The 144,179-nt window shown below is 31.7% G+C and overlaps 4 protein-coding genes across 10 annotated transcripts in view; all 4 read right to left on the reverse strand.

Annotated features, from left to right (window-relative positions):
- Positions 1-9,768, reverse strand: part of LOC142321406 (uncharacterized) — a 115,415-nt gene extending 105,647 nt beyond the window's left edge. For 5 of the 6 annotated variants that reach the window (XR_012755623.1, XR_012755622.1, XM_075359468.1 and 2 more), the window contains exon 1: positions 2,531-2,675. The gene's annotated coding sequence lies outside the window, so the exon portion shown is untranslated. Of the gene's footprint in view, positions 1-2,530; positions 2,676-6,981; positions 7,125-9,420 lie in introns of those variants that run through there. The other variant, XM_075359469.1, reaches the window with a different exon arrangement.
- Positions 9,769-17,115: 7,347 nt separating this feature from the next.
- On the reverse strand, positions 17,116-33,399 carry LOC142320857 (acyl-coenzyme A thioesterase 9, mitochondrial-like). The gene is made up of 3 exons (XM_075358830.1): positions 33,317-33,399; positions 24,080-24,230; positions 17,116-17,380 (listed from the first exon to the last, which is right to left on the reverse strand). Exons 1-3 carry the CDS (start codon positions 33,326-33,328, stop codon positions 17,328-17,330), a joined length of 216 nt encoding a protein of 71 aa, XP_075214945.1. The 5' UTR covers positions 33,329-33,399; the 3' UTR covers positions 17,116-17,327.
- Positions 33,400-53,011: 19,612 nt separating this feature from the next.
- LOC142321409 (uncharacterized) lies at positions 53,012-118,734 on the reverse strand. Of its 2 annotated transcripts, XR_012755625.1 has the most exons (9): positions 118,587-118,734; positions 115,951-116,070; positions 111,500-111,631; positions 107,982-108,230; positions 105,668-105,922; positions 100,022-100,154; positions 64,378-64,517; positions 63,335-63,577; positions 53,012-53,262 (listed from the first exon to the last, which is right to left on the reverse strand). XR_012755625.1 is itself a non-coding variant. In XM_075359476.1 (6 exons), the coding sequence occupies exons 1-6, from the start codon at positions 118,678-118,680 to the stop codon at positions 100,102-100,104; spliced, it is 903 nt and encodes a 300-aa protein (XP_075215591.1). In that variant the 5' UTR covers positions 118,681-118,734; the 3' UTR covers positions 99,908-100,101. The 2 variants fall into 2 exon arrangements, 1 of the variants encoding a protein (XP_075215591.1); XM_075359476.1 differs by lacking the exons at positions 53,012-53,262; positions 63,335-63,577; positions 64,378-64,517 and having other exon boundaries at positions 99,908-100,154.
- A 7,193-nt stretch (positions 118,735-125,927) lies between these two features.
- LOC142321410 (carbonic anhydrase 2-like) overlaps positions 125,928-144,179 on the reverse strand; it is a 363,624-nt gene continuing 345,372 nt past the window's right edge. Inside the window, exons 4-7 of the mRNA XM_075359477.1 lie at positions 143,794-143,889; positions 140,227-140,344; positions 137,528-137,634; positions 125,928-126,223 (exon numbers count right to left, since the gene is read on the reverse strand). Of these exons, the coding sequence (XP_075215592.1) occupies positions 126,083-126,223; positions 137,528-137,634; positions 140,227-140,344; positions 143,794-143,889 (462 nt within the window). The 3' untranslated portion in view covers positions 125,928-126,082. The remainder of the gene's footprint in view (positions 126,224-137,527; positions 137,635-140,226; positions 140,345-143,793; positions 143,890-144,179) is intronic.

The raw sequence follows: 144,179 nt of genomic DNA on the forward strand, positions 1-144,179 counted from the left end.
AATAAATTGTCTATTGATAGCGCTTTGATGATTTAATTGAATATTATTTTGAATATAAACAAACTAAATAAAGAAATATCTGTTTCTGAACTGATGTTGCATATTCAAATACCAGATACAAAACAAGCATTGGGTGGTTCTTTAATAAACACTCATGGAATGTTAGTGATATGAAAGATAGGGTATTTAACGCTAAAAGATTACAAGTTGAAAAATAGGAATAGTTGTAAACAAGGAAAGGTTCAGAGAATTAGAATGCCAAATGAATGGATTGGCAAAGGAGAGAATCATAGACGAGGTAATATAGTATCGTTTAAAGACTATTCTTCAACATTACGCGTGCCTTTTGTTATATATGCAGATTTCGTATCGTTTATCATTCCAAATCAAATTGCAAACTCTGAACCAGACACTAGTAATACTACAAAAACACATACTCATAAACCATCTGGATATTGTTATGATTTTGAATTACAGAGCTACTATAGATGATGATAAAAGGTAGTTGAAAAGTTTCATTGATTTATAAAATAAATACGAATATTTCAAAAAGGAATTATCAACTAATAAAGGGTGCATTATGAGTGAAAAAGATCAAAAAAAATTTGAAAACATACTAAATGTGTTATATGTGGAAACATATGTGAGATTGGTGGGAAACTTGTAAGACATCATTCTCACACAAGTGGTAAATTTATTGGTCCTGCGCATGAAAATTGTAATTTAAATTGTAAACACGTAACATTTATTCCAGTTGTATTTCATAATTAATGTGGATACGATTCACATCATATTGTATTGGCGATGGATGAATTGAAAGATAAATTTGAAATTTGTTGTATTGCAAACAACAGTGAAAAACTCGTATCTATTAACACTCAAGAATGAAATATTATATTGATTTATAGATTCCTATCAATTTCTATCTCACAGCTTAGATGATTTGGTGTATAGTTTACTTGATTGTGATGGTTCATTTAAAAAGAAGAAGTTGTTTAAAACTGTTCAGCGTGTTTCTACCGAACATATGGTTCCCGTCCTGCTGGTTAGTTAATACTACTCTCTGCTACGGGATGTGCTCGCATCAGTCTGCTACTCAAACGATAGGCGTTCGGATTTATGCAGCTGTGTATTAGCAATGTAATAAGTTTTGTGTTATTTATCAAGATTTAACTATATGATTTCATGTGTTTATCGTAATAAGAAGAACTTTAATTTAAAAACAAAAGAAAATCATCTTTTGAATTGTTGTATTGTATTCTTTAAGGATATTAAAACCATGTTCTGTTAGTTCACCTCAATGTAATGCATAAGACACTACAAAATGTAAAATCTCTCCCTATAACTGCTTGTTGAAAATTTAATATGTGTCGACTAATGCTGAAATGTCTTGTGTTATGTTTTAATATGTAAATCAAATGTCTTATGTTATGTTTTAATATGTAAATCTAATGTCTTATGTTATGTAAATCTAATGTCTTATGTTATGTAAATCTAATGTCTTATGTTATGTTTTTTTAATATGTGAATCTAAGGTAATATAAAATTTCTTTAACTATTATGTTTTGATTTCTTATTTATAATCGTATGCTTCAAAAATCAAGAGAATTCATGTTGACATATAAAATTCACGATTGTAAGATTACAATTCTGCGTAGGTTAACATTAAGCTATTAACGGTTTTCAATGAACAATAATAAGATTTTTAACCAATTCCACACATTATTTATTATCCACCCGACGGATGAATCGCTCTTGGAAATTACAGTCCACTAAATGAATATTTTTTAGGTTTTAGACCCAACAAAAACAACATACTCTCAATTTGAAAAAAGTATACAAGGTAATTGTGATGAAAATGATAAAGAAAAAGATTTGTTTTATATGTTTTTTCTTCTTGTGTATTTTGTGTTTACTGCGCTTCTTATGTTTCTTTGAATCATTCTCTAAAAAGTACAAAGAAAAAAAACTTTTACTCATAAAATATAAAACAGGATGAGATAAAATTTATTTCATCTACCTTTATCCAATAAATTCAATAACTAATAGACTGATTTACCTAACATTTTTATTACATCTTTGTTTGAATATTCTGATAGCCAGAATCCTTTAGCAATAAAATAAATTTTATTTATTTTGCCGTAGTAATACAAGAGTCAAAATACAACATAAACCTTTATTTAGATCTGCAACTGGAGAAAATCAGGAACAGGAAAGACAAAAACCAGCTCATTATCACCACAATGGAAAAGATATAGGAAAAGGATACGTTTTAAGGATTGACAGTCATACTAACGGTAGCTAAGTGTAAAGGTAATAAACATTTATCAGACTAGCCTACATATCATAACCTAACCTAAAAGTACTCAGATAAAATAATTAACACACTGGAAATTCATTAATAACGATTTAAAAATTAATTTACATCCACTGACTTATTTGATAAAAATCATCCATTAATAGCGTTTACTTCATAAAAATTCGAGTTTTTTTATAAAAAAAAGTATAAAAATTTTTATTTTAAACATACCTCTCCATTCTTCACCTTCAATCGTATCTCTCCCCACTCTCTTAACCATGTCCTTTTATTTCACAATTCATTAACAATCAATTCTTATCCAAAATTTCAGTCCGCTAAACAAAAAATTATAACATAAAAAAAATTGTTCTCAAAGTACGCCATTGAACGCGACTAAATAAATATTATTTCATAGTCGATATTAAATAATCGTAATTCGTTGAAGATCGATTAGATTTTATGAGTCGACTAAAATTAGGACTAAGTAACCTATTTTAGATACGTAGCAAAGGGAAGTATATTTTTGAGAAGTATAAATAACATTTTTTTTTTTTTTGTCTTCAGTCGACCGGTTTGATGCAGCTCTCCAAAATTAAGAATGTAGTGCTAGTAGTTTCATTTCGGTATACCACCTAACAATTTGTTTTACATATTCCAATCCTGGCCTGGCCTGGCTGCAAAATTTTTTGCTTCAGCATGTCCTTCCAATATTAAAGCGACTATTCCAGGATGCCTAATATGTGGTCTCTCTTCTTAACTATATTTTTCCAAATGCTTCTTTCTTCATCTATTTGCCGCAACACCTATACATTTGTCACTTTATCCACCCATTATTTATATCAGATCTAATAACTTATAACATCAGGAATTTGTGTTTGGGAAAATGGTTTAGAAATTTAAGTCGCGCATAAAAATGAAGATTTGGCAGAAATGCATTTACTGTACTTAAGCAATGAATGGAAAATTGTAATCATTGTAACAAATAGTTAAATTTCCCACATTTAAAAGAAGGACAAGTAAAACGAAAAAATTGTGTAGGCAGACCACGTTTGGAATATATAAAACAAATTGTTAGGGATGTAGGGGATATACCGAAATCAAACGACTAGCACTAGATAGGGAATCTTGGAGAACTGCATCAAACCAGTCAAATGACTGAAGACAAAAAAAACACAATCTCTTCAGATTTTCTTTCAGCTACAAAAACAGGTTATGAAAAGCCAAATAAGAGACAGAATAGTAATAAAAAAGTGATTGTTTTTTCCATTTAAAGGAAATAATATGAAAATAAATATATTTTAATAAAGAATTCTTATAAACACATTTTTTTATTACCTATTTTTGTTACATTTTCAGGTATAAATATTCATTTGTAACTGAAAATGTAACCCGCTGTGCATTATTTGTACCTAATAATGCACAAGGGGGATTATGGGTAGCATCATGTTTGACTACCTTCAATTTTTACAATAGTGCAGCTTAGCTGGTAGGTAGGTTAAAGATTAACCCAGCGAATTGGTCTAGTGGTCTTCCCAAATCAGCTGATTTGGAAAACGAAGGTTCCAGCGTTCAACTCCTAGTAAAACCAATTATTTTTACACGGATTTGAATACTAGATCGTGGGTACAGGTGTTCTTTGGTGGTTGGGTCTCAACTAACCACACATCTCAGGAATGGTCGAACTTAGAATATACAAGACTACACTTCATTTACACTGATACATATCATCCTCTGAAGTATTATCTAAACGGTAGTTACCGAACACTAAAAAGAAAAAGGTTAATGATTATAACAAATTTTTTGAACCTGAAGATTACTGGTTAAAGTAATCATCATACAGATTATGGTGATTGTAATTTCATTTATTGAACTCATTCTGAAGAAACAAACAGTTCAAGTTAAAAAAAGAATTGTAATTTGACGAACAGCATAACTAAATATTTTAAAATTATAATTATGAATGACTCATATCTAAATTAAATATACATCACTAAGAAAAATGATTTTTTTTTTTGTCTTCAGTCATTTGACTGGTTTGATGCAGCTCTCCAAGATTCCCTTTCTAGTGCTAGTCGTTTCATTTCGGTATACCCCCTACATCCTACATCTCTAACAATTTGTTTTACATATTCGAAACGTGGCTTGCCTACACAATTTTTTCCTTCTATCTGTCCTTCCAATATTAAAGCGACTATTCCAGGATGCCTTAATATGAAGCCTATAAGTCTGTCTCTTCGTTTAACTATATTTTTCCAAATGCTTCTTTCTTCATGGATTTGCCGCAACACCTCTTCATTTGTCACTTTATCCACCCGTCTGATTTTTAACATTATCCTATAGCACTGCATTTCAAAAGCTTCTAATCTTTTCTTCTCACATACTCCGATCGTCCAAGTTTCACTTCCATATAAAGCGACGCTCCATACATATACTTTCAAAAATGTATTCCTGATGTTTAAGATAATTTTCGTGTAAACAAATTATATTTCTGACTGAAGGCTCATTTCGCTTGTGCTATTCGGCATTTTATATCACTCCTGCTTCGTCCATCTTTAGTAATTTTACTTCCCAAATAACAAAATTCTTCTACCTCCATAATCTTCTCTCCTCCTATTTTCACATTCAGCAGTCCATCTTTGTTATTTCTACTACATTTCATTACTTTTGTTTCGTTCTTATTTATTTTCATGCGATAGTTCTTGTGTAGGACTTCATCCATGGCATTCATTTTTGAAGTCTGACGGAACTTCCAGTTTTTCAAAAATATCACACACCAGTTTGTATAATCTATCAATTGCTTCTACAGCATAACTTTAGGTCTTTAATGTTGCAGACTAGTTGGCTACTTATGTCGGTACAGTTGACGAACGAACGGCCTTTTCAGGTACATCACAATTGGTAAGGATATTCCAGGCAAGGTCCTTGACTGGATCATAGTCCTAGATTTGCGTTCTAGATTGCTAGAACGACTGTTCTAGCAATCATGAGTTGATACTATTTGAAATAGCGGATGAGCTGTGCGATGGCCATGAAGGATACTTTCCTGTTTACCAGGAATGCTTCCTGAATAAGAGGGTTGAAATTCTCCTTTTTGTTGGAGTCCATGCTGAAGATTTTTTCTCATGGTAGAAAATTTCACTTCTGCAGTGAAATTCAGCCGCGGCGGCTGAAGCCGCCATTCCTAGAGGCACTGGGCAGGAACGTATATCTGGTTGGTGGTCTCGGAATCTGACAGCAATCTGTGAACCGACTCAGGAGGGCTGTGCAATGAAAGGGTGATCCCAATTGACATGTGGCCCTAACTGCAGATTACGGCCGAGCAAGGGCTAGATACTTTCATAGCATTAGGTCCTCCCTGTATAATTCCTGGCGCTCCTTCATTCTGGAGCAAGGGAATAAAGACCGACCCGTAGGGAGTTGTGTATAGAGCCCTTCAGCATAAGCGCAGGAAAGATGACCTCTAGTCAACTTTGTCAACCTGCAAGAATGTGGTAATTGATAAGGACCGTGTCCTTAATATTTTGCTGAATGATTTGCTTCCGGACGATACTATGGTAGATGAGGTGTCATACCATCAGTGTGTCGGGTGATTTTCTAGTCCGACTTACAATCTTCTGTAATCACAAAGGCGGAAGTGCACCAGATGACCTTTAGCATGGCACAGCACAAGGCTCCCGGATATGATTGTATCACAGTGGAGCTCCTTGTCTGAACACAACCTTGAACACAAGGTCCTGAACACAACCCAGGACCTTGTCCTGGGTCTTCTTAACTAGATTACATAATAGCTTGCTCTTCGCCGGCCACTTTCTGGCATGTTGGAAGCGTTGAGACTTGGTTTTGTTACAAAGATCCTACTGTTAGTTCCTCAAATTCATACTCTGGTTAGTAATTAGCTGACAAAATATTTTTAATTTCATTCTTTGCTAAAAGTTAAGTAATTATTTATTTGAGGTTTTCATAATTTCAAAATCATACTATTATAGTTAGTCTTATCAATAAGAGTAGAGCTTTTTGTCTTTAAAGGTAATTTTTTGTTCATATATTTCTTTTGTTTTAATTTTATTTGACAATAATTTTTCTAACCGCAAACATAATTCAGTTAATTTTTAGGTTTTCAAACTGTAACTACTTTTATGAAGTTATAATGTAACAGACTTTAATGACAATAAAAATATGACATTGTTCATGATGTAATTTTACTAATAACATCAGCTGTTATTATTTTGTCTAAATTCACAAATTTAAATATATATATATTTTTTTACAAAAAATAATTACATCATTATTGTTTTTAAGTAGCTATTATTGGAAAGTTTTTGTTAGGTGAAAGGAAAAGATTTAGTATTCAAAACCTGAAGAACTATTCGGATATATTAGTATATGAGCCTTATCTCTTTTGTTAAACTTAAAGGACTGAGCCCGTTAATTTTGAATAAATAAATTTACAAATAAATGCCAAAAATCTGATGCTCCCTAGCCTTTTTTTGGACTAGGATTGAAAATTAGGCCAGAACTGGAGTGTTAAAAAAACAATTTCAATTTTTTTTGTAAAAACTGTTAGAAATAATATTTATTCAACTGTTAAATAGGATTAACCTAGAACTTTGGAATTTTAAATTACTTCTAAAGCAATATTTTTTACAATTACTACTCTAAAAGTAAAAAATTAAAGATCTTACCTTTTAATTTTATCCAAAATGTAGTCTCATTAATGACTATAACATTTTTTAAAAACCTCTAAATACCCAAAGTTTGGTTGATCACTATATTTTTTTTTTTATACGTACATTAATGCAGCAGGGATAGACCTACAGAGAAGAACCTAAAAAAAGAAAAGTATTGTCAGGTTATTCATCATAACATTTCTAGAAAGGCAAGAGTAATTAAACAGATTTGGAATCACAATGTTGAAGCAAAAAAAAAGGAATTGTTGATAAAGATACAAAAACGTTTTTTTTATAAATATTGTAAGAAATGAAATAATATATAAAAGGGCGTTGTATATGCACAATTAGGAGGTAAAGAAAATGTAAAAATATAGATGAAATAAAAAATAAAAGAAGCTGTTTAGAGTACTAAATGATCTGTAAGAAAAGAAGGCCACAATCAATTTTTTTTTTTATAATAGTAATAGTGAAAAAGTAAGGATTTCTCAAAAATGTTTCAGTATATTAGATTTCAGAGAAGATTCATTTAAAAGATAGGTTAAGGTCTCAAGTTACAAAGAATTGTTAAGAAAATAGTATGATGACAAAAAAGATATGCCAAATAATATTTCTCATAAAAAAATAATAATAGTTTATCTGAAAATCCAGTTAAAAAAATAATTTGTCGGTGTAAAGTTTATAATAGTCAAAATATATTTAAAATTTTATTAGCAAATTTTAGGCCTCAGATTAATAGTAGAAGGAAGATTAAAGAAAAAAACCAACATTTATAGACCTAGAAAAGGCATTCGATATTGTAAAATGGAATAAAATGTTCAGCATTTTAAAAAAATTAAGGTTCAAATACAGAGATAGAAGAACGATTGCTAACATTTACAGGAACAGTAATAATTGAAGAACATAAGAAAGGGAATCCAACAAGGATGTTCTCTATCCCCGTTACTTTTTAGTCTTTACATAGAACTAAATAATGTTAAAGAACAATTTAGATTCGGAGTAACAGTACAAGGTGAAAAGATAAAGATGCTACGATTTGCTCATGATATAGTAATTCTAGCTGAGAGTAAAAAGGATTTAGAAGAAACAATGAATGGCATGGATGAAGTCCAATGCAATAAAATAAACAAGAACGAAACGAAAGTAATGAAATGTAGTAGAAATAACAAAGATAGACCATTTTTTTTTGTCTTCAGTCATTTGACTGGTTTGATGCAGCTCTCCAAGATTCCCTATCTAGTGCTAGTCGTTTCATTTCAGTATACCCTCTACATCCTACATCCCTAACAATTTGTTTTACATATTCCAAACATGGCCTGCCTACACAATTTTTTCCTTCTACCTGTCCTTCCAATATTAAAGCGACTATTCCAGGATGCCTTAGTATGTGGCCTATAAGTCTGTCTCTTCTTTTAACTATATTTTTCCAAATGCTTCTTTCTTCATCTATTTGCCGCAATACCTCTTCATTTGTCACTTTATCCACCCATCTGATTTTTAACATTCTCCCATAGCACCACATTTCAAAACCTCTTATAATATCTCTACAATCATTCGATTTTCCAAACACAAAGAGGGTATTTTTTGGAAAATTGAAGGCTAACTTTTGCATGCATCTGCTACACTCTCGATAAACAGATCAGTTATTTGGAAATGTATATATAAATATAAATAACTTTCAAATTTGCAGGATACGTGTAATCCCAGGGAAGGTATTAAACGAGGCCCTTGCTCCTATGATGGTTAATATATTATATTAACCAATATATTAATATATTATATTCATAATTTCTTATATTCATTAAGTAAAAAATAGATTAATCCTTTTACTTCATTGTATATTTCTATCACCATGGCAACAGAAATACACATGAATTTTTCATCATAAAAGTTGTGTGTACTTTAGTTACCTCAACTTGGAGAACCAAAAACAATCAAAGAATTCTACTGAATAAAACTAAGAATTCTCTGAGAAATTTTAAAAATATCTTAGTGACTTCACCTATTAAAAAATTAATAATAATAATAATAACAATAATAATAAACGTCTTTACCTTTAAGGGGAGTGGGAAGGGCTTATACTTCCCATGTTAAAATAAGTAAATTTAGTTACATTTTTCTCAGAAACTATTAAGGCTGTGATGCTGAAATTTTGCCAAGCCTTTATACAAGAAACTGATAGTAACATCAATAAAATGTATAACAAATTTCCATTCGTGTTAAAAAAGTATTTAAAATACATTAATTTTTTCAATTTTTATCAATTATAAAACCTGTTGCACTGAAGCTACAATTTTACAAAAGAGCTGGAGAAGAGATAATTAATGTACCCTGAAAATTTCAGCCCTCTGTCTATAATAGTTTTGAAGAAAGGTATACCTTTGTCTAAAAAAAATTATTTTTTGAAAACTATCAATAAAGTTTACAAAATAAATTTTTGTAAATTTTACTTACATTTTTAAAACATCCCTGCACTGTACGCTAGTTCTTCACTGCTTCATAGTCATCTTCTATTGCTTTTCTTTTCAATTTTCTTGCTGTCCTAGCTTCTTTGATTATATTTGGACTTCTTTATCTGCTTTTCTCAAACGCACTCAGTCAATTTCTTGTAGCATATGAACTGACTTTCTACACAATTTGAGACCTAATCTTTTGTAAATGTCTACAATATATATAAGGTACAATATAATAATTTTTTCACAAATTCAACTTATTTAGTGCAGGTTTTTATTTACAGCTTCCTGAGTGGAAGGTTATGCCCTTTTTTGTGTCACAAAAAGTAAAAATGTAAAATTCAGTAGATTAAAAACAAACATACACTTCCCAAATCAGCTGATTTGGGAAGACGCGTTCACCACTAGACCAACCCGGTGGGTTAGGAATAGTCAGCCTGAGTTTATACAAGATCACACCCTAATTACATGTCATACATAATACCCTCATCTGATTGGGTACAGCAGGCGTTGCTTACTGTTCACTAACTGAACATCCTGACTCAATAGGGAAAGACACCCTCCAAATGGCAGTTTCGGTCACCACGCCACCCCCTCCGTACCTAGCCCTTATGGGCTTTACCAAAGGTCATCTTCAGACCTTCAGCAAAAGGCATCTCTTAGCCTTGTTTTTGCCTCAGTCAGGATGCCACCAATGCGAATACCATATGTGATATTCCCATTGGTATTCTACTAGAAAACAAAACATATCTATGATGAGTCTTTAACAAGACTGAGTGAAATGAAGGAGCTGAAATTAAAAACGCAACTACCTACCTGACAGGTTAAAAGTTAAGTTCAACATGCAAATGCAACCATAACATAACACAAAACAAGAAATAAAAGTAAAACTAAATAAACAAAACACTACAAAGAAAATCAAACCTTATAACACAAGATCAACAATTTTAATTTGTTTTGATTCTACCAAATATTAAGCACCATTAATTAATTATAAATGAAATTTTACATATATAAATCATATGAAATTGTAAACAATACTGTATATTAAATACTAAATTAAAATAACAAGTAATAAATAATCATTAATTAAATTATATCATGAAAACTTCAATCTTTTTTTAATTCTGTGTCAGATTAGGTAATTATAATGTTATTTACTATCCAATTCCATATGCAAATGGATTTCAGGAAGACAACAAAGAACCGATTACAAAAGAAAAAAGCTTTTGAAATTTTTGTGTTTACTGTGAACAAGTGACTGTTACCATTAAAAAAACTTCATTACAACTTCCCTGTAATATAATATCATACAATTATTAAATAATAAATAGATTAGTATTTCACTAATATCAGTTCTTATCTGCACCAAAAGTTGGAAACCCAAATTGAAATCTCTAATTAAGGAATTTTTGTCTCCTACAACAGTTTTGCTGAATTTCGTTTTTAGAAATCACAAAAAAGGTCAAAAACAATAAAAAACATAATAATAAAATATAAATAAAATACGTAATAAAAATGATCAAAAATAATAATTGGTTTCACCAACAAAGACACAGTTTTTTGTCATGGAAAGAGAAAGCTCATCATCAGTAAACATGAAAGCTGCCGTAACTGATTATTTGTTCAATGTAAATCAATGAAAATATATATTTTCATAGAAATATAACTACATTAAATAAATATAACTACATAGAAATAAAATGAATGAATTAAATAAAAAAATTTGTTAATAAGAAGAAATAATAAACCAAAAAATAAAAAATAAAATTAGATTTTGTTGCTAAAATGGATTTGTACTGTATTACACATTACAATGACTAAAAGATATAAATATAGAAGATCTATGATTAAAGAACTTAAAAAACATAAAAATATTTCTAAAATCTTAAGCCTGAGATGTTAACTACTGAAATGAGTCTAAACAAATTAAAGAATAATAATAGTTTAAGAAAGGATTTTAAAAAAAAAATTAAACTAACTCTGGATACAGGATGAAAGTGAATCTGCAGTAACCTAAATATATATATAAAACATTAAATTTTGTTTTATAGAAGATTTTTAAAACTCAACTGTAATTACAGTTAAAGAAAACATACAATACACCTAGCATATAGACAATTAACATAACATAAAAACAAAATTAATAAATAAATATAAAATTTACCATATTAAAAGATTATAGCGACTGAAAATTTTCTTGTAAATATATTTGTGTATAACTACATAAATTAAAGCTAACCACAACACAGATATTTTAGCAATCACATCAAAATGTTTACACACATAATGAAGACTTATTTGATTAACAAGTAAGTACCTGGTACAAAAGTTTTAAATAAATAATTTAAAAAATGTACAATCCAAATTAAAGTAACATTGTATAATAAAATTCATATTGTACACCTTGGTACTAACTTCTTGGAAGAAGCATCCTAGAAAATCAAAGCATATTAAGTGAACTATTATGCCAATAGCAAATGCAGTAATGATTCCCACAGGTAACAAACAGTTAAACAAGAGTTTTTGTTTGAATGGGTTAATTTGTTTATTACAAGCAATTAGTAATTATTACTGTGATCATAGAAGTAGTTAATGTAAAAAAAATAATAATACTCACGATTTACAACCTCATAATTTTCAAAATTTAAGCTATTTTTTAGAAAAATTAACTATTAATATTAAAAACTATTAATATCTAAATAATACAAAAATTACAGCAATAATGTTACTACTAAAATATTACACATATATATACTTTAAAATTATAAACTTCATAATTTAGTTAACTTTATATAACTTTTAGTATGTAAAATGATAATAATAAATATACTTAAAATTACACATAATTCTACTGTAAAACTAATACCTTACAGCAATAAACTGAATTCAAAATAAATTAATGGTTTAAACAAACCAAATTTATGCAAGGTTAGTCCTCATTTAATTTGACACGACTATAACATTAAGTCACGGTCAGGAAATAATGAAACCACATTAACCCCACATCATTACCGTAAAGGGATGCTGTACTCATTCTACTTTTAATATTATTTTTTATTTCTCTTAATTAACGTTTCTTAAATTGTATTCTCTTGAAACCATTTGAGATCAAAACAACACTACGCCAAGGTGAGAGGATCTCACCGTAATTATTCAACTGCGCTCTGGAAATGTTAATAAGGGAATGGCTCAAAAAATTGCTGAAAAAGTTCAAATAGGCTGAAAAATCAAAAGAAATTGTCTTGGTTTCGCCGATGACTTGGCACTGCTAGCAAATGACATCGACAAAGCTAAATCACAGATATTTGAAGTTCAAAACATTGCAAATATAACTGGCCTCAAAATATCATTCAGAAAGACAGAAATTATGTCCTAAAAACCAACTTGATTAAAAGAAGTAAACATAAAAGGTAATAAAATCAAAATAGTAACCCGATTTAAATACCTCGAAGAAATAATAACTCAACCTAAATGAAAAAACCTCGATCAAAATAAAAAGAAACAAAACTACATAAAGCTAAAAAATTACCTAGTATACTTGCAATAAAAAATGCCTATCAATAAATGCAAAAATATGACCCTACAACACAGTACAGAACCACTTATGCCACTTTGAAGCTACTTGAAGCAGGCACCTTGAAGCCACTTATGCAGCAGAAACACTCTTCCATCTGAAGGAACAATCAAAAACAGATTCCAGAAAATCGAAAGAAGAATTGGAAGAACCTGCATCGATGAAAAGTTCTAGAAAGATGGACAGTGGTGGATTTTGCCCAACAAAGTCATGACAAAGAGTTAGAACCCATCACTGATACCGTGTATAAGAGGAGATTAGGATTCTTTGAACATATCATGAGGATGCAAGATTCGACACCTGCTGTTTCAGAACAGCAGGTGTATATCCACCTCCCCACTGGCAACAGCCATCAATGTCACTTGTGTGTTTGAGTACACTGGTCTCAGCAATATGACCAATTCCACGTCCACTTCTACCACCTCTCACTGCCTTAGCAACCTCCTCCTTGGTGGTGAGCATATCAATATCTCTTATATTTAACCTCAACATGAGAATTCAAACTAAGAGCAACCTTTACTCCCTGCACTTCCTCCTGTAAATTCTTCAATAACTTTTCAGAACTTCATCATCAACTTGGACTCGAATATAAATTATTCTCATTTTTTATTCTCAATTATTCATTTATTCTCCCCTTGGCCCTTACAGGCCAAGAGGATCTCCGATGCCTCTCTTGACCTCTCTGAGAAGGTTGTATACATCTGCTTCCCTTTTTCTCTACCAATCTAACCACCAAGGTTTTAGGCTTTATGTTTTCTATTGTCACCCTACTAGTGGACCTGTCCCTTCTACCTTTGCTCGGATCTGTCTTTGCTTTTGTCAGATCTGTTCTGCTCAATCAACAGCCAGCATATTCTATCAGTTTCCTGGCTACTCGTGATGCGTCACCCTCTTCCAGCCTGAAGATCACATCACGTTTCACTAACAGGAAAACCTCTGCAATACTCTTCTTCAGATGAGATAATATTCACCTCAGCTATCCCCGAATCTATCACTATTGTGAATACTTTCCTTTTGTAGTCCTCTACATCATCTCCCTAAGTACTGTGGCAGCCTTACTACAGGCCATGGGTTGACTCATCACCTTTAATTTTCCTCCCATAGCCATGTCCCTAATCCTCAGAGCCACCCTAAATATAGACTCTGAGAATTTAGTCTAAAGACTAAACAACAAGTCTCAACAACAACAAGTTTCAACAAGTCCAGGATCACCACCAAGTCCCTTTTTCTCTCAGTGAAAATCCCCTCCTTAAGTTCGACTGTATTGGTAAACCAGTTATTGTTCCACCTAGCGACCACCATTTTATCAATATTCTCATCCTTGCCTCCTTGCTCCTATCATCGCAGGATCTCACCGTCTACCTTATCGCTCACTGTCTAACAAGCCACATCTATTCCCTCAATCTTTACATCAAACTGTTTCAACTCTATAAATATTCGGAATACAGCGACCACCTTTGCCATTTCCCCAGCTATCTCCTTCAGCTCGCAGGCAGTGTGGCTCTTCTCGGCATGTTTTGACAATGCGCCATTCACACTGATTAACTCTCGTACGTACTTAAGCAATTTACCTTGTACTCTGTTCTCCATCCTATCCTCATACTTCTTCTCATTCCCATGTCTCATTAGAACAACTCCTCTTTCTGTGTATTTCTTATTCCCACTAGTTGCCACGACGTCAGTGGACTTGCTAGTAGTAGAATCACACGAGCTACCCGCATACTGATGTTGCAGCACCTGCTGTATCTGGCGATGGCTTCTTTTAACCGTAGTCAGAAAATCAAGCTGCATAGCAATCTCAGGTACAAAAAAATGTGCTCATCTATGAGATATGGGTGAAGGAAAATCTTCTATATCTAGTAGGACTTTAGATGAGGAAGGTAGAGAAAAGAATTCCCCAACAATCTATACGTGGACTACCATAATAATAAAATAAAATATTTTAAATAATTTTAATTTAAATATTTAAAATGATAATAATCTTATCTTCAACGATAACTGACCCCAAGTCATAAACAACTCAACCCGTTACGACAACCAAAGTTTATAATTACTTAATGATGATGATGATTGATGATTTATTGCCAGTAGCAATAAATCTCTTAAATAAAAATCTCAATAAAACAGTAATCTGTTATCTGAAATCATAAAAAAAGTAATAATACATCCAATAGAAATACCACCAATCAGTAGCCAGTCATCCACATCTAAAAATAAAACTGAAAAACCAGACAAAAACACACAATACCACAGAACAATGAAACGCAGGTCTAACCCGTATGAATCCTCCAACTCAACTATCAACTTATTACTTAATTCATTAAAATTGTATTCAGTCATTATATTTACTGTTTATTAAATTCATTTATAATATCTGTATTAACAGAGTACTGGTTATTAATCTGACTTACAATTATCAACTTGTTTATATCTTACTTTTTCGACAATTTTTCATACTTTTCTCCATCATATGCATCTAATTTACCAGTAAATTATTTAATTACTGAACTGAGGTCAGTAACAATTTCTCTTTCATTTCTTACTTTATTACTTAACAAAACTATTTCTAACTTTTCATATAATAACATTTTCTTATGATAATTTAAAAATAATTTATTACATCACAAAAAACTTATGACTATTGTCTGTTAAATTCTTCCTTTTTTACTAACATTATACAACTGATTATTATTAAAACAATTTAACACATTCCTAAACAGTATTCAAATTTTCTAAATGAATAAATACTTAAACCAAACTATAATAATGAATAAATGCATGATAAGAGGCTTCTAATTTGGCTAAACCCAATTCTATCAGGACTATTCCCGAATTATTAGTTATATCTCTAATTTCGGCTGCTCCAGGATGAATTCCTTTTAGAAACAGGAAGGTTCTGCAACAAGATTTAAATAAGGATTTTTTTTATCGGAGGACAAACTTTCCTTCTGGATTTGTTTAATTCTTCGACATCATTTGATTTTCGACAAATGAATTTCTACGTTAATATTATTATTAACATAGCAATAAGCAACACAAATTTATATTATAATTAAAGTAAAATAAAACTGGAATAAAACAAATACAAATTCATTAATAATTTTAATAAAAATCAAATAAAAAATCTTGTAATAATTGCTTCTTAGGCAGATGGGAATGATTTTGATATGAGCACATCTCAACATATCAGCTGACCACTATATTTACAAATATAAAGAGCTAGATACGTTGCTGATTTTCTAAAATATTACACCGCAATTATCATTTAATCTAGCAGCATGTTTACAGGGGAGTATTTAATTTTACAATGTTCTAAATTAAAATAAAATTAAATTAAAATAAATTAAATTAAAATAAAATATTTTAACTGAAATTACAAAATAAAAATCTAGATGTTATAATTATTTTGTAACAGCTTTTTGGAAATTTTCACCTGTTAATTTCTCAATATGTGAAGCTAGAACTTCTTCATCTTCAAAAGTTAAATCAACAATATACACTTTCAGAATCGTACTTCCTATCTACTTATTCATGCTACAAACAAAAATTTCAAGTCATGTTGGCACAGACAATGTAATAATAGCAAAACACATAAAACTTTACAGTGAGTAGTCATTAATTTATATGAGCAACATTAAATTAAAACAAAGAAAAAAGCAGAATAATATTAAGGAGGACTTTATATACATATAAATGATTCTAAAACTTCTAAATAAAATAGGTACAGAAATTACCTAAAAATTAAATAAATAGCATTTAGTAACACTGCAGTTATTTTTACAAGTGTTCTTTTTTCCATATGAAATAGTACATTTCATTAAAATTTAATAAAAGTCAATAAATAAATTATTGTCAGCAAGTTCAATGTTCACACTAATAATTTTATAAAACCTAAAAATCAGTAATTAAAAGAAAAATTAACTCAACTGCTATGTTATCAATAATTATACAGATGTTTAAACATACAATTTTTAAAAGGTCACTAATTTCATAAGCAATTTCACACACAGACTAATACAGAAAATTGATTCTACATACATTACATCTCTTATTTTACAGAGAAAATTTCTTAAAAACAAATAATAAACTTATGTCTGGTTGACAATAAATATATATATATATATATACATTCATGAATTGGGTGCAGAATATAAAAATAACAGCACTTCCAAAATGATTTAAAAAAACAAGTATAACAACATTTTAATCATACATTAAAGTGAATGTCAAATGCACCAGTACAATAAATTTAAAGCACATGTGCCCAAATAAGCACGTAATATTGTTGTTGATAAGAAGTAATAAGGGCAATTTAAAACAAGTCTAAGCACTTACTTCAAATAAGAATGAAAGTGATGTCGACTGTCAATGTACATCATAGCCTCTGAAACAAATATTTATTAATATTATTAAAAATAATAATATAAATATACTTTAATAAGTATAAAAGAACAAGAATTAAAATAGAGTTATTTATTTATTTATTTTTCACAAATAACTACAGAAAAAGGATCCAGTTTTAGTTATTGATAAGGAGAGATGAATTTTTGTAACATGTGATAAAGGCCAAGCCAGACAGGAACAAAGCCATTGAGATTGATACAGTAGTAGTGTGGTAGTACAAAATTTCATTAACAGACTTACAAAAAATAAAATATTAATCTAAAATGGGTAATAACACAATCAAATGTATAGGCTGATTACAGATTTTAGAATTTCTAATAATAATCCTGGAGCTAGTGGACTTTTTTATGACTAATTTACATCAGGTAGTCGTGGAGGGTCTTGAGCGGTGAGACCATGAGTGGTAATTTTGCATCTTTACTGACAATTGACGATCCGGCGTTCATTACAGCTGGACAAACATCTCTCTTGAGGTTGGCGCAGCGGCAGATTGATGTAATTGTGGCGAATGTTACAAGTAAGACTGCTGACGAACACCAATCATTGCCTGAAATATCACGGACATTAACTGGTAGCGAAATGTCAAAGATACCACCATGGGACGGGAATTTCAGGCAAGGTTACACGTGGTCTGATAAAACTGCTGAGCTCAGTTGGGTTTTTCAGAATAGGCATATAAAACAAAGGCTACGGCCGATCGACAGGATTGCGTACGAGGTAGCTGAACAAGCTTACCTGGCAAGCAGAAGACTGTTGTATTACAAAATAAAGTGTGCAAAAGGAGAAAAGTGGTGTGAGTTGTGCCAGAACTTAGACAAGAACCCGTGGGAGGGGCGTATCAGATAGCCACGAGGAACTTTAGCCGACGTCTGCCCATCCTCATAGAGGAGCAAATAACATGACAGATTGATAAACGTTTCCCTTGCCAGGAACAGGAAGTTACTGAGGTTATCAAATATGATACCAGAAGATACACTCTGGAGGAAGTTATAGAGACAATAGTAAAGTTAAAAAGTAAAAAGAGTCCAGGGCCAGACAGAGTCCCTCAAGCCATCCTCAAGGGCCTAATAGCTAAGGTGCGGGGAAGTAGTTGACATAGCAAATTATGGAATGGAAAGGAAGATGTTCCCAATTTGTTGGAAGGAGGCCATAATGGCTTTCTTCCGAAGAATAAGAAGGTGATCAACAGCCTGATTACTGGCTGCTGCATCTGCTGAACAATATGGGCAAGGTTGTCGAATGGATGCTGGCATTCCGCATTTCAGACGAACTCAGGTGGGGTGTCAGTATCCATGATAATCAGTTCGGATTTTGACACAGTAGCTCAATTACACAGGCAAGTGATTAGTTGGGGAATAACAGAGGAGTGGTACATGGAGGACACGCAGTTTACAGTGCTTATTCGTTTGGATGTCAAGAATACCTTCGTGTCCCTGCCGTGGAATGTGATAATGCTATCCCTCAGAGACAAGGGTATCAGCCCATACTTAAGAAGGCGTAAGAGTATCTCAGTGGCAGTGGACATGGAGAGAAGACCCCACGATATCAAATACATGGTGGCGTTCCCCAGGGTTCGGTCCTGGGACCATTGTTATGGCTTATCGTCTGTGATGAAATATTAAGACTGAGGTTGCCATAGGGCACTGGGACCATCACGCTTGCGGATGATCTCATGGTTATGGTTGGAGGCCAGAATGAGGAGGAAGTAACAGACCGAAGTAATGAGGCGCTGTCCTTGATTGGTGCCTCGATGGCTGAGCGTGGACAAGACGTTTCACCACACAAATGTGAATATATCACCTTTACAGGGAAGAGAAAAATTGGCTCCATCAATCTTAAAATTGGTGCATTGCCATTACAGATGAGAAATACGGTAAAATACCTGGGAGTTACGCTTGACAAAGTACTCCGATTTAGCAAACATATGTTGGAGCATTGTGAGAAAGCCGAGGGGACAATAAGTCCTTAAACTTGATAATGACGTCACGTTCCAATGAACGGCCGGGGACTCTGATGGTATCTAGGAACTGGGAGAAAAAATAAAAGACAGAGACCCGGCCGCCGGGTTGGGTGAAGTAAAATTTGCATCGGTTGAATATTTAGTTTACTAAATGGCAGACAGAAACGGTCAGTAGGAAAATGATATTATGAAATTGCTTTTATTGATAATAATATCACACAAACATAAACTTTTTATGTTTTATATGATTTTTTATTTACTTACAAGGTATTTTTTTTAAACAGATTATTGATCCCCAACTAACCCAGACCCAAATGGCAAGCATTTTGGTCAGTTTGGGAACTTCGCAATTTAGTAAACTAAAAATTTAACACACTTCCAACTTGACGTAAGTTAGCCATGAAAGTATGTACTAGCTCTAGGGCCTATAAGAAATAGCACTTTATAGAATGTTTTATTTTTGAAAGATTTTTTATTAATTTGATGATTTTGAAACAGCTTAAGTATTTTTGTTGGGCTTTCAATGGAAATACATCTAACATTAATTCTTTTTTAAAAGTGATTCTGTTGAGGTTTTTTTTTTTTTTGATAAAAATAAATTTGATTTCTATTGAAATAATGCGCTAGCTGTGGCACAGGTCTCCAGGAACGTGTACATGTACTTCCAAAGTGAATGAATCTTGCTGCGCTGAACCCTCTTGCCCTCTTGTTATGAGGTACATGTATTTTTAGGAAGTGAATTTAACAAATATTCTTAAATACACTCTATGCAATTTTAGGTTTAATAATCATCTTAAAAGTAAGAAGTATAAAATGCTTACAGGTCCATGGTATCCTGTACAGCATCACTCAGTTTTGCAACATATAAATTAATTATTAATTAATTTTGCAATACAGTAAATAAGAACTGGTAATTTGAACAAGACAGGGAATGACCTAATCATACATAGTCAAAATAAATAACTTTACACAACTGCTTGTGCAAATATATAATGCACAACAAAAATTTATGATTTATTTCAAGTGCAAATTATTATTACATATTATGTACTTTCTACTAACCACTTAAATTATAAGGTGTCAACAACTACTCGGTTATCAATGATTGTCTGTTTAATAGCATTAATGGCTATTGAAAGGAGTCACTGACAACACAACAATTGTTCCACCTACTTGATAAAATTAATGAATATTTTAATAATTTTATGTAATAAATTCAATAAAAAAATAAATCTTTAAGCTCCTTTTTATTAGTTCTATATAACATATAATGAAAATTAATCAAATATTATTCATAAACAAAATTATATTTAGGAATTCTTTAAGGATAACAATACTGCTTAGCTAATTTTATTTGAATGCACATCCATAAATATATTAATAGTAATCATATTTAAAAAATTCTGTTATTTTTCATAATTTAATACAAAATATTTAGGTACATTTTTTAGATTTTATTTATCATATTCAAATTTTATTTATTCATTTATAGAATTTATAAAATTTGAATATGATAAATTCAACAAATAATAGATTCATATAATTTAAAATCCATTCAACAGGTAGCAGTATGTATTATTATGATCAATAAAATTTCTTCCATTACCAGTTTACAACCTAACCAAAAAGAGAAACATTCTTCTCTTTAAATTTTTTAATTTATCTTAATTTTTACATCTGATCAAGCAGTGCTCACTGCAAAAGCGCTAATGTTAAATATTATAAAAACAAGAATAGTGAATATTTTAATTTTTATTACTAATAACAATTACCACTTTTTGTAGTAAGAAAAAGGTATTGTCATGGAAGTATAACAATATTATACATGCGATTTCTACAGGTCTAAAATCTGCTTCTTTTGAATTTTCTGATGTAGTTTACTGTACGTATATATGCCTTGTGAGTCCAGCAGTAATCAGCCAGCATTGTCAGGTTCCATTTTTCCTAATAGCATGTTTCCATGATGAATATTTTCTAGTGAAAGAATTCTCAATGTTCATCATTCACAGCTCCAAGATCGGTAGGGAAAAAATCGAGATTAGAATCTAAGAAGTGGATCTTTAGTGACACATTATATCCAAGTGCTTTATAGTTTTTATGAAGCTCAGTTATAAGTTCTCTGTAGTTATCTACCTTAAAATACCTAAGGAAGTTATTTACAACCTTTTTAAAAGATTTCCATGCAGTAACCTCACAGTCATTAAGACCATTTAAAACTCAGTCAATGTTTCTCTTTTTGGCTACTCTTTTTCAATATAATGATTCTTATTATCCCTGCTGTTCCACTCGCACATGAAGAAAAAAATTTAGTAAATTTAGTACTCTGTTTACAACTTTGGACCAAAGTTGTAAACCAAATAAGAGTGCTATCATTTTCAGGTCTCCACAAATGTTTCATACGGAATCATCTCCAACATATGTTTCATATGATACCTTCAGGTGAGCTGCATAAGCTATAGGGAATGATGGGATTTTATATCCAATATGGACCATTTTAAAATTACTCTGAAGAGTTTATAAAAAGAAGCCATTCATCAGGTGGTGTGTGTCCCAAAGTTTCTAGTAAAGATTCCATATCATTACAGTGTGGAACTAACTCCTTGTACTGGATGAAGAAATGTTCAAATTCACACTGCTTGTCAGAGAAAGCAGTTTGGATGAAGAAATGTTCAAATTCACACTGCTTGTCAGAGAAAGCAGTTATTTTAATTCTGTGTTGTAAAAAATTGCATCCTTTTAGTCATGTTGAGAGAATTTCTGCTTGATTAGTGGATAAATTTAGATCATAAACATGATCTTCTAATTCTGACTGATTAATTAAATGTGGTATAGTATTTGTAATTTCTAAAAATATCTGGGTCTCTCGTTTGTTATCATCTGATGGATCTGCACAACTTACTACATTAACAGCTTCATATAATTCCTATGTTTTTGGTAATAATGGAATTGGAAACTGTGGACTGTAAGGAAATCATCTTATAGCAGAAAGAATATCAGGATATTTGACGGTATGTTTAGTTCTAGCTGTTATCCCTGATATTTTCATTATACAAAAATAGCAGTATATGAAGTCATCCTTTGGTTCTCTCCAAACCATTGGAGTTGCAAATGTCATGTGATGAAATCCATTCAACCAACCAGTCAACAGCGTTATACAAGAATTGCAGCAAATATGAGGAGCCCAGGACTTACTCTGATCACCTATTTTACATCCAAGATATGGTTCACATGATTTTATTATCAGTAGTGTTATACTGATAGACAAAAAAAATTAGTGTTTCTCTAAGTGTGATACCATTTCTTGAATTGTTTTTTTGCATACAATAAATACAAGTAATACATACAGTAAATACAATTTTCCATCACCTTTAGTTTCAGATAAATTAAGCTTAAAAAAAAATTAAGGGAAAATATAGTTAAAATCTGTAAAATTTATAATTTTGCATGGCCATACCTGTGTTAGAATGATTTTGCTGATGCTTTTCTTTTATAAATAACCTCAGGCATATCTCGAATTAATGTCCAACAGCAATCGGCTAGCATGTTAGTATTCCATTTCCCTTTATAGCTGCTTTCCACCACTGAAATGTCTTGGTGGAAAGTTTACTGTATTCGTCACTTATGTCTCCAAAGTGTACAGGAAAAAATCCAGATGCGAGTGGAGGAAATGTATTTTCAAAGACATACTACAAACCATAGCTCTGTATGATGTAAGAAGTTGATCAACAATATTGTGGTAATTGTTGGATTTTTGTTTGCTGAGAAATTTTTTGCAAATGTCTTTAAATGAAGCCCAATCCTCCCTGCACTTTCTACATTTTTTAACATCGAGTTAAATACATAATCTCTGATGAACTCTTTCATTTGCAGACCAACAAATATTCCTTTGCTTACATTCAGAAATTTCTGCCTGAAGTACAAAAATCTGGGACTTTCCTTCGTTACTTTTACAAAATTTTTCATTAGTCCTAGCTTGATATGGAGAGGAGGTAAAAATATTATTTTGGGTTCAACTAAAGGCTATAAATAATATTTTTCCCATTTGGAGTTAAGTTGTCTCGTTTCTTTCACTCTTTGGTAACATATTGTTTATCCCCAGCTCGGCTGTCCCACCCGCAAAGAAAACACATGTACTTAGTATAGCCTAACTCCATGCCTAACAAAATAACTATAAATTTCAAATCACCACGTATGTTCCAGCTATGTTTTTTATAATTTATTTTTTCAAAAATGTCTTTCATCACATCATATGTCTCTTTCAAATTAATACCATAAGCGATTGGTATCGAAGGATATTTGTTACCGTTGTGTAGTAGAACCGCTTTTAATTATTTTGGACGAATCTATCAAAAGGCACCAGTCCTCAGGTTTATAAACTTGTCCTAAGCGCAACATAAGCTCATCAATAATTGTTCAATAAACCAAATTATTTTCAACAGTAAAGTACTGAGAATTTTTTTTATTACAGATTATTTAGGAACTTAATTGCTGCAATAAATTAAATAAATACATTGTACTTGCATTGTTGCATATACTTTCTAGAAGATAGGAAGGGCATTTACAAAAAATCTGAGCTTCTGATTTTATATTTGGAATCGGTGCCAAAAAAATATTTAGCAAATATTGACAATGTAATAAAATTATTTTTGATCACTGTCAATAATCATAATTTATTACCACTCAGGTGATAATTTTTTTAAAAATTATTTTAATACTTACCACTATAAGTAGCTGGAAATACTGAAGGTACAATATTAGAAGACTCATAAGTATAATGAAATACATTTGTTGTGGTTAACTTAGATGTAAAGGGATCAAGTACTTCAGCATAAATAGTTATTTGCATGAACCGATTTTCAGTATACGTGACCTGAAATAAACAGTAAAGTTCTGCAATTTAACTACACACTGATTAAAACAAAACAGATCCAGTATTATATAATAAATATGTATCTTGAAAATGTATTACTAGTAAGTATTACTAAAAGAAGCTTTCAAAATGAATATGCAGCTTTCAAATTAAAGAAAAAACCTGCGTAAAATACTAATTCTGTATTCTATTCATATATTCAAAATTCTACGAAGTTATATTAAATATATTAATTTTGTATGACCATGGATGATTCGATTTATAGTAATTTTACTTGTCGTAGGTTTTCTATATACTGATGTTGTAATATGATTCTTTTTGACAATTTCAATATAACATCTAAAAAACTTATTTTTCTGCACTTATCTGTTTCAATATTATAAGATGTTCATAATTTATAACAGGTTCAAAGATAACCAAAATGTCATCTGCATATAGAACCCATAATAGAATTTTGTGTATATGAGTAATACCATAAACTATCTTATTTTTTAATTCTTGCAAATAAATTTCAGACATAACGGTCGATAAAGTAAACGCCATCGGTAAAGTATTCTCTTGTGTGTAATATACATTATAAAATTCAAAATAGTTGTGTTTCTAATAACGGTGAGAAAATTACCAATAAATTTTAGGTTCTCATTTTTATTTTTTTATTATGCAAATTGTATGTTGTATAGGAATATTAGGGTACATAATGGTTATGTCATAACTTATCATTCTAGTTTAAGTAACTTATCATTTTTATTTTTTGTCAAATTATTTAATTTTTTAACCAAAACATACCCATTTTTTACATTAATTATATTTATATGGTAAATCAATCTTATTTTATTGATTATTTTGGTAATAAAATAACAGGTGCAGATTTAAAGTTAATTAATGGATCCATCGGGTTACCTTGGTATTTTAGGACGACCGATAAGTTTCAGGGCAAATGGTTTAAATTGATATATTCTAGTGTGATACTTCAATTCATTATCGTAAAACTGCCTTATAGTTTGTTATTAAACTTTTTGCAATCTTTAAAAATTAATTATTAGTTATATATATATATATATATATACTTTTCCATTAAATTATTATATTTTTCAATTAAAATAATGACTGGCGTATTTGTTTTATCTGATTTTAGTATAACACAGCTACTTTCTTTTAACTTTTAAATTATATATTGTTTTCTTATTAAAAAGTGGTTTCTTATTTATACACACATGTTTAATTTTATAAATGTTATTACCAATAATATTATGTAGTCTTTCTTTATTTTTGATAATTCTATTCTTATTATTATCTGGTAAATTAAATTTAAAATCATTAGCAAATAATTAAATTTCCTTTATCACTGAATTCAACATGATCATCATTATTGCCACATTTACTCGAATTTCTTGTGTAATGAATACATTTAAATTATCTTGTTTCTCTTTATCCCTAACATTGTACTTTTTGTGAAAATTATTATTATAAAAATCCTTATGTTTACTATTATTATTATCACTTATAATCAATTCAGCTATTTTTTTTTTACTTTGAGATGATTTTAATCTGTATTTATATATATATATATATATATAAATACAGGGTCATTCACGGGAACCGGATGTTTTTAAAATAATCATAAAAAATTGAATATTTACTTTAAAAAAGTTTTATTGGTACTGAAACGCTTGCTAAATCAAAGCATTTGTTACTTACTCGTGAACGAAAAATTATGTCCGGCAAGTGATGTCCATTTTGGGCAATACATTGTTGTAGCCTTTTAACCGAACACAAGCGATTTCAGAAACCCCCGCAGAAAAAAATCACAACTACTCAAGTCTGGGGACCGAGGGGGCCAAGGAATGTCGCCGAATCTGGAAAAGATCCGTCCCGGAACAAGTTACGGAGAACAGCCATCGTTGCCCTAGCTGTGTGCGCTGTAGCTCCATCCTGCTGGAATAACACATTTTGAAAATCGATTCCCCGGTTTCGTAACTCGGGGATGAAAAACGTATTCAACATCGCAACGTAACGATCAGCTGTTACAGTTACGACAGCGTCATTTTCTTAAAAAAAAATACGGTCCAATAACACCGACCTTTCCTATTGCACACCAGACAGTCACCTTTGGGCTATGAAGTGGTTTCTCGTGAAGCTGATGTGGGTTTCTTTCTGCCCCATACCGGCAATTCTGTTTGTTGAAGAAGCCATTCAGATGAAAACTGGCTTCGTCACTCATTAGCGATAACAAATTTTCATTTTCTTCAAAAACGGTAAGCATTTGTAGACAAAGTTGTAATCGCTGCGTGAAATCTTGCTCGTTTAACTGCTGCACGACGGCTATCTTGTAAGGATGGAACTGCAGGTGTGTATGCAGAATTCGTCTTACCGTACTTGTGGTCATTTGAAGCGCTGCTGAATGCCTCTGAATAGAGCGGCGTGGGCTTCTGACAACGGCTTCCCTTACTCTTTCGATGTTCTCCGGAGTGCTAGCGGTTCGTCGTGGACCCGGTGGTTTTTTCTTCAATATTGAACCGCTTGTTCGAAAGTTGTTTACCCGTCGCAATATTGTGTTACGAGAAGGGACGCTTACATTACGATGGATATTAAACTGACGGCGGAAATCTCGCTGAACAGCAGTTACGGATTCGTTTTTTTTTTTTTTTTTTGTCTTCAGTCATTTGACTGGTTTGATGCAGCTCTCCAAGATTCCCTATCTAGTGCTAGTCGTTTCATTTCAGTATACCCTCTACATCCTACATCCCTAACAATTTGTTTTACATATTCCAAACGTGGCCTGCCTACACAATTTTTCCCTTCTACCTGTCCTTCCAAAATTAAAGCGACTATTCCAGGATGCCTTAGTATGTGGCCTATAAGTCTGTCTCTTCTTTTAACTATATTTTTCCAAATGCTTCTTTCTTCATCTATTTGCCGCAATACCTCCTCATTTGTCACTTTATCCACCCATCTGATTTTTAACATTCTCCTATAGCACCACATTTCAAAAGCTTCTAACCTTTTCTTCTCAGATACTCCGATTGTCCAAGTTTCACTTCCATATAAAGCGACACTCCAAACATACACTTTCAAAAATCTTTTCCTGACAATTAAATTAATTTTTGATGTAAACAACTTATATTTCTTACTGAAGGCTCGTTTAGCTTGTGCTATGCGGCATTTTATATCGCTCCTGCTTCGTCCATCTTTAGTAATTCTACTTCCCAAATAACAAAATTCTTCTACCTCCATAATCTTTTCTTCTCCTATTTTCACATTCAGCGGTCCATCTTTGTTATTTCTACTACATTTCATTACTTTTGTTTTGTTCTTGTTTATTTTCATGCGATAGTTCTTGCGTAGGACTTCATCTATGCCGTTCATTGTTTCTTCTAAGTCCTTTTTATTCTCGGCTAGAATTACTATATCATCAGCAAATCGTAGCATCTTTATCTTTTCACCTTGTACTGTTACTCCGAATCTAAATTGTTCTTTAACATCATTAACTGCTAGTTCCATGTAAAGATTAAAAAGTAACGGAGATAGAGAACATCCTTGTCGGACTCCCTTTCTTATTATGGCTTCTTTCTTATGTTCTTCAATTCCTACTGTTGCTGTTTGGTTCCTGTACATGTTAGCAATTGTTCTTCTATCTCTGTATTTGAACCCTAATTTTTTTAAAATGCTGAACATTTTATTCCAGTCTACGTTATCGAATGCCTTTTCTAGGTCTATAAACGCCAAGTATGTTGGTTTGTTTTTCTTTAATCTTCCTTCTACTATTAATCTGAGGCCTAAAATTGCTTCCCTTGTCCCTATACTTTTCCTGAAACCAAATTGGTCTTCTCCTAACACTTCCTCCACTCTCCTCTCAATTCTTCTGTATAGAATTCTAGTTAAGATTTTTGATGCATGACTAGTTAAACTAATTGTTCTGTATTCTTCACATTTATCTGCCCCTGATTTCTTTGGTATCATTACTATAACACTTTTTTTGAAGTCTGACGGAAATTCCCCTTTTTCATAAATATTACACACCAGTTTGTATAATCTATCAATCGCCTCCTCCCCTGCATTGCGCAGTAATTCTACAGGTATTCCGTCTATTCCAGGAGCCTTTCTGCCATTTAAATCTTTTAATGCTCTCTTAAATTCAGATCTCAGTATTGTTTCTCCCATTTCATCCTCCTCAACTTCCTCTTCTTCCTCTATAACACCATTTTCTAATTCATTTCCTCCGTATAACTCTTCAATATATTCCACCCATCTATCGACTTTACCTTTCGTATTATATATAGGTGTACCATCTTTGTTTAACACATTATTACATTTTAATTTATGTACCCCAAAATTTTCCTTAACTTTCCTGTATGCTCCGTCTATTTTACCAATGTTCATTTCTCTTTCCACTTCTGAACACTTTTCTTTAATCCACTCTTCTTTCGCCAGTTTGCACTTCCTGTTTATAGCATTTCTTAATTGCCGATAGTTCCTTTTACTTTCTTCATCACTAGCATTCTTATATTTTCTACGTTCATCCATCAGCTGCAATATATCGTCTGAAACCCAAGGTTTTCTACCAGTTCTCTTTATTCCGCCTAAGTTTGCTTCTGCTGATTTAAGAATTTCCTTTTTAACATTCTCCCATTCTTCTTCTACATTTTCTATCTTATCTTTTTTACTCAGACCTCTTGCGATGTCCTCCTCAAAAAACTTCTTTACCTCCTCTTCCTCAAGCTTCTCTAAATTCCACCGATTCATCTGACACCTTTTCTTCAGGTTTTTAAACCCCAATCTACATTTCATTATCACCAAATTATGGTCGCTATCAATGTCTGCTCCAGGGTAAGTTTTGCAGTCCACGAGTTGATTTCTAAATCTTTGCTTAACCATGATATAATCTATCTGATACCTTGCAGTATCGCCTGGCTTTTTCCAAGTGTATATTCTTCTATTATGATTTTTAAATTGGGTGTTGGCAATTACTAAATTATACTTCGTGCAAAACTCTATAAGTCGGTCCCCTCTTTCATTCCTTTTGCCCAGCCCGTATTCACCCACTATATTTCCTTCCTTGCCTTTTCCAATGCTTGCATTCCAATCTCCAACTATTATTAAATTTTCATCTCCTTTTACGTGTTTAATTGCTTCATCAATCTCTTCGTATACACATTCTACCTCATCATCATCATGGGCGCTTGTAGGCATATAGACGTTAACAATCGTTGTCGGTTTAGGTTTTGAATTTATCCTTATTACAATGACTCTATCGCTATGCGTCTTGAAATACTCCACTCTCCTCCCTATTTTCTTGTTCATCACGAAACCTACTCCTGCCTGCCCATTATTTGACGCTGAGTTAATTACTCTAAAGTCACCCGACCAAAAGTCGCCTTCCTCTTCCCACCGAACCTCACTAATTCCTACTATATCCACGTTTACCCTATCCATTTCCCTTTTTAAATTCTCTAGCCTACCAACCTTTTTTAAGCTTCTAACATTCCACGCTCCGACTCGTAGAATGTTATTTTTTACTTTTCTGGTGACCCCTTCCTTAGTAGTCCCCACCCGGAGATCCGAACGGGGGACTATTTTACCTCCGGAATATTTTACCAATGACGGATTCGTCATTTCCCACAAAACTGTCATACGCGTACAGGCGCTGGTCTAGCGTCCACGACTCCATCTTAACGACTAAAATGTAAATGCTATGAACAAAGGAAACGTCAGACACCAGCCACGTGCCCCTCCCACCACGAACGCCCGAGTTCAACCCACTTCAAAAACATCCGGTTCCCGTGAATGATCCTGTATATATAAATATTATATATACTATAAATACTATAAAAAAAAAAAAAATATATATATATACACGAGATGCTACCCAAAAGTTCGGGGAATTTGAATTTCGCACGCGAACCATTGCTAGTACGATCCGCTACCGCTAGATGTGGCTAACACTAATCTTTGTGAATCAGTGTTCTAACAGCTGTGACGTTGAGAGGCTGCATTATTGACTTTCGTGCGGTTGTGTAACGTTGTGTTCTAATGCTTCGGTGAAGTTCTAAATGTCAGTTTTTAAAGAGCAAAAAACCTGCGTCAAATTTTGCTTCACGCTTAAAAAACCGGTGCAGAAACCCATCGCATGCTTGTGGAAGCATTTGGTGACAATGCTATGAGTAAAAGTAAAATGTTTTTGTGGTACAAACGATTCAAAGTTGGACGAACGACAGTCGATGACGATGACGTTCAGGAAGACCATCGACAAGCGCAACACCGGAAAACAACGCGAAAGTGCGAGAGGCTATTGTTCCAGATCGTAGACAAACAATCCATGATGTTTGTGCAATCGTACAAATGTCATACGGGTCCGTGCAACGCTCTTGTCGAGCAATTTGAACATGAGACGCATAACTGCAAAATTCGTACCGAGACTGTAGAACAGCGACCATAAAAAAAATCGCGTAGCTGTCTGTAGCGAATTGAAAAATTCAGCAAGAGATGATCCTAACTTCATCACCAACAACAAAACCGGCAATGAGATACGGGTGTACGGGTATGACTCTGAAACTACGCAGCAGTAATCACAGTGGAAGTCACCAAGTTCACCGCGCCCAAAAAAAACACGCCAAGTTCGTAGCAACGTGAAGTCCATGATGATTGTTTTTTCGACATCAAAGGCATTATCCATAAGGAATTTATTCCTCTTGGTCAAACCGTCAACGGGATGTTCTATTGGGAAGTTTTGAAGCGGTTACATGAAAGCATTAGGCGCAAACGTTCAGATCTGTGGGGGTAACAACAGCTGGGTTCTGTACCATGACACGCGCCGCGCCCGCGCACACATCGCTAGCCGTTCGGAATTTCTTGGCTTCCAAAAAGACTGTAGTGATTTCCCTCCCACTATTCGCCTGACCTTGCCTCGTGCGACTTTTTTCTCTTTCCGAAAATAAAATGCCGTCATTTTAACACAATTGAGGAGATTCAGGAAGAAACGCAGAACGTGCTTCCAACACTTACACCTGCACACTTGCAGGGATGCATGGAATCATGGGAAAAACGCTGGGATCACTGTATCAATGCCCAAGGGGATTACTTTGAAGGAGACAGTGGAAATTATAAGTTACGGTAAGCTATTTTATTTTTACGGTAAAATTCCCCGAACTTTTGGGGAGCACCTCGTATATATATCAATATTAATTCTGATTAAATTTACTATATAATCAAACCTAAAATTTTTAATAAATAAAGATGGGTATTGTACAGTTCAACATTTATATAGTATCTTTTATTATAAATTAGTCATGGTTCTGCCTACGAAATCATCCACAGCAGACTTGGATTTCGTAAAGTCTGTGCAAGATGAGTTCCAAAACAACTCACACAGTTGCATAAACAAACGCACTTGGACATCTGCCAAAAACATTTGGATCGCTATGGTAATGAACTTCTAATGGTAATGATCTTAGACAGAATCATCACTGGTGACGAAACATGGATCCATTATTACAAGCTGGAGAGTAAACAGCAAAGTATGGAGTGGAAACATCCAAATTCACCCTGCAAAAAAAAGTTGAAGACCCAACCATCCGCAGGAAAACTGATGCTTACGGTTTTTTGGGACTCATAAGGCCCATTATGAGGAAAGGGACACGACAATAAACAGTGCGCGTTACAGTGAGATGCTTACTGCCAAGCTGAAGCCTGCAATTGGAAGCGAACACTGAGGACTGCTGTCGAAAGGTGTTGTCTTGTTGCACGACAATGCCCGTCCACATACTGCTGCACACACTGCTGAAACGCTCCAGAAACTCAAGTTTGAAGTACTAGCTCATCCTCTGTATAGTCCTGATCTTGCCCCTTCTGACTATCACTTGTTTGGTCCACTCAAAGAGGCATTAAGGAGCCATAGATTTACCTCAGACGAAACAGTGAAAGAAGCGGTGCATTTCTGGCTCACAGCTCAACCGAAAATCTTCTTTTATGAGGGCATCAGGAAGCTTGTGTGCAACAAAGGACCAAGGGTGGTGAAATGCAAGGACACTATGTTGAAAAATGATGTACATGTATGTTTCCTATTTGGGTTGCAATAAAATTTATAACAACATTGCGGATAATAATTGACTTACCCTTGTGTGTATATATATATATCTTTTATGAGTAACAATCAATCACCATTTAGAACGGTATAGTCAAAGATTTAAAAAAAATAAATTTAATTCAAAATTTTTTTAATTGAAGAGAATAACTAGGTCTGAAGAAAAGTTAATGGAGAACATTGCTAATTCTTATTCTATAGTAAAATATGAGATAATTATAAAGGAGAAATTCAAATAGGGTTAAATAGATATTATAAAAACATATAATCAGGACTAATATTTAAAAAAGATTTTTTTTAGAGAACTGTATAACATATATAAAATATGAGAGTATCCTCAATATATATTTTTGAAACTGTGTGCAATGTGAGAAAGAATTTTGAATTGTACAGAGTCACAATACTGCTATGGTTACGATACCAGAAAGATGTCATTAGGATAGTTGCTTGTAGACTGATTTTATATCAATCTTCCCCCTGAATATACAGGACCAAGTTAATTTCAAAATTACTACTATTAATAAAGAATTAAGATTTTTTCTAAATTAAAAACCATTAATCTTGGCTCACCGATATGTCATGTCAGTTGCATAGTTGATAGTTTGATTTGGGTCCCTGTTGTTTTCTATTTATATATACTTTCCCTAAATTTAGTTTCTTTTTTAAACAGTTATAATTTATTTTTTTGTGTCAGGTACGAAAAGAAGGTAAATTTTGTTTGATTTTAATAATGAATGTTGTTTAAAAAGTTTCCAATTTTGTTGAATAAATTTACAACAATGTAAAGGTGTAATTAAATATTTCATTGAAACATACACATCAGGATATTATCAAATAGTGTTCCATAAAAATTAATATGTTCATCTATACCTTGAGGGCTTAACTTATTGGGAAACAAAATTAATGCTTATCTTTTACTTTTAAATGTTCAGTTCTCCCCTTTTTACCCATAAATAACAAGTGCAATCTTTTGTTAATAGCTTAATAAAAACAAATAAAATGTTACCTTGCCGCTCATCTGCAAAAGAGAACCAACATCGACAGGATGATGAAAGGTAATTCCACTGGAATAAACCAACTTTGGACGTAGTTTGCTAAACAAAAATATTTATTGATAATATTAATAGACTTTACATCAAGAGCAATAAATATTAGATGAACATTTTGTAAAATTAGGAAGACGCACCCTCTAAAAAATAAGAAACATATGAGTTACACAATCTGTGTTACAAAATTTAATGCTGCACTGATAACTGAATACTACTCTTTGAGTAAATGAAAAACAATTCACACAGATAAACAAAGAGGTTTCAATTAATAAAATTAATTAATAGGTTCCATAAAATCGCTGTATAAAAAAACAATAAATAAGTATAATATTATTTGGAGTATAATATAATACAAAAGACGAAAAAAAAACAACTAATAATCACCTTCGTCGACTTTAAAAGGGCCTATGATTGTATACACCGACCATCCATGCTAAACATTCTGAGAAACCTGGGCCTTCACCATAAACTTGTAAACATGATAAAATCAACTTTAACCAATACATAGTCCAAAGTGAAATTCAGAGGTGAACTCTCTCGACCTTTATCCATAAAAACCGGGTTGAGGCAAGGAGACTGCCTCTCGCCTCTCACCTCTCCTTTTTAACTGTGCCCTCGAATTTGTCATGAGAAAATGGTATGAAATAAATCCCAAAAATATAAAAATGGGTACTAAGAAAAACTCCATCACACTAAATCGCCTAGGATTTGCAGATGACCTCGCTCTTTTAGAAAATAATATTCAAGAAGCCAAAACACAAATCATGAGCCTTCAAAACCTAGCACAAAAGATAGGGCTTCATATCTCTTTCGAAAAAACTGAACTAATGGCCATAGATCCTCTGGTAATAGAGCACATTACGGTAAACAATCAGAAAATTAAAATAGTAAAACAATTTAAATATCTAGGGGAAATAATAACTTATAATTTAAATGAAAAGTGACATGGCAAAACAGGACAAATAAAATGATTAAATCCCAAAAATTAACTCGGTCAACATATAACAAAAAATGCCTTTTGACTAAAACAAAACTTAAATATTTAAAACTGTAGTTCAGTCAGAAGTCACCTAAGGGGAGACCCTTTTCAAAATCACTCAGAAAAACCGAACTGATAAAATTCTGAAAATAGAGAGGAGAATTGTCAGAACGTGTATCGATAAAAAACACCAAAAAGAAGGCAGATGGTGGATTGTGCCAAATGAAGTGGTGTATCGAGAAATAGAGCCAGTTACTGATACTATGCGGAAAAAAAGAATCTCTTTATTCGGTCATCTCATAAGGACACCGGAAACAAGACCGTCAAGAAATATCATTGAAAAGCTCTGGTTCAAAAAACTAGAAGTAGGATGGATCAAAGAAATTAGAGAAGATATGAAAGAATTGTGAATTTCCCTGACCGAAAATAAAACTGAATAAAACTACAGAATAAAACAGAAAAAAACCGGAATACAGAATAAAACTGGAAAAATTACACAGCTAAAAGACAAAAACATTAGATTTAAACAAAAGACAGACAAATGACAAAATACAACGAAGAGGGTGTTTACAGATGACGTAAAGAAAGCAAGATCTGAACGGATGAAGAAATACTGGGTGGGCTGCTCGGAAGAGTAAAATAACACGCTTTGCTCAGGAAAGATCTAACTAAAATTGACTTAAGTGGTCCCATGTTGGTCATAAAAGCATAATATATATATATATATATATATAATTTGGAGATATTTACTAAAGGTTTGGCTTTAGGCTTTGTAGGTGAGTGTTTGATTTTTTCTTTTTTCCTGGGTGAAAAACGCTTTGGCGTTAACATTTCCTGAACACAATGTATTTGTTTAAAAAAAAAAATCAAAAAACTAAATGTTAACCCTTTGACTGTGGACCACACAGCAATTGCGTGGTTGTGATGTTGCAATATGGCATGGAGTATGCAAGGTCTGCATGGTCTTTTTTTCTAAAACAGTACTTGTGTAAACTTCCACTCGCCTTGCGTAGTTGTATTTTATGCTTCATTTGGAGTTTGATTTGTGTACATTTCACATCGTTCCAGAGTTCAACTATTTTTTACAAGACAGTTGATTTCCAACCATATAACTCTGAGGTTAGTTTTATCATTTTATAAAATTATTTTAAGGTTATTATTTTATAATGTATATATTTTCTTATTGCAGTACCAATTCAGAATTTCTAGCAGATATATCTATACATAAGTTATATATGACTTAATTTTTTTTATACTGTAAGTACATAAGAACGTACTCACAGTCTATGTGTCTGTACTTAATATTTTTAAATACGTGTAAATTTACATCGATGGTGCTCAAACAATATTATTTAAAATTCTTCATTTTTAAATTTAATTTTGAGGTATTTATAATAAATTCACTACTGTGGAAGGAAGATTTTTGTATTTTATTATAATATTGACAAATAATAATCTTTTAGTATTTTTTATTGTATAAAGTGTAATATTTTTTAATTATTTTAAAAATATTTTGTAAATAAATAGACCAATAGTAAATTATACTAGTAATCGCAAATAAAAAAAAATTAATAAATTTATTTTAATGAATTTAATTGTCGTATTTTTCATGTTTTATGAGCAGCAAAATGTATTCTTAAAATATTTCATGCATTACTTGTTATTACCTTATTTTCACAATATATTATTAAAGATGAATTTACAAACATGTGATGTACGGTTATTGCCTACACTACAGGAGTAAAATCACTGTGAGGCAGACCATGTAACAAGTGCGTGGTGAAGGTTTCCTGAATTTTCTGTCTTTATAATTACTTTTGCCAAGAAATCGAGTCAATGCATAAGCAAAAACACTGATTTAACAAGAAAAAGAAAAAAATTCCCACCCTTAGATTGAGAATTTGATTACAAGTCTTGTAGTCAAAGGGTTAAAAATTTACAATTAAAAAAAATTAAAAACAAAAACATCTTTAAAAAGAATTAAAATACATCTTAAAATGAAAAAAAAAAAATATTGTAGTATAATCTAAAATTGAAAAAAAAACAAAAATATATCATATCTGATTAAGATAATAAAATTACCATCTGCTTTATGGGAAATAGCATAAATAGCTGAAACATAGTAATTCAAATATTTGAATATAACTGGCTGGCCCTAAGGAATCGTAAAACAAAAGAAAACTTCATTTCATTATCCCCTAGAACAGTTTGCATGTTAGCCCCTAGTTTAAATTTGCAACACAATACTGTGTAACAGATACAATCCGCAAGGATGTGGTGCACTGTTAGTTGGCAGTCACAGAGAGAACACAGGAGTGCATCTGTTTGCGCCATCAGATATCTACGAGTGAGCCTACCTAGTGTGCCCTATTCGTAAATGGCAGATAATAATCTCCTCTCAACGGTCATTTCTGCATGATGAGTACCACGATGATGCAGTGTTCTTAATCGGGTGAAGTTTATTGTTCATAGTAGCATCCCGTTCACTTTCCAGATATCATGATACAAATCAGATATCACCACCTTCTTCAGGAAACAGACAAGATCACCAGAAGCAACGCAATTGGTAAAAGTAGGCTGAAAACAAGCCTCTTTTGTTTCACTATCAGCATGCTCACTGCCTGAAATTTCTATACAGCTGAGAATCCAGCAAAAGCTGTATTACATCTACTCATTTGCAAAATGACACAATGAATTTTACAGACAACAAGGTGTCTAGAGTACACGTCATTAATCGCCTGTAGGGTACTCATGGAACCTGAGCAAACAAGAACATGCTGATATTTTTGGCTAATCATATAAGGCCCTTATTAATGGAATACAGTTCAGCAACGAAAATACTGGTAATGTTGGGAAGACCAATCGGTTGCATTACTTCTAATGATCTTGTCTTGTTTCCTGAAGAGTTTAGTTCATGATGTGTGGCAAAGTGAGTGGGATGCTACCATGAACAATAAACTTCACCCGATTAAAAACACTATTTCACCATGGAGCTCCTCATGCAGAAATAACTGTTGAGAGAAGGTTATTATCTGCTATTTATGAATAGGACACAGTAGGCTTTCGTGGATATCGGATGACTGAAACAGAAGCACCAATTTGTGCTCGCTGCAACTGCTGTCTGACAGTGCACCACATCCTTGTTGATTGTATCTGTTACGCAGCATTGTGTCTCAAGTTTAAACTAGGGGCTAACATGCAAACCATTCTAAGGGATAGTGAAGCTTATCTTCTGTTTTAGGATTTCTTAAAGCCGTCTGTTTATAAATAATATATAAATTACTGTAAAGTGTTCCAAATATTCATGCCATTTGCTGTAATGCGGATTGCAATTTTTTTTAGATATATAATGTGATATATCTTTGTGTTATTTCACTTTTAACATGCATAACAGACTTTTTACTTTTAAGATGTATTTTTGCACATCGCGTTTTTAGTTTTTTGATTAATTTTTAACTGTCCAGTTTTTGTACAACAAATATCATACCTAGGTGACGATAACATGAGTGTTTTTCACCCTGAAAAAAAATCTCATATACAACAGGAAATCTGAAGTATACATCACTAATCACCTGTAAGGCACTCATGGAATCCAAACAAACAAGTACATGTCAAAATGTTGGGCTAATTATACTTAAGGCCTTATTAATAGCAAACAGCTCCACAACGAAAATCCTGGTAATGTTGGGGAGGCCAAACATCTATAAAGCACACCCAACAGAATTATCATTTTTAGAGCCATCCATATAAACCGTAGCATCCAGAATAAAGCTATTTTATAATATGATAAAATTTGTTTCGCAAAAAAACTGGACTTAAGTTCTTTTTATTACACTGACATAGATCATAGCAGTAATTAACAAAAAAGCGCAGCCAAGGTAATAACATGGAGCAAGAGTAGGGACTGAAAGTAATTGTACACCTAGAACTGAGAAAAGGTGTTGAGCTCTCGTGCCTAGCGAAACAGTAGATCTTGGCTGTTCCTAGAATCGAGCAGGTTGGGAAATACCACATCAAGGTTAGATGCGCTTTAATCTGAGTCACAGAAGAGCATATCATTTGCTTTCGTCTACTGCAAAGAGATGACTCCCCACTATCAAGCAGAAAACTTACCTCCACTTGATAAAAACACATCTGTTGCAAGACACATGAATGTATGATAACAATCAACATGCTACATAAGTTGAAAAATTGTCTACAAATAAAGAATACATAATCACAGGTGAGCATCCCATGTATACACTAAATTTACAATTTTGAACTGTATATATCCAGTTACAATTTTCTAACTAGCATTATATAGGTGAAATCTACATTTAGGCATATTTACACTTCAAATTTTTAATATACTACAAATAAGTACGAGTACTTAGAAAAAAAAAATTATATTGATTTCATATACTAATATTAAACCAAAAGAAGGTAATTATTAAAACGTTGCTGAAAAAAAACAAAAAAAAACAGTAAAGTTTTTCTATTGCTTGGTAAAGTTTTTCCCAGGTTCAACTTGCACCTAATAACAAGTTATCAAAATTGATTACAGTTACTGGATTAAGAAAAAATTACTGGATTAAAAAAACACATGAATAATAATAATAAAATTATTAATATTTTAGTTAACTGTTGCACACAATATAAAGCTTTTTATCGTATATGTACATCAATTTTTTATTAAAATGGAGAGAAGAATAAATTGGATTGAACTTTTCCTTTTCTTATCTGCATACAGTCATCCTTTTCCTCAAATAGGTATTATGAGAATTATATCAACAGCTATCCTACCACCATCATGGTGTCATAGAGGCAGCATCTTTTAGTTGCTGATGAAAGAAGTTATTTCTTTAATGGAGCACAATGGGTGGAAACTTTGTCTGTTGAATTGTCTATACACTTTGTTTTTTATTTGGTGATCACACACAAACCTAACTACAGGCTGGGATATCTATCGGGTAAATCTGGGCTTGCTATTTCTAATAAATGTCTAAATTGTAATATTTTAATATACACTGTCTATAAACACATTGCTCAAGTGCTGAATTTGTGCTCAAATTCATCAGAATGTAATTTTTATTTTTGAACAATTATCAATAATTGTAATGAAAATATTAAAAAAAAAATCATGAAGCAGAAAGCATAACATAAAAAAACACTGCAGAAATAAAAAAAAGTTGACCAACACATATGAAATATGATCTGGAATTTTTCTGCACGGATTGAGGAAAAACAGTAAATGTGATGGGGTGCTGCGGATAGTAAATTGGATATGTTGGGGGGGAGGGGAGCAACTGGTCAGACTTGCCTGTAGGTCATGTTCCCATGTCAGCAGAATGTCTGAGCAGGAGGTACAATCATCCATTGTGCAACAAATTTCTTCTCAATAACAGTGTCAAATCCTCTGAAATTCTAAATACACTCCAGGTGCAGTTCGAAGATAATACCTGGTTAAAAAGTAAAGTGTTTGATCGGGTCAAAAATTTTGAAGTTGCCGAGATGGAATTGAAAAAAAAGTCAGAAATACCATCCCGGATCTGTCAATGATGATAACATTCAGGGTGTTCGTAGACCTTGTGAAAGATGACTGCTGCATACCTGTCACTGAAATTGCATCTGAGGTGGGCATAAGTATTGGAAGTGTGTATACAATGTTGTCAGACACTCTTCAATACAGCTAAGTATCAAAGAGGTGGATTCTACATCTTCTCAGAGACATCTTTTAATTTTTTTTTTTTTTGTCTTCAGTCATTTGACTGGTTTGATGCAGCTCTCCAAGATTCCCTATCTAGTGCTAGTCGTTTCACTTCAGTATACCCTCTACATCCTACATCCCTAACAATTTGTTTTACATATTCCAAACGTGGCCTGCCTACACAATTTTTTCCTTCTACCTGTCCTTCCAATATTAAAGCGACTATTTCAGGATGCCTTAGTATGTGGCCTATAAGTCTGTCTCTTCTTTTCATCTATTTGCCGCAATACCTCTTCGTTTGTCACTTTATCCACCCATCTGATTTTTAACATTCTCCTATAGCACCGCATTTCAAAAGCTTCTAATCTTTTCTTCTCAGATTCTCCGATCGTCCAAGTTTCACTTCCATATAAAGCGACACTCCAAACATACACTTTCAAAAATCTTTTCCTGACTTTTAAATTAATTTTTGATGTATACAAATTATATTTCTTACTGAAGGCTCGTTTAGCTTGTGCTATTCGGCATTTTATATCGCTCCTGCTTTGTCCATCTTTAGTAATTCTACTTCCCAAATAACAAAATTCTTCTACCTCCATAATCTTTTCTCCTCCTATTTTCAGATTCAGTGGTCCATCTTTGTTATTTCTACTACATTTCATTACTTTTGTTTTGTTCTTGTTTATTTTCATGTGACAGTTCTTGCGTAGGACTTCATCTATGCCGTTCATTGTTTCTTCTAAATCCTTTTTACTCTCGGCTAGAATTACTATATCATCAGCAAATCGTAGCATCTTTATCTTTTCACCTTGTACTGTTACTCCGAATCTAAATTGTTCTTTAAAATGTTCTTTTAATGAAATTTCAATATGATGAGAAGTATCAAAACATCATTTACATATCTAAACTAATGAGAAATAATGAAATGTTCTTTCAGTTTTCAATTCTTGGTTATCCAAACACAATCAGGAGATTACATTTTTATTCCATCTATTTTTAAAAACTATTATCAAATTAAAAATTCTTTTGATTTATAAATAGATTTAACCTTATTCACTTCTCAACTTTAGTCATTTATTGATTGTTGAACTAAAAAATCTCTTTTGTTTCCTTAATGGGAATGTGGAACTCTAGTGCAGTAACATCAAAAAGTATAGAATTTTCTCAATATAGAATTATAGATGCACTTAATATGAAGGTAGAATTTTATTTCAAAATGTGTTATTCCTTTAGAAAAGATAAAGATTCCAATGGGATGAAGGAGAGGTTCCCTTGTTATCCTTGAACCTCTGGGTTCCCATCCTTAAATTAACAAAAATTGAAATATTCAAATTGTTTTTTTCAAAACATATTCTACTTTTAAAAAAGTTAAATATTAGGAGAAGAAGTTTATGCTCTTTTGGCTTCTAAACGGCTTATAATCTGTAGTTCCCTCAATTAGTAGACATTTATTGCAAAAACTGGAACCATTCTTTATAAAAATGTATTCCATGTTCTAAAAATAAAAACAATTTTATTTTGAGGTTTAGTCCTATTTGCCCTCCAAGAGTTTCTAGCTCCCTTTACTTTAAAATTGTCTGTAGATTCAGTTCCTTCTTTTTCAAACTATCATGTCTCTTGGATTAAGTTAATAAAAAGTTTATGATGCTAAAAGTTAGTCATGTTGCCCATCTAGGTACTCTTTATTATCTTGAATCCCTTCATCTAATAATAAAACTTTTAGAATATTTAAACCTTAATTTCAAAATGCATCATAATAATCTCAATGATATCAAAGGGATTAAGGGATTCATTGCCAACTCAAGCCTTCAATTGATTAAAATCAATTACTTCCTGCTGTCAAATTATAACTCAATAATTTTTACATTCTAAACATTCTTTTTCAAAATCACTATTTTTTAATATGTCAAAATCTCATTGGCATCAATAAGGTTTGGGGTCTTACGGCATCCACCAACACCCTTTGTCATAAAAATTTTACATGCTTGCAATTAGCCTAAAATAATCTGTGGATGATGCCTTTACTTGGTGAAAATTTATGATCAGAAGTTACTGTTATTCATAGTACATCATTATATCCATTTGCAAATAAATTGGTAGCTTTCAACTGTTATATTCATAGATTGTTAAATATACCGATCTAAGACGATAATTTTGAGAAAGAACTTAATAATAAGACAAATAGCTGTAAATAACGGTTACCAAATGAGTCTAATTGATCAAAACTTCAGTATATATTACACAAAATGGCAATTAACAATGATTTTCCTTCTTCTAGTAAATCACTCCAACAAATTTCACACAATTACTAATATAGGTAAATCCATAAAGAAAATTAATAAATATTTCAGAAATAGAGATTTTGATATTGTGTTCAAATATAATAATTCACTATGTAAATTCATTACGAATAACAAAAATAAAACTGATACAACTTAAAAAATCAGAAGTTTAAAACTTAAATGCGGTTCATGATAAAGTTTGTATTGAACTGACAGGTAGATTCTTTTGTGAAATGTATAATGGACCACAAACCTTATTTTATCAATAACAATAGGGATTCTTACTACGGCTGTCAATGTAACTGATGAAAATCATCTTTTTAATGATAATTTCAAAGTACTCCAAGTTAAGAACAAAAGTTTAGAACTGAAAATTTTTGCGTTAATAAAAATTAATAAACTTACAAATTCTAATTTACTTTTAAATGATCAATTCACTGTTCATTGTTATTAAACTTATAAATGTTAAGATAAGCTTTGAATCTAAATTTTAGTACCACCCATTTTCTGAAATAGACTGATTAATATATGTATATATATTTATCAGTCTATTTAGATAAAGTGATAATAGGGAGTGTTCCCTATTATCTTTATGTACTTTATCTCTATTGATTTAATGCATTTACCTTGTTTGTATCTAACTTTTAAGTTATAGTATTCCGTTCTTAACATCTGAAGAAGGTATTGTGTATGTATTGGTTTCAATTTTCAATTTTTGATTTTAGCATAAAATAATTTGAAAAATGAATAACTGTTGAAACCAGTATGCGTAAAGTGAAACATCTGTTTTACATATTCTCATTAAGTTGACAATATAACAGCAGAACTGCTTGTAATAAAACATGTATTGTTAAACCATACTGAAACATATTCTATCTTTTAACATGAAATATTTATGAACAATTCCCTCTCAATAATTTTAAAATGTCCCTCCTGTATACATAAAAATTACATTTTGTATCTCATAAATTTATTTTGGGAATAATATTTACAGTTTTTGAGTAACAGTAACACATGACCACCACCTCGGTGAAACGAGGTATCTTGTTAGTATTTCATAATCCTTTTGATAATATCAAAGATTATAATTTTAAAAGCAAATAGTATACACTCATCAAAATATTACAAAATAATCACTGTAAGTCATATAATCTATAATAAAACTAAATTAAAAATGGATAATCAAACCTTGCTAATTTTAATTTTAAAAGCTCCATATTTCTAATCAAAAAACAAGTTTTGTATTCAAGGTGATGGGAATGTTTTCTTGTACTGATGTTTTGTTTCAGCATTAGTATACAATAACCAGTTACAGTGTGGTTAAGCAGTTCATCTTTATTTTGATAGTGCTGCAAAGACATGACAGTTCTAGGAAGATGTTTTTCTTTGGATCTATCAGTCAAAAATTTTGATGCCCGCCTGAAACACAACTACCTATAACCTAAGTTTTGTGTTACAATTCTGTAAATTATTGAATGTGAAATATTTGAACATTCATTTGATAATTGTAAAATTCTCAGTTGTTTTTTTCCATAAAAACCATTTCAAAATTTACCTTATACATAACATTTGGTCCATAACATTGCAAATTTTTATATGAATTTTAGCAGGAAATTTGTTTATCATCATTAAAAAAAAGACTGCTTGAACCTCACACTTCATTGGACTATTTATTTTAGCTCTTATGACAATTAGGTTATTTACAATAACTAACGCTGACTGTTGTAACTAGACTGTTGTTGCAAAGATATCTACATACAAAAAAACAAGTTGTGCAATTAATATCACTTTCAATGTGATATTATTTCATTTCCTTGCAATAGTCTGATCACTAAGGATGACTGTTTCAAATCATATAGATTAGTAAAAGAAATTAAGGAGAACTTGGCAGTAAGTCAACTTGTCTTAAATTTCTTTTTTAATGTCAAGGTAATATTAAGAAAGGGTGAATTTTGTTTCAGAAGACATCATCAGTAATAATATCATAAATAATACCTCTTCAGTTTGATGAGGTTGCTGCTTGTGAATCGATGATCAACAAAGACATAATTGGTTCAGTTAAAAGTACCAACAAAAACAAAGAATAGAACACCAAGAAAGAAGAACCAGCAATTCTGGTGAAGGAAAAAGAACCCACAAACATTCTACAAATCTAGCAATGAAGAAAAGCATTTTGAGGGTCAAAACACTCTTGTGAAGAGCAAAAATGAAATTGACCTCTATGTTATTCAAAATAAAAACAAATTAAAACACTGACTTTTATTCAGTCTTAAATATTATTAATTTTAACAATTTCCATGTCATAAATAAAAATTGTATTTTTTTTTTATTACTTTTCCACTGATAATTGATTAATTTCACTGATTAATGTAAATAATACACATTTACATTTCTTTTAATTAGTAAACTAAAAATAATCTGAGCTTTTGCAATTCAAAATCTATTCTCTGACCTCAAAAATGTGAAAAACTCAATAAATCAAAACAACTACTATAATTAAAAGTAATTCTCTTTTCTCTTTACATTTAAATAAGTGATAATCACCTGTATAACATTGTCTTAAATGACAATGTGATACACCCTGTGATTTTACCCCGTTCTTTAACACTCTAGTGAAGGCTAATTTATGAGAATATTTGCAAAGACTTAAAATAAAAATATAACATAAAAAGTTAACTGTAAGGAAATCCCTTATTTTTCTATTTAAATGACCATAACGTTAATGATGAACGTGTAATTCTAGATGAAAATTACAATAAAAGTAATTTATAAACAAAATGATAACTATTGTAAAATAAATTTTAAATATAACTAATTGATATGCACAGAATTATCAGAAATTTAAATCTCTATAACTCATGCCTGTGAAAATAAAATTTTATGATATGAAATACTCAAGTAAATAAACAATGCAAGAAATTAAACTAAGAAGACAAAAAAATTCAATTTAAAATACCTATAAATATTACTAATAACAAGAATTAAAAGATGAGTTAAGTAAAAAAGTATTTTTCCTAATACCCTTTGGTGCTTTTGAAAGGCATGTACCAAGATTTCCACAACATCCTCAAGCCATCACAGCAGAATGTAAAGCTAATTTAGTTTATGTAAAACTAATTCTTATGTAATTTATAAAAAAAAACTCACTTTCATTTTAAAATGCAATACTGTTTATTATATTTTGTACAGTACTTAAACACAGTTTAGTTCTTAAGTTCTCACAAAGAAAATCCTCTATTATTTTAATATAACTAATAAATAAGAAGATTAATAAAAATTATTTAGAAAATTCAGTTCATAATTTAAACAAATTTAATAATATTACAGATCCTTTTTTCTCTGTAAAAGAAATAAGATTTTATATATACAGTAAATATTGTTTCTATGTTAGACGAGGGTAAGTCAATTATTATCCGCAATGTAGTTATAAATTTTATTACAATACAAATACGAAACTTACATGTACATCGTTTTTCAACATAGTCCCCTTGCACTTCAACACACTTGGTCCATTGTTGCACAAGCTTCCTGGTGCCCTCAAAAAAGAAGGTTTTTGGTTGAGCTGCAAGCCAATGCACTGTTTCGTCCGAGATAAATCGATGACCCCTTAATGCCTCTTTGAGTGGACCAAACAAGTGGTAGTCAGATGGGGCAAGATCAGGACTATATGGAGGACGAGCCAGTACTTCAAAGTTGAGTTTCTGAAGTATTTCAGCAGTGTGGGCAGCAGTATGTGGACGGGCATTGTCGTGCAACAAGACAACACCTTTCGACAGCAGTCCACAGTGTTTGCTTCAAATTGCAGGCTTCAGCTTGGCAGTAAGCATCTCACTGTAACACGCACTGTTTATTGTCGTGCTCCTTTCTTCATAATGTTCCAGAACTGGGCCTTGTGAGTCCCAAAAAACCGTAAGCATCAGTTTTCCTGCGGATGGTTGGGTCCCCAACTTTTTTTTTTGCAGGGTGAATTTGGATGTTTCCACTCCATACTCTGCTGTTTACTCTCCAGCTTGTAATAATGGAACCATGTTTCATCACCAGTGATGATTCTGTCTAAGAAGATGTCCCGTTCGTTACCATAGCGATCCAAATGTTTTTGGCAGATGTCGAAGCGCATTTGTTTATGCATCTGTGTGAATGGAATTGGTACCCATCTTGCACAAACTTTATGAAACCCAAGTCTGTTGTGGATAATTTCGTAGGTAAAACTGTGACTAATTTGCAGACGATGTGCCACTTCATCAATTGTCTGAAAAAACCATGTCACCTGCACGCTCAATGTTTTCCTCATTTGTGGCGGTAAACAGTCGTCCGGTTCCTTCATCGTACGTAACACTTGTGCGACAATTTTTGAATTTTTCAACCCATTCATAGACTCTGTTGCGGCAACACACTGTTCCCGTACTGTACTGAAAGTTTTTGATGAATTTCGGCCCCTGATACACTTTCTGACCATAAAAAATGGATCACTGAACGTTGCTTCTTTGGTGCAAACAGAAAGTGGAGCAGCCTTGGTAAAGGCAGGGAAGCAATAATGGAACTAAGTATAAGCTGACGACCCTTACTTTATGAATGTGCCTCATAACTTGTTTACTAATTGCAATGTCGGTATGGTGATTCTGATATATTTCTCTAAGTTTCTATATGTTTTACTATAATTGTGTAGATATTAATTTTTTAATGTGTAACAGAAAAATGAATATTTTTCGTATTTTATTGTTTATTCAGATTGCAGGTATTAATTTTAACTCGACAGGAATTGAGTAATTTTAGAGATTTCTTATTGGTTTTTTTCCACTTCTTATTAGACTTTCTATTAATTTTAACTTGTTTATTTTACTACTTATGCTATTATGCCTTTTAATAATGAATTGTATGACTGTTACGATACAATAAAAGTAAATGATTTTTTTTTAATTTTAATCTTTTATTATATTTTAACCATAAATATGACCTAAATATAATTTATATGAATATAAGAAGTATAAGAACAAATTTTTATGAAGTAATGGTAAAGTTAAGTTTCAAATTATTATGTTGACTGAAACTTGGATCAGCGGACATTAATTTAATTTCAGTTTAGAAGGTTATAACGTACTCATTCAAAACAATAAATTTTACAAAGAGTAACAATATAGTTTATTTATAGATAAAATATTAAACACATAATAATGAAAGTAGAGTTAGAAAATGCAAATTCAGTTGGTATTAATCTTAGAATTGATAATGGGAACCACAAACCGATTGATGTTTATGTTAAGGCAAACCGATTGCCTTTCCAGATCATATATTCTGGCCTGGTTAGCTTAGATGCTTATCTACAGAATATACAAACAGATAATAACGTACTTTTAATAGGGGATACAAAGCTGAATATTCTTGATAATAATAACCTGATAAATAAGTTTCTTAGTATTATGCAACTGTATGGATTTAAATCATATATAAACAAACCTGCATGATTAAAAAACAGTCGATGGCAAAATGCAGTTAAACAGCTGCAATGACCATATTTTCTTTAAGAGTGGTTCTGTTGGGCAGAGTGATGTGATGGGTACAAGCTGAGGACTGCTATCACCGACCATAACAACTGTACTTCATTTCATATGAAACTTACAAACTTTGAAAAAGATAAGACAACAACCAATAATATTATCAATAAAATAAATTATGAAGAACTTAAATCTAGTTTAGATAAAGAAAATTGCAACGATGTATGCAATAATAATGCTCATAATATAGAAATATTAGTAACAAATTTTATTAATAAACTTACTAACTACTTTAGTAAACAAACAGATTATTAAAATACCACATAAAAATAAACCACTAAAGCAGTGGATAACTCCCGAGCATGGTAACTGCAATGAATGAAAGAGATAAAATGCACCGTAAATTATTAAAATAACATTTCCATACAAAAGTAAAAGATTATTATAAGAAATATAGGAATACATTATGTAATAAAGAAAGCAAAAATTGATTTATTTTAATAAATTTTAACTAAATAAAAACAATATTACAACAACATGGGAATGTATTATGAAATATTAGATATGAAAAAAGAAATTATGCAACCAAAAATTGAACCTAATAAATTAAATAAATACTTTATTAATGTAGGAGAAAATTATGCAAATGAAATACTATAAAATACAAATAACAAATCTACCTCTTTTGTTAGCCCCACCCTCTATTAATATTCTGTTCCTTAATTCAAAAAATAATACTGAAATATTAAATGTAATAAAAAATTTAAAAAATAACAAACCTGGAATTGATAGCTTTAATGCTTCTCGGTTAAAATAAATAAGTAACAATAATAAAACCACTCGATATATTTATTATGTACATGTTTTATTGAAGGAGGTTTCCCTATTAAATTTAAAATAGCCAAAATAATTGCAATGCATAAATCAGGGGATAAAAACAACCTGGTAAATTAGAGACCGATAGATAAGTCTTGTTAAGTAACTTTTCCAAAATAATTGAAAAAAATATTGAAAACTGAATAATAAAGTTTTTTGATAAAAATAATTTTAAACATAAAAATCAATACGGCTATCAGTCTGGAAAATCAACAAAAGATGCAGTTTTACAATTAACTAGAATAATTAACAATTTTAAAAAAGCTCTAAGACTATAGCAATATTTCTCAATTTAGCTAAGGCATTTGACACGATTCCTCACAAAATTTTAATATATATACTGAATAACTGCGGTATATGAGGACCAGTAAAAGAACTGTTTGAAGACTACCTTCAGGGAATTCTAATTTTAAATAACGCATGCTGTACTGATTTAATACATGCAGTACTATAAAACAAATTAGTCAATTACAATGAATTATGTTGTTTGTTAAGTGTTGTTTTATAATACAATACTAAAATGTTATACTTTGTAATACTTTTTTATTTAATAGAATATTTTTTTTTTAATTAGCGTAATTTTTAGTGATTTTTTATACCTAGCTAAAAAGAAACAACATGTTGTTAAAAGGTAGTAAAATCTATCATTTGATTTTACTGGGTATGTAGTTTTTCATGGACTTATTTTAACAACAAAGTTTAAGAAACAATTCTAATGTTACATTTTAGACACTTACACCTATAAAATGTTTTAGATTAACTTGTAATAAAAAAGAGGAACACTTGTAGTTAATTTGTTTTCATTTACAATAAGCAATATAAAAATATATTTACATTAATAAGAATGAGTAAATCTTTTATATGATTTGAAATTCCAAGCACAGTACAATAATTATAAAACTATTTAAAGTTGGTATGACAATACCTATACAACATCTTCACTTACAAATAAAAATGGATTTTTTCAGTATTTATTTTGTTTTTTGATGATAATAATAAAAAAATGTGAAGATTGTTAACGATCAAATATTCCAGCCATTAGCATGGCATGAATTGCCTTGCCACCTACATATGTAGTTGAATAAGAAATGTTAGAACATCAGTATAAATGGTACATAAGTAAAAACATTTGTTTATACTACTTACTGTGACAACTGTGCCCAAAGTGCTTTATCTGAAGATTCTGCTGAAGTTTTACTCTTTTTGGAAGGATTTGGTTCAGTACTGTTATTATACTGATTTAATTTATCTTAATGCACCTGAATTCAGTAAACCACAATTCTTTGAAACTGACAAACATATAAATAGGCAGCATTCAAATTTTAATTAGAAAATTAATTTTTAATTAGAAAAAGAAAAAAAACAAAATTTTTACCTAAATTCTAAAAGAAACGTTTAAAAGAAAAGTTATAGTATTAAAAAAGTAACAAAAACAAATCTGAGAAATTATTTATGAAGGGTAACATAATTAAGCATTCTTCCTATTTATTACATCTTCTACCAAGATCATTCAATTACATTTGATTATAACAGATCATATTAAGCTGGGAAACTACAAATATAATACCAGAGTAATACAAGAGGAAGGAGATAAGATTATATGATACATTTGTTTGAATTCATGTAACTCTAGAACAGGTGTATTAATTTTCATATAATAGGTATAAAAAATTCCTATCAATCATGAGAGAAGCAATATATAAATACTAAAGTATATATGAGGTCTGTTTGAAAAGAATTTATCTATATTTTTTTCTTAAAAGTACTTTGAATGCCAGTGGTAAAAACTCGGTAGAGCTTTGTCAGTTGTTGACCAGCAGCCATTGTGTGTTAGCGTAACAAGTGCTTTTCGGTTTTTTATTGCATAAAGTATTAAGCTGCACCAAGTTCTACCAAAAGCTTAATGATACCTAAAGTGAAACAATTCATACAATTAAAAAGGATGTTGAAAATGAAGCTATGAAATTATACAAAATAAAGAGTGGTTTAACTGTTTTCAAAATGACCAAACTTTAGCTGAGTATCAAGTGTACTGGCTGAATATTAACAAACCGAAATCCAAATGTTATTATCAACAAGAAAAGTTTGATAATGGAAAAATGTAGTCCAACACCAAAGAAATTTCAAACTACATTTGGATAAGCAGTAGTTGTGTGCATATGATCTTAATGGACAATTTAGAGGTGGACCAAATGAGTGCCAAAGGTGCTTTTGCTTTAGTAGAAATAGATTCATTTTGATGTTACACCCACCAACAGTGATTCTTAAGAACAATGGGCAGATTGCTATGACCTGTAAAACCAGACTGGTGGTAACCGTGAATGTTACTATTGGATCACAATAATGCACCTACTCATTGTCATGTCTACTACAGAATTTCTTGGTCTAGTTCAAAATTCCTCAGGGTTTCCAGGCACCTTAATCTTTAGACTCTCTTTGTAATTTCTGGCCAAGCTGAAGTGTTTGCTGAAAGAGTCCTGATTTGACAGCTGAAGGCCAAAATGACGAATGTGATAGTACTGGTGGTAACCATTCCAAAAAAAGACTGTGAGAAATATTTCTAACAACCAAAATAAGTTATACGAGTGTAGTTTCATGAGGATTGCTGTGATGGAGTCAAGAATTGGAAGATAATTAGGTAAGCTACTTTTCTTTCACTGGTCAAACACTTTTTAAACATATCTTATACATAAATTACAATTAGGTAGAAACAGAATTATGGAAAATAGAAGTCAAGTACCCAAATAAAATTTTAAATTATTTGAATGTCATTACATGGGATAATAAATAAAAGTGAGCAGCTTCATAACAGGCCCTTCCAAAAGAGAAGTGGTTAAAATCCAAATCAAATTCTTAAAAATAAACAATTATAATCTTCCAAAAATGGAAAGATGTTACACATAATGTAGAAATTCAGATTTATTTAATTAGTATAATTTAAAAATTTATCAAAAGTAAATTTTTTTGTAAAACAAAACGTTTAATCATAATTTAAAATAAATTGGTCAAAGGATTTTTTGGGCATTTAGGAAATAAATTAAATATTGTAACAAAATGACTTTATTGTTCTCTTACCAGCCAATGTTCAATTTTTTTTATCATGTTCAATGAAAGTAAATGTTGTAATTCTTAATTTTATAAATAAATGATTCATTATTATTTTTAAGTACATCTGTAAATATAAATGCGAAAAAACTGAACCGTTTAATTTATTGAATACTGGTCTCTTTACTCATAAACAATAATCTGGCAGTGTATTTGTGTATTCCAAAAGGATATTTGGGATATTTGAACTAGTACTGAAGTAAAATAAAACAGACCCTTACCCTTACCACCACTCATAGAAATAGTAAATATATTCTGTACTAATATTCACAAATATTAATTTTATTCTAATCGTGAGACTCATAATATTTTCATAACTTAAGGATAATGCTGGAAGAGGTACAAGAAAGGCTGACATGAAGCAATTTTTTATTCATTACAAAAACAGAACTTCTGAATAAGAATTTTTAGATGCGATAAAGCAAACAATATGATTTTATCACCATGAAAAAATTTATCATTCACCAAGATACCCAAAAAATATTACATTATGAGCAACACAAATTATACTATGCAACTAACTATAAATTATACGTTTACTTGACAAGTACAACGTTTCTATATTTAATGTTAATTAAAATCAAAGTAAACATTTATTTTTGAATTGCTCAAGTAGAATTTTGTAAAATCCTGTAAGAAATTATTTTTAAGTATAGATATAGTGGCAAAAAGAGATTATAGCATTTAGAAAGGAATAACAATTAAGGGTTTGGGAGATATCATCTATAAATGTTTAAAGAGCACAATATTTGTTGAGCCAGAGAAGTGTCTGAAGACATCTTCCTGGACCATCCTATCATCTTGGGAGTGAGGATGAACATTTTCATTTTCTATCAACATATAAAACATTAGCCTTTTAAGAATAATGAAACTAACATTTTTAATTGCCAATAAGTAATGCCTTCATTCAGCTACAAACCACTCTGATACTACACTATCAAATTTTTTTTTATTAGTAAGAAGTGCAGAAATAATGATGTTTAATGCTAAAAAAATTTTTGAAGAATTACTTCTCAAGAAAACACAAAATTAAACAAACAGAACAATTTCATTTTATTAAATTTGTAAATTTTTATGTGAAAACCATCTTTCATGAATATTATAATTATAATGAAGCAATTTATTTTACAGTTTTAACCAAGTTAATGTTTACAATCAATTTACATAAACTAAATGTATAACCATTTAATGATCTAAAACAATTAGGGATGTAACTGATAAGACAATTTATTTTATAAAAGTGTAAATACAGGAAAACAACTTCACATTCAGTAATCTGGATGGAATCTAATTTAAATAAATCATTAAATCTGTATGCAATTTCAAAAATAGTTGAAACAACTACTGTTATCTTTGTTTTTAATAATATATTGTAAAATGATTTATTTAAATTTTCTATTAGAGCTTTTGTATCCTTTTCCATGTTCTTTAAAACACTTTCCACCAAGGATACCATCAGTTGGCCAGCAAATACCGAGTCCCTCTGTAAAAGAAATGGAAAAAAAAAATTAGTCAACAAAAAATAAAATGAAGCAAAATATCATCAATTCAGTTATCAAACATTAATATTTTGATTGCAAAATATATAAATACAAATCATATTTAATAATTAAGTGAAATATTGTTTTTATCTGTAAGAATTTATATTTAATTAATAAATACAAAAAAAATTAGCTTACAAGATCAAAGAAAGATAACATCACACTAGACTGAATTAAAAGGTGAGAGTTAAAAAATAAAATCTTATTAATTTATAAAATTAATTTTTAACCTGATAAACTAAACAAAAGGTGGTTGTAATTATATTACATAAATTAAAACTGAATGTCACAGATTGCTGTCTAGCCGTAAGTTTAGATATTTAAATGTTCAATATAGAGATTGTTGCATTTTAAAATGAACTTACTTTTAACATGAAAAATGGAAGTAGGGTGACTGACTGTTTGGAAGCAATTCAGTGCAATGTCAAAAGAGCAAAGTATTATAAAAAGTTTGCAAAGTAAACAAAAAAGCAATATTTAATAACTTGGTTTGCATAAAAATGCTAAGAACAACAGACTTCAATTTAACAAAAAATATATGTATGATCACAACTTAAAGGAAAACTAAAATAACTGTGACTAAAAGTAATACAAATAAAACTTGAACAGAACACCTTATTTTGAACAGAAAACAAATGTTATTAACATTTACTTGAAAAAATTTTCGTTTTTAATATTCTAACGTACTTGCAGAATGCCATCAAAGTACGGTGCAAGGCCAAGATTAGTGAGTGATATAAGGGCATTTAGTAGCTCCAAGCTGGAATTTTGATATTATACAGCTATCAGGAAACATAATTTCAATAGTTACACGCAATATCTTCGCATGATCTTAAGGATAACTTATTTTGTGCAACATTGAGAACCCACATAATCTCTGTCTTGCAAACATTGTCTTTATAACAAAAAGAATTAATTTTGTTGACATTTTGAGTAAATGAAGTCAAGGATTCAAATGCATCATTTGCTGCTGAAATGTTATTACTCTGACCAGAAGATCCAAGCAGAGAACCCCCATAGATATATCACAACCACTGTTCTCACAACTGTTGATCAAATTTTTAGTCTGCTGAGCTGAAATATCACTGGGAGATAAAAAAATTGTCAGTGAAGACTGAGAATTCCTTATCTTCATTATTTCATTATGCTGCTTTTCTTTAGTGTGCAAAGACTGCCTTTCAGCCCATATTGCCCAGTCCAAAATGTTTTTACACAAATCACAAAAAGCACGATACACATTTCTATCTCTTCTCAACCAACTGAATTCTGGGTGTAAATTTAGTTTAACCACTGGTCATTAAACAGAATCAAAATTCAATTTGAACAAACCATAGACAGAGCTCTGACATTAAAAAAGGATGTTGAATTTTATTGTGTACAGTTTTTTCCTGAATGATCACACAGTTTTGTCATTTCCTTTCTAAAACAAAATAAAAGACACAAAAATGACGAGTAGCAGTAGTTGAAGAAGTTTCCTAAGTAGTGAGATCTACATGAAATCAATAGAAAAAATTGATGACAAAATCAAAATTTCAAAGATGAGTGGGTTATATTAGCTCACTGCAATAAAGTGAGTTTGGTGTGACACAAATTTTAGTAGCAAAAGGTAAAAGACACTTCCAAATTTTAATTAACAAAAAAATAATTTAGTATATAGTACTGGTCTCAATACGAATGTCAATGATATTTTTTTTTATAAAAATGAATAATAATAACTAATGAAAAGCAATAAAACTAGGGAGGCCTCTTTGAAGGAAAAAACATGGTGGCAAAAATGTTACACAATTTTTATTTGTCAAAATAAAAAATAATATTAGTCATTTCATAATTTTTCAAAATGTACTACAGCTTGTCAGAAGTAAAGAATCATTACAACACTTCATTATACGCTTTTCACCTTCATTACAACACTTTTGGATATTTGAATTAGCAAAACATTTTATTACCTTTTATTATTATTATAATTATAGATGTATGTTACTTAACTGAAATTATTCTTAAGGTTCATGTTATTCCTCCATACTATTAAATTCTATTTAACACCACCTACTCATAATATATCTTACCTTAGTTTTTCATGAAAGAAGTATTAATTTTTTTAATTTAATGTTGTGTAGTATTTTTAAAATTATATTAATTTAATTACAATGTAGATTGTAGACATAGATAAAGATTTTTTGACCATTATAGAAATTACAAAAATAAAAAATAAAAGATAATAAATTAAGTTAATCTAATATGGAATAAACAATAAAAATTATATTTCTGATATTAATATAAATTTAGAAATATTAGAAATGAATAAAGATGAAATATATATTTTTCATCTTATATAATATAATAATCTGTCTATACATTTTTTAATATATTAGAAAGATATTCATAAAGATGCAAACAAAATTTCAATTTGTAAACCAACAGGCAGTGTTTGAGGGGACAATCTTATAAAATCTACAACAGCAGCATAATGTTTATTACTTACATAATAAATTAATAGGCAATTTTCATTATTTTATATTTTTAAAATGCAGTTTTTAGGTAGTTTATATCAATAGAATTTAAAATATAATTTAACAGAACAGAGAAATAATATGAAACAAATGCCCTGAGGTAGGTAATCCCCACGTCCGGAACACAACATCTACGTTCCACGTCCAGGGCGGTAACAGCCGTACTTATGTACAATACATATAGCTGGCTAACGGGGCTCCGAGTAAATTCCTCGGATATGCTTTTCTTTTGACTTGTTTCCACCTTCAGGTCCCCTCATGGATTGGATTTTCGGCTACCTGCAGGATATGAACAATTTATGGATTAGGAAGTGGACATATACCAAACTTAGAGCTGGCGATGTGGCAGCCACGGTCGAAGTTATTTGCAGGTGTAACGGAGACCTTTCGTTGTCCACATGCCCCCCGCGATGGCAAGCATGTAGTTAAGGTGCCCATGTTGTTCGGAGCATGGGAGCCCTGAAAGCCTCGGTGTGTAAGGGCCTGGAGTCAGTGCAGAGACTGCGCATCCGCTCTCTGCCAGGACATATGCCGGTTCCACCGGAGTACCAGAACGGACCTCCAGGGTTGGTAGCCCTGGAGTGGGGGTGTACCCCGGCGGCTAGCCTTACTACAGAAGGGATTTATTGTTCATGCAAACTGAACAATTAAACGTGGCAGAGGGTTCACGCAAACACCCTCGTTTAGAACCGGCCGTTTCGTCTGAGGCAAAACGGAGAAAAAGTGCGGAAACTAAAAGGATATAGATTGAGGCTAGAAAAAGCTTACAAAAAGCTTTTTTCAAGAGCAATAATGCACCGAAACCTAAATATTTGGTTATTACCAAGGAGGATGCAAATTTTTCGAAGGTGAGTCCTTTTCTCATCGCTCGGGAGATAACCAAATGCGCTGGTGGCCCTGTAAAAGAAATAAGGAAGACCTTCATGGGACTTCATGTTGACTGTAAATGATGTCCAGTCTCAAAAGATTTTAGGGCTTAAAAAGATTGGAGAACTGGTTGTACATGTCGATCCCCACGGTACGCTCAACACCTCAAGAGGTGTGGTCGTCTGTCGGGACCTTCTAAATTGTACGGAGCAAGAAATTGTTGAGGAGTTGTCAACGCAGGAAGTCATAGAGTGTCGCCGATAGAACATGAGGAGGAATGGCGAGGTCCTACCGTCAGCCTCTCATGTTCTCACATTTAACCGGCCTACCTTGCCGGAGAAGATTAGAGCGGGGATACATCGATTGGATGTGCGGGCATTTATCCCGTAACCAATGCGATGCTTCAAGTGCCAACGTTTTGGCCACACCGCCATCAAATGTGAGAGAACGCAAATATGCGTGTGCGGCGAAGAGGTGCATGAGGGAGAGCCGTGTAAAGAGCCCCCTACATGCATCAATTGCAAGGGACAGCATTCATGTAGATCCAGGAATTGTCCTGTCTACAAAGAAGAAGTAGCTGTGCAGGAAGTTAAAACTCTGCAGAAAGTCAGCTACATCGAAACCAAAAAGATTGTTAACGCCCGCAAAACCAGAGCAACAACATCTTATGCTCAAGCTGCGGCTACTGTTCCTGCACCTGCTCCAATTGCTGTAGATGAAAGTCAGCTCATCAGTAAACTTGCTCCGACCTTGGCCAACATGATTGAAAGAATTATTGACAATAAAATGAAATCTTTCAATATTAAAGATCCAATAAAACCAAAGATATTAGTACAGCCTCCTCCCGAAGATAAAACAGCGAAAGCTGCTCTCGCTCTGAAGAAAACTGACGCCAAAGCAGAATGCCAAGTCCGTCTTAGTGAGATTCTTGATGACAAGAAAACGATAATACCTACAGAGACTGTTATGGAGGCTCCCAAGCCTCCTGCAACTGAAGTGGCCTCTAAGCCTCAGAGGCCACAAAAAATCACACAGGGGGGAGTGTCCCCCTCCCACAGGCGGTGACCGGTGCGCCCCCCGTGTTAGGGAGCGGCCAGGTTGCCGCCTCTCAATCGGCGCCGATCCATGCCCGTCGTCGTCGGCGGCTTCGGTGGTCTCCGATTCGGAGACCGGAAGCTACACCGGCGACGACGTTCTCCGCGAACATGATGCCGTTCGCAATATGGAGAAGAAAAGAAAAAAAGAATGGCCAAAAGGAAAACCTAGGACATAATTTAATTAAAAATTAGCGAGTCGATTGTACAATGGAACATCAATGGATGTTTTTCAAACATCCATGAGCTCCAACGCTTGGTACACGTCGTAGACCCGATGTGTATATGTCTGCAAGAAACGCATTTCCGCCGAAATGAACATTTTAAATTAAAAGGATTTGATATATTTCGGCGAGATCAACCGTCAAATGTAAGAGTTAGAGGTGGAGTAGCTATATTAACATCGACTAGAGCTACCACCGAAGCGGTTGTTCTAAACACAAACCTACAAGCGGTCGCCGTTAGAATGAAGCGTCCGCTTAAGATCACTGTTTGCAGCATATACTTGCCGAATTTTGATTGGAATAAGGATGACATAGCAAGACTAATTTCCGAGCTTCCCCCACCTATCCTACTGGTGGGTGACTTTAACGCTCATAATTCTCTTTGGGGATCGGTTCGAGTAGATCCCCGTGGAAGAGAACTGGAAGGGTTCCTGATGAATTCAGAACTTATTATTTTAAATGACGGATCAGGAACCTTTTTCAATGCCAGAGATGGATCGACGTCCTGTATAGATCTCGCACTTATAAGCGGATCGATAGCACCGAGGTACAGCTTCCATGTCATAGACGATTTGCATGGAAGCGATCATTTCCCGGTGCAAATTGTAACTGATGTTACAAGAACAATATACCCCATCCCAAAAAGATGGGTATTTGAAAAGGCAGACTGGACGAGCTTCACAGCGAGAACGATACTCCCAGAAACAACTGGAGTTATCGGAGACGATGTCGATGCCATAACAAATGAAATAATTGATTCGGCATCAAGAGATATTCCCAAAACATCTGGGAAACTTACGAAAAAACCCGTTCCATGGTGGAACGATGAAATAAGTGAAGCTATAAAAAGAAAGAAAAGGGGGTATAACGCCTTTAAGAAGCGTCCTAGTATAGAAAATCTTGTTGCCTTTAAGAAATACAGGGCGTATGCAAAACGTCTTATGATAGACTCGAAAAAACGATCCTGGCAGCAATACGTGTCATCCATTGACAAAACTACTACTGCATCAGATGTTTGGAGGAAAGTGAAGGCGATTTGTGGGCGCAATGATTTTGCTCCCATAACTAGCCTTCAAGATGAAGATGAAATAAAAGACACTCCATACGAAATTGCAGAGCTGTTATCCAATCACTTCGAAAAGGCCAGCAGAACGGCCAACTACGAAGAAGATTTTCGCACTAAAAAAGAACAACTTGAAGGTCTAATAAACTTCAGAACTGAGTATAATTACTCATATAATGTACCCTTTAAAATGGAAGAATTCGCGAAAGCGTTGGAAAAATCAGGTAACACAGCTGCTGGTCCGGATGAAATCCACTATAATATGATCAGGCAGCTGAATACCACTGCAAAGCGTAGATTATTAGAACTTTATAATAAAATATGGCGGGATGGAACGTACCCGCAGCAGTGGAAAAAAGCTCATGTTGTTCCAGTACCAAAGAAAAATAAAAATTTAACAGACCCCAATAGCTATCGTCCTATTTCTTTGACGTGTGCTATGGGGAAAATATTGGAAAAAATGATTAATAATCAACTCGTCTGGGTTTTGGAAAAAGAAAACCTGATATCACCGTATCAAGCAGGTTTTCGGCAATACCATTCTACCACTGATCATTTGATACTGATCAAATGATCAGCTTAGAGGACGTTATATATAACAGCTTCATTACAAGGAAACATTGTGTCGGAGTCTTCTATGATCTTCAGAAGGCTTTCGATATGACCTGGCGTCATGGTATAATGCTCCAGATACATGAATGAGGCATTCGTGGCAATCTGCCTATACTGCTCAGCAACTATATGAATGACCGTACTTTCCAAGTACGAGTCAGTAGCGAATATTCATCTGTAAGAAATTTGGAAAATGGCATATCACAAGGTTCGCCGTTGAGCGGTACCTTGTTTACCATTGCCATCAATAAATTGATATTAGCCATTCCAGCAGAAATCAGCAAAAGCGTCTATTTTGATGATCTGGCAATTGTGTATGCCAGCAACAAGACTGCTATGGTGAGGTACAAATTGCAACGAGCGATCAATGCTCTAAATGAAGTTGCAAAGAATAACGGTTTCCAATTCTCACCAGAAAAAACGTGCTGTGTACACTTTTGTAGGAAGAGAATTCCTCATCAAAGTCCTGCGTTGACAATTGATGATAATCCAATACAATATAAAGACAATGTAAGATATTTAGGATTAGTATTGGATAAATCCCTTACATGGGGATTACATATACAGGACTTGAGTGATAGATGCAAAAGAGCCCTAAACATCATAAAATGTTTATCGAACTTAAATTGGGGCTCAGACAAAGAGACATTATTGAGATTGTATAAAGCATCGGTTCAATCTAAACTAGACTACGGATGTATTGTATATTCATCCGCTAGAAAGTCGCACTTAAGAAAGTTAGACGTAGTACATAATAGCGGAATAAGATATGCAACAGACGCTTTCCGCACAAGTCCGGCGGCTAGTCTGATGTCTGAAGCCGGAATAATGCCACTACATTATAGAAGAGAGATCCTTTTGTTAAGATATGCAGCAAATGTATGGGCTTTCCCTGCTCATATAAATAATAAATTGTTTATGAATCATCCTATGGCTGCAGTATATGAACATCGTGCTACCTATTCCAGACCAGCCGGAATTAGGTATCACGAATTAAGAAGAAAATATGAAATTGCTATACCAGAGACACTAGCGATTTCTACTAGAGAAATACCGCCATGGCTCTTGCCAGCGGTTAATACAAGTTTAGATCTCTCTCAAGGAGAAACAAAAAAGAAACCAGCAGTGATCATCCAGCAGGAATTTTTGGCAACCGTCAGTAGTTACGAAGAACATATTAGAATTTATACTGACGGTTCTAAAACCGAACATGGTGTTGGATGCTCGATATATGTAAATGAAGAAGCCAGCTTTTGGAGACTGCCAGATGTGGCCAGTGTCTACACGGCAGAACTCACTGCAATTCAGCAAGCTCTTCGCTACACTGAACACTATTGCGAAGAGAGAGTGCTAATATGTTCCGGTTCATTAAGTGCACTCGTCGCAATTCGGAACAAGAACATTAAGGATGTCCTAATTGCAAACATCCTGTCCATTTTATACGTACTAAAACAACGAGGACAGCGATGCGTATTTGTATGGACTCCGGGGCATGCTGGCATTACAGGTAATGAAATCGCAGACGAAGCTGCCAGAAAGGCAACAGTCTGTGATGATTTGGATGCATTTCCTGTAAGAGTGGGAGATGTTAAAAACCGTCTAACAAACATAGTAAGAAGCAAGTGGTACGTTGAATGGAGGAGTTTAAATACAAAACTAAACTCAGTTAAAACTTCTCCTTATAAATGGAAAAGCGACTATAAGTTGACTCGCCGTGAACAAGTAGCGGTGACCAGACTTAGAATAGGTCACTTGCGATTAACAAATTTATATTTGTTAACCGACGAACTGAGACCAATGTGCGGTGTTTGTAATAAAACACTGACAATCAAGCATCTAATAGAAGAGTGTACCATATATGAGGACCTCAGAAAGAGGTTCCGTCTTAGAAATAATATTAGTGCTGATCTGGATAATGGAAACGAAGAAAATATAGTTGCATTTTTACACGCCAGTGGACTTCTTAAAAGTCTATAAAATGAATGTTTAAAGCTGCGACAAAAGAAACTCTAAGCGGTAGTTTATATATCTTTATATATATATATATATATATATATATATATATATATATATATATATCTTTAAATTTTTAAAGAAAAAATGGTATTGATAAATTTAATTTTAATTTTAAATGCATGCATATATATATATATATATATAAGGGAGTCTCGAAACGTGGCACGTATAGTGACGGGAGGTAGCCCTCTTGTCTAGGCCATTTTGGCTCACCTGCATTCAAGAGCAGTGAGTCGGGGTGTGTCCGATGATGACATGGGGGACCCTCAAGGGTGGATTGAGGGCGCGAGGCTGTGGGTGTACGCTGTGCATGCCTATAGCCTATTTATAAGAAGGATTCAACTGCCACGGCACCCCGGCGCGACTGATATACTGCTCAACGGCGGTTCTGGTCGCCCCGAGGGTGCTTAAACAAACTATAAATGAGACTCGTAGAAGAAAGAAGTTAAGATGTGGTATGATAAGTTTTAATTTTAATTTTAATTTAATGGTCGTTTGAGAACCTATCTCAAATTTTAATATTGGGGCCATTTACACCCCGTAAGTGTTTGTGATTGTCCTTGTCTTTTATGTCTTAAATGTTTTGTGTAGTTTGTGCTTTTAAATAAAATGTAAGGGCCCTTTACACCCTTACATATGACGATCCAGATGGTGATAGTAGTTTCTTTTAAAGATTATGACGAGGGCTAATGACCTTAGCAGTCGATGCCCATAAAAATTCAAAGAAAAAAAAAAAATGAAACAAAATGAGAAAAATGAAGAAAAATAAAATGAGAAATAATATGAAACTATATATATAAACTAATATAAGCTGGAAATTTATGCATGGAAATATGAAATGGGAATATCGCAATAGAAATTTACCTATTTAAGTATTTCAATATTTGCATTTATCATGAATATCAGAATAATGAATATTTAAGGATGCACATCATAAATAATGACCAGATTAGAATGACAAGTAAAGCAAGAATATCACTAACTTCTTCAGGTCTGTAAGACTTAATATTTACCATGGAAATATATACAAACAAAAAATATCATTCACACTTCCTTTGTATCAAACTTTAATGCAGTACCAACCAAAACACTTTTAACTTCAAAACTTATGTACAATGTAAAAAGTTATTTTCACTTTTTTATTTTGGTTGAATGCAAAATCATTAATATCCACTTTATTGTATTACTCTTCAAAAATTGTTTAATTTTTTTTGGGGATGCAGTCAGTATGATTTAAAAAAAAAACACAACTGTTAAGTCAGAATTATATACAAAAGTTAAAAAAAAAATAAATAAATAAATCTACTATTCAGTAATATACAAGTAATTTTGTAGACATAATGTAACCTTTCTTTTTAATATTATTGTGGACATCTACGTATCAATTTACCTAAGTTTGTAGAATTTTACCTAATTATATTTTATAGTTTTCAAAATTAGTGTCAAAACATAGAAAAAATGTTGCACATCACATAAGACTCATCTATAGTTATAATAGTTCATTCCTCAATTTTAGCAAATATTATGAGTAAATAATTTTAAAACAAATTTTTTACACCGTCATACGGTCAGTGGAAAATAAAATATTGATAAATAATGCAACTTTAGAAATACAAAATGTTACAAACCTCAGCCAAATCTTGCAAATGTTTTCAGCTACAAAAGTTATTTCAATATTAGGAAAGTCATCTTTCCTATATGTTCTTTTGTAAGACTAACATCTTTCTCTAACTTTTGTTTCTTTCTAACAAGATCGCTGCGTAATCCTTCATTGCGTCTAATTTCTATTTCAGCATATCTCTTATGTGCCTGTGTATTATGTTTAAGAAATCTTTGTGAACTTGGTACCACAAATTTATGTTCATGAATGCCTGTCAAACATAAAATTAGGTTAGATAACCAAAAAAAAAGTACTTTTGTTTTTAATAAATTTTAGATGGAATTGACTCCTATTGTCATTAGCTACTAATAAAGCATGCAAAACTGCATGCTGCAGTTAATGCTTCTGAAGCCTAGATGCTAGATTTCATAGCACACAGATGAAGGATAATGATGATGCATGCTCTACAAAGTAGAAAGTCATTTTTTAAGTAATCTTTATTAAAAACGATAAAATGTTTATAATAAACATATCATCTGATGGGCATCTAACATTAAAGCTAGACTTTTAAAATAAATTTTAATAATTTGACTTAATAAAAAAGGTGCAGTATATATAATTTTTAGTAATATTTTTCTATTTTATATATTTTTTTACTGTACTATATTAAGTAACAGATGCCTATATTATTTTACTTATTACAAAATAACTGCCTGTTTTATAAAAAATAATTAATTAAAAGTATGTACACTGCAGATAGAATCCTATAATTGCAGCTAAATATAATACGCTCTAATACTTGTCCTTTATTTGGGGAAATAACTACATTAAATCACTATTTTTAACGCTGAAAAAAGAGCCCGAAATACTATTTGACTAATAATTCTACAGATCTAACATCAAATATTCATCAGAGAATAAGTGAAAATCCACATTACATTCATACATACTTACACTATTTAAAATAAACAAATGATTAAAAATATTAGTAATAAAAATTTCAGTAATAATAATACTTTTTTCTCATTAAGAAATTAAACAGAATAATTTTGTAAAAAGTTATGCAATCACCTGATGTAGAAGGGCTCTTTACATTATAGCTGCTTCGTGATAACCCCCATCATACGTAGAAGAAGATGCATATCAATTTTGGCCATATGACAGACTCACTAGAGAACTTCCACCAAACGAAGACTGATTGTAACTGGAAGCTATGAAGAATACTAATTAATGTGTGCACGCCGTAATTAAAATAACATTAAGAACGGCAAGTTATGTTTTGTTGAATGAATGAAATGATCAAAACAAGAAATTAAATGAATAAAATTAAAAGAAAAAAATAACTGTTATATAGAAGAACATTTCAAATAATTAAAATTAATTTTTAAGAATTTCTAATACATATATTGATTGATATTATTAAACACACAGGCTAAAAAGGTCACCAGAAAAAAATCCCTGCAGCTGCTATTACTTGATCTAATGGAAACTGCACCCAACACTATTTAATTTCAGTGATCTATAGCAATTCAATTAAGGGTCGTTTGTTATTTCATTTAAGCATTGTTATTTCATTCTTACTACAAATCCTTTTATTTTCAACATAGTAACCCAAGAGCCATTTCAAGTTTCACAAGTAACAATGACACTTACAGTCTAATCTAGCATACATTAGCAGTTTAAATCCCAGTTCAAAACAAATAACATTTTTTTCTTTATAATTCATGATGCTGGAAATACATATTACAACAATTCCAGGATTTACTTTTAACAAATAAAAAAAAGATTGTTACAAAGTTGTGTCAATTTGCGGCTGTCTAATGCGACTAAAAAGGATTTGAGAAAGCTTAACAACAACAATAAAAAATTCAAAACAGCAAAACCTAGAAAGGCTAAAACTAATATAATTTCCACGATGTGGTTAATATTTTTACACGTGTGACTTCCCCCTTCTACGAGGTTTGCAAAGGTTAATAATTCTGTTGTGTAAATTCTATCTATAGGTGTGTGTCAGGAATCATGTATGGTTGTGAAGGAACTCGTCTTACCTTGTATGAATCTGACAATTCGAGGCCCTGTCAAACCAGATCCAAGGATGTAACAAGCTACAGGTACATTTGTTACATGAACAAATTTTATACATGTCCGCGTACAATCGGTGATCTTCGGTGTATACACGTCTTCTTAACTTGTACAATATACATTAATGTTACTGTTGTTTACAGTTTATATTATCAATTACGTAACACGTACGCGCACCCTTACATATACATTAAACATCTATTTAAAACAACTAAAATAATAAAATAAATGTTAAAATAACCGGTTAAAATTTAATTTTATACATAAATATTTTTATTTATTATCAAAAGTTAAGAAACTAAATAAGGGTTTATTTAAAAAAGAAAATAGATTAATATTAAAAAAATTTAATTAAAAAACTGTTTAGAAATCGAACTCAGTTTTAAAAAAATATACTGATTTAATAAATTATATTAAGCATACCACTCTTCCGATTACCGTGGCAGTATGGTAGCGTCTCGGCGTTTCATCTGGAGGTCCCGGATTCGAATACCGGTGAGGTGTAACATTTTGCTTATGCTAAAAATTTCCATTTTTACATTCCTTTGTAAACTTGTACGATGAATCATTCATCAGTTGTAGAAAAAAGAACTGATTCAATTGAATCTCATTGAATTTCAATTAAAATTTTATCTTCCCGGTAATGTATTATCTATTACATATACAATTATTTATTATATATACAGAGTGTATCACTAATTTTTTCCGGGACTTTCACAACCTATTCTACTCGCGAAGATAATGGAAAAAATTCATAATAAAAATTTGTCCTAAAATGCTTCGTTTGCGAGTTACGTCGGATTTCAGCTATCCCGGTGAAATAATGTCACTGAAATTTTTAAAACGTTAATTAAGGGAGAAAATTAGTGAATCGTTTTGTTTTTGACCAGAAAAATCGAATAAAATATATCCCAGAACCGTATCTGCAGTAGTAGTAGAAATCTAGTGTGAAATTCAATAAATCGGGGTAAAACCCCTGTTTTTAATGTTAGATGTACAATAACTTTGTTAAATAACTTTTAAACAAAACTTGTAGAGGATTTAATTCTAAACAAAATGGTATAGAGCAAGTTGAATCAAACAAAGAAAACTTTTTCACGTCTCTTTCATTAGCCGTAAATCCCAAACGAAGTATTTTAGGACGAATGTTTAAATGAAATTTAAACGAGTAGATTATTTTCACGAGTAGAAAAGGTTATGAAAGGGCCCGGGAGAACTTTGTGATACAATCTGTGTAAATATATAGTAATTTTTATGAGGCTGTTATTCTTTCACGCAAAATCTACTCGTCCGATCGAGGTGAAATTTTGTACTAAAATAGGTTTTATAACCGAAAAGAATTTACGACTATTACCGTAACGAAATATTCCACTGTTTCATGACGGTAGTCGTTTAAATTGCTTGCGGTAACCACCGGATTATGTTCCTTTCCTATATTTAAATTTACCACGGCCAAACCGTTGATCTATCGAATTCTGACAGCATTTACAGTTTTTGAAATTAAATTTTCTACAAAAAAAGGTCTCTCTCTATCTTTTGCGATACTATTTGGATTATCGGTAAATATACCTTAAAGGAGCGATGGTGTTCGTGTTCGATGTACATTCCTTTAGACTTGCCCTTTCGAATCCCGGTCAGGCATGGCATTTTCACACACGCTACAAATCATTCATCTCATCCTCTGAAGAATGCCTAACGGTGGATCCGGAGGTCTTTACATTCAAGCACCTTCAGTTTTCAAATAAAGTCGGTTGCTTTATGCTCATGTAGAAATAACGTATATATGCATATTCCAGAGAGAAGAGCTGTAATTCTGTATGCAATTTCAGCGTTTAGATTATGATGTTTCAACATAATGTATCGAAAACTTTTTCGCAAAGAAAAAGAAAGAAAATTGGTCATTTTCTTGTGGTGTTTGTCGGATAACGCTATGAATCGTGCAAAGTACATTTTTACCCGTACGAAAGAGCGTAAAAATAACGCTCAATTACAGTTATTTTTTTTAATAGCTTTCTTATGTTCGAAATCCTATTTAGATGACATTTAGTAACTGAAATCTGACAAACTTCCCGTTATCCAATCAAGATGAAATTTTGCACACACGTTTGGCATGAATGATAATATAATATACCATATTTAATATCGTTCTAAAACAAACATGTCGGACGTTTGTAAAAACATATTTATTTGTTTACTTACGGGTAACAAATCATATGTTTCGGTAACTAAGGGTGTGTTGCGGCAGCGATACGATTTTGTTACGATTACAAAATGGATTTGTTACTATCAACTGTCGTTACTGATTTTTTACTGTAAGTTATCTGATTTTGTTACGACGACAAACCGATTTGTTGTAAGTAAATGAATTCTGTTATTATAACAAAATCATTTTTCTTCGTGTAGTGTAGATTCTCATGGGAACAAAAAGATGAAACTAGAGTACAAAACAAAAAAAAAAAACTGCAACACACCGTAAAATACGGTTGGAGAAATAGCATGAAAAGCGAGCGAATGAAAGTGAAAAGGTAAAACGGGCGAGATTTGACGAGTTGATTTTTAGCGGGGGAAAGTTGAGTTTTTATTTTATTTTTTTACGCGCCCGATACTAGAGTAAGAAAGAATTAGAAAAAATGATAAACCGATGTGAATGAATCGATAGCATTTGAACGAACAAGCGAAGGCGGGAGACCAAAAAGTAAAAATAAATAAATAAAAAAATGGTATTCTTTTAAAGAAATTTCTCTAAATAGTAGGAAATAATTTTTCAGTAACTGTAATATAATCAAAGTAATTTTCAATATTTGTAAAAAGAAATCCATTGTGGCTCATAAAATTTTACTGAAGAATTGGAATAGGTGTTCTGCGAGGATTAATAAAGGTAAAAAATGCGAACGAACGTAAATTAAAATTATAAAACTAAGTAATATTTTATGAGCGCATATTTTTACAAATGTACAAATATTTTCTAGTTTTTGGAGCAATTACGTTTTAAAAGAAACCCATTTTACAATTAAAACATTTTTTTTTACGTAAATATATAAAAAATAAGATATAAACCCTTTAGGGGCATAACTATCTATATTCCTGCAGAAGTAATTTTTAAAATGTTAATATCTTTTTATGACAAATTTTACATACATGCGCGCGCGCGCGCGCACACACACACACACACGCATGTTAGGATTCAGGATGTAGCATATGTAAGCATTATTAGTGGTATGTATTCCTTTTTTTTCCTGTTTAGCCTCCGGTAACTACCGTTTAGATAATTGTTCAGAGGATGAATGAGGATGATATGTATGAGTGTAAATGAAGTGTAGTCTTGTACAGTCTCAGTTCAACCACTCCTGAGATGTGCGGTTAATTGAAACCCGACCCCCAAAGAACACCGGTATCCACGATCTAGTATTCAAATTCGTGTAAAAATAACTGGCTTTACAAGGACTTGAACGCTGGAACTCTCGACTTCCAAATCAGCTTATTTGGGAAGACGCGTTCACCACTAGACCAACCCGGTGGGCTGGTATGTATTCCTGGTTGAAGTCTTTGTTACGTGTTATTTTATTCAGTTTTAATTAAAAAATCACTGTTAGCATTTACACTTAACATTGGCTAATATAATATAATTCTGGAAGAATATTTATATTGAAATAATTATTTTATACATATAATAAAATGTTTGTTTTTTAAAAGAATATTTATCCTTAAGAAATAACTGTGTGTGTGTGTGTGTGTGTGTGCGTGTGTCTCTATCTCTCTGCGCGCGCGCGTGTGTTACATGATAATTAGATGTACAGTTAAACCTGAAAAATATTCGACATAATATTGATATTGATATTTTTATTTGATGATGTATTTTAACAGTTTGTTAGTTATAAAGTTTAAGTTTGTGCAAATATCTTTTTAATAGCATTTTCCATTATCCATCATAATCACTTTCTCCGTTACTTTAACTATAGTTTTATCGGTGCTTTCTTGATGAGTATTTAAAATCATAATCCGTACATAGTTATTCCTAAAACAATATTACCCTAAAATATGTAATTGGTTTTTAACTGCAAGATAAAAATTATTAAAAAAACCAGACTACTCCTGATTGTACACATCTACCTAGAATAAACAACAAAAAATAGTCGAGCGAGTTTTTGTTTATTTTATCGGCATTTTTTTCAGATACATTAGTATAGTCAGCGATGTGAAATTTAATATTACTTTTATGCGTTATCTTGTACTCGAGAGTTACCACCTCATACAGCCTACACAGGCACCCGACTACATCAAATATAGAAATAATATTAAATTTCACATCGCTAACTTACTATATCATGAAAAAAAGCTTGTAAGAAAAGAAAGAAAAACAAATATTTTTAAAAAAATTTTAATTATGTAGTAAAGGATTTCTTTATTTGCGCGCGGGGATGTGCGTGCGTGCGAACTCTTGCATTACTGATAAAGACATATACACATATAGTTTTATCCAGCTGTAACATTAGATTTTATTAAATAATAGAAAGCTTCATCAACAACCCCTTGTAAATAAATTTGTACCTTCAAAACTAGATTGAACTAACATACAATCTAGTTTTGAAGGTACAAATTTATTTACTGTAATACATAATTTGTGCTAGATTTTAAAAAATTCAGATTATAATAAAACTGAAGTGTTTAAAAAAAATTAAATATAAATAAAATAAATGTAATAAGTAAATTTTTTATAATAATAAATGCTTTAATATAAAAACAATACTTCGATAGTCAATGATAAAAAATAAAACAATAATTTATAAAATTGTATCGTTCATACGCTGTGAGAGGTAATTATTTTTTTGTTTAATTTTATTGGGATGACGCATCCCAACGTAAAAACAACTGTCAGTCTGACTACTGCGATGATGGTGAGGGGGAGAGAGGGGAGATGAAACAAATGCAGCAGGTGGCTAACTTCACTCTGATTGGCTACCCTCGGACAGTACTGGTCACGCGATGGTACAACAATTCAAATACAACCGTAAATGTGCGTACGTGTGTGTGTATTGCGGTCGAATAACAAAGTTAATATCCCTAATATATTTCTTATATAGACGTTCCATATAATTAAATTAAATCAAGATTTGTCGATCATTTTATATCTCTATTATTACATTTTATTTAAAATAATAATTAATCTCCCTTAATTTTAATATTTTTTTTTTAAATATTACGATTAAATTTATCAGTTTTGTAAAGTAATTTACAAAAAAAAAGATTCTAATATTACATAATAACAGATAAAAATTTTCAAGTTTTATTTACAATTCGACCTCGTAATCTTTATTAACACGTATTCCTAACACGTATTAATACCTAATACATTTTTATATTTATTTATTTATTTGTATGGGCAATAGACCCACATTCAGTTCGTCACGTACTTTTATTTCAAATTTTAATAAAGCGTATAAAAAATCGAATGGGTGTGTAAGAGCGTACATACACCCGTAGATCTATTTATTAGTTCACTTTATTATACGTATAAAGCCTAATTTTATTTTATTTAGATCTTTTAAAATATATTTCGTCGTTTTTAACTGGCTCTCAAGATTTGTGGTTAATTGAAACCCGACCGCCAAAGAACACCGGTATCCACGATCTAGTATTCAAATCCGTGTAAAAATATCTGGCTTTACTAGGACTTGAACGCTGTAACTCTCGACTTCCAAATCAGCTGATTTGGGAAGACGCGTTAACCACTAGACCAACCCGGTGGGTTTCCGTAAATATATTTACCCTCCTTAATGATACTCGCAACATTTCATTTGTAGTTAACGTCTCTTCTTCAGTAATGGAGTCTGAGAAAGATGATTAGGCGCGGTGCTAGTTTCAAAACTCATTATCTAACATCGGATTATATACTATCTATAATTATACATTTTGAATTACCGCTGTAATTTTTTTTTGAAAATGGAAGTACGGATAATCGAAATTTTGATAGATGTTAATCGCAGAATATATTTATTTTGAATAGATTTACTTGTTCCGATTTCCAACAAAGGAAATTCTTTTTAGTTTTTATTAATAATTAATTCATATAACAATTGAATCGTACAATATGCGTATTTTACGGATAGATGAAACCTTGGAAGTCCGAGTAATTGAGAGTAGGATTAATAAAATCACTGAGAGAGAGCGTATTAATACGACAGTACTGAAAGGAATGAGAAAATTTAAACAACAGCATTACAACTATGAATTTCATTTATTTTTTTTACTGCAGATTTATATACTACGTGCTACGGAAATGTATACGCGAATGTAAAATGTGTTATTTTACTGAATCGGTTACATTTTATCGTCGGTGGTCCTGAAAACGTCTCCAGCATTATTATGTTATCGAGTTCCGTTAACAAAATATCCTAGCGTGGAGAGTATGTTTTATGTAAATAGGTAAAATCGGTTTAAAACAGCAAGATAACATCTTGTTTTACAACGGCCGCATTAATTTGCTGTTATATTCTATCCGCCCCAGACTTTATTGTAGTTATAATGTATCTGAAATATCTCAGATACTAGAGGTAAGGGTCAGAATTGCTTTCTCTGAGAGTAATAATATTTATTATACGAAACTCTTACAAGGCTGAATATTATCTGTATTTTGGTGGGCTTCGTATGTCGATTTGCAATCGTATATTAGGTTCGGTAAATCGTTATCTCCTGTCTTCACTTTTCCTTGTAAGCCTGGCACGAGAACTTGCCTTCTTTATAAAATTATAAAGAACTTTTTACTCAAAAATTAAACCAAATAATTCAACATTAATATAGAAGTAAAAAAAAACGACACTAAACAAAATAAAAATGAATTTTAAACAACGATAGCGAACAGTGCGAGATAACTTTATGTGTGCGATTACGACGTTGTTTTAAGACAAAGGGAGAAAAAAGTATACGTCGTGTAATTGCTTTATGTGCATTATTTGCCTGCTAGCTGTTGTAATCGGCTCGTTGAATGTCTTTCTCTAAGCTGATTCTTTCTCACTCATTATCTCTTTCTTTCTATCCGATTCGTACCGCAATAGTCATCTGATTTATTGCACGCGTCAAAACATCCTGTTACGTCGATGAAAAATGCATTTGTTTATAACTTTATTTTTAGCGCTTACAATAAAATATATATTTTTAATGCTTTTTATAAAATAAAAAATAATCTGTTATACTCTGCGATCGTCTATTTAAAACCGTATCAAAGGATGTCGTATTTGTTTAATCGGTTATTTGCAGTTAATTTGTCTCGTGTTTTACAAGTATTTTTACTTCAATACAAAAACAAAATAGAAAATTATTTTTTTTACACAAACTGTAAGAAATTTGAATAATAATATTTAATATTAAGAAAAATATAGTACGCGATTAAATAATGCGATGGAGGGTATAATATAGTGGGTTAATATAGCGTTTATCAATCTTTCAGTATTTGCGACCCGATTTTCAATCATAATTTTCATCGCGCCCACTAACACACCCAACGCACGCAGAGAGTAGACTGGCGACAGCTGGTAACGGCATCGCACACAGGTCAGAATTGTAATAATAAACAAGCTTGGGTTATGTTGTTTATAACACCATTCACTGATTTGTTGACAAAACCTAGTCCGTTTAATGCGAAATCGGAAAAACCGTTTTTTTTTTTCGAACAACGTTGTGTCTGCGACCTTGACTAAAAACTGAACAAACAGCCTTCACTAAACATATACCTTATATTCTGTAATATAAATTCATATTTTGATAAATAATAAAACGAGTCAATAATATAAATTAAATTAAAAATTCCAACCGTGTCTAAGATTCACCCGGGACCTCCGGACGAAGCTTCTTACTTAGGAGGTCGGTCGGCAAACGGTTTAGTTGATGTTTGTTGATCTATTAAATAACATTATATTTTATGTTCTTATAAACATTAAAGAATTGCATAAATGTAGGAATGTAGGTTGTTTATAGCGTGTAACGCAACATTGTATTTATCTGGCCGTCTTTTACGTTATTTATTAGAAACATAAATAATCGATTTAATTATAAGTTTTACTGATTTTTTTTTTTTGTCCTTTAATGCTTTATTTTAAAGTAAGTTTATAACAATCATATTAAAAACTGGCCGTTCAGTCGATATAGTTGTTAGCTTCTAAAAAAGCTGGGCTCGGGTTTGATTCTATTATTCCTCGCTCGTTAAACTACACGTGTAGGATATTACGAGGTCGTATTGTAAATAAAACAGGAGAAATTTGATCTGTTATAATTTATTGTTAAATTTTTTTTACTTTACAAAACGAATATAGTTTATCGTAATATTTTTAATGTATTTATTAAAATTAAAGGAAATTATTAATATTATTTTAAATAAAATGTAATCGATATAAAATAATGGACTAATCTTGATTTAATTTAATTATATCGAACATCTATATAAGAAATAGTGATTGCTATTAACTTTGTTACTCGTTTAGAAGTGATGACCGTTACGTTAACGGTTGTATTTGAATTGTGGCGTGATCAGTACTGTCCGACGGTAGCCAATCAGACGCGAAGGAAGACAGCTGGCCGTTCTGTTCGTGTTTAACAGAGGGACAGCGCGACAGAGGCGCAGCGGGTCAGTGAGGGGGGTGATTCCCCTCACTGCCACACTCCACCCTCGCTAAGTAACCGACTGACAATTCTTTTCTTTTGACGCATCATCAAAAAAATTAAACGAAAAAATAATTATCTATAAAATTCGTCTTTGTAAAATAGTCCTCTATCAGCTATGACCGATTGAATTTTATAAATTATATTTGTCATCGGCTATTGAACTATTTTGTTTTTTTATTTATTAGTATAAAAAAATATTTTATTACATTTATTTATAAACATTTTGTTTTAATCGCAATCTGGATTTTTTTAAATGTATTTTAATAATATATCGCAAGCGATGTATTTACAATAAATTAAATAAAACTGTACCTTCAAAACTAGATTAAATTAATATACCGACGGTACACGAGGGGTTGATAAAGCTTTTTATTTAATGTAATCAAATCTAATGTTCCGTCTTGATAGAACTACATGTGTACAACATTGGTTCATCAGTAATACAAGAATTCACACGTACAAGCACGCTTGCAAAGGGAAAATCGCTTGTTAATCTGTTACCAGATAATTACAATTTTCGCTTTTTAATTTTTATTAAAATAATAAATAGCATTTACTTCTTAGCAAATGTTATACATTCATAAATATAAATGCACGGAAACATGAGAATTTTTAATTTACGAAATAATTTACACGAATCATATTTACCGGTACAAAACGAAGTTCTGATAGTCTATTTTAGTATATATATTTTTTTTACTTTTTCAAGTAATCACAAAACATAATAGTATATTTTAGATAGGGTATACATAAACGTAATGATAAATTACGTTTATGTATACCCTATCATCGTTAGCGTTTAATAAAATACTTCAAAGCAACACAGTGTGATTTAACCCACTGTAAATGAAATCGGGTTATTATTCTGATGAAACTTTCTAATTAGACAGTCCAAACATTTTACATATGGATAACAGAAATTTTACTATTTATGACATTTATATTTATATATTTCTTACTGAGAAGTGGATCACGCAAACTTTATCCATATTTAAAAAAGTTAGGATTTGCACGGCGTGTCGGTAATTTTATGTAAGAATTCAGTTTCCACGAGATGGTTTACAAAGGTTTATTCTGTTGTTTTGTGTTGTTTTTGTTTATTGAACTGTCCAACTTTCTTGATACAGTGAAATGTAGAACAGACTACAATTTAATTGTATACTCAAATTTGTGATAGCGTATATTTAAGTAGGTTTTCAAACAGTGAGAGTTATTTTCAATAGTAATATCTGTAATACCACTAAGCAAACGTTTTTGAAAAAAAGTTGTTTTTTTTTTTTACAGAAGTATACTTCTGTAAACTATGTTTGGAAAAATTCATTCTGTTCTTCGATAAACGGTAAAATTAATATTTTTTCACGTTTCGGGGCCGGCAATAGGCAAGGTAGGCGATGCCTACGGCGGCAAAGCCGCCTGAATTAGAGCGTAAAAAAAAAATAACTACCCACAAAAATATATAATCCGATTACTTCAATGTAGAAAATAATATTATTTACTATTGATTAGTAGTTTTGTTTATTTTTTTAAAAGTATATTTAAATCATCTCTGAAAATAGTAGGTACTAGTTTTAGTTGTCGTTAACTCGTTAAAAATGTAATTTTTTGTTTCAATAAAACAATTTTACGTAAATCTGTATTAGTATTATTGTCTTAATTCAACTATATGTCATTTTTCTGGTTAACATAGTTCTTTTATAATTCTGTTTTTTTTTGTTTTTTTAATTTTAAACTTTTTTTGAAGCTTGGCGGGAGCGAGATTTTTGGGGTTTGCCTACGGCGGTAAAAACGCTAGGGCTAGCCTTGCGTGCTTATCTGTTTTAATTTGACGCGTTAACTTTATTCTCATACAAAATGGAAAAGTAATAATTCAAAATTAATCGAAATAAAAGCTAATTAATAAATAAAAAAAGAAAATTTATATTTCAAAAGTCGATATTTTAACCCGCCAACAGGAATCGTTTACACCGCTTCTGAAGTCGTTATCGCAAGATCTGACTGACGAACACCGTTAAAAAATTTAGTATCTATAATTAAAACTCGAAATCTCTGGTTAAAAGGCAGTCTTGCTACCTACCATCAGGAAAATCAGCGTGATATCATTTCTTCAAAGAAAGATATCCAATAAATCATATATATCTCCATTTTTACTTTCCCGTCTAGATAGCGCTATAGGTATATAAAAGGGAAAGTATTGTAATCGGTCCAATTTGGGCATATGTGGTTTTCACCGGATCTTGACGTTTTGACACCTTCTTCTTCTTTTTCCTGTTTAGCCTCCGGTAACTACCGTTTATATAATACTTCAGAGGATGAATGAGGATGATATGTATGAGTGTAAATGAACTGTATTCTTGTACAGTCTCAGTTCGACCATTCCTGAGATGTGTGGTTAATTAAAATCCAACCACAAAAGGACACCGGTATCCACGATCTAGTATTCAAATCCGTGTAAAAATAGCTGGCTTTACTAGGACTTGAACGCTGGAACTCTCGACTTCCAAATCAGCTGATTTGGGAAGGCGCGTTCACCACTAGACCAACCCGGTGGGTTGACGTTTTGACACCTAAGAAACCTAAAAGAACGGATGGAAATATTTCGTATGTTAAGGTTCATAGTGTGTGTGTGTTTGGGGTTGGCCTCTAAATCACTTTATATCTCAAGAACTACTGAACCGATTTTGACCAAACGTGGTCAGATTACTTTTATATATGGAGCATTGATGTCATTACATTTTCAGCGTAAAAGGTCAGCGGGATGAGTCTCTAGAACAAGGTTGCCCTCAATATCTCCAGATTCTGTCTAATCACAGGCGATTTTGTCACTTTATAGGGAATTTCGCCATATTTTTCTTAGGCGATTTGTTAACGATTAAAAAATAACAATAATTGCAAAATCGAACCTCCACCCCCAAAAAGACGATTGTTTTTAAATTCCCGTAGAAAAAAGTCGACCGACTCAACGATTAGGAAATCTTTCATCGAAACGCCCCGTCGAACGCCTAGGCTAAAATGCGAGAGTGCACCTTCTTGTTGAAACATTTCAGCAACTTTACTTTCTTGTTCAATTCGATCGACTTCCGGGTAAACGTACATTTGTAGCACGGCTAAATAAATATTGCCTGTATTATAATGCGTATGATATACTTATACCGTGAAAAGATAATAGGTCTATCGTAAAATTATTATTTAATTTGATACTAATTTACAATACTAGAATTAACAATAAATAAAAACAATTAATATTTAATCAAATTGAACATAAAGTGGAGGACATGAAAACAGACACAAAATTACAACTTCAATTATCTGTCATAACTCGGCTATTTTTAACCGATTTAAAAATAATAAAAGGCTTAATAACATACATTTTGATAAAACCTTATATCTATATAACGGATCAAAAAATTAACATTTTTTGATTTTGTAACATTTTGTAATTTGTTAAGGTATTTTAAGTCCTGATTTTTTGCTAATTTTAAAACTTTTATTACCAAGACTTTTTATACCAAATAATGATGTGATTCTTCTATCTCAACTTGAGATATAAATTTTTTTATAAAAGTAACAAAATGACAGATGGGGAAGAACAAAGAAGAAATTGCAATTTTTCCTATGGATATTTTTTGTTTAGTTTTTAAAGTAGAATCCAAAAGTATAGCCAGCTCACGATTTTATAAACATTCTGTATAAATTTATGTAAACAGTAAATCACAATTCCTGGTTAAACCAATTTCTAACATCACTTATTGGAATTACATTATATCTTGTATTTTCATTATTCTCTTTCATCTTAAAGTAAAATTATTATGGAATATTCTTTTGTTCTAAATAAAAAACAGAAGTTTCAAAATTAAGAAGAAAATTTGACTCATAGTAATGTTGAAAACGGGTTATAGACTTAGGTTTTATTCATGAGGACTTAAAATTTAAAGAACTTTGTCTTCTTTCGGTTGCACCTGGCACCTGATGATTCAGCGGCTCCATACAGTTCACGCAGCTCCTTTGAGATGCACACGGCTCCTGACGATTCAGCGGTTCCGTACACAGTATATAAGCAATCTCCTCACTTCATTCAGTCCTATTACAAGTCTCTAAGGACTCATCTAGTCTTCTCTCACTGATTACATTTATTAATACAATAAACTTACATAAAGATTTATAAGTTATTAATGTTATACATATGAATTATATTTCCAATTACAATAAAATAATTATAATTACAAAAACTCAAGAATAATTTTATTAAAACAAACATCTCCACTTTTCGATTTACATTTTTATTGGTCCTCCGACTGCGGGTATATATAAATCTACAATTTGAAGAAATATTATTCAAGAATCTTCAGTTCAAAAATCTACGATTCACGGTGTCTTAATTTTACATCATTTATGTACGATCTTTCTTAATTTCTTTCATATTTAATTTACATTATCGATAATTTATATTAATTTAAATCACTATTATAGAAAAGGAACAATTAATTAAACAAAGAGAATCAATAAAAGCCTCTAACTAGAATTGCCACATTTACTGACAAATCTGATCCATCACAAGGTGATAGTCAAGCCTTGTAAATTAAATTAAGGAATCTTCTTTATTTACAATGAAAATATGGCCTCATTCAATGAAAACTTGAATTAGATTATGACAATGATGTTTTATCATTGCATCATGAACAGGTCAAACAAAACTAGTGTACTATATAGAATGCAAATTGCAACATTTAATAAATAATATTATTCAAAAATCTTCTAATCAAGAAGTTATATAATATTTCTATCGAAAAATATCACACACACCCGCGCGCGCACACACACCCACACACTTGATGCAAAGAGAGTGGTAGCGTATGACGGAACTCACGAAAATACTAATACAGAGATAATGTGTGAGAGAGAGTCACTATTTCTATCGAAAAATATTACACACACCCGCGCGCGCACACACACCCAAACACTTGATGAAAAGAGAGTGGTAGCGTGAGACGGAACTCATGAAAATACGAATACAGTGAATATGTGTGGGAGAGAGTCACTATTTCTATCGAAAAATATTACACACCCGCGCGCGCACACACACCCACACACTTGATGAAGGGAGAGTGGTAGCGTATGACGGAACTCACGAAAATACTAATACAGAGATAATGTGTGAGAGAGTGTCACTATTTCTATCGAAAAATATTACACACACCCGCGCGCGCGCACACACCCAAACACTTGATGAAAAGAGAGTGGTAGCGTGAGACGGAACTCATGAAAATACGAATACAGTGAATATGTGTGAGAGAGAGTCACTATTTCTATCGAAAAATATTACACACACCCGCGCGCGCACACACACCCACACACTTGATGCAGAGAGAGTGGTAGCGTATGACGGAACTCACGAAAATACGAATACAATGAATATGTGTGAGAGAGAGTCACTATTTCTATCGAAAAATATTACACACCCGCGCGCGCACACACACCCACACACTTGATGAAGGGAGAGTGGTAGCGTATGACGGAACTCACGAAAATACTAATACAGAGATAATGTGTGAGACAGTGTCACTATTTCTATCGAAAAATATTACACACACCCGCGCGCGCGCACACACCCAAACACTTGATGAAAAGAGAGTGGTAGCGTGAAACGGAACTCATGAAAATACGAATACAGTGAATATGTGTGAGAGAGAGTCACTATTTCTATCGAAAAATATTACACACACCCGCGCGCGCACACACACCCACACACTTGATGCAGAGAGAGTGGTAGCGTATGACGGAACTCACGAAAATACGAATACAGTGAATATGTGTGAGAGAGAGTCACTATTTCTATCGAATAATATTACACACCCGCGCGCGCACACACACCCACACACTTGATGAAGGGAGAGTGGTAGCGTATGACGGAACTCACGAAAATACTAATACAGAGATAATGTGTGAGAGAGAGTCATTATTTCTATCGAAAAATATTACACACACCCGCGCGCGCACACACACCCACACACTTGATGCAGAGAGAGTGGTAGCGTATGACGGAACTCACGAAAATACTAATACAGAGATAATGTGTGAGAGAGAGTCACTATTTCTATCAAAAAATATTACACACACCCGCGCGCGCACACACACCCAAACACTTGATGAAAAGAGAGTGGTAGCGTGAGACGGAACTCATGAAAATACGAATACAGTGAATATGTGTGAGAGAGAGTCACTATTTCTATCGAAAAATATTACACACACCCGCGCGCGCGCACACACCCACACACTTGATGAAGGGAGAGTGGTAGCGTATGACGGAACTCACGAAAATACTAATACAGAGATAATGTGTGAGAGAGAGTCACTATTTCTATCGAAAAATATTACACACACCCGCGCGCGCACACACACCCACACACTTGATGCAGAGAGAGTGGTAGCGTATGACGGAACTCACGAAAATACTAATACAGAGATAATGTGTGAGAGAGAGTCACTATTTCTATCAAAAAATATTACACACACCCGCGCGCGCACACACACCCAAACACTTGATGAAAAGAGAGTGGTAGCGTGAGACGGAACTCATGAAAATACGAATACAGTGAATATGTGTGAGAGAGAGTCACTATTTCTATCGAAAAATATTACACACACCCGCGCGCGCGCACACACCCACACACTTGATGAAGGGAGAGTGGTAGCGTATGACGGAACTCACGAAAATACTAATACAGAGATAATGTGTGAGAGAGAGTCACTATTTCTATCAAAAAATATTACACACACCCGCGCGCGCGCACACACCCGCGCGCGCACACACACCCAAACACTTGATGAAAAGAGAGTGGTAGCGTGAGACGGAACTCATGAAAATACGAATACAGTGAATATGTGTGAGAGAGAGTCACTATTTCTATCGAAAAATATTACACACACCCGCGCGCGCACACACACCCACACACTTGATGAAGGGAGAGTGGTAGCGTATGACGGAACTCACGAAAATACTAATACAGAGATAATGTGTGAGAGAGAGTCATTATTTCTATCGAAAAATATTACACACACCCGCGCGCGCACACACACCCAAACACTTGATGAAAAGAGAGTGGTAGCGTGAGACGGAACTCATGAAAATACGAATACAGTGAATATGTGTGAGAGAGAGTCACTATTTCTATCGAAAAATATTACACACACCCGCGCGCGCACACACACCCACACACTTGATGAAGGGAGAGTGGTAGCGTATGACGGAACTCACGAAAATACTAATACAGAGATAATGTGTGAGAGAGAGTCATTATTTCTATCGAAAAATATTACACACACCCGCGCGCGCACACACACCCACACACTTGATGCAGAGAGAGTGGTAGCGTATGACGGAACTCACGAAAATACTAATACAGAGATAATGTGTGAGAGAGAGTCACTATTTCTATCAAAAAATATTACACACACCCGCGCGCGCACACACACCCAAACACTTGATGAAAAGAGAGTGGTAGCGTGAGACGGAACTCATGAAAATACGAATACAGTGAATATGTGTGAGAGAGAGTCACTATTTCTATCGAAAAATATTACACACACCCGCGCGCGCGCACACACCCACACACTTGATGAAGGGAGAGTGGTAGCGTATGACGGAACTCACGAAAATACTAATACAGAGATAATGTGTGAGAGAGAGTCATTATTTCTATCGAAAAATATTACACACACCCGCGCGCGCACACACACCCACACACTTGATGCAGAGAGAGTGGTAGCGTATGACGGAACTCACGAAAATACTAATACAGAGATAATGTGTGAGAGAGAGTCACTATTTCTATCAAAAAATATTACACACACCCGCGCGCGCACACACACCCAAACACTTGATGAAAAGAGAGTGGTAGCGTGAGACGGAACTCATGAAAATACGAATACAGTGAATATGTGTGAGAGAGAGTCACTATTTCTATCGAAAAATATTACACACACCCGCGCGCGCGCACACACCCACACACTTGATGAAGGGAGAGTGGTAGCGTATGACGGAACTCACGAAAATACTAATACAGAGATAATGTGTGAGAGAGAGTCACTATTTCTATCAAAAAATATTACACACACCCGCGCGCGCGCACACACCCGCGCGCGCACACACACCCAAACACTTGATGAAAAGAGAGTGGTAGCGTGAGACGGAACTCATGAAAATACGAATACAGTGAATATGTGTGAGAGAGAGTCACTATTTCTATCGAAAAATATTACACACACCCGCGCGCGCACACACACCCACACACTTGATGAAGGGAGAGTGGTAGCGTATGACGGAACTCACGAAAATACTAATACAGAGATAATGTGTGAGAGAGAGTCATTATTTCTATCGAAAAATATTACACACACCCGCGCGCGCACACACACCCAAACACTTGATGAAAAGAGAGTGGTAGCGTGAGACGGAACTCATGAAAATACGAATACAGTGAATATGTGTGAGAGAGAGTCACTATTTCTATCGAAAAATATTACACACACCCGCGCGCGCACACACACCCACACACTTGATGAAGGGAGAGTGGTAGCATATGACGGAACTCACGAAAATACTAATACAGAGATAATGTGTGAGAGAGAGTCATTATTTCTATCGAAAAATATTACACACACCCGCGCGCGCACACACACCCAAACACTTGATGAAAAGAGAGTGGTAGCGTGAGACGGAACTCATGAAAATACGAATACAGTGAATATGTGTGAGAGAGAGTCACTATTTCTATCGAAAAATAATACACACACCCGCGCGCGCACACACACCCACACACTTGATGAAGGGAGAGTGGTAGCGTATGACGGAACTCACGAAAATACTAATACAGTGAATATGTGTGAGAGAGAGTCACTATTTCTATCGAATAATATTACACACCCGCGCGCGCACACACACCCACACACTTGATGAAGGGAGAGTGGTAGCGTATGACGGAATTCACGAAAATACTAATACAGAGATAATGTGTGAGAGAGAGTCACTATTTCTATCGAATAATATTACACACCTGCGCGCGCACACACACCCACACACTTGATGAAAAGTGAGTGGTAGCGTGAGACGGAACTCACGAAAATACTAATACAGAGATAATGTGTGAGAGAGAGTCACTATTTCTATCAAAAAATATTACACACACCCGCGCGCGCACACACACCCAAACACTTGATGAAAAGAGAGTGGTAGCGTGAGACGGAACTCATGAAAATACGAATACAGTGAATATGTGTGAGAGAGAGTCACTATTTCTATCGAAAAATATTACACACACCCCGCGCGCACACACACCCGCGCGCACACACACCCGCGCGCGCGCACACACCCACACACTTGATGAAGGGAGGGTAATAGCGTATGACGGAACTCACGAAAATACTAATACAGAGATAATGTGTGAGAGAGAGTCACTATTTCTATCAAAAAATATTACACACACCCGCGCGCGCACACACACCCAAACACTTGATGAAAAGAGAGTGGTAGCGTGAGACGGAACTCATGAAAATACGAATACAGTGAATATGTGTGAGAGAGAGTCACTATTTCTATCGAAAAATATTACACACACCCGCGCGCGCACACACACCCACACACTTGATGCAGAGAGAGTGGTAGCGTATGACGGAACTCACGAAAATACGAATACAGTGAATATGTGTGAGAGAGAGTCACTATTTCTATCGAATAATATTACACACCCGCGCGCGCACTCACACCCACACACTTGATGAAGGGAGAGTGGTAGCGTATGACGGAACTCACGAAAATACTAATACAGAGATAATGTGTGAGAGAGAGTCATTATTTCTATCGAAAAATATTACACACACCCGCGCGCGCACACACACCCACACACTTGATGCAGAGAGAGTGGTAGCGTATGACGGAACTCACGAAAATACTAATACAGAGATAATGTGTGAGAGAGAGTCACTATTTCTATCAAAAAATATTACACACCCGCGCGCGCACTCACACCCACACACTTGATGAAGGGAGAGTGGTAGCGTATGACGGAACTCACGAAAATACTAATACAGAGATAATGTGTGAGAGAGAGTCATTATTTCTATCGAAAAATATTACACACACCCGCGCGCGCACACACACCCACACACTTGATGCAGAGAGAGTGGTAGCGTATGACGGAACTCACGAAAATACTAATACAGAGATAATGTGTGAGAGAGAGTCACTATTTCTATCAAAAAATATTACACACACCCGCGCGCGCACACACACCCAAACACTTGATGAAAAGAGAGTGGTAGCGTGAGACGGAACTCATGAAAATACGAATACAGTGAATATGTGTGAGAGAGAGTCACTATTTCTATCGAAAAATATTACACACACCCGCGCGCGCACACACACCCACACACTTGATGCAGAGAGAGTGGTAGCGTATGACGGAACTCACGAAAATACTAATACAGAGATAATGTGTGAGAGAGAGTCACTATTTCTATCGAAAAATATTACACACCCGCGCGCGCACACACACCCACACACTTGATGAAGGGAGAGTGGTAGCGTATGACGGAACTCACGAAAATACTAATACAGAGATAATGTGTGAGAGAGTGTCACTATTTCTATCGAAAAATATTACACACACCCGCGCGCGCGCACACACCCAAACACTTGATGAAAAGAGAGTGGTAGCGTGAGACGGAACTCATGAAAATACGAATACAGTGAATATGTGTGAGAGAGAGTCACTATTTCTATCGAAAAATATTACACACACCCGCGCGCGCACACACACCCACACACTTGATGCAGAGAGAGTGGTAGCGTATGACGGAACTCACGAAAATACGAATACAATGAATATGTGTGAGAGAGAGTCACTATTTCTATCGAAAAATATTACACACCCGCGCGCGCACACACACCCACACACTTGATGAAGGGAGAGTGGTAGCGTATGACGGAACTCACGAAAATACTAATACAGAGATAATGTGTGAGACAGTGTCACTATTTCTATCGAAAAATATTACACACACCCGCGCGCGCGCACACACCCAAACACTTGATGAAAAGAGAGTGGTAGCGTGAAACGGAACTCATGAAAATACGAATACAGTGAATATGTGTGAGAGAGAGTCACTATTTCTATCGAAAAATATTACACACACCCGCGCGCGCACACACACCCACACACTTGATGCAGAGAGAGTGGTAGCGTATGACGGAACTCACGAAAATACGAATACAGTGAATATGTGTGAGAGAGAGTCACTATTTCTATCGAATAATATTACACACCCGCGCGCGCACACACACCCACACACTTGATGAAGGGAGAGTGGTAGCGTATGACGGAACTCACGAAAATACTAATACAGAGATAATGTGTGAGAGAGAGTCATTATTTCTATCGAAAAATATTACACACACCCGCGCGCGCACACACACCCACACACTTGATGCAGAGAGAGTGGTAGCGTATGACGGAACTCACGAAAATACTAATACAGAGATAATGTGTGAGAGAGAGTCACTATTTCTATCAAAAAATATTACACACACCCGCGCGCGCACACACACCCAAACACTTGATGAAAAGAGAGTGGTAGCGTGAGACGGAACTCATGAAAATACGAATACAGTGAATATGTGTGAGAGAGAGTCACTATTTCTATCGAAAAATATTACACACACCCGCGCGCGCGCACACACCCACACACTTGATGAAGGGAGAGTGGTAGCGTATGACGGAACTCACGAAAATACTAATACAGAGATAATGTGTGAGAGAGAGTCACTATTTCTATCAAAAAATATTACACACACCCGCGCGCGCACACACACCCAAACACTTGATGAAAAGAGAGTGGTAGCGTGAGACGGAACTCATGAAAATACGAATACAGTGAATATGTGTGAGAGAGAGTCACTATTTCTATCGAAAAATATTACACACACCCGCGCGCGCACACACACCCACACACTTGATGAAGGGAGAGTGGTAGCGTATGACGGAACTCACGAAAATACTAATACAGAGATAATGTGTGAGAGAGAGTCATTATTTCTATCGAAAAATATTACACACACCCGCGCGCGCACACACACCCAAACACTTGATGAAAAGAGAGTGGTAGCGTGAGACGGAACTCATGAAAATACGAATACAGTGAATATGTGTGAGAGAGAGTCACTATTTCTATCGAAAAATAATACACACACCCGCGCGCGCACACACACCCACACACTTGATGAAGGGAGAGTGGTAGCGTATGACGGAACTCACGAAAATACTAATACAGTGAATATGTGTGAGAGAGAGTCACTATTTCTATCGAATAATATTACACACCCGCGCGCGCACACACACCCACACACTTGATGAAGGGAGAGTGGTAGCGTATGACGGAATTCACGAAAATACTAATACAGAGATAATGTGTGAGAGAGAGTCACTATTTCTATCGAATAATATTACACACCTGCGCGCGCACACACACCCACACACTTGATGAAAAGTGAGTGGTAGCGTGAGACGGAACTCACGAAAATACTAATACAGAGATAATGTGTGAGAGAGAGTCACTATTTCTATCAAAAAATATTACACACACCCGCGCGCGCACACACACCCAAACACTTGATGAAAAGAGAGTGGTAGCGTGAGACGGAACTCATGAAAATACGAATACAGTGAATATGTGTGAGAGAGAGTCACTATTTCTATCGAAAAATATTACACACACCCCGCGCGCACACACACCCGCGCGCACACACACCCGCGCGCGCACACACACCCACACACTTGATGAAGGGAGGGTGGTAGCGTATGACGGAACTCACGAAAATACTAATACAGAGATAATGTGTGAGAGAGAGTCACTATTTCTATCAAAAAATATTACACACACCCGCGCGCGCACACACACCCAAACACTTGATGAAAAGAGAGTGGTAGCGTGAGACGGAACTCATGAAAATACGAATACAGTGAATATGTGTGAGAGAGAGTCACTATTTCTATCGAAAAATATTACACACACCCGCGCGCACACACACACCCACACACTTGATGCAGAGAGAGTGGTAGCGTATGACGGAACTCACGAAAATACGAATACAGTGAATATGTGTGAGAGAGAGTCATTATTTCTATCGAAAAATATTACACACACCCGCGCGCGCACACACACCCACACACTTGATGCAGAGAGAGTGGTAGCGTATGACGGAACTCACGAAAATACTAATACAGAGATAATGTGTGAGAGAGAGTCACTATTTCTATCAAAAAATATTACACACCCGCGCGCGCACACACACCCACACACTTGATGCAGAGAGAGTGGTAGCGTATGACGGAACTCACGAAAATACTAATACAGAGATAATGTGTGAGAGAGAGTCACTATTTCTATCGAAAAATATTACACACCCGCGCGCGCACACACACCCACACACTTGATGAAGGGAGAGTGGTAGCGTATGACGGAACTCACGAAAATACTAATACAGAGATAATGTGTGAGAGAGTGTCACTATTTCTATCGAAAAATATTACACACACCCGCGCGCGCGCACACACCCAAACACTTGATGAAAAGAGAGTGGTAGCGTGAGACGGAACTCATGAAAATACGAATACAGTGAATATGTGTGAGAGAGAGTCACTATTTCTATCGAAAAATATTACACACACCCGCGCGCGCACACACACCCACACACTTGATGCAGAGAGAGTGGTAGCGTATGACGGAACTCACGAAAATACGAATACAATGAATATGTGTGAGAGAGAGTCACTATTTCTATCGAAAAATATTACACACCCGCGCGCGCACACACACCCACACACTTGATGAAGGGAGAGTGGTAGCGTATGACGGAACTCACGAAAATACTAATACAGAGATAATGTGTGAGACAGTGTCACTATTTCTATCGAAAAATATTACACACACCCGCGCGCGCGCACACACCCAAACACTTGATGAAAAGAGAGTGGTAGCGTGAAACGGAACTCATGAAAATACGAATACAGTGAATATGTGTGAGAGAGAGTCACTATTTCTATCGAAAAATATTACACACACCCGCGCGCGCACACACACCCACACACTTGATGCAGAGAGAGTGGTAGCGTATGACGGAACTCACGAAAATACGAATACAGTGAATATGTGTGAGAGAGAGTCACTATTTCTATCGAATAATATTACACACCCGCGCGCGCACACACACCCACACACTTGATGAAGGGAGAGTGGTAGCGTATGACGGAACTCACGAAAATACTAATACAGAGATAATGTGTGAGAGAGAGTCATTATTTCTATCGAAAAATATTACACACACCCGCGCGCGCACACACACCCACACACTTGATGCAGAGAGAGTGGTAGCGTATGACGGAACTCACGAAAATACTAATACAGAGATAATGTGTGAGAGAGAGTCACTATTTCTATCAAAAAATATTACACACACCCGCGCGCGCACACACACCCAAACACTTGATGAAAAGAGAGTGGTAGCGTGAGACGGAACTCATGAAAATACGAATACAGTGAATATGTGTGAGAGAGAGTCACTATTTCTATCGAAAAATATTACACACACCCGCGCGCGCGCACACACCCACACACTTGATGAAGGGAGAGTGGTAGCGTATGACGGAACTCACGAAAATACTAATACAGAGATAATGTGTGAGAGAGAGTCACTATTTCTATCAAAAAATATTACACACACCCGCGCGCGCACACACACCCAAACACTTGATGAAAAGAGAGTGGTAGCGTGAGACGGAACTCATGAAAATACGAATACAGTGAATATGTGTGAGAGAGAGTCACTATTTCTATCGAAAAATATTACACACACCCGCGCGCGCACACACACCCACACACTTGATGAAGGGAGAGTGGTAGCGTATGACGGAACTCACGAAAATACTAATACAGAGATAATGTGTGAGAGAGAGTCATTATTTCTATCGAAAAATATTACACACACCCGCGCGCGCACACACACCCAAACACTTGATGAAAAGAGAGTGGTAGCGTGAGACGGAACTCATGAAAATACGAATACAGTGAATATGTGTGAGAGAGAGTCACTATTTCTATCGAAAAATAATACACACACCCGCGCGCGCACACACACCCACACACTTGATGAAGGGAGAGTGGTAGCGTATGACGGAACTCACGAAAATACTAATACAGTGAATATGTGTGAGAGAGAGTCACTATTTCTATCGAATAATATTACACACCCGCGCGCGCACACACACCCACACACTTGATGAAGGGAGAGTGGTAGCGTATGACGGAATTCACGAAAATACTAATACAGAGATAATGTGTGAGAGAGAGTCACTATTTCTATCGAATAATATTACACACCTGCGCGCGCACACACACCCACACACTTGATGAAAAGTGAGTGGTAGCGTGAGACGGAACTCACGAAAATACTAATACAGAGATAATGTGTGAGAGAGAGTCACTATTTCTATCAAAAAATATTACACACACCCGCGCGCGCACACACACCCAAACACTTGATGAAAAGAGAGTGGTAGCGTGAGACGGAACTCATGAAAATACGAATACAGTGAATATGTGTGAGAGAGAGTCACTATTTCTATCGAAAAATATTACACACACCCCGCGCGCACACACACCCGCGCGCACACACACCCGCGCGCGCACACACACCCACACACTTGATGAAGGGAGGGTGGTAGCGTATGACGGAACTCACGAAAATACTAATACAGAGATAATGTGTGAGAGAGAGTCACTATTTCTATCAAAAAATATTACACACACCCGCGCGCGCACACACACCCAAACACTTGATGAAAAGAGAGTGGTAGCGTGAGACGGAACTCATGAAAATACGAATACAGTGAATATGTGTGAGAGAGAGTCACTATTTCTATCGAAAAATATTACACACACCCGCGCGCACACACACACCCACACACTTGATGCAGAGAGAGTGGTAGCGTATGACGGAACTCACGAAAATACGAATACAGTGAATATGTGTGAGAGAGAGTCATTATTTCTATCGAAAAATATTACACACACCCGCGCGCGCACACACACCCACACACTTGATGCAGAGAGAGTGGTAGCGTATGACGGAACTCACGAAAATACTAATACAGAGATAATGTGTGAGAGAGAGTCACTATTTCTATCAAAAAATATTACACACCCGCGCGCGCACTCACACCCACACACTTGATGAAGGGAGAGTGGTAGCGTATGACGGAACTCACGAAAATACTAATACAGAGATAATGTGTGAGAGAGAGTCATTATTTCTATCGAAAAATATTACACACACCCGCGCGCGCACACACACCCACACACTTGATGCAGAGAGAGTGGTAGCGTATGACGGAACTCACGAAAATACTAATACAGAGATAATGTGTGAGAGAGAGTCACTATTTCTATCAAAAAATATTACACACACCCGCGCGCGCACACACACCCAAACACTTGATGAAAAGAGAGTGGTAGCGTGAGACGGAACTCATGAAAATACGAATACAGTGAATATGTGTGAGAGAGAGTCACTATTTCTATCGAAAAATATTACACACACCCGCGCGCGCACACACACCCACACACTTGATGCAGAGAGAGTGGTAGCGTATGACGGAACTCACGAAAATACTAATACAGAGATAATGTGTGAGAGAGAGTCACTATTTCTATCAAAAAATATTACACACACCCGCGCGCGCACACACACCCAAACACTTGATGAAAAGAGAGTGGTAGCGTGAGACGGAACTCATGAAAATACGAATACAGTGAATATGTGTGAGAGAGAGTCACTATTTCTATCGAAAAATATTACACACACCCGCGCGCGCACACACACCCACACACTTGATGCAGAGAGAGTGGTAGCGTATGACGGAACTCACGAAAATACTAATACAGAGATAATGTGTGAGAGAGAGTCACTATTTCTATCAAAAAATATTACACACACCCGCGCGCGCACACACACCCAAACACTTGATGAAAAGAGAGTGGTAGCGTGAGACGGAACTCATGAAAATACGAATACAGTGAATATGTGTGAGAGAGAGTCACTATTTCTATCGAAAAATATTACACACACCCGCGCGCGCACACACACCCACACACTTGATGCAGAGAGAGTGGTAGCGTATGACGGAACTCACGAAAATACGAATACAGTGAATATGTGTGAGAGAGAGTCACTATTTCTATCGAATAATATTACACACCCGCGCGCGCACTCACACCCACACACTTGATGAAGGGAGAGTGGTAGCGTATGACGGAACTCACGAAAATACTAATACAGAGATAATGTGTGAGAGAGAGTCACTATTTCTATCGAAAAATATTACACACACCCGCGCGCGCACACACACCCACACACTTGATGCAGAGAGAGTGGTAGCGTATGACGGAACTCACGAAAATACTAATACAGAGATAATGTGTGAGAGAGAGTCACTATTTCTATCGAATAATATTACACACCCGCGCGCGCACTCACACCCACACACTTGATGAAGGGAGAGTGGTAGCGTATGACGGAACTCACGAAAATACTAATACAGAGATAATGTGTGAGAGAGAGTCATTATTTCTATCGAAAAATATTACACACACCCGCGCGCGCACACACACCCACACACTTGATGCAGAGAGAGTGGTAGCGTATGACGGAACTCACGAAAATACTAATACAGAGATAATGTGTGAGAGAGAGTCACTATTTCTATCAAAAAATATTACACACACCCGCGCGCGCACACACACCCAAACACTTGATGAAAAGAGAGTGGTAGCGTGAGACGGAACTCATGAAAATATGAATACAGTGAATATGTGTGAGAGAGAGTCACTATTTCTATCGAAAAATATTACACACACCCGCGCGCGCACACACACCCACACACTTGATGAAGGGAGAGTGGTAGCGTATGACGGAACTCACGAAAATACTAATACAGAGATAATGTGTGAGAGAGTCACTATTTCTATCGAAAAATATTACACACACCCGCGCGCGCACACACACCCACACACTTGATGAAGGGAGAGTGGTAGCGTATGACGGAACTCACGAAAATACTAATACAGAGATAATGTGTGAGAGAGAGTCATTATTTCTATCGAAAAATATTACACACACCCGCGCGCGCACACACACCCAAACACTTGATGAAAAGAGAGTGGTAGCGTGAGACGGAACTCATGAAAATACGAATACAGTGAATATGTGTGAGAGAGAGTCACTATTTCTATCGAAAAATAATACACACACCCGCGCGCGCACACACACCCACACACTTGATGAAGGGAGAGTGGTAGCGTATGACGGAACTCACGAAAATACTAATACAGTGAATATGTGTGAGAGAGAGTCACTATTTCTATCGAATAATATTACACACCCGCGCGCGCACACACACCCACACACTTGATGAAGGGAGAGTGGTAGCGTATGACGGAATTCACGAAAATACTAATACAGAGAAAATGTGTGAGAGAGAGTCACTATTTCTATCGAAAAATATCACACACACCCGCGCGCGCACACACACCCACACACTTGATGCAAAGAGAGTGGTAGCGTATGACGGAACTCACGAAAATACTAATACAGAGATAATGTGTGAGAGAGAGTCACTATTTCTATCGAAAAATATTACACACACCCGCGCGCGCACACACACCCAAACACTTGATGAAAAGAGAGTGGTAGCGTGAGACGGAACTCATGAAAATACGAATACAGTGAATATGTGTGAGAGAGAGTCACTATTTCTATCGAAAAATATTACACACACCCGCGCGCACACACACACCCGCGCGCACACACACATGCGCGCGCACACACACCCACACACTTGATGAAGGGAGAGTGGTAGCGTATGACGGAACTCACGAAAATACTAATACAGAGATAATGTGTGAGAGAGAGTCACTATTTCTATCAAAAAATATTACACACACCCGCGCGCGCACACACACCCAAACACTTGATGAAAAGAGAGTGGTAGCGTGAGACGGAACTCATGAAAATACGAATACAGTGAATATGTGTGAGAGAGAGTCACTATTTCTATCGAAAAATATTACACACACCCGCGCGCGCACACACACCCACACACTTGATGAAGGGAGAGTGGTAGCGTATGACGGAACTCACGAAAATACTAATACAGAGATAATGTGTGAGAGAGAGTCACTATTTCTATCGAAAAATATTACACACACCCGCGCGTACACACACCCACACACTTGATGAAGGGAGAGTGGTAGCGTATGACGGAACTCACGAAAATACTAATACAGAGATAATGTGTGAGAGAGAGTCACTATTTCTATCGAAAAATATTACACACACCCGCGCGCGCACACACACCCACACACTTGATGAAGAGAGAGTGGTAGCGTATGACGGAACTCACGAAAATACTAATACAGAGATAATGTGTGAGAGAGAGTCACTATTTTTATCGAAAAATATTACACACACCCACACACTCGATGAAGAGAGAGTGGTAGCGTATGACGGAACTCACGAAAATACTAATACAGAGATAATGTGTGAGAGAGAGTCACTGTTTCTATTGAAAAATATTACACACACCTACGCGCGCACACACACCCACACACTTGATGAAAAGAGAGTGGTAGCGTGAGACGGAACTCACGAAAATACTAATACAGTGTTAATGTGTGAGAGAGAGTCACTATTTCTATCAAAAAATATTACACACACCCGCGCGCACACACACCCACACACTTGATGAAGGGAGAGTGGTAGCGTATGACGGAACTCACGAAAATACTAATACAGAGATAATGTGTGAGAGAGAGTCACTATTTCTATCGAAAAATATTACACACACCCGCGCGCGCACACACACCCACACACTTGATGAAGAGAGAGTGGTAGCGTATGACGGAACTCACGAAAATACTAATACAGAGATAATGTGTAAGAGAGAGTCACTATTTCTATCGAAAAATATTACACACACCCGCGCGCGCGCACACACACACATACTCCACATTGATAAAGAGAGCGTATTTTAGTACGACAGATCCGATGAAAAAACTAATAGAGAGATAATGTGTGAGAGAGAGTCACTAATTCTATCGAGAAATATCATACACACGCGCGCGCCCGCACACACCTACACAGATACACACACATTGCTAAAGTGAGAGTGGTAGAGTATGATGGAACGGACGAAAAGACTAATAGAGAGTTAATTTGTGAGAGAGAGAGTCACTAATTCTATCGAAAAATATTACACACGCCCGCGCGCGCACATAAACCTACATTAATTTAGGACATTATTTTAAGTGAGGGACATTTATTTTATTGTATGCAACATAGATTTATTTATTTTTTTTAATATATCGGTTTTAAATTAAACATTTCTTTCTTAATTTACGGCTTAATGAAAATGAAAATTTTGTTACAATTTATTTGTTGAATGTTTTTATATGTAATTTTGTTTAATGATGTTTTAAAATTTAATATCTATTATAGATAAATAATAATGTTACATTTTACAAAATTTGTTTTATTCAACAAAAAAAAAACAGGCGATGTAATCTTTTTTGAAATAGATACATCAACATGGCAAAATTTTTATAATATTAATTACTGATAAATTTTATGTAGGAATTAAAATGAATTTTATTCAACAAAATGCTATAAAATGTATTAATATTTTCAATAATTTTATAGGAATTGCCTAATTTTTATATTGCATCTGGATACATTATTTGTATAAATAGTAAATGTAATTTATCTGTACTGAATAGACATGATTTATCTTGCGCTTTGCTACCTTTGTCTACTTTAAGTACAAATACCTTAGTACAATGAATATATCCCAGGAACTGTATTGAATGCTTTAGTTATTATTGCTGAAACAGGAAATATTTTTTAGAAACTGTATTAAGAGAGTAGTTTGTATTTTGAATTAGGAAAAAAACAATGTGCAGTTTTATATCATATTTAAAATATACTTATTCCTTTTTAGTTTTTTTCAGATCATAATGGTGTTATCTCCCCACTAGAACAATCAGAATCTTCTTTCAAACAAAATCACTGAACCAAACCTTATTGGACATTCACACATTTTCACATCTATTCTGTTTAATTTCTTTTTTCTGTAATTCTCTAGAAAATTCTAGAAATAAAAGCCCCAATAATCACTTGTACAAATATTTTCTATTATCGCATAAGTATTCTTCATTTATTTCTCAAGAGTTTATAATAATAAGAAATTATCTTTTATCTTAATTAAAAATAATTTAAAATTTATTTTTGTTTCCCATATTTCTAAATTTTTTCTGGACGTCAGTTGTAGTTAACTGCATTCATTTCTGGGTCTCTCGATTGTAACCTGAAAAAGAAATCTTTTGTAAAGCTGTTTTATTGTGTAATCAACCATTCCTGTTTTAGCTAAATTTATTTTAATTTTTTCAGCTCACTAATAAATAAAAACAGAATGTTCAAATCCAATTAATACTTGTTCTAATCCATTTTCATTTGATCCATTACCATTTGTAGTGAATTGCCAACCGACACTCAAATTTCTGAATACTGTAATACAATCTTAATTTCTTCATTGAAATCATTTACAATTTTTTACTGTGCTTTTTCTTTCAGTTACAATTATTTTACTGAATTTATGTATAGCCATTTGTAAAACTTCATACAGGAAGAAAAATACAATCCCAGTTTATATTCCTACGTTTAAGAAAATAGTCAAATGACCATATAATGTAAAGGTTCCATTTATTTTCATAATAACAAGTAGTACACTGTAATTTTGTTCTTTATGTGAATTCTCTGTTTTTTAATGTAATGCTTTTTTTTGTCTTCAGTCATTTGACTGGTTTGATGCAGCTCTCCAAGATTCCCTATCTAGTGCTAGTCGTTTCATTTCAGTATACCCTCTACATCCTACATCCCTAACAATTTGTTTTACATATTCCAAACGTGGCCTGCCCACACAATTTTTTCCTTCTACCTGTCCTTCCAATACTAAAGCGACTATTCCAGGATGCCTTAGTATGTGGCCTATAAGTCTGTCTCTTCTTTTAACTATATTTTTCCAAACGCTTCTTTCTTCATCTATTTGCCGCAATACCTCTTCATTTGTCACTTTATCCACCCGTCTGATTTTTAATATTCTCCTATAGCACCGCATTTCAAAAGCTTCTAACCTCTTCTTCTCAGATACTCCGATCGTCCAAGTTTCACTTCCATATAAAGCGACACTCCAAACATACACTTTCAAAAATCTTTTCCTGACATTTAAATTAATTTTTGATGTAAACAAATTATATTTCTTACTGAAGGCTTGTTTAGCTTGTGCTATTCGGCATTTTATATCGCTCCTGCTTCGTCCATCTTTAGTAATTCTACTTCCCAAATAACAAAATTCTTCTACCTCCGTAATCTTTTCTCCTACTATTTTCACATTCAGTGGTCCATCTTTGTTATTTCTACTACATTTCATTATTTTTGTTTTGTTCTTGTTTATTTTCATGCGATAGTTCTTGCGTAGGACTTCATCTATGCCGTTCATTGTTTCTTCTAAATCCTTTTTACTTTCAGCTAAATGTAATGCAAATAATACAATTTCTCAAAAATATTAATAAGCATTAGTTTCCTAACCTTTTAATTAAATATTTAAATTTAACCTCTTTGGAGAGAGATAAATCTTTTTACTATGTATATTTCATATACAAATTATGTTTACACGGTTTTGTTGGCTCATATACAGTAATTTGAATAATATACATAAAATAATTAGGTAGCTTGTAATTGCATGTACTTGTTATGTAGCTAGTAATTTCATGTTCTTTTTATGTAGCTTAGAAATATAACTGTTTTATCATAAAAAATTGTTTTACTAACATCGACTAACATTAATTACACTAATTTAAGTTTAGTTGATGGGTATTTTATGTATATCATTCATTCTGCTGTATCTGAGTCGAATATTTAAATTTAAATGTAATATAATTTGATTTTCAAGTATTAAATTAGAACTGTATCTTCAAAGAGGTTAAATTATAATATAATTGATTTTAAGGAAGAGACTGTTTATACAACTTTACCACTTTTTTAAAATAAATAGAAATTTGTGATTTGTTAATTCATAGTATTGGCTTTTCTCAATCGTATTAGATCTGTTTATGTAAAACAGTCTAATTCGCCTTTATTTTTATAATTATATGAAATTTTTTTTTTGTCTTCAGTCATTTGACTGGTTTGATGCAGCTCTCCAAGATTCCCTATCTAGTGCCAGTTGTTTCATTTCAGTATACCCTCTACATCCTACATCCCTAACAATTTGTTTTACATACCTCCGGAATATTTTACCAAGGAAGGCGCCTCCATTATTATTATGTGAAAATGCAGAGCCACATTTTCTTGGAAAAAAAAAAACAGCTGTAGTTTTCCATTGCTTTCAGCTGCGCAGTACTCAGAGGACTGAGTGATGTTGATATGGCCGTTTAAGTCATTGTGACTCACGCCCCTAACAACTACTGAAAGAGCTGCTGCCCTCTTTCAGGAATCATTCCTTAGTCTGGCTCTCAACAGATACCTCTCCGATATGGTTGCACCTTCGGTCCAGCTACTCTGTATACCTGAGCACTCAAGCCCCCTCACCAACGGCAAGGATGAGACCTTGCCGATTCGTAGAGGAGGAATTATTTGAAATAATTTCTTAAATAAATAATCATATTTAACAACAAAATTAAATCAAAAACGTCCCTTTTATTATCTATATATAAACAAATTTAAGAATACAACACATATCAGATTTTTTTAGCTTTCATTTAAAAACATCTTCATCCTTGTCCTAAGTATTATAAAAGCATCTAACATTACATAAATCTACTTTTGACACAGTCATGCAGTATTTGAACATATACTGGTCTTCTGCCCAGAAACATCAAGGAACTATTACAGTATGTCGGTCAGGAATCATTTTAGTTCTATTTAAAAGGCCCTTAACTATTACACCTTTGATAACTTTTACAGGAATATTAAACCTAAAAATACACTACATTAAACCTTTTGTATGAGCAAACTAAATATATAAACCCCCTGGTTTTAGTCTTCTAGAGTATATGCCATATCTTGCCTGGTGGATATCCACTGAAATTATTAGTTTATTTTTCTATAAATGTATGTTTTTTATAAACCATTCTCCAAAACCATGTAAAACTGAAATGTAGCACATTCTCTTTTCTTATACGAGATCAGAATTTGTGATTTAATTGGTACCTGTAACCTGCTGTTAATCATTTTGCACCTCCCAGTGTTCACATATAGAATTAAACTGTAATTATATTTCACATTGTTGATGAAAAAAGACCCTCCTTATGGATTACTGAATAATAAGATTTAATTTTTTTCTATAATCCCATAGATAAAGGTAACCTCAATATTACATTTAGTATTTGCATTTTTAATACCCCTTTTTTCACTTGGATTGTTATCAATCACAAATTGATTCCATTTGCTATTCATTAGTAACTTTACTTTTTTTCTATAATTTAAATTATAGAAAAAAAACAAATTAGACTTTGTTGTTTTTAATTCCAATTGGGATTGGCCATATTATGCTGTGAAAATGCATTCTTAAGAGAATCTTAAACGGGGTAATTAAGAGGTCTGGATGTTAATGCATACATCTGCACAAGTGCAAAAGGGAAAAAAAGAAATATGGAAAATACAAGTAAATTCATTATGATTAAAGACTCTCTGAGTAATTGATTTCTTTGAAAAATCTTCTATTTTTAATATTGAAAATAATAGAAAAATCCCTTAAGTTATATTTCTTCAAATCGATAACATATTTCTGTTGAGATTATAAAACAAAAATCTTCTGGTTAATATTTCCCTAGTTCAGTATTTTAATTCGGTTTCATTTTTAGAAATACAGTTTCAAATTATGTAACTGTAACAACAACACACAGATTAGAGTGTATATACAGACAGAAAATTTTATATGCTCTCATATAGTTCAGGGTGTATTGTTTTAAATTTTTTATCAACTTAGTAAATCTGATATGCTCTGAAACAGTTCAGGGTGTATTGTTATAAATTTTTTATCAACATAGCAAGTCTGATATGCTCTGAAACACTTCAGGGTGTATTGTTATAATTTTTTTATAAACTTAGGAAGTCTGATATGCTCTGAAACACTTCAGGGTGTATTGTTATAAATTTTTTATCAACATAGCAAGTCTGATATGCTCTGAAACAGTTCAGGGTGTATTGTTATAAATTTTTTATCAACTTAGCACGCCTGATATGCTCTAACACATTTCAGTGTACAGTTTAAAAATTTTTTTTTCTTTTATTTTAAATATTTTAAATTTTAATACCCCTTTGCTTTCCCCAATCAGCGTCAGCCATCTGCTTCAAAGAAGATGCATGCTTGCATGTTAGTTTAATTTTTTCAAACTAGGGTCAGTTGATTTTAGAGGTGCCGTAATAAATTATTTCATTTTATTCGCTAATTTTTTTATTAAAAAAATTAACTTACTTACAAAATTTACCAATTTTTTGTGGTAAATCCTACGTAGAATGATTATTTGAAAAAAAATCCATCTCGCATAACACAGTAATCCAAATTACTTCAAAATTTAATCATTTTTATATGTAATATATTTGCCTTGCATATTAAAAGGCATGAACTGATTCTGGTTTTTACTGTGTAATCATTTTATTTTACATATTTTGAAATTGTTGGGGAAATAAGTGATTGGTGTAAATAAAGTGTGAATTTGAAGTGCAATCAAAATCAAAGTGTGAAATTAACGTTATCTTCCTCACTACAAAAATTTACAAACTATAAATAAAAATGAGACTTGAAATAATGCAAATTACCAGGTTATATTCAACATCTCATCAACTTTTCACTTCCTCCTGCATCCTATATCTTCTGAGTACCAGATCAATCGACTCTTTCAGCTGCTTGATGGATTTGATCCTTGGATTAGCTGTGGTGATGAATGTAAAGCTGTGCAGCCAAATGGTAAAATATTAAGGTACTACTAATTCTTTACTACATCATATATATTTAATACTAGTATTTATTAAAAGACTCCATCCATTTATGTAATGTTTAGCTTCAGCTAGAGCAACCAAGTAATGGAGCTACTCATTCTGTGGCTTCAACCAGCCACTATCACTTACCTTGTACCAGGGGCCGGGGTCAGGGCTTTACCTCACCCGGTCTAGTCTAGTGGATAACTCATCATTGCAAGTCAAATGATTTCAAAGTCGAGAGTTAAGGTTCAAATCCTAGTAAAGACTTTTAAATGGATTTGAATACTAGATTGTAGATCTCAGTGTTCTTCATGGTAGGGTTTCAATTAACCACACATTTCAGGAATAGTCGATGCGAGACTGAACAAAACTACACTTAATTTGCATTCATACATATCATCTTCTGAAGTAATACCTTATGGTGGTTCCAGAGGCTAAACAGAAAAAGAGAGGGTCAGGGCAATGTTTTACCCCCAGGTTACATCATCGATAGGTAACTTTCTCTTTTGATACTGCAGTTACTTTTATTTCTAACTTTTTTAATAATTTTATGTAGATCTGGCATTAAATGTCACGCGAAACACAGATATTTTGTGTGGCAAATTACAATATAAATGCAACAAATGAAACATCAGTATAATAAAGAGAACAAACTTAGTAACATTACATATCAAGATATGCCAGTATCTGGTCAGTGCCTTATCTGTTTCTGGTATATATTTTATCTTCAGTCTGTATTAAATTCTATTTTTATTACATTAAAACTTATTCTTTTTAATGATTTCTCTTTTTTAACATAAATTATAATGTTATCATTGTGAAATTTTAAATGATATTATGAACATAAATGTAGTTGTGAAAATATTTATAAACAAAAAAAAATACAAATCAATTAAGAAGAATATAAGTTATAATTTCATATAATGTTAAATTATATATATATACAAATTTTTATGAGTTTTGTTAGTTACTGCAATGAAACTTCATAAGATTATCTAATACATTGGTTGGCTTATATTTCAAGAAGACTGTTATTCATATTTTAAACCTTTCTAATAATATTTTGAGTATTTATCAGTTAACAGTACATCACTTGATTTTTTTCATCATTGTTATAAAATTGAAATGCAATATATAATTTAACTAAATTATTCTTATTGTACACAACAATTATTTGTTTATAATGTAAAGAATAGCCATGAAAAGCAATTGATTTTGAGACATTTCATTGTGTAAAATAAATGAAATAAGAATAAAATTATTGTCGTGACAGTCAACTTTTCCTTAGATACCCCCAAACATTTAATTATAATAAAAATGAATTTTATCTACGTTTACAGATAGAGAACGGGTTTTGATTGATGAAACAAACCGATATCTTCATTTAACTATTATTTTTTTGCTTCTATTCTTGGTAAAAGTGCTCTGATCTTGTACGAGAGGAATCCCTGCTGCCTTAAAGGGGGCTTAGAATTTCTTTGAGCGAGTTGTCTTGTTTAGCAATCCTTCTGTGGATTACTCCTTTCTAACCTCCACTTTTTTCCTTTATTTTCTTCCACCTTGATATTAAAATGGTGTTTTTCAATGATTTCTCACTGGATATCTAACGGATGTGGGATGTAAAAATTCAGTTTTCTTTGTATATCTAGTCTGGAGGAGGGTGTAGCTTTTCTTATGTACCTACCTAGCTAGCGATTCTATTTCTGTAAAAAAAAGTCTATATAAATAGTTCTACCTCAGGCTAAATATTTAAGGAGTAAAAATGGACCACCTAATCATTCCTAATAAATATTTTTGTTTGAAAAGGGTCAATGCTATCATAAATGTAATGAATTTAATAACTAAAACAAAACTAATTTCACAACCGCTAATTGAATTTGTCTTATTTTCTTTTGTTTCAGGTAACTCAACGGTTCATTTAATATTCCTTTGTTATTAAAATGCACACACTAATCACCCACTTGTAAACAAAACATTTTGTTATTTGCACAAACTGTTCACATTTAGTCAACAAGACCATCTGTGTGATTTACTGCATTCTGGTTTACAGATTAGCTGATTACATTATTATTACAGCCCTATTCAAATGCAAATTTGCAATTTGTAATACAAACAACAAAATTTTCAACCATATTTGTAAACTAGAATAGTCAAAATAAAATAATGTACCAGTGAATATCAAACAAGAATTAAATTACTCATCATATTTGAATCTAAACAACTGTATCCAGATAAGTAATATTCTTCTTTTTTTTGTTTAGTTCTCAGAAAGCTTAGTAAATGAAAATCACAATACTGGTTAATTAAGTTGTATTGTACAGTAAAAATAATCATAATATTAAGTTTTTGCAGATCATATGCCAAATAAATTTTATTTAACCTAAAAAGTTTTTAAAATAGGCAACACATAACAATAAAATGTGATATATCTCTTTAAATCAGACTAACAGAATTGCCATTTTTCCTTAAAATATTTACTACATTATGATAAAACATCAACATTCATAGTTCTATCATTAACAATAATTATAAAAAAGAGGATAAACTACAGATTTAATTTTTTTTGTTTTCTTTTTATTGAGTACACTTATCTACCTTCCTCAGCTTTGTCATAATTACATAGTACAGTGAGTTTTGAAAATACAGTATATCCAAAATACATCAACATAAGATTTATCATGAAGCTAAGAAAGGTTGATCCAATGCAAAAATTATGACAATCTTAGCAGAAAAAAATACAGTAAAACTTCCCAATATCAGACATATTATATAATTATAATAGCGTATGTAATTATTATAATAGTAAGTGTATTATGTTTGCTTATTGTACAGAAAAAAAAACACTTTGAATAGAATAACTGTATTACAAATTTATTTAATGTACATTAAAATTAAAAAAAAAATTAATATGACTTTGTAAAAAGTCAAGCTTTTTATTGTTTTTCTGAAAATAAAATACTTTCTTCTATGTTTATACTTAATAAAAAAAAATAATACTGTACTATTGTAGTCGACCCATAAAATAGAGAATAAAATTACTGTACTATACTAAAATGGAATGAAAAACAATGTAAGCTATAAAAATATTAATCAAAGAAGCTACAGTGTACAAGAATATTAATCAAAACACATGTACAAAAAGTAATGTAAAAAATAAAAATAAAAATTCAAATAAGAATACATACAATTCATTTATATGTAGATGACTTAAAATAGCTGTCTATTTTACTTTGAACTAACTCCTGGTATGAATTTATTTCAGTAAGCGACTGCATTTATGAAATTAAAATAATGCCTTCTGGTAATTGTTTTTGTAAGAAATATTGCTTTAATTTTCTAACCTCTTCTCTCATGTCCTTACTCATGATGGTAAATCTGGGTTCATTGTCGTCATTATCGTACGAAACAATTTCTCACTGTTGTAGTAGTAACCTGCTTTATTGCTATACAAATTCATAAAAACTGCATCCAATACATTAATGCTTTTAGAAAGCTCATCAACATCCGTAACTTTCATTGTTGGCAATAAGTACCATAACCCTCTTTTTCTGTACTAAATTTTTTTCTGGATGATCTCCTTATCAGGCAGTCAACATACTGGAGTGATATTTGGGGAAAGAAACATCAATTTTACATTTTCTACGCTAATGTTACGGTGAGATTTTGCATTTTCCAAGAATAGTATGACGTTACTATTTTTCCTTCCCATTCTACAATCAAATTAACAACCAGAGCATCACTACATCCCTAATCATCCAGGATTTTTTATTTGAATATCATTCAATTTCTAATCAATTTATGTTTATATCCTTAAAACATCATGGTTTTGTAGCTTTTCCGATTATTAATCTTTCTTTTGATTTTTCTTTTCTGTATTTTTTTATTGTTTTACTGGGCAAAGCCCTGAAAAAAGACCAGTCTCATTACAATTAAAAATATTTCTTACATCATGCGTTATATTTCTTACATCAATATTTCAACTCATGCGTATTTCATTAACTTTAACTTTCCCTCCACTCAGACATCAAGATCTCATCTACAATCCCAGACATTTCACTACAAACATTTTTAAATGAAACGTTTTATTTAGTTTGAAATTCATCATGTTAAAAAAATACATGCGTAACTGAGTTCTTACACAATTTTTAAGGTTTTCTAACATATCAAGGTTCCAGAAACCAGAATGTTATTAGCACAAGTCCTGCTAAATCACTCATAAGTGGAACTGTCAACCGCTAGGCCTGGCATTTTAGGAAATGCACATTCTCTTAACTGATTGTCATTTTCATTCCATGAGTTTAGGATATCAAGTTTGGTTTTTAAGATATCGCTTATCTGAATTTTCTTGACATCAAAATGTTTTGCCATAACATGCACACTTGAGTTTATCTTTTTAATTGACATTTATAACTGCTACTTTTTCTTTTAATGTCAAGCATTTATATTTTTGAGACATCTTAAGTTGCAGTAATGATGGTTGCAACAATTTTTATAAAATACACAGAATTGAATCTACAGTAAACATATATATATAGCAAATATACTACAATAAAATTTACAGTACCATAATATAATAAAAATGTTACCCATATTCAATGTACAGTATAAATTTGCACATAATTGATGACTAATCATGCATGATGAATTGATTGAAATCATAACATCTGCAACTAGGCGGGAAGTGATGCAATTCACAACAGATAAACAAATTAGTTACATTGAGTATAAAATTAGACAAAAAAAATTACAACTTTATTCCCGCTGTCTGTTTTTCAAAACTGATTGAAGAGTTTTAAAGGTAAATTCATTGTTCGCTATTGCAAAGTGTTTTATCCATTAACTCCAATACAAAATAGCTAGGGAATATAAAAGTGTTCATTATTAAGAGAAGTCCATTATTTGGAAGTGTCAATTAAGGGTAGTTTCACTGCATATTAATAATAATTTTAAAGGAATAATAATATTCTTTACATGTATCATTATTATTAACAATAAATACTTTTGGTCTTTGATTGTTTACAAAAGTAACAATCCGAATCATTAAACCAAACTTTATAAATAACAAATATTTAATCAAGAAATTATGGTCATACTCATTCCCACCAAGTATTGGAAGGGGAGATCTTTGTTAAAACATCACGCATGCATTTTAATAAAATTCTGTTCATCTTTTTGTGCATCTTCCAAGACAATGTTGACCAACATGATTAAACACCAAAAACATTTTAAATCATATTAATATACAAAAATAAAATTTTAATGAAATAATAGTGTTGCAACTATGTAGCAGTAATAAATAAATTTAAGCAGTACAGAACAGAATACAAATGGTGATGTAATTTTAAAAAAGGTGTTATAAATAAAAGCCTAGACAACATTTTTCTGGTTTACATAATGAGATATTGTAATTTTTTTTAGGAATGTATGAAATTTAAAAAAAATTTAAAACCATTAAAAATTATTTTAAATGTTATTAAAACTTACAACAAGCAGTCTCCTCGTCAGCAGAATCTTCACAATCATGTTTACCATCACACAATTGTGATTTGGATACACACTTAGGTTGACCGCCAGGAGCCCCATGGGGACAAAGGAACTTATTTTCTGGACAAGCAATTGCAGTACAATTTGCTTCATCACTACCGTCAATACAGTCCCGGTAGCCATCACAGTGGTAACTTAATGGTATACAAAGTGCATTGGCACAACGAAATTGGCCAACATGACATGGTGCAAAATCTGAAACAGCAAAATTTCATATAATTTATGTATTAAAGAATTAAACAGATTCATTTGTTTAAAACAAAAAAAATTGTTCAAAATTGTTACAAATATCTAAGAAATGCCAATAATTGATTATCTTAATTTTTTTGCTGATGCTCTCACCACAAGTTTAAAGCTTGTCCATGAGATATGGAAATGGAATATTTTGTAGTGTGTGAAAAATGACAAGTCTGACTGGGATTCGAAACCAAGACCTCTGGATGAAAGGCCGGAACACTACCACTCCACTACGGAGATCGGTGGATTTAGAGGATCTAATGTAACTAAACTTATTATTTTTAGATTTCTGCTGCAAAAATTTTTGTATTAGACAAGACTACACATTTTATTTTATTTCCTCAGCTTACTTTTTATTTGTCCCAAATTCCCAGCTTAAAAACCCAAATTCCCAGTTTATTTGACCCAGCTTTTTTTAATGTTGACCCAAATTCATAAATTTCAGTCCTAAGCAATTACCCTAAAATATCCCAGAGATAATTCTGCTGATTATTACTTTTCCTAGCAGTATTTTTTTGTAAAATAAAATCTTCACTTACGACTCAGCTAGTAAGGCTTAAAGTAATAGGAGTATAAAAGGGTCCTGTGAATTATTAAATGAATATGTATGTACACTTAAAAAGAATTACAATAATAAATTTAGAAGAGCCCTACATTCTAAAGCTATTTTTAGAATTTTTTTCAGTTTTAAAAGTAGGGTGGTTGGAAATTCATAAGATGTGAGATTTTGAAATATTACCAGATCAGGTGTAGTAAAACATCCCATCATGTGTAATAGCATACTTATATTAGGTTTAGGGGAAAGGAGTGAGAAAGATTACAATTAAATAGGAAGGAAACAATATGAATGGAATCAATGAGAATGTTTAGAATTAAAGAAGTGGATAAATAAGATGTATATTGAATTAAAAAGAAATTAGGATTATTCGTATATTTTCTTTTTAATGACTTATTGACATCTCAAACTTAAGTATTTCAAAAGCAATTGGTACTTCCAAGAATGTGATATTTATTTCAAGTTTTACTTTGTTGTAGTTAAGGTAAAAAATCATTCAAAAATCATTAAAATAATTTTAAATTAATAATCTGATCTATTTCCTCAACTGAATGGGAGCAGTGCATAGACTTCTATAAAATATGGAATATTAATTTGTTTTATACTATCTGCCTTAGTCCTATGACTGTAATGGATATAAAGCATATAAGATACAAAATGGTACTAGTCAGAGTTTCCTTTCCTGATCACGTTTACAGCCAGACCTATACTGAAACAAAGTGTAGCTTATATGGATGAATACCACTAACATTTTGTTGGATTTGGCAGGTTGATACGTACAACAGTAGAGTGAAGAAAGAACTTTATTCGTAATTCCTCAATGTCTAATACGGGATGTGCATTATTCCTTAGAATGGCTATGCAATTTTTAAGAGGAAATGTCTCATTACAGATTCCCAATTAATGTTATGATTATGCATGTAACACATATAATGCAATCAAATCAACTGATGAATTCTTTTCCTTATATATCTTGGCTATATTATATTATTTTATATTTATTACACATGCATTATTAGTATTACATATAGTAATAGTAGTAATAATACTAGCATTATAATTATATACTTTGAGAGTATTGCATGTTAGTCATTTATAGGTTATGATTTCTTATATGGCTTTTTAAATCTTTAGGATTTTGTTTAGTCAAAATTAAGTTAAAATTTCCGAAAAAAAGCTGTTTTCAAAAATTATATTCTAAATATATTGCATGTTACTGAGAAGTTTATCACATTCTATTCATAAACTGGTTGTAATATTATATTACATACAATGAGTATTTTAACATGCCAATTAAAAACTGAAATCATTTTAAAAAAATCATTTATATACAACGTTTTTTAAACTTCATTAATATATATGATAAATTAAAAATAAAAAAATGTAAAACAAAATATAAGATAATAACTTAAAATGTAACCTTCTTAAACTAACCTTCTCAATAAGTAAATTTATATTTACTGCAATTTTCTTCATCACTATTATCGCCACAGTCATTTCTGTGATTACATTTACTAAAATTATCAACACAACGTTGTCCATTAGCACAACGGAACTGATCTAAAGCACAAGAAATACCATGAGAAGTACTGCAGCCTTCTTCATCTTTTTTATTTCTACAATCAAAATATCCATCACATTGCTTTGACTTTGGTAAGCATGGCCCATTAGTTTCACAATGAAAATCATCAGGTTGACACTTCCTATATGCTGAAAAGATCACAAAATTTAGTAATACTGACATAATAACTTTGTGAAATAATACAAGTAAATAATTATTTAACAATAGTAATAATGTAACTAAGAAAATAAAATTAGAACAAAAGTTTCTACGACTGATGTTTGACAAAATCAACAATTTTCTTTTAATCAACATTTTTTGAGGGGTAAAACTGAACAATAAGAAAAAACTTAAGTAGGTGTACTTACAGATCAATATTAGGAAGCAATAAATAAACAAATGTTTTTTAAAGGCTAGAAACTAAGGCTTTATTAAAATATTTTATTATTTTAAAATTGTGAACATTTTAAATGATTCTAACATTTTCAATTAAATCTAAATTTATAGCAAACAACCTAATATGCAACATTCTTCAAATATAATTTATAAGTATGTTCCACGAAATTTCTTACCTAAAGGAAGAAAAAATATCAAGTTAACAGAAGGGAATATTGGAACGCAATATAGCAGTAAATGAAATTTAAAAAATTGGGTTTAATTTAATATTTAAAAACCAAAGGAAATAGAGTTAATTACTATTTATTTCTATGCTATCCCTTTATTAATTATATTCTTAATTAAACCAAGAATTACTGATGTTTTCAAGAAATAACGTCACTTATATCTAACAAATATAGAAAACAAAATATAAAAATTAAACAGGTAGAAATCTATTTCATACAAAAGATAATGTTAAACCAGAAGTCTGCTGGTAATAAAATGAAAGTAAAGAAGCTTTCAGAAGTCTAATAGAAGAGCTCCATTTCAGTCACCTATCTGGAACAGCAATAAATCACAAATACAATTGCACACTAAACTGAATGCACAGAGTAATAGTAAACTAACAAAGAATAAAAAAAAAAGTAAATACAGACTACAGCATAATTTAATGAACATATTTATAATTCAAGTGTTAAATCAAACTCAATTTGAAAATAGTAATTAAGATTAAAAATGAAAGAGTTGCTTGTACATTAATATGATTATTTTTTATTTTTTTAAAGATGAGATTTTTTGTTGTGATAATAGTGAGATTTAAAACATAATTATTGGTTCATCTTGTGACTAAGGTAGGTGGTCAGACTGACCACTTCTGCAACATTGCAATTAGTTGAATTCCTTCAATCAAAGAATAATAATAACATAAGAATATTCAAACCCAGTTAAGAAAAACTATATCTACTCGACTTTGAGCCAGCTTAGTCCAGTCTGGAATTAGCAGCTAAGCAACTGGACTATTTAGATAGTTAGTAAATTAAACTGAAAGTTTCAAGGTTTTTCACGGAATTTTATTTAGGATACGATTCACTATTTGAATTTAAAAAGAAAATATATACTCTGAAAAAATTGGATGAACCATCATGAAAACAAAATAAACTGAATTTAAACAAATTTTATATTTTAGAAATCAACCATTCTTTGAGAGATTGCCAACAAATTTTTAAATATTTTCATTAATGAATTAGGCCAAGAACAATTTCTCTTAAATTTTAACTCCCTGGTACATCAGGAAGTATTTTTTTACGTGAATAGGAGGACCATTTTTGTACAAAGTAAAGGAAGCATTGTGATTGTGAAAAATTTCGGTTTTCAGATTTCAATGGAAATATTAATTTTGGCCAATCCTGAATCCATTTTGACTAGTTTCGACGTGACATCTGTACGTACATTTGTATCTTTCATAACTCAAAAATGATTTGCTGTAGGATGTTGAAATTTTGTATTGGGACTGTTGTAACATCTTGTAATGCAACTCCTCTTTTGATTGCAATCAACTGAACCAAAAGTGTCCAAAATCAAAAAAAAAATGGATTTTGGACTTTTTCTTAACTGTAGTAATAAGCCCTCACTGAGAGATTTCTAGTGATACATCATAAGTGGTACTTATTTTCATTGGTTCCAGAGTTTAGCCAAATAAAATTTTAATTAATGCAATATTTGGATCTTACAAGGGGAATGCACATCGGTTCGAATCAGGAGTTAAAAATCTCCTTTTTTTTAACTTTTTCTTTTTTTTAATTTAAATATACTGATTTATTAATAATTATTAACCTCTGATTGTAAAAAAAAAAAGTTACAATAAATAATTCAATAATAACAATAAAAAATATGTATATATAAAAAATATCAGAAGTTATTAATGAAATAAATTTTATGTACTTTTCATTCAAAAAAAATGTATATATGTAATTTAATAGACGTACAAGGAAGTCATGTGGTGTCCACATAAGATTTTTTCTTAGATAATTAAAACACCACATAGGCTTGAAGCTTCAGCATATTATATAATTCAATCATACATTCTAAATAATTTATTTTGAAATTACATTATAATAATAAAAATTACCTGAAAATATCAATCATTTTACAAAACATATCATATTATTGCTGATATATTTACACTAATTTTCATGAAACTACAAATAATAAACTTAATTAAAACAAGATTTAATTAGAAGACAGTAATTATATATTTCAGAATTAATTCTTTAATTAATATTCCATAATATTAAATTCTTTCTTTTTTTATTCCATAATTAAATCAACTTTTATTTGAATGTTATTAAAAAATATAAACATGGGTACAACAGAATACATGTTATTTAGAAAAAAAAAAGGAAGGTTAGATTAAACTAATTCACATAATTATTATGTAATTAATTAATGAAAGGAAGTTTATATTTATCATGTTCTTTATATTTTTAATTTAATACTTAACAAAATAATTTTTTAAATAAACAATATGTATCAAATTATATTTTTAGAAACATTTATGTTTCTATCTGGCAAAAATTAGCAGTAAAAACCTTGAAATTATGAGACAATTTAGTTTGCAGACGTAAACAATTATCTTATAAGACAAAAAATATTATTCAGCAATCTGTCAGTTAATTATTAAAATTATTAATATGTTCTGATTAATGAATAAAAAGTGAAAGCAAATACAAATATTATGAAGGCTTAACAGAAAATTACAAAAATGCAAAATAAGGATTAATATAATGTGAAATAAAATAAGGTTGTAAAGAGGCTTATGTTGGAGATAAAAAACAGAATTAAATTCAAAACAAAATAATTCACTTGTTAAATATAGATACAAAGAAAAATGTGAAAAACAAACATTTAACTTGTGCCCTTTATTAATTATAATTAAGAAGAAATTTAAAGTTGAAGTTTTATTTAACAAGTTTATTAAGGAAAGTGAAAAATAAGAGTAGAAGATAATCTGAGAATAATTAGGTAATATAAAATTACTTACTGCATTCAGCTTCATCAGTGCCATCAACACAGTCTACTGTCATGTCACATCTGTGATGTGGTGGAATACAGTATGTCTTATTCCATATATACTGACTGCATGACAACTGTCCTGGTTCACAGTCAGGTGGTGCTAAAATGTTTAAGAAAATGACACTATTAAACTATATATTAAAATAAAATCAATACATTTTCTAGATTTGTCATAAAAATTCATACCATAAGCTATGACATGATATCCAGTAAAACTATGTACGTAGTTATAGCTATGCATTCAAGAAAAAAATTTGAGGTTAAGAAATCTAGTTTCACTTCTAAATTATATTTAATTTCTTATTACTGGAAAGAGTATTTAATCAACAAAACTAATGAATTATCCCTTTAACATCTGATGTACTCTACATAAAAAACGATTAAACCGAGTACTTACAAAAGTTTCAACCAAAGTTAGGGAAAAGGGTTTCCTACATACTGAAACTTAAGAGAAAACAATCAGTGATAACATAACTAAATGCTCTGTTTTTTATCAGTCGTTTTTAAAATAATAATCGTATTTTAAAATAATAATTCCTCGCCTACAAAATATCTCAAATTTGATATAAACATACTTTACATGATCTTTAGAAGTTGTTCAAAAATTATGTAAGCACTGGAGGAGAAAGTGCTTTACACTTTGCTTACTTTTTCTGACAAGGGGTAGGAGCTATTCAAATGCTTACATAAAGTAAAACAGGAAACCAAAATCAACAAAACCATACTATTATTAAATATTTAATATATACTCTCAACAATATTATAATGTTTACTCTTAGAATGTTTTAAATATTTCTTTAGCATATAGTTATTGTGATGTTCTAGGAAAATTCACAAAACATTCAAAGAGTAATGTAGTACGTCTGGAATATTAGGATATCATCATACCTTCTAGTAACAAAACCAGTATATTGGAAAATTTCTTTTTTTACTCTTATATTAAAAGAAAATAATTTTTTTATTAAATTCATTATTACTTTTTATAATTTAAACATTTATAAAAAAAGAAATATATGTCTTTATACAATTAAAAAGGGATAATTTGTAACATATGCTTACAAAATTCAATTTAAAAAAAATAAAATTTTTTTAACAATATTAATATTTTAAATATTAATTAACAATAAAATATAATAAAGAACTATTAAGAAATAACATTAATGGTAAAACTTTAATACATAATGAAACACAAATAATAATTAAATGTAGAAATTCTAATTAAGCAAAGGGGGATTTTATAACAATTTCTATTACTTGCTAATAAAGGAGGAGGCTGAATTACCAGAAACATGATTATATAATATTTGAACTTTTTTAAAAGGAATAAAAAGTAATAAAAAATATTAATTTTTTTTTTAATGCTGGCCATTTTAAACCTTTAATGCCAAATTTTGTAACTAGTACCTTTATAATAAAAAAATTTAAGATGAAAAAAATAGAATTTTACAAAATTTTAATAATACTTTAGATACTAATTTTTTACCAGATCTTTTGCTGTTTATTTGCTTTTCATTTATAACAAGATGAAAACATATTTTATAAAAAGTTGATTTTTGAGCAATAATTTTGAAAAAAAATCTCCTGCAAGTTTATACATTTTTGCGTTTTACGTTTTATTTTTTTTGTGTACATTACACATTTTTAACTACATCACTTGAAGCAATTTATAGAAATGTAGTGTTAAAATTTTTAAAAATACGACAGGTTATCTCTAAAGTAAAGACCACTTCATTGTAAAAAAGTTTATTCTGAAAACTTTATCAATATTTTTTATTTCTCTTAAACTGTATACCTTATGCTACTTCTCTATAAATCGCCACATGAATTTATCGTGGCGATACACCGGGTACAATATATACTTGTCGAATTCTTCTGCAGCCAGTCCACTTAGCCACTGATTAACATCACTTTTAAGTTCATCGTCACCCGCGCGATCTGCTTACCACTCAAAAATTCTTTCAATTTTCCAAATAAATGGTAATCAGAAGGAGCTAAGTCCGGACCACATGCTGGGTAATCGTAAATTTCCTATTCAAATGTTTTCAGTAAATCACGTGTCAGACCCGCAACATGTTGACGTGCATTATCGTGCAGCAGGACGACGCCGTCGGTCAGCCGCTCACGTCACTGATTTTGAATGGTGCGCCGTAACTTACGTATAGTTTTGCTGTAAGGCTTCTGCATTAGTAGTTCCACGTGGCATGAAATCAATCAGCAGTATGCCAAACCCATCCCAAAAAACTGTAACCATCAGTTTACGTCCAAATGGTGTGGCTGGACCTTTGTTGGTCTGATTGGTGATTGAGGATGATGCCATTCACTGACTGCCGTTTTCTCTCTGGCGTGTAATACGAAATCCATGTTTCATCGCCGGTAACAATTGAATTAAGGAACTCATCACCTTTGTCTAAGTAGCGCATCAAAAATTCCAGAGCAAATCCCATTCGGATTTTTTGTGATGTTCCGTTAAGACGTGCGGCACCCAAGGTGCAGAAACCTTTCTGAAGCCTACATGAACAATGCGACCAATAATAGTTCTTGAAACATCAGGAAAAAGAAGGCCAGGTCGGAGATCGTTGAGCGATGATGTTTTCTGATTTCATCATCGATGCGTTTCAACAAGTCCTCGGTGATTATCGAGGGGGCTCCCCAAACGTTCTTCACCGTGCACATTAATTCTGTTATTTCTAAACCTTTCACACCATTTTCGGATGTTTATCACCGTACACAGCAACCAGGTGACTATGAATTTCAGCCGGCTTAATGGTTTAAAAAACGTATGAATCCACGTATTTCACAGTCGGCGGCAATCGCAGTCCTCTTGATTTTATAACGTAATAACTCACACGTACTCAAAGATACTTATACAACGCGACAACTTACAGACAGCAATAGGGGGTGTATATTATTAGCGTGGCCATGAACGATGGTTCGGCAAACTTAAGAAGAGAAATTTCTCAGTGGTCGTTACTTTAGAGATATCCCTCGTAGTAATCATGCTTCTAATTAAAAATTAATACGAGTAGATATTGCATTCAACTGGTTGATTAAATATAAATCTTATTTAACAGACCTATATCTAGTGTTCCTAATTTATCCAACTGCGTATTTATATTTAGAAATGTATTCTTAATTATAAAACAAAAATACCAACAATAGTTTCCGCTATAATTACAACGCAACAACAATATCATCAGAACTAACGATGTTGGTAACTCATGCATAACTAAAAACATTATATCTAAATACAAAACAGTATTGCGATTAAAATTCAACTCATTTTATCTTAAAAATAACTGTTTTAACAAATGTATCTGCATTTTTAAAGGACAAAAGCTTTTTCTTCATTTTTAATTAAAAAACAATTTTATATATTTTTATTGCATGGAAATTTTCTCTTAGCATAACAAAGCCTGATTTTATATTTTAGCTGACAAGATTTTAAAAATGATTTTTTAACTGGTAAATAGAATTTTTCCTAATATAACAAAAAAGCTTTTTGTTCAATCACTTTCCTAATTCAAAGTTGCAACTATTTTATTTACATAAACTAAATTTTCTTCAACTATCAGAAGGATGATTTGAGATTGTATTTCATCTCAAAGTAGTTTCTGATTAAAACTGTACTAAGTTCCAACCAGTACAAGTAATTTTCCTAATCTAGAGAAGCATTTTTATAGTATTTAAACTTTTTTTCCAGCCAGATTAAGTCTAAATTTTATAACACTTTAACTTACTCTATTTTCAAACATATAGTTTGTTTTACTGTACTATTTTGTTTCTATTACCTATTTATTAATATAATATATGATTATATTTAATTATTAAACATTGGTGACATTATTAGAAGTCATTGTAGACATTATTAGACATTGGCATACTTAATTATTAATTATGGTGTCTAAATCTCAAAGGTTGTTAGTGTTATCCTTCCCATATTGGTGGTTAATAATTCACAGGCCACCTGACATTAACAACATTTCAATTAACATTTCTAGAATAATGATCAATGGTCATAACTGGCTACAGATACACTATTACATGAACAATACATGTAGATATGCTTATGGGTCTCAAATCAAGAACATCAATTAAATTTTCTAGATTTTTAGATTATCATATGAAACAATCAAAATGAACTTATCCATTTTAAAAATGACAGAACTATTGTAAAAACATATGAACAAACAATTCAATATATAATGTCACCTAGTTACATTTAGATTTCAGGGTTTGTCACATGAAACATAAATAAAACTAAAAATATTCCAAATTTAACATTTTTTTGAGTAGAAGGTTATTTTAACATAGACACATCAAATGAAGACAAAATACAAGTTATGACAACATTCAAATAATTTAACTAATCTTAGTAAAGCGTAAAATATTTATCTTAAAAACCAAAAAATTACAACTTACGGCATGCCAAGAACTCATCTTCACCCTTTTCACAGTCTCTTTGATAATTACAAACCCACAAAGATGGAATACATTTTCCTTCTGGGCATCTAAATTGACCTGGGCCGCATATTGAACAATCTGAAAATGAAATTTAAACAAACATTATGATCATAAAATGTATTCAAAATGCATTTTTTTCATACATAAATTATTATATATTAGTTTCTTTATAGGCTATAATAGATTATGATAATCCAACCTAAAAGACAAATTTAAAGTACACTTACATTAATATTAATCAAGAATTATAATTAAATTTTGTTGAAAATTAATAACAAAAAGGTGCTTTCTACACTGTTAAGCTGATTTGTAATAAATATCATATCAGCAGTTATAAAATAAATAAAAAAATCTTTACCCACAATAACAAAAAAAAAAAAATATTATAATTAAAATAAAGTTAATGATTTCCTTCTTAGATTAGAAATTTTAATAATTAGGAAGAAGCTTTTTAAATTGGTTGTAGGAAAGGGGCTTTAAGTGAATTTCCTGGCCTCATTAAAGTGCTTGATTGTGAAACAACAAATTAATCCCTGGAGTATCCATAGAGGATGCTCCAACAGTGCACTGAATGACTAAATAACTACTCAATATGTTATTCTAAACTGTTGATTTTGTTTCAAAAAATCAAATATGAATGAAGAAATTATTATAAAACAAATATTTTTATATTCTTACAATTAAGAATTTTAAGATAAGAGTAGGAAATATAGTGTCATGTACATAACAGACAGATTTCAATTTTATTTGACCTCACAACATTATAATAATTTTTTTCTTTTCAGCTATTTTCTTCCCATTTATCTATTAATTAAAATATAAAAGTGTTTAAACCAAAAATAAATATTTTATCTAAAAATTTAACATTAAATTACACTTTACAATAAAGCTCTATTACCTAAAATAAAGTGGTAAAATGTAAAGATTGCAGCCACATATTTCTAGTTATTAATGTTTATCATAAACACACGGTACTGTTAAACTTTCCAAACATCATGCATACATACGCTGAAATAAGTGCGATGTAATTTATTGAATCATAATTACTAATTAATGTGTAGATGTGATATTATAAAAATAATGACTTCAAAAACATACTTCTTACACGCAAATTGCGACTTCATTTATATATGGAATGTATACTTTCATCAGATTTGAGAAATAAAAAATCATAACTTATATAATGTAAATTAATTTGTTTGTTTATATATCTCTACTGATTAATTTGTAGCTGCACCATCTAAGGTTCAAAATATTGTGAAGATTGACAATTTTCATAAATCAGTCAAGTAACAAAGAAAAACAAAACTTTATTTTAATAAATTTCTAACTGATCATAAAATGAAACTTAAAATAACTTTATATTTACTGAAACTTTTAAATGTTTCAATTAATAAATACATGTTATTATTTAATTAGATAATAATGAAGACAACTATGATCGTGCTTGCTCAACTATGTAACTGCAACAGATTGTTTATTCAGAAGAAATAGCATTTGAAAAGTTTCTGATTGAAGAAAGGTGGTTTGTCTGTTTATATTTATCTGCTAAGATCAATAGCTGTTACCAGTAAGATTTCCAATAAAAGGAAAACATAAAATGTATTCACTTAACTCAAAACACTTCAGCAGAAGTAAAACTACTTTAAATGATTGCTTAACTTCCTGCAAAGTAGAAAATAAAATGCTAAAATTTAATTTTATAAAATTATATTAAAGGATTTTTATAAATTTTAAAAGGATTTTTGGACCAGTGGTCAGATATCTGTGGCTTTCTACTGATGGACATGTGTAACATTATAGATAGAAATTTATTTATTTAAGCTATAGTGACTGTCTTCCAAATATTCATCCTGCAGCCAGATGATAACTTTTCTGTGGCTTTTAACTGCCTTAGTTTCTGCTGCGTATAGATGTTAGTTTGTTGCTTCAAAAGATGAAGCAAATCATTATCAATATAATAATGAAAAAATTCCAAAACATAACTCTGTCAACTTCAGGAACATCAGTCATTCCATAATCATCACAAAAAATATCAATATCAGGTATCTTATCTACAGTTGTCCAACCATCATCACTTCCAACAACTTGAATCCTGTTCTCATCAACTTCACTTTCTTCAGAATCTGTGAAAGAAGAAAAGGAACATAAGGCAACAATAATTTATGAATAAGGGCTATAGTATTTTTCTGGCAATATTATGTAAAAATAAGACAATATTTTTATGAATGAAAATAAAACAATTCAAATGAATGGCTAATAATTTGTTTGTTGTTACAATTTGTCTTACAAAAAACATAACTTGAAAAATATACATAAAATAGATGTAGCCAAGTGCAGATAAATGCAGGTTACTCATTTATAAATGTACATTATTTACTACTATATACTCAGTTTGGCATGTTACTAGACAGAAAAGTTACAAAAACAGATGGAGGTTATTCTTTTATATGTGCATAGTCTCTTTTTTTCTACAGGAAGGCCTAAGCTTTTACATGTTAATCACAAAAAAAATGTAATGGAAAGAAAATAATTCAAATTAAAACAACCTGAAAAACAAAATTAATTTAGGTTATTTACGAAAATTTTATTACCTGTACTATTACTGCAGTCTTCATTTACAAAATCCACATCATCATCATCAAAAGCAATATCTTCATCACCACTTTGAAGATCACCAAAAAACATCAATTATATTATCATAACCACTGTTAGCCATTGTAACTTTTATATCAAATGTAAACAAAACAGTAACTCACTAATTCACAAAACATACACAAACACGATAACATCAATCTCGGTTACGACTCAAAATGAAACTAAAAAAATAATCGATATTACAAAAACGCAATCTATGGCAAATTTACATACTAAAAATTACACAGTATGTATTAGAACTGAACAGATTCCGTCTTTTGACGTGATATTTATTAACATGAAAATACGAAGTCCATCAAATGATGAGATCTGCATTTCTCAGTAGTTGACTCATACTGTCAAATGACGGGACCAGCACTAAGTGTTAATATCATATCTGGGTGCTGACAACAACAATTCATTGTGTGCCCAGGAAAAAAAGGAATTAGTAAAAATGGCAGCATGGAGACAAATTACTAATACAAAAACTTTTATGACAGAAAGAAGAGAAATGCAAATAATGAATATCAGTAACAGAGAATTGATCAATAGTACTGATCATGAGAATTCAATTTTGTGGTTCTGGGGCAAAACCATAAAACTAATTTTTCAGTTTTATTAGAAATTTTTTACTAATTTTTCCAGAAAGATTACACATTTAGAATTATAATGTTGACTATTCTTTTGTTTGCTGATCTTCAGTGACCAACCGAGGCACAAATTTTGTGGTAATGTAAAATTCACTGGTATGAATTCCAAGACACATAAGTCAACTCGGAAAACTATTCGTCAATCTTTTGCTGATTATCTTCGTAGGTTGCACTGTGAACATTCTCAAAATTTTCACAATTTCTAATTGTGAAATGACAGCCAGATCTTCAAACAATGTTCCGTTGTTTGAAATAGGTAACAAACACATGAAAACCTGTGTTAAAGCTTGTGCCTTAAATGCATCTTGAAACACCACAGTTGTTTCAGTGGCCATTTTCGTTAAAAGAAAAGAAAATTTCTTTCAGATTCTCTACTATTCTCTTTATGATCAGGCTTAACAAAAATCACAAAAATTGTTTTCATACATCGAGAAAAATCAATACAGAATACCTTACTAATTACACAGAACAATTTTGCTACGTAGATAGGAGAAGAATGCTATAAATGCTTGATATGCCTTGATGTAGTGTTTGCCCATACTATATCTACATTTTTTTCATTTTCTGCTTTATTTTTTAATATCACTTGTAAGTATATATTCAAAAATTAGCAATAAATAAAATTAAAACAAAATTTTGTTATTTCATGTTATGCATTTTATTCAACTAAATATATAATCTATTATATAATCAAACTTAAGGAAGTAAATAACGTATTAATAAACCATACAATGATTAATCAAAACAATAAAATAAATTTTCTTTTTACTAGAACAGTTTTACTGAAAGGCACATGGACAGCTTAATTTAATATCAAAACCAACATATACTTTACAGGTAACTTTCATAAAATCTTTACATAAAGCTACTCTCGATCAATTAAATAAAAAATCATAACGTTAATTTTAATTCATTATTATACATATAAATAACTTTATTTTCATTTTTGTACTACAAAAATTGGAAGGCTACATTTCTTGGTTAATTAACAACTTTTATGTAATTAATATGACTTAAAATATTAATTCTGATAACTACACTAATTTCAATTGCTACATTAATAATTATATTATTATAATTTAATATTTATTTATATATTTTATAAAATGAAATACAATCATTAATTATTATGAAGTATGTTTGAATAGAACTGTAACATACAGGTACTAATGCAATATATAACGTAAAAAACATTTCATTTTACAGTTACAAACTAAAAAAATGTATATTTATAAAAACAGTTGTATTTATAAACTGTGTTTATAAAAACAGTTAAATTGAGTAAAAATATATATATATATATATTTTATAATAATGAGCACAATGTTTAAGGTATTATACACTTTTTAATCTTAAAGTGCCTTGTAAATGAAAAATAATTTTAATATTAAAAGTATTATACTTTTTTTTTCTATTTAAACATAATACAACATAAGTGTAGTTAGAATGGCTTACTCTATAGCACACAAATAATAAATGTGATGTAATATGAGATAATCTAGATCAGTACTGATTTTATATTAATGATTAATATCTGTTGCAATTAAAATTTTATTGAATAGATATTACTAAGTATATTATAATAAAATGTTAAGGAGTATTGACCATTAAATAAACAGTACAGTATAAAAGTCAGATATATAGAGGGGATATGACGCCCCACTCCCAGACTACAAAAATTTCTATAGATAGACTATGAAGCAAATTTCAGTTTTACCAAGCCTGAAATATGAAATGTACATATCCATTTAAAAGCCTAGAAAAGTAACATCAGCTTCTACTAAAAAGTTCCTCTGAAGTCAGATCTGATAACAGTGTTATAAATATTATAATTGAGTAATGAATATCAAAATAATGTTTATTAATTACATAAATGAAAGGACATCACTTTTATATTGAATGTAGTTTTTCTTTTCAGAGAATTTAATCAAACATCATAGAAAAAATTAAATAAATGCCATTTAAAGCAATACAAACTTAGAAATAAAAATAATATGCATCAGAATATTTCTTTCATTATAATTTTTAAAAACCAAATCAGACCATGAAGTTTGAGGTACGGATTAATAATGTATCCCTGACATTAACTAAAGTATAAACACTGTTAAAGATAGATTACAGTTAAAAGTTTGCACAGGCATAAAACCTAAAATAAAAGCTTACATCACATTAAATTAAAGGATATAATTTAAAGAAAAAATAGTTTCTAGTATGCGACTCAAATTGTATTAAAAAATATATATATGACCAATTTATCCACAATACGACTTACACAACTTTTTTTTACATAAATTTTATAAAATACACTCCAGATCAAAGGCTTAAAACTCACGGCAAGTAACGAATATTTAAAAGGCAGAATATATTTAGAAAGGTTTACATTTTTAAGAATGGAGGCTAGGCAGTGATTAATTAACTGGATAGTATGGTAGACTAGAATATAAATTCTAATTTAAAAAAATAATGAAACTGTTTGTAAGAATATGAAGTATGAGCTGCAAGAATCTTTAAACAGGCAACAATATTCTGTGAAGAATTGTCCAAATAACTGTGTAACATGTACACGATTCCAGATTACCACAGCGATTTGGTAGGGTGGATCTACATCATTAAAATCAAGGATAAATTTGTTATAGTCTACTTTTTTTTTATTGTGCTTCTTTTGGAGCAATCAGAACTGGAAGATCTGCAACAATGATGAATGTTTTACAGTTCAGTAACAGACATTAGTAGACAATAGAGATAGGTAACACAATATCCAACAAAATAATTTTTAAAATAAAATACAATTTAGGAAAGCTGATATTTTTTTACAGACCTAAAATTAATTAACATATTTTAAATATTAAATGCTTTCAACTGATCTAGAGTTTACCTTCAATTATATTAATAAAACTTTTAACCCATGATAAAACAATGATGACATTTTTTTAACTATTTATTTAGTAACATGAAATTAAATACGTTATTTTTAATATAATAACAATGCTACTGTATTAAAAATCTACCTACAATCACAGAAAATATATATAATAATAAAAATACATTACTAAACCTATAATTTAAAACAGATCTATAGATAGATACATTACAGATCTATTTATAGATATATAATAATAATAATAATAATAATAATAATATATATATATACTTAATTCTACTAAGATCTCTACATTTATATTTCATATTATCAAAATATATATCCCAATAAATAACAATTTTAATCATTCCATGGTATTGATAGATGTTGTAGGTGCTAAATTCATAAATTACAATATAAATACACAAATGTTAAGTAATATTTTGAGTTTTTAATTCTTATCTGGGAAGTTGCTTATTAAAACAGATAACTGAAATTTTCCTAATTTTCAGTGGCACTTAAATTTTTTACAGAATTTGATAATGAATCAAGAATACCAAAAGGAACTTTAAAAAATTTCCTAAAAAGATTATAAATAAAATTATAAATCAATCTCTTATTGATCCAGAAAAAGAAGTCAATGATCTAAATTCAAATTCATAATTGCTTTATTTATAATGAACATAATAAATGTTTGGCTTTCTGAATAATCAGGGCTCAGTATACATTTGAAGTTCTTGCATGTATTCACATGAACATGCACTCACATAAAAGTGAAAAAATGTGTCATATTATTAAGTTGCTTCTTAATCATTAATTTTAAAAAGGTTTAGTCAAAGCATAAGTTCATCAGATAATATTACTTAAGGTGAATTATAACAAATCTTATCAAAAAAATTTAACATTGACATAATGATCTGTTATGATTTTGTGATTATGACTATAATTATTTGCAATATGAGAAATATGTATGTATAACAAATGCCATACAACTTGAGTTTTTCTGTTATTTCAGCAATTCAAGCTAGCCAAAACATGAAATTAATACGTTGCAGGTGTTAACATGGTCTGTGTTGACATGTACCCAATCAATTTAACTCATTAGAATTGCACATGTAATTCTATAAACTTTTGTTATGTTTGCCAGAATCATATTGTAAGGAAATATTTTCAGTATTAGATATGTACATTATTTATATATATATATATATATTTATGAGATTTTTGTTAACTTATAAAACTTTCATTAAAAGAAAGTTTAAAAAAATATTATTCATAGAAATTTAATAACGTTTTAGGTATACAAAATATAAATGAAATTGTTTATTCAATCACTATACTCAAGTTCCCAGACATATTTTACAGCTATTATTATACACATTAACTACTTTTATAAATATAAAAATTATTTATACCTTTTCTTTTCATAATTTATAATTATAAAAGTGTAACAATAGAGAAGTGTAAAATTACGAATATACTTCACAATAAATATAATTTGACAGTTTTGTAAGAATAAATAATTGCACTAAATGTATTTCAATATAACAGACAAATTTTTATTTTGTAATGCACTTGTAATTGACAATGTATTAAATTACAGTTGTAAAAGAAAAATTAAAAAAAGTGTTCACATGAAAAATATAATCAATAGCGTGCTTTGTGTTCGAATGTATGAAGTTAAACTTATTATGTAAAGTTAAACTATTATTTTGCATATAAATATTTCAATCAAATATTTATATGAGAGTGTCCAATTGTATTGCTTTCAAGAATTATAGAGGGAAGGCATTATAATTATAATTATTATTATTATAATTTAGTTTACTGTATGGAGAGTGTTTATTTACTTATAATATTTTAATGTAAACAAAAGCATAATTTATTTGACAAAGTGATTAATTTTCCAACTTAAGACTATATTTAATTTGTTCATGGATTTGTAATACAACAATTTTTTTATAAAGCAGTACAGTGATACACAAAAGACACTTTCAATTTTCACCCATCTGTGGGACATAAAGCAGATTTATATTTTTACGATTTACACAGGCGAATGATGGGTAACAGATGCAATCACCAATCACAGTTAAATATCACTACAAGTATCCATAAAGGCACTTGATAATACACAGTCTACCAGTTACTGTTTATTCTTACTAAACATATGCTAACATAATTTTGCAAAAATCAATCTCAATATGGGATTTTTATGTAAATTGTCTTCTCAATTTAAATATTATACTTGTACTCAAAGATAAATTAATTAAAGTTTTAACAGAGTTAGATACCTCTACATGCAGCTTAGATTCAACATTGCAACTGTATTTAATTACAACAATATTATATGATGTTCCTAATAAATAAATTAATTATGGTGTATCGCAAAATATAATTTGAACAAACTTATGCATTAACAAATTAAAATAAAGAAAAAAAAATTGAAATTTCTAAGAAAATTATACAACTACACAAGTTGTTATATGTATTAAAAAATGGTGCAGTTTTTATTACGCAATAAGTTATCAATTGAATAATTTAAATCACAGATAGATTTTTTTACAGTTAAAATTAAATATTAAAATTTATAATATAATATTCATTATACAATTTACTAATATTTAAGGGATAAATTGTGTGCAAATATTCACTGTCGTGGTAGAATTCTACTTAAAATTTCTTACCTGAATTAAAAAATATTTTTTTCACATGAAAAAAAATTTATTAGCCCTGAAATATGGTAATTCAATAATTTTCTTTCACACACTATCATGTGTAACTTAAAAAAATTAAAATTTTGCAATAAAAAAATTTCCTTTGTAATTTTAAAACATTTTTAAAAAAAAAGTATCCCACAAAGTAAAGCTACAGTTAGTCTATAATTTCAGTCTATTTTTATTTTTTACCTCATTACTGATTGAAAACTACATAATGATTATTACAATATCAATTTTACTTAAAAATAAAAAAATACTTTTCAATTTTTTTTTTTTAAACTCTTTTCTAACTGCTGTAATTTTATAAGCTTCACACTTGTTATTGCATAATACAAATAATTGTTTGTTGATTGTTTCTTACAAATATACACAATAAGATAATACAATATAGCTGCTAGAAATATTTTTTTTTAATCTGCTCCTCAATTGGAGAAACAGCAGGAAAACTGTTTAGCAATTTATATAACTAAAGAAGGAAGCTATATTTAACTTGGAAAAATCAGAACCACTATGTACTAGTGTCTTTAACACTACGCTACTGAATTTCATGGAAACAGGTAATATAATTAAGTCTATACCAGACAAGAATGGAGGTCTGATGTGTACACTACTACTCTACCCTATGTAAATTCCAGGCAACACCATAAATCAAAATTAAAGTTGGTTTTTACTGATCAATGTAATTAATTGATTTTACTGGTAAAACGTTAAAATTTAGAAAAAAATATGTAATAAAATTAATCTATTACCAGCATATTCAGAAATTACTCCGTGATTTTTGTTACCTTACTCAACATAATAATAAATGTTGTTTTATAACGATATCAGTTTTTTAATTATTAAATCTTAATCATTTGTGATTATTTGCACACCACAGAATATACACTGCATTAGTATTCAGTCATACAACACTTGAATTAAACACGAATACAAAATAGAAATAACAGTACATTCATAACAAAATAATAAATTTAACAAAGTAATTAATATACTAACACTATGTATATATATATATATAAAACTTTAATAATAATCATAACAAAAATAATAATATACTTTATATATATATATATATATATGTATACACAACTAATATTGCTTTAAAGAATACAAAATTGTAAGTATTAATGATTAAAATTAATAAATAATATAAATTAATAACATATCAATGCAATCTATTTATATGAATGCTAAAATCTGAGATTAGTAAGATCTGTTAATATTTTTTATCCAGATCCACATTCACGTAATTCTCTGTTGCCAAGTGGTAAAGGTGGTCGGAAGTTATGCAAAACATGGCCATTATGTTCATCAACTGGACACATCTCTTGCTGACTGTAGCTCCTCATACTTCTGAACACTGCAAGCTGCAACAATTTTTTTTTTTATTATTCATGATTGCAAAATAAAAATCTTTTGTAGAAATTCATATATTCCGGCTAATGAAAGAAGGCATCTGAGTTTTAAAGCATTTTCTGTTTTATTTAATTTTATTAAGAACTGGTTTAAACAGCAAGATACATTTTATGTTTAAATAAACCCGTATGAAAACATGCATTCTGTGCTCTATAAGCTCCATAAAACATCTATAAAACACATTCTTAATTAAATACAGACCTTTATTTATATATTAATCAAATTTTTGGTTGTTTTAATGAATATTTTAGGAATAACAGAAAAATATATCATCATCTCCAGTTATCGTGTTGAAAATTTCAATAGCAATAAAGATTTTTTTTACTTAAATTAAAAAAAAAATGATTTATACCAAAAGGTCTACTAATGATCAGATATTTACTGCGAGACAGATCATGAAGAAAACTTGGAACTCTAGTCAAGATGTCAACTATTCATAGATTTTCTGAAGGCCTATAGTAACGTTCAAAGAGAAAGTCTGGTAAAGATCATGCAGGAAATGGGAATAAGAAGGAAGACAATGTTATTGGTGAAGGAATGGCTAACAACACAACATCAAAGTAAATGGAGAACTAAATTAAGAATTCCTAATTATGAAGGTTGTTCATAAAGTAACTTCAGATTCATTATTAAAAAAAACACCAATTGATAAAAAAACAATCTTTTTTATGCATTTTTTAGCTACTTTTCTACACAACTGCCATCCAAATTAAGGCACTTGTCATTTCTATAAACAAGTTTTTGAATACCCTCATCATAAAACTTTGCCGCCTATGAATTAAGCAGGTAGTAACACAATTTCAACTCATCATTTTCAAAACACTGCTTTGCTAAACATTTTTTTTATTTATGAGAGAAGGTGATAATCATTGAGAACAAAATCAGGCTGTATGGCGGATGGTTAAACAACTCCTATTTGAAACTTGTCGATTTGACGTTAAATGCATACTGCAGTATGCGGATGAATGTTGTTGTCATGAAGAAAAATGATGCCTGAACTCAGCACACAGCGTAATATTTTTTGTATGGCCCTTTTCAATTTGTTCAACATCTCGCATAAGTTTCAGCGTTAATGTCGTGCCTCTTTCCATAAAATCAACGCAGCTTTTGAAAATTTAAAGGAGTTGAAAAATGGTGTTACTACTTGACTTAATTCACAGGCAGCAGAGTTGTATGATGAGGGTATTCAAAAATATGACAAATGTCATATTTATAAATATGACAAATGCCTTAATTTGGATGGTAAAAGATTTAGCTATAAATTTTTTTCCAATTTGTGTTTTTTTTAATAACGAATCTGACATTACTTTCTGAAGAGCTCTCATATGTCAGGACTGAAGCAGGGAGGTGGGATTCACAGATTTTGTATAATAGAGGAAAATTTTGTTAGGAGATTCCAAAAAGAATGCAGTGGCAGAATTAATGTAGTGGGAATCGCTAACCAGATGGTGGCATATGCAGAGATGATCTGGCATTGCTATCTATAATCGTGAATTTTAAATCAGTCTATGATTCTGTTTCAGTTAGTAACAACATATATTAATTATTTTTCTTATAATGGTTGTAATTATTAAAGAGAGCAAAATGTTACTTGTCACTGTTACAATTGCTTAATTTATCGGTAAAATTATCTTTATGTGATATAAACATTTGTTTTAAACATATAGTTATTTATAAAAGGAAAGTTATTTTTTTAGCTATTAGACCAATTCTTACTTTACTTACCTGTATAAAATTTGCATTTTAATAATTTCTATATTATTTAAAACTACAAGAAATTTTGTGCAAAACTATATGTTGAAATTTTAATTAGTGACTAAAATTTGTAACAATGTTTCCTAAATATTGATTGTTTTCAGAAGAAATATTCTAGGTATATATTTGACCCTTTATCATTAATGCACTACTTATCAAAAACATTTTTGATAAAAATACTGCGTATTTATAAAACCTTTTGAAAGATATCTGTAAAGTTTCAAAAATAGATTTTAATTTTTTTTTGGCAGAAAACAAATTGAAATTTAAAAGTTCAAATAATACAAAAGTGTCACACATTTGCATAAAATGAATAATAAAATATTAAATAATAAATAAGTTACTAAAATTTATTTCATTATTCTATCAATAATGTAATCAGCTCTCCTTAGTTCATCACCACATTGTCACTGTTGCTCACTTGTAGTGATAAATCAGCAGTAGATGTTTCAAGAGTCAGGATAAACTTTCTATGATTAGTACCGCTTACCTTTCTTAGCTTCATTCTTTTATCTCATGTTGACACATTTAAGAACCACTCCAATGTTAAAAACGTTTTGTTCAGTACAATAAACTAAATACAGTCAAAAAGAGATAAAAGAATGAAGCTAAGAAAGATAAGCAGTACTAAACATAGAAACTATAGTGACATTAGCAGAAAAAGTAATAGAAATTAATTACCTTACAACAATTTATCAAGATAAAAAAAAAAATTAAAGATAAAATTTTATATTTTATCAAGATAAAATATAAAAAAATATTTGTTTGTCATGAAACATCATTTTAACTTAAGAGAAAAATCAATAAAAAGTTATTCTCAGTAAAGTAAAGTGATGTGAGAATGAAGAGCTGTTTACTCAACAAATCTGTAATTTGAGAAATGAATTTGAATAGCCTTCTGTACTTTTGTAACTATGAATGTATTGCTTTGTACAGCTTGATTATTACTATTTTTATAAAATAATAAACTGTTAATATTGCTTCCCTTTGTATGTAATAATATAGTAGATAACACATATCAATTATTCTGGGAAAGTAATGAAAATATGTCAAAGGCAATCAAATATTTGATAAATACTTCAAGAAAGTATTTATTATCAAACAAAATAATTACTGAAGTTACTGAATAAAATAAGTGATGTATATTTCTTTTTTTAATACAATGTAAGCTAAACTTCATTAGTGTTTTTTTTATGAAATAAAATTAACTATTTTGTTGCCTAATAACAAAAAAATTATTAACCTTTTTATATCACACACATTTGAAAAGAACATATTGATTAGATAACAAAATATATTATTCAGATTTTAGGACAAGAGAACAAAACTATCTTATCATTTAACCATTAATGAAGTTGGCATTGAACAAATTGATTCATCCATTTCATTATGATTTAACTTGTTAATAATTCTTGTTTTTTCAACATAGCTTGCTGTATGCCGATGTTAAAAGTGCAGCTTGTTATTGATAATTATAGGATGAAAAATAAACATGATACAAAGTGTTAAACAGATGCATGTCTCCTGATGTAATGATCAGTCTGCTGAATAAAGAACTACAAGTGAATAATCCAGCTTCATCATAGCTATATGATAGCCTAAATAAAAAAAAGTTAACTAATTTGAACAAGAATAAAATGTATATTTATTTGCCAACAGCAAATAAATTTTCATAAAATCTTAAAATATATAAGATTAAATATACACACTACAGATATTGTGAACCAAAATTCAGCATTCATACGTTCGCACAAAAATGTAGAATTATATGAGAATTACATTATTTTATTCAATACTGCAATAAACTCTTTAAAAATACAGCTAGTTTGGGACATAAAACCACTTTCTGAAACTTTCTTCAAACAAGAGAGTGATTGGAACGTTTACACAAAGAGGCTATGCTGTTATCATAAGCTATTGATATAAACAGCGTTGACTAAACGTTTTTCAATGAATTTTTATTTTCATTAATTACATTCCTTTCTTTTTAATAATCCTAGCAAATAAATAAATTATGTCTTTTAAATGTCAGTTTTAAACTATTACTACTTTTAAAAAATCATTTTGTTATAATAACTGGAGATGAAGTCATATAAGGTCATTTGTCATATAAGGTAATGACAATTCCACGAGAGTAATAAAAGTCCATACTTAAAAAAAAAGAATATAAATATTTTATAGATTTGTTTAATATAGGATAATGAGTTCGATAATTGCATATATTCCAATAAATTACAAAAAAAATGTGTTTTTTTCTAATTATTGCAATACCCAGGAATTTTTCTTTAAGTATATATATTTCTTTCTGTAATATACTGTAAGTTCTTAATAAAATTACAAGAAACAGAAACTTAATGTAAATTATGAGTTATGTATTTAATTATTTTACCAGTTCATTATGAAATTATCGCATTCAAAATTAGGTACTTCCTATTAAAATTTTTTAGAAGTATGAAATTAATTTTTCATAAAATAAAAATACAGCAATTTTAATTTTAGGTATTTTCTTCATTAATACAGTGAAACATTTCTTACCAGGACATATGCTGTAAACAACTTTCATTCACATAATGGAACGGGTAAGAGTAACTAAAGGTTGGAAATTGACAATAATATATAATTTACTATATACTAACCATTTTATTTCAACAAAATACTAATTGTAAAATAAATTGTTTCTTTGTTACTTTAACAGCAGCAATATATTTTTCTAAATACTCTCAAAACAGTTAGTCTTACATACCTTTTAACTTATTAATTTAATAGGTAAACTTTAAAGAAAGTACAAATTTACATTTATTTCTCTGTTAATTCAATTTTATGTTTACTTAAAACGTTACATTTAACAAGGTTAGCTGCAACAAAATAATTTTTTTAACAGCATAACTAACTTCAGGAAATGATGCTTATCCCATTGTAATTTAGAACTAGCCATCATACATATTTTAACTTTTACCAGAAAAAAGGAAAGTGCTAGTGAGGAAAAAAGAAATTATGCACTTAAAAATCAAAGAAAATTATTATGCTAAAAAACAAAAAAATAATTCTAACTTCAGGAAGAGTATTCGTATTATTATCAATCTGTATTAGTCTTAATTAGAAACAAAAATTAATTAAAACTGTCAATGAATGAAAGTGTTAGAAGGTTGGGTGCCACTGCAATTCAGATTAATAATATTAAATGATTTTTTTTTTTTTTAAATTAAAACTAAAATATAGTAGATTTAACTACAACACTATTGCAACATGCAACACTGTTAGCATGGAAGAAACATAATATGAAAAATTATTGCCGAAGAAAATTTATTCAGTTGCATAGATTGGAAGAGACACAATAATCTAGAAACGTAAAATTTTTGTAAGAACAAATAAGTTTAATTCTAATTGAAACATACAGGTATTTTTTCATATGATAATTTGGACTTTCAGTTTCTTCTGCATACTTTCATGAGCTACATGGTTGCATGGATTAAAACATAGTAATGTTTAAACATAGCATTATTGTATAAATATATATTTTTAATTCTTCTTTTAAGAATAAAAAATGTTATTTTACTATGCTTTAATAATTATTTACTATGTACAAATAACAAAACATAGCTCTGGAACATAATTGTGGATTTTTGATTTTGTTTTTACTGACAAATATTTTTAATGAATTAACCTAGTTAAATTTTTTATTTGGTTATTTTAAATTGAACTGTAAAATGATATTAAGAAATAAAATTGTAAGGTTTAGTAATAGTATATTAATAAATCTTAAATATCTGAATAAACAACATAAACTATTACTACATTGTATAGCATCGTTTCTCAACCTTTCAGTGTTGTGACCCAATTTTCCACCACAATTTTCATAGCACACCCCGTCTAATACAATAACAATATATATAATAATGTATTTTGATGCCAAAGCTACACTATGACCTTAATTACAAACCTTACAAATTACCAAGAATAAGTAAATTTATTGATACTTGGCAACACCGTTCTGCTGCATTGACAAAACCAGAATCGATGCCTCTCTATTGCTCTCTGTCTTAAGTCCACCATATCAGACATTCTTGCGGCTTCACAAGTTCCAATTTGTTTCGAACACTCTGGAACATCTGCATGACATCTGTACAAACGTGTATAAATGCTTGCCTTTTATGCTGGACCTTGTTCAATTCCAGCGTCAATCCTTCTATCGTTATCGAATCTATCATGAATGTGTTTGTTGTAATTTGCATGTTGAATTGTAATTCATGGTATTAAATATTCACAAAAAAAGTAGATTTATGCAGAATCATGGATGAATTTTTAAGTGGGCATAAGCAAGCATTTGATGATAGTGAAGCATCAACAAGTGCACAGACGAGCGTGGTACCAAAAATAAAATCAAGAAAATATTCACAAGAATACTTAAAATTTTGGGTTTGCCAGTACTGAAGTAAATGAAGAAGAAAGGCTCCTGTGTGTCATTTGCTCAAAGATTTTGTTAGCAGTCAGCATGAAACCTAATATCAACTTAAAATGACATTTGGAGATGCTTCATAGTGAGTAAGTTAACATACCATGAGAATTCTTCAAACTAAAATTAAAATCATATGAAAAGCAGACATCATTTAAAAAAAAAAATTAAAGTGAAAAAGCTTTACTAGCCTCTTAGATAGCCAGATGTAAAAAAACCTCACATCATTGGTGAAGAGCTTATTTTGCCAGCTGAAACTGAGATTGTAGAAACTATGTTTGGAGATAATTTTGGCAATAATTGCAGTCCATCACTCATCAAATGATACCGCTTCCAGTGAAATTGGTGATATAGTTGAAGATGTACAGCATCAGCTTTTTGGGAAGTTGTATGACAAATTGTTTTTAACTCAGCTTGATGAGGCAACTGATAGCAATAAAGATGGTCATTTCATTGCCCATGTTTGATTTTGTGACTGTATGTCAGCAGTAGAAGAATTACTTTTCTGCAAACCAATAGAACTCAAAGCAACAGCACTCGCATTATTTACTACCTTAAATGATTTTATAAACCAGGAAAACAGAGTGGAAAAATTGAGTCGGACTATGCACCAATGATGCTTGTTCAATGGCTGGAAAATTCCAGCCAGAGCTTCACACAGAAGCTCTGGCTTCCAAAGAAATGAGCCCTGATCTGAATATTGTGCTAACAATGGTTGTAACCACCACAGTAAATTACATAAAAATTAGACCCTTAAAATCAAGAATCTTTTCTGCACTTTGTGCAAGAAAAGATATGGGTGCAGTACATTCAGAATTACAATTTTATGGTGAGGCAAGATGGTTATTATGTGGGAAATTTTTGCAACATGTTTATGAATTAAAGAGATGAAAATGCCATTTTTCTAGAAGAGGAAAACCGACCAGAAGCCGAGAAGTTTTGAGATAGTTTATTTGTGATGAAATTGAGCTACTTGGTCGACTTATTTGAGAAACTAAATACCTTCAACCTTAAATATCTTCAACTCCAAGGAGCAAATACACATATGTTGGATACGAGTGATAAAGTTAATGCTTTTTGTAGAAAAATGGAATTGTGGAACAGAAATTTAAAGCAAAAACTAGAAATGTTTGCAAATGTGTATGAATGTGTTAAAACTTGCAAGGCTGAAGAACAACAAGTGAAAGTTGTTTTTGTAATCATTGAAAATCATTTAGCTATGGTGACAAATTTTAAAAAGCATTCTCTTGTTGATGTCAACTTGGTAGCAAGTTATGAGTGGGTTAGGGATCTGTTTCGAAATACTCCTGAAGGGCTTTTAACTGCTGAAGAAGAAATCTTCATGTATATGAAGATTTTGCCATGAAGTATTTCACGGGCGGGTGATGAAATCAAAAGAAATTTAGTAATAAATCATTCATTGAATTTTAGGCATGGGTGAATGATGAGTTTTCTACACTGAAAATAAGAGTATTTTGTATACTATTACCAGGTAATAGGTATTATCCATATTGTCGTCCATGTTTATTGTCCATATTGTCATCCTACCTTTAAAGGTAGGATGTTGACAACCGGATTTTCTACGGTGGCTGCTTTGAAGACAAAACATAGATCTCAGTTAAATATAGAAAAAGAACTCTATTTATTTACATAAAACTCTATTTATTTATTAAAAAAGAGTGTCAATTTCTAATATTAAACCTTCCTCTGAAAAACATTTCTCTGCAAGACAGGCCCAAGGGAGTCACCAATAATTATTAAACTTGTTTTTAATTGAGTATTAAATACATTGTGCAGTACTAATACAATTCTATTTATAAGTGTATTATATCAGTGTAAATGTATATTTTATTATTTATTATGTCAGATTGTATTTTGTTTTGCTTTCCTTTCAGTAAGTTAATAATTTTTTTAATAAAATTCTTTAATATTTAATAATATTTTTCAATATGCTCGTGCCCCTCATTTAGTGTTATCACACATATAAATTTTTTTAATAATATTCTTTAATATTTAATAATATTTTTCAATATTCTCGTGCCCCTCATTTAGTGTTATCACACATCCTTAGGGACACATGATACTGGGGGGCCAGTAGCTCTCATAGACCCTGCTTAGAGTGGAGGTTAGAGTTAGAAGCTTATCTTATATCGTGGAGTTGTACCAGATGACAGAATTTTTTGCACTTTACAATTTTCACATGGCTATTATTAAACCATTTTTCTCCTCTTGTAATCCTAAATAAATTCTAATAAATAAATCACCAGCTGCCATCAGCCAATGACATAAAACATTTTGATTACAGGTAGGGCAAACAAAACACTCCCAAAAAAAACTGCCAGAAAAATAAGAAAATGAATACCGATGCACAGACATACCTCTTCTTTACCTAGAACCACTACCTAGAGGTAATGTGATCTAGTGCAGCACACATTCATCAGAACGATGCCAGTTGTGATAGTAGTGAACCAATAAACTCATCATTGTGTGTGCTTTGTGTGTCTGGATTATTGTGCATTACATATTTACAACTTTATTTCTTTTAATTAGTCGTTAGTTACAAAATGCCTAGAGTTTGTTAAAATGAACTGTTATGTATGTTGTGAAGTGAGGTTCTAATCCCAAAGGTTAAACCTTACTCCATTAGAAAAAAAGTGTGATGAACTTTATTTTGGGTGTAAAGTCAGGAGCAAACTAGGGCATGGGACATGTATCTGTTTGTTTATAGTGTTCTAGGCTTCTCACTGCATGGAACAATGGCACACACTACATACAATTTGCTATCCCTATGATTTGGAAGGAATCCAAAGATCACTCTTCTGACTGTTATTTCTGCTTAACAAACATTAAAGGGATTATGTCAAAATCAGAACACACAGTGGTGTACCCTAACTTGCAATCTGCAATGAGACCAGTTCAACACTGCGAAGAATTGCCCATACCGAAGCCTCCATAACACGTGAAATTAGTTGGTGAGCTTAAGAGTCTGGTGGAAGTAAGTAAAAGAAAGAAACAGATTCTGGTGATATAACTTTTAACAAAGCAATTGATCTGAGCCTCACTTACCAACTCAAGAAAATCTTAACGATATCATACAATATTTAAAGTTATCCAAAAAACAGTCTGAAATGGCTTCCTGACTAAAAGGATGGAATCTTCTTTAAAAGGATACAAAGATATTTACTTATCGTAATCATCATTCTGAATTTAAAGATTATTTTTCTGAAGAAAATGGCTAGTGTTTTGTAATTGTATTTCTTCTCTTACGGAGACACTTTGTAATGAACATAATCCAACAGAATGGCACTTGATCATTGATTCCTCTAAAGTTAGTTTAAAAGCTGTGCTTCTGTATAATGACAATAAATTGCCATCAGTACCTGTGGTTCATTCTGCTACCATGAAACAAACCTAAGAAAACTTTAAATTGATACTGGAAAAGCTTCAATATGCAGTGTTATGAATGGAAAATTTGTGGTGATTTAAGTTAACTGCACTTGTCTGCAGCTTGGTTACAAAAAGTAATGTTTTATGTGTGAATGAGATAGTAGGGACAGAAAAAAACATTTCATTAGAAAAGAATGGCCTAAACGCAAATCACTCATTCCTGAACAGAAAAATGTGAAACATGACCCATTATGTCATTTGTGTAATCTTAAAAATGTGTATCTACCTCCGTTACAAATCAAACTAAGATTAATGAAGAATTTTGTGAAGGCCATGGTCAATAATATTCTTGGTTTCATAACTTAAAACATACGTTTCCTAAAATTACTGATGCAAAAATCAGAGAAGGAATATTTATAGGTCCACAAATACAATCACTAATGCATGATGAAAACTTTGAGGAACTACTGAATCCACTGGAGAAAGCAGCTTGGCAAGCATTAAAAAATGTTAAGAGTTTTTTTGAAAAATCGAAAGACAGAAAATTACCATGACATTGTCAACGATCTTATAAAGATTTGGGTTATAATATGTCCTTAAAACTACACTTCCTTGACTCGTACCTAGATTTCTTCCCAGAAAATCTTGGCACAGTGAGCGATGGGGAGCATGGGGAACACTTTCATCAGGAGATTTCAACTATGGAAAAGAGGTATCAAGGCAAATGGAATCCTAATATGCTGGCCGATTATTGTTAGACAATCAAGAGGGATGCTCCACAGGTGAAATATAGCAGAAAATCATCATTTCTTACTTTCTAGATGAGTCAAATATTTGAATATCGTGTAGTAGTAAGGATACAGAAAGTCTTAAAATGTTTGAAATCATAAATTCTTGTCTCTTGGAAATCTTGTGTGATAGGGAACCGATATCATATTTGAATTCAGGAGAAAAAATACTATCAGAATCACATATTTTTCTTTCTAGACAAAAAAAATTCTTTTTTGTTCCCCAGTGTTATTGAACCAACATTTATAATAATTATTGTTTTACATATTTTTTTGATACTTTTTCATTTTTTCTCATTACTTGTTCCTTTTAAATTTTTAAACCTTTACTTTTTTAAGATATAATTTTTGTTACTGTTTATGTATTTATTTTTTATTTTGCAAGTAATTACAGTAACTTTATGATAGATGAATTTTGAAGCTCATGAACAATGTTAAACCTGACAGTGATTCGAGCCCAGAACTTCAGGATGAAAAGTAGAAACGTTATCACTCCACCACAGAAGTCAGTGGTATAATATTTTACATAATAAATTTTTTCTGATATAATTATAAATTTAAATAAACAATTCTCTTAAAAAAATAAATAGAAATAGAAAAAGAATTGCTCCATGAAAGTTCTCTGACTTTCAGTTATTGCAATTAAATTTCATGATATTAACTGAAGTTAACATGGAATGACTTGTAATATTTACCATAAAAACTTATTTCTAATATTATGTAGTAAGACTTATTTTATAAGACAAAGAAAAAACCCAATCGGTGGGATGAATAAGCGATTTTTGTTTTTCCACTGACAGACACAAATATCTTTAAGCAATACTAAATTTATTTATTAAAAAATTAGTAGTTATATAATAAAATAGTTTTACCTGTTCTTCAGAAACTTTGATAGGTTCTTTAAAAATTATCCAGGTAACACTTTCAGTGCAAGGTGGTGTAGTCAAAGATCCTAAATATGTCCAGTAATGAGTTCGTTCTGTAACATATTAAAATTTACATCAGACTGCTACAATCTAGATGTGAACAATCTCTAACTTAAAAATTTTAGTTTTAATGTAATTTTGTAGATACAATATTAAGTACAATTAATTACTCTAATTAGAATATTAACTATAAGATAATTAGAAGATTAATTAAATACTCATTTCATTTCATACATAAGTATTGGTAAGATTTGATGTATTAACTGCTGCACTTAATAATTCATTCCATTTAACGACTTCATTATACACAAACCATTACACTTTTTTCTTATACTTATGACTTAACTCTATGACTATGACCGACTGATGTAGTCATAAGTCGATTTTCATTTTCTGTTAAGTTCTAATTTATCTAAAGTTGAATTATTTGAAACAGATGAATCAAAATTCTTGTTGATTGAAACAAACAGGATTAGATAGATATGTTTAAATTAACCTAACCCAAAATTGTTCCTGAACAGCATGAAAAACATATGATAACACAATAGAATAATTAAAATTATACATTAACCTCTTCTAAATTAAGGAAATCTGCGTTTCCAAAGTTTATTTTGAAAAATGATCAGTTTTTTGATTGCCTCTTTCAATAACAGAGAAGTAACATTGTTGTTAATGCCATATAGCATTTTTATGACAGAATCATTAATAAGTGTGCTACCAAAAAATCTGTTGTTTCTGGATGTCATAAGAACAATGATACCAGAAATTCCACTTAATCAATGTGCTGATTATTATCTCCGAAAGGCTAAATGAACAGGTACCATTAATTGAAAAGTGAATTGTTCAAAATGTTAAATGTCTTAAGATTACAATCCTTTTTTCTGTAATTTTTCATTACCTTTGTTTTAGTATATTTTTAACTATTTTTTATCTATTCATTACTTCTAATTACTTTCATGTTTCAGCTTAAATATCATCAATAAATCTCAGTATTTTAGATTTCTGTAAGGTAAATACTTGTTTTGCTCCTTTCTATATTGAGGGTTGCATTCCCTTATTTTCTTCTGTTATTATAACAATCTGTTTCTTGTAAAAATTAACTTCTCTTTGTCAATATTACAATTTATTTATAGACATATATTTTAATTTAACATTATATTCCATTTTACATTATAAAATGGTTTTTCAATAATACAGAAGCACGGTTATTTGTATTTTATGTAAAGCTGTTTAACCTGCCAATATTCTTTCCTAATGAAAACCTAAAAAGTGTTAATTAAATGAATAAGGTAAGTTTTTATGCATAAATAAACAAATTTAATGGTGGTTAAAAAAGTTTTGTTGATGAAGCATGTTCCAGAATTGGCCTCTATTATCAACAGAAATTTTTAAAAACGAAAGTAAGCAAGTGGTTCTTAACTGGTTCCCAAGTTACCATGGAAGAAATATTCCATGGAGAATATTTCAATGCAGAAATATGAGCATTAATGTTGGTACAACGCACAAGATCATCCATAATGGATTACAATTTGTTAAGAAATATGCTTTCTGGGTACTAAAAATGCTGATAGAAATACTAGAAATTACACATAAGCACATTAAGACTACAGATCTGTACATAACTGAAATCTTGATTTGATAATGAGGACATAATCATAGGCGTGAATACCATACCCCCCCCCCCCCCCAATTATGAACCAAAATCAAAACAACTAAGCAAAGAATGGAAACACACCATTTATTTCAGTGACAAGAAATTCAAAAAACAGCCTTCTGTTGGTAAAATGTTACTTACTGTCTTTTGTGACATGAAAGATCCTATTCTTTGCCATTATTTTGAAGGTCAACATACTATCTACAGTGCCAATGCTTTGGAGTTGCAGGTAAAGAGTTGAAACCTGATAATAACACTAAATGATATGGAATGTTGAGAAAAGTGAGACTGTTGGGTGAGTCTTCAAGATGAGAATGCTTGTCTTCATGTCATCCAACAAACACAAGATATGATCACTAAATTAGGGTGGGAAGTCTTACCACAATCAGCGCATAGTCTTAATTTGACGCAATTGGGCTACCATCTTTTTGGTTTGTAAAAAATTAGTTTATGTGGAAGACAAATTTCAAGATAATTTTTTGAAAATTATCTGTTTTCAAGAGTGAAAACAGTGGTTCAAGTGTGGTTTTAAAGCCAACCAAAAGAATTCTTTGCTGGTAGAATACAAAGGTTTGCAGAAAGATGAGATGAATGCATAGTGAAAGAGGGAGATTACAATGAAAAATAATGTAAATATTTTTAATGTAAATTTGGACGTACTTAGTAGTAAACCCATAGACATCTAACAGTTAATATATTGAATGATCCTTGTGTATATACTCGACATGTAGGTGCGACATTAAATTGTTCATACCCTAATTATTAATTAATGACTTTACAGAAAATGCAACATTGTTCATGCTGATTACCAGTTCATAAACTTTAATAATATAATAAAAAGAGAAAAAAAACAAAATATCCCAATGTGTAAGAGAATTTTTTCAATAAAAGTAATTTAATGATATTTATCTTTTAAGTTTTATATGTAGTTTATAACTTATACTTAGAAAGTTGTAACTTTAATGTTTTTACACTTTAAATGTATACTTACTAGGAAGCAGGTTAGTAGGATCAATATTCTTTGTTATTTCTTTTTCTTCACCTCTGTAGACAATATGTTGAATTAATGAAACAATTTTTTCCACTTCATCATGCTTATCTTCCCCAACCTAAAAGAATATAAATCTCACGAACATTAAATATAAATAAAAATAATAAATACATAAAAATAACTAGCAAATGAGATGGTTTGTAAGTTGGAATATGTAATTTGGCAAAAACAAATCTTTTTTAAAAAAACATTTAAAAGTCTGATCAATTTTGATAATTTACTGTACAAAAAAAAAAAATTCTTGTTTTTAGCACTTCTGATAAATGAGAGATGCAAGGTAGATTTGATTTTTTGCTGGCAAAATGATACAGTGGCACTGAGATACTAATTACCAGACTGTGTTTACTGCAATAATGAATAAGAGAAACTGTTGAGAAAGAATGGTACTAGAAATTTAAAGAGGGGTGCATGAATACAGTACACAACTCAAGCAACTATTTTTAAAATAGGAAAATTATGGCTGCTTTTTTGGGACTGTAAGGCAATTTTATTGCAGAAGTCATGGTATATGAGAATATAACAAAGTTATAAGTTTATGGTGAACTGCAGAAGTTTTGGAGGTCAATCAGAAACAAAAACTTATGAAGATTGTTGTTCATCTGAAAGACAGTAAGTGCATGGTTCTTATCTTTAGGATAAAGATTTAGAATAATATTTTACTTAGTTCAAGTGGGTGATTTTCCAACAGTTCTCCAATAGACCACTCTTGACAACTAGCAACTACAATCACTTCAAAGGTGGTTGGCTGTACAGTCCTTTGAAACTTAGCTGGTATTAAAATTATAATCTGATTTAGTATCCTGGAATCAACATTTTTTGATTAAAGTTTTCAGACTTCTCAGTGAAGAATAATGTAGATGTATAAGTAACTTACGCGTTTAACAAAAACTTCTGTGAAAAATTTTTAATCATTCAACTATTATTATTTACTATTCAACTATTTAAATGTTTTTTTATAAATTATTCATTTTAAGGTAAAAGTTATAAAAACTTTTACCTCTTTCCGATTAGCTTTTGCTCTAAGCTTCTTCAAAAACAACTATTGAAAAGACCGAGTGTTATTGTGTCACTGGATGTGACACTGATATTTGAATGGATTTTTGAAAATCTTTTTTGTTTATGTGTAAAGAGTGTAGGAGATTTAATCTGAGTTTGTTCATTTACAAAGTTGTATTTATGTGTTGTATATTTTAAGTTGCTCAAATGTGCAATGTTTACATCCTTTTTTATTATGATTAAGATTTTTCATGTAGTTTATATTTATTCATATGTGATTTTTTTCAATCAACCGATTGTAAAAGTGGATACTCAGTAGAGTGATTTTACTTTTATATATTCTTTGTTTGTGAAGAGTTACAATCCGTTAGTTAAACAAAAGATTTGTTATATTCATTAATGACTACAGTGAAAAAAATTGGCTAAAACTTTACAAATAGAACCACAAATAAAAAATAATACACATTATTCATACATACTATCTAATTATTCTATAAATGTATTTATATGGTGCACAAAAACTTAACTGCCAGACTGTAGTGAGATCTACAGAGGGCAAATGGGATTAAATTTTTTTGGTCACTATATATTATTGATAGTATTCCCTCAGGACTGATCTACCAAATAGCACAAATCTTTTGGATAATTTTAATTACCCATAAAGGGTATTGCCTTAAAAGGCAATAAGAAGGTGACTGATTATCCTCTTTAGTTGTAAGTCATATAATTCTAAAAAAAAAAGAAAATAATAAATTAACGTGTAACTCAATTCATAGAAAAGTTGAGGCAGACTTATTATTTTTAGATTTTTGAGTTTACACCGATTTCTGACATTACAAAACATATATTCTCATAAATAAATAAGTACAGCTTAGAAAGACCATACACATGGCATTTAGTCTGTCTCACATAGTGACATAAGATCTGCAGAAGACCCAACTTTAGAACAGTTGATATTTTGATTGGATGTTTTACTTGAAAAATAGAGTGTTTAAACAATTAAATTATTAATTTAGCAGCTGACATTGTTACGTATCAGATAATATTTGTTCATGTAATGTGTAAAATGTAAAAATCATACAACAATCATGTTTTTTTTAGGTGTACATACATATTTTACAACCTTGATGAATTTTACCCAGATAATGAAAACAACTTAATTGTTACTTGATGTAGAGAAAATTGTGTAGATGTTTACTTTTTCCAACATTAAAAATATTAAAATAACTTTTATGACTGGGTGATCAATTTCAAAGTACACCACACTTTCTTTGTGAATGTTTATATCAAAATTTGTAATAGTGGGAATAATTCATTTGAATGAGGGAAATTTAGTGTATTACAATTGGTATGTGACGGAAAAACTGTTAGACTGGATTGTAACTGACTCAGTAGCTGGTTACATCTATCGGTACACGGTTAGTTCTTTGAACAGTTATGTGTCAATATGAGTTTATCAATAAAAGAAAGAGTTTTCATTGTCGAACGGTATTTCACCATGCATTCTTACATTCAATACGTGAATGAATTTACTGAAAAATTCAACAAGTTGGCACCAACAAAAAAATCTATTGAGAAACTGGTAAAAAAAAATACACGATATGGGTTCTGTTTGTGACAAAACATGAATCAGGAAGAGGTGATGAATACAATTAAGGAGAAAATGTTGCATCCCCATACAAATCTCTTAGGAAGTTAAGAAAAGAAATGAATATTTTGTACAGTTAAGCTCATACAGCGGTCAGAAAATTTTTTAAGTTTTACCCAAATCGTATTAAAGTTTTTCATGAACTCCATGAAGCTGATTACCAGTGGTTCAAAAACTTTAACCATGGTAACCTATCAATTATAGATACACTTTGGCTTGGTTTCACCTTAATGGATACATAAACCGCCAAAACTATCGTGTGTGGCATGCAGATAATCTGCATATTTTTGTAGTCACCTCTTCATATGAAAAAATAAGGTGTGTAGTCCGCTGTATCAAGTGTAGTAGGACCAATATTTTTTGATCAAGCTATAAATTTTGAATGCTACCAAGAGATTGTTATGCAGTTTATCGTGCTATTAGAAGAGGAGGTACTGTAGGTTACAGTAGGATATTGTCACCAGTCACACTGCTCACTCTGCAACAGAGTTAACGATGAGTTTTTTGGGGATAGGCTGATTTCTAGAGGTCTGTGGCCACCACGATCCCCAGATCTCTTCAGTTTCAATTTCTTTCTATGGGGTTTTCTAAAAGAAAAGGTTTATCAGAACAATCCTCATATCCTAGAAGAACTTAAGATGAACATTACTGCTACAATATGCCTGGGATGTTAAGAAACGTATCTAGGTCAATGTTTAAATGTATGATTAAGTGTCTGGAGCAAAATGGTAACCGCTTTCAGCAATTACTGTAGATGAGTTGGTATAAAGTCAACCTAAATGTAACAAATACGAATAAAATTAATTTTATTAAATAACGGTGTACTTTTAAACTGATCACTCTGTAGTTCTCTTTAATATTACCTCGAAGAAAACTCCAAGAACAGCAAGACCATCTGGGTGCTGGGCAGCCTCAGCGAACGTTTTGTATTTTCTGCAATTCCAGTGTACCAAGTGGAGCTGCAACAGAGATCACTGCACCACTCACTGCAGCAATGGAGAAGATTATTAGTTACTATGTAACTAATTTACTAACTCCAAATATACATAACAGCTACGAACATCTTTATAAAAGTAAATTATTTATAAGAAAAAAATAATTTAAGATCGATCATACAATCTATTTACTATTTAAAATTAATCTCACCAAAAATAGATAAGCAGTGCTAATAACAGATTCCTTTGAAAGGATTGCAAAATAACAGATGTTTATGAATTTTGTGAGCTACAAAATTAAGTACCTTAAAATT

The sequence above is a fragment of the Lycorma delicatula genome, chromosome 3 (genome assembly GCF_047948215.1).
Source record: "Lycorma delicatula isolate Av1 chromosome 3, ASM4794821v1, whole genome shotgun sequence".
In the NCBI taxonomy this organism is placed as follows: Eukaryota; Metazoa; Arthropoda; class Insecta; order Hemiptera; family Fulgoridae; genus Lycorma; species Lycorma delicatula.

What these genes read in the sequence shown, in the direction of transcription:
- LOC142320857 (XM_075358830.1), bottom strand. An exon ending in ATTTCCAGCTACTTATAGTG is followed by an intron (nt 17,381 to 24,079) that starts GTAAGTATTAAA and finishes TATTTGTTTCAG; the next exon opens with AGGCTATGATGTACATTGAC.
- LOC142321409 (XM_075359476.1), bottom strand. Translation starts at nt 118,680, where the DNA reads ATGTTTTTTGGTGATCTTCAAAGTGGTGATGAAGATATTGCTTTTGAT. An exon ending in AGACTGCAGTAATAGTACAG is followed by an intron (nt 116,071 to 118,586) that starts GTAATAAAATTT and finishes TTTCATTTTCAG; the next exon opens with ATTGTTCAATATGCGGCCCA. An exon ending in AGATGAGTTCTTGGCATGCC is followed by an intron (nt 111,632 to 115,950) that starts GTAAGTTGTAAT and finishes TAAACATTTTAG; the next exon opens with CACCACCTGACTGTGAACCA.